Source organism: Melanostigma gelatinosum (assembly GCF_949748355.1).
Source record: "Melanostigma gelatinosum genome assembly, chromosome: 2".
Classification (NCBI taxonomy): Eukaryota; Metazoa; Chordata; class Actinopteri; order Perciformes; family Zoarcidae; genus Melanostigma; species Melanostigma gelatinosum.
In genome coordinates this window covers 1765832-1910010 of record NC_136635.1, presented here as the reverse complement: position 1 = coordinate 1910010, position 144179 = coordinate 1765832, and the positions used below count along the sequence as shown (strand labels likewise).

The 144179-nt window shown below is 42.8% G+C and overlaps 2 protein-coding genes across 5 annotated transcripts in view; both read left to right on the top strand.

Moving 5' to 3' along the window:
- Positions 1-37568: 37568 nt before the first annotated feature.
- Positions 37569-107293, top strand: arnt2 (aryl-hydrocarbon receptor nuclear translocator 2). 4 transcript variants are annotated; one of them, XM_079281659.1, is made up of 20 exons: positions 37569-37824; positions 48487-48598; positions 52687-52734; positions 54231-54296; positions 55260-55461; positions 58364-58577; positions 62964-63066; positions 68476-68541; positions 69939-70024; positions 74306-74382; positions 75093-75227; positions 81198-81272; positions 83068-83219; positions 92006-92081; positions 92420-92543; positions 92686-92788; positions 93078-93216; positions 94697-94847; positions 104553-104698; positions 104790-107293. In XM_079281659.1, exons 1-20 carry the CDS (start codon positions 37794-37796, stop codon positions 104886-104888), a joined length of 2205 nt encoding a protein of 734 aa, XP_079137785.1. In that variant the 5' UTR covers positions 37569-37793; the 3' UTR covers positions 104889-107293. The 4 variants fall into 4 exon arrangements, with proteins under 4 accessions (XP_079137785.1, XP_079137784.1, XP_079137787.1 ...); XM_079281658.1 differs by having other exon boundaries at positions 55248-55461; XM_079281661.1 differs by lacking the exon at positions 54231-54296.
- Positions 107294-136821: 29528 nt separating this feature from the next.
- The window catches only part of abhd17c (abhydrolase domain containing 17C, depalmitoylase), a 28462-nt gene continuing 21104 nt past the window's right edge, over positions 136822-144179 (top strand). Inside the window, exon 1 of the mRNA XM_079289053.1 lies at positions 136822-137612. Coding sequence (XP_079145179.1) covers positions 137128-137612 — 485 coding nt within the window. The 5' untranslated portion in view covers positions 136822-137127. The remainder of the gene's footprint in view (positions 137613-144179) is intronic.

Here is a 144179-nt window from a genome sequence, read left to right as displayed (position 1 = left end):
AGTGCTAGCCACTACACCACCGTGCAGATCTATGATGGTAAAGTTAAAAATCTGAATTTAAAATATGATTCATGTTGTGACGTTTGCATTTGCAGAACTGTTTTACATGTGTTCAAAGTGCTTAGTATTTGTGTGTATACTGGAATGCTTCACATTTGTGCATCGTTTTGGTTTGTAGGTCACATTATTTCTGGTAGATCATGTGATACACATTTGTGACAATTTTGAGAGTAATTTTAATCCAGGTAAGGTAAGCTAGTACGTGGCTGCAAGAGTCTGGTCTTGTTGTAACAACATGCAAGAAAATGTTACAAGTTCCCCTCAGCAGAATCTTTGCAACTTCTATACCTGCCCATCAGGTAACTTCTTCATACCCAGCAAACTGCTGAAGAAGAGTTCCTTGACATTTAAGCCAGTTGATGTTTGACCCTTGCCAAAAGCCAGATCAAGAAAAATCCCTGTAACAAGAAAGAAGATGAAAGAAACAGCAATACTTACTGATACACCTGTCAAGATGGCCCTGAAAGAAGAGCAGAGAAGAAAGTCTTACAAGGTGAAACATGAAAAAAGCTTCCAAAGAAAGGTCTGGATACCAAACAACAAATCAACAAATCAACTCGCACAAACCAACAACTACCTAGTAGGAATATGCAGAGAGTGCAGTATTTGTATCTGTATTTGTTTTAAAGGAACAGTGTGTAACATTTTCGGGGATGAATTGGTAGAATATTCAAAACTATGTTGTCATTAGTGTATAATGACCTGAAACTAAGAATTATTGTGTTTTATTTTGCTTAGAAAAAGCCATTTATATCTTGGTAGGGAGCGGGTCCCCAAGTCATGAGAAAGAACAGAGTATTGATAAGAGTAGCTCCATGTAGTAATACAACCCGAAAGATACCTCTCCCCACCTGCAGGCCTCCGTATCTCCGACACACTTGGAAAGCAGTGGTGTATAAAGTACTCAAAAGCCATACTTGAGTAAAAGTAAAGATACCTTACTGGAAAACTACTCCAGTAAAAGTAAAAGTCACCTATTAGAATACTACTTGAGTAAAAGTCTGAAAGTATCTGATATTTATTGTACTTAAGTATCAAAAGTAATTTTCTGATATTAAATGTACTTAAGTATTGAAAGTAAAAGTACAAGTAAATGCTGTTAATAAAAAAGCAAAGGGTCAGAATTTTGAGAATTATGAAGTTTATTCTTTTAAGTGCTGTGGCACCATGACCAAGGACATGGAGCTGTGTTGAACATAATTGGGTTGGCTGTGATCCATCCAGGAGCAACAATGTTCAACACAATATATTGTACATAAGTATACTTTTGCATCTACTATGAACTTATCATCATAATTCTCCGGAAAGCAATATGACACTATGAAGGAGTTGTAACAGTGCGTTTATAAGTATGCTCGTTCCGACTAGTCCAGTCCCTGCTTGGTGAACGGTGACCCCACACCCCTAACTCCATGCCCCTAACCCCTAACCCCACACCCGGTGAACGGTGAGTCCCTGCTTGGTGCGTGCGGTCAGTCCCTGCTTGGTGAACGGTGACCCCACACCCCTAACTCCACGCCCCTAACCCCTAACCCCCTATTATTATTATATGATATATATATATTAATATACTGAATTGCATGAATAAGATGTCCTTATTATGACAGTGTTGGAATAAATGATAACAATGTAACTGCAAAGTACTAATGCGTTTTTGATACCTTTTTTTGTTTTTGCATTGAATTATACTATTTGCTGAAATTGATTGGATGGCCCTACCCAAAAACAAATCCACCAGCCGCCACTGCTTTGAAGTGATGTTAAGCAAACTGCCGTCCAGTTTGCTAGCATTAGCATTAGCGTAGCAATCTGCTCTGCACAGCTGCATACACAGATCACCCTTTGTTCGTAATGCCGTTGTCTAATGATTGACTGTCCACAAATGTGTTTTTATCTGGTTGCGGTAAATTGTAATAGTTAAAGAGGTTAACTTATTCACTGATGGTATTGTAAATATATATGATAGCATTAACTGTATTTATTAACATCAGGGCATTTTAGATTATAGGTTTTGACACTGGTGCTTTATTGAATCATGAGGCTTTGTCTGTGTAAATTAATTTGTATATTTAATATGGGTTCTGTTTCTTTTCTATTTAAAGGTTTTTTACCTCACTGAAAGAACTGAACAGTGAACAGTGCTAACAGTGCTAAAAGTGCTAAGCTAAAAGGCTAGAAGTGCAAAGCTAACTGAGCTAAGTGGCTAACTGAACTAAGTGGCGAAGTTGAACTAAGTGAGCTGAGTGAGTACCAAAAATAAAAGGAGGAAAAAGGAAAAGTTGTTTGGATTTTGAGTGGAATCCAGTTGGGACCCTTCAGGTAGACTCGATCCCTTTCAAGTGGGGAAAATGCAGACGTTAAGAACTTAACTTAACAGTAAAAAGACGGATAACTTGACAAACACTGTGACAATCAACAATATCGTCTCCATTCACTTAAACTGCACATGGATTCACTTGAGAGTGTGCAGGCCTCGGGCCTCTCTTCTTACCTAGAGACATAGAGGTGAAATCTGATTGGATAAAAGCTCTACTTAAAACAAGCTGCACTGGAAGCAGAGCAACTGAGGAAGACAGTACCTGTGCAATGAATAAATAAGTGTATTTATGAAAAATAATGAAATTATAAAATAGCTATAACTTTGTGATTCTCTTTAGGCCACATATATATCACCACATATATATATATATATATATATATCTTAAATATGAACCTTGAATATCTAACAAGGACAATGATCCCAAACCTAACTTAGTGCCCTTTCACACCTCATTTGTTCTGTCATTTCTGACTTTTTAGTTTGATCTGAATCTAAATTTCAGGGGAATTTTCTTTTCCTGGAAGCCAATTATCCGACTTGGTCATAGTCAGAATCCACTAAAGAGAAGCACCAAAAGTGGGTATTGATTCCAGTGGTGGCCGGTAGCTGCGACTTTGAATGACAGCTATCAGATGAGGCATGTGGAGGCTGTAGAGCGGCAGACCACCCTGCAGGTCCATTATCTGCTCTGACTGCTGGACTGAAGTACTGTAGCCTTTCCACTGAAGCCTCGTTTGTGGGAATCACTGGACCCGCTTTGTCATTCCCGTGCCCTGCTCCCAGTTCAGCCGTGTTCGCCCTGAAGAAGCAAAGAAAGAGGGAGAGTGAAAGGCCGATCCTGACGATCTGGAGTGCAGAGCAAACACAGTGTGGGTAGGAGAGGGGGGAGAAGGGGGAGGGGCTTTCCTCTACTCCCATCTGGCTCTGCTGAACACAATGAAGAGTCAATGAATGTGGCAAAGACGGCAGATGTGGCTCTGTCTGTCAACATACGCCTTCTACTTTCTTATTCACATTCACACTTGTCCAACCGTTCTTGTATTTGTAATTTACACACAGGATTGAAAATGAATTTCTCCCCAATTGTATTACTTTACATTAAGCAAGGATAGGTGTAGAACTAAACTGTGTGTGCACTGTGTGTGTAGGCCACCAGCATCGGTGTGATAGGTTGAGCTGCGTCTTCATTTGTGTAAAATCACAGTAAAGCTCCAATGAACTGATGGAGCAGCTTCTATGTGGATGTGTTCTTTTAAATACATCTTGATATCTTCCAATAGCACCCAATCTGACATCCCCAAACCTCCTTTCAGATCTCTGTTGATCCCACCATGAGTTTCTGAACCGACAGTGAGCTGGTCCAGAATTTCCAATCTGGTCTAGTTGCTCTATAGCAGCGGTATTCAATTCAATTCCCAAAAGGTCCAGATTGAGAAAATGTCCTCGTGCAAAGGTTCGGAACATTAAAATAATATCTAACTTGCGCTATTTAGTGCCATATATATATATATATATGTCATATATATATATATATATATATATATATGTCATATATATATATATATATATATATATATATATATATATATATATATTCAAGAAGCCTAGTTGTAGTAACGTCTCTGTGTCAACAACTGTCAAATCAAATAAAGAAAGTACACATCAATTATATTTTAACAATTATTATTCTCAGTTTTCAAATTTAAGAGGATGGATTACAACTAATTAGTGCTGGGCAACGATTCAAATATTTAATCGCGATTAATCGCATGGATTTTTTGCGATTAATCACCGATAAGAGTGTGTCCATTTTTGGTTAAAGACTCGAGTCTCTCTGAACACGTTTCTCTCTTTGGAGATCGTCATGTGAAATAACTTCTCTGACTCACGTAATAATTGTCCTGCTCCTCGTTCTCTTTCCTCTTCTCCCCCCGTGTGTCACGGTGTGTGTACATCTCATCTCACTCGAATCAGGAAACTTGTCAGAATACCCATATTTAATTGGCTGAGCTGCATCACGTGATGTGATTTACAACGCATTGGTTGGCGTGTTTCCTGCACCGCTGAACAAGTGCCATAAATGCTGGAAAAGCTGCACCGGTTAAAATAGAAGCGCTCCGTCAAAATTGAATAATTCTCAATTATCGGCTTTAGGTCCTGGACCGTGGTCCGCCAATTAGTGACCCCTGCTCTATAGCATCTCAGTGGAACCCCACACCTGCCCACCTCAGGCCACGCCCCCTTCGGCTGTAGTTATCGGGATAGGATTAGCGTGAAGTGGGCGTGGCCTGAGGTGTTACAAATTATAACCAGATACCCCCCCCCCCCGATATTTTACTTTAAATGTCATCAGCCGATTGAATGGGAGTTAGAGTGGTGGTCAACCACATTGTTATGGGTTAGAAGGGGCCTGCTACACTACTAGTGTTAGGTGGGGACTACAGCCGAACGGCAGAACCGCTGACGCGACTCACCTCCTCCAAGGTGTTGTTTTCATGGACCCCAGAGGCCGACAGGGCTTTTTCTGCTCTCAAGGAGCGGTTCGCCTCGGCTCCAATCCTGGTCCACCCAGACGAGACACGGCAGTTTGTCGTCGAGGTGGATGCCTCCGACACCGGAGTCGGAGCCGTACTGTCTCAGCGGTCAGTTTCCGACTCTAAGCTTCATCCTTGTGCTTTCTTCTCTCGTAGACTTTCCCCTGCTGAGAGAAACTATGACGTGGGCAACCGAGAGCTGTTGGCTGTCAAGTTCGCCTTGGAGGAGTGGAGGCACTGGCTGGAGGGATCGGTGGTCCCCTTCATCGTTTGGACCGACCACCGAAATCTGGAGTATATCCACACGGCGAGACGCCTCAATTCTCGCCAGGCCCATTGGGCTTTGTTCTTCGCCCGCTTCAATTTCACCATCACCTATCGGCCAGGTCACAAGAACACCAAGCCGGATGCACTCTCCCGTCAGTTTGCCCCAGAAGAGGGGAACTCTACTCCCGACACCATCCTGCCTGCTGCGTACGTGCTCGGTGCTGTCACCTGGGAGATCGAGAGGGTGGTACGTGAGGCCCAGCAGGCTCAACCTGACCCTGGAGGGGGCCCTCTGAATCGTCTGTTTGTCCCTCCGTCCGTCCGCTCCCAAGTCCTGCGGTGGGCCCACGACTCGCGTCTCTCTGGTCACCCCGGCATCCGGCGGACTATAGACTGGCTCCGCCGCACCTTTTGGTGGCCGTCCCTCGAAGAGCAGACCCGTACGTATGTACGGGCCTGCACTACGTGCGCCCGGAACAAGGCCTCGCACCGACCCCCCATGGGGCTACTACGGCCACTCCCGGTTCCACAACGTCCATGGTCCCACATTGCAGTGGATTTCATAACGGGTCTCTCCCCGTCAAACGGTAACACCGTCATTCTGACTGTGGTGGACCGGTTCTCAAAGGCGGCCCACTTCATTCCCCTGCCCAAGCTTCCATCGGCCCGTGAGACCGCTGACCTACTAGTCCAACACGTCATTAGGCTTCATGGCATTCCTGCGGACATAGTCTCGGACCGTGGCCCGCAGTTCTCATCCCAGTTATGGAAGGCATTCTGTCACACCCTCGGCGCCACGGCCAGTCTCTCCTCGGCATTCCATCCGCAAACTAACGGCCAGACGGAGAGGCTGAACCAGGAGCTCGAGGCCATCCTCAGGTGTGTGACCGCCACTAATCCCTCCTCTTGGAGCCATCACCTCCCGTGGGTTGAGTACGCCCACAATTCCCACATGTCCAGTGCCACCAGACTGTCTCCTTTTGAGGCCTCCTTGGGCTATCAGCCTCCCCTGTTCCCTAGCCAGGAGGTCGAGGTGGCAGTTCCATCAGTCCAACACAATGCCCGGCGTTGTAGACGGGTGTGGAGAGAGGCTCGGGTGGCTCTGCTCCGCACGGCTGAGCAGAATAAGAGAGTGGCGGATCGGCGTCGTGTCCCAGCTCCGGCATACCGTATTGGAGACTTGGTCTGGCTTTCGACCAGGGACATCCCCCTACGCACCAAGTCAAGGAAGCTCTCCCCCAGATACATCGGTCCATTTCCCATCATCTCCATCATCAACCCGGTATCGGTCAAGCTGCAGTTGCCTCGCTCCATGAGGATTCACCCGGTCTTCCATGTCTCCCTCCTCAAGCCTGTTGTCTCCAGTCCCCTAAATCCTCGGCCACCCCCCCCCCCCCCGTCTCATCGAGGGGGGCCCCGTCTACACGGTCAATCGCCTCCTGGATGTCCGCCGTCGAGGTAGGGGGTTTCAGTACCTGGTGGACTGGGAGGGTTATGGACCTGAGGAGCGGTGCTGGGTGCCACGGTCCAGGATCGTTGATCCGGGGCTCATATGCGCCTACCACCGACAGCACCCCGGTAAGCCGGGCGGTTCGCCAAGAGGCTCCCGTTGAGGGGGGGGTACTGTTAGGATCTCGGTCTGACCTAGTGTGTGCTCCTCTGTTTTTCCCCCTGTCAGTGTTGTTGGTTGAAGGCCATGTGCTTATGTTTTGTTTTTGTGTCAGCCTATAGTTTCCACCCCCGAGTTCCATCTCCAACCACGCCCCTCTCCCCAGGCTCAGCTGTGGGGAATTCCGGTGATCAGCGCCGACTGACTTAAATACCCCCAGCTGTCCTCCGGCGCGTTGTCAGTCCGTACGGTTACCAGCCGTGAGTTTGAGCAGTGTTTTCATGACTAGTGATTTCTAACCTTTCTGGCTGTCTGCAGCACTCCTGCCGCGCAGAGTCGATCCCCGGGAATTCACCTGTGCGCAGAGGCCGATCCGAGTAGTACCACGGAGTTCACCGGTCGGCATCCCTTGTTTTCATCCCGGACCGTTTCCAGCCGTGAGTAAGGTTGAGTTTCCCTCCCGACTCCGGAGGCTGCATCATTCTTCCTCGGTTGAGTTTCCCTCCCGACTCAGGGAGAACGGACAGGCTTTGGCCACTGGACACGTGCCGTAGTCTGTTTGGATATTGTTGTCTGTTTAAGTCTGCAGCTATAAATATATATATATATATATATATATATATATATATATATATATACAAAATAAAGATCTTGAAGGATTAATCTGCTGTGTGAGCGTGCGTTTGGGTCCATCTACTACACCACCACATAACAACTAGTAGATTCAGACTTTCAGGACCTTCACCCAGGAGACCACTGTTGGTGTCATCTTGCCTTTCCTTTAGGCGTTTGAGGCAAAGATAGTGAATTATTGTAAAACCAACCTTATTAAAACAACCACATTAGATTGGATGCAAGCTGAAAGAGGAAGGATATGTTAAATGTTTGGCGAACATTGCTGTACTTATACCTAAAAACACTGCACCCGACGGAACATTCAATATGGCTACGTGACGTCTAAACTCAGAGGGCTAAAGCGACAACTGCAAGGATAGCAGTTTACTTGCTGAGATGGTGCTCAATTCACCAGACTTGTTCTCTATTTCTGATTTCATGAAGGACAGATTGTGACTCACCAGAGTCAGGAGAATAGGGTGGATTAGATGCCACCAGGTATCACTTGGTTCTTCACTACCTCACGGGGGTGACCATCTACTGATAGTACTGTTAGTATTTAGTTACTTTAGATTTATGATAGGTTTTTTCCTCTGTTAGTTATTTGTTTACTTTCTTGTTTAGTGTTTTATTTTTTAATTAGTAACACTATGGGCACCTGAGCTAATAACAATAAATGGACTGTTCTAGTCTTCAGATCACTCGAAGCCACTCAACTACATCTCATCATTCACACATTCACACCCATTCAAAGACTGATGGCAGGGGCTACCATGCAAGGAGCAACCTGCCCATATGGGTATGAATGAGTAACCCAATCCTCTTATTAACACCCAAATCATATCTATTTTATTTTTTAGTCTTATCAGTTTTTTTTGGAATTTGTCTGACAACAAATAAAATCCACAGTACTGCAAAACTGTTGAGGATTTAAAAGGGACCTCTTAGAGCATGACAGTTTGTTTTGGGAAATACAAAATGGATATTTACTGATATAAAAACGTAGTTTAAAGTCTGGATCCTATGGGCGCTGCAGTAATCTGCCTGCTCTAGTTCTCTTGTGATCCAAAGAGGTGAACATTTGTGGCCAGAACTCTCATTTATCACAGCCCATCTGCCAGCCTTGGAAGAGGCACAGGACATAAAGTGGGGGTGGAGGGGTTCAAGGAGGTAAAGGAGAGGCACAGGACATAAAGTGGGGGTGGAGGGGTTCAAGGAGGTAAAGGAGAGGCACAGGACATAAAGTGGGGGTGGAGGGGTTCAAGGAGGTAAAGGAGAGGCACAGGACATAAAGTGGGGGTGGAGGGGTTCAAGGAGGTAAAGGAGAGGCACAGGACATAAAGTGGGGGTGGAGGGGTTCAAGGAGGTAAAGGAGAGGCACAGGACATAAAGTGGGGGTGGAGGGGTTCAAGGAGGTAAAGGAGAGGCACAGGACATAAAGTGGGGGTGGAGGGGTTCAAGGAGGTAAAGGAGAGGCACAGGACATAAAGTGGGGGTGGAGGGGTTCAGGGAGGTAAAGGAGAGGCACAGGACATAAAGTGGGGGTGGAGGGGTTCAGGGAGGTAAAGGAGAGGCACAGGACAGACAGGCTTAGGGGGGGAAATATTATAAAAATGAGTGAAAGTGTGAGAAGTTAGAAAATATTATAAGTTGAAGAAAATGATAATTTCATGGTCTGCTGTGTTAAAATCTGTGATGTGGTTGAGAGGATCCTTCATGGATAACGTGACGATTTACTGAAACCACGAGTTTCAGTCAAATTCATCACATGAATGAATTTTTCTTGCATCATTTGCTTTGGTCTGTATTGTGTAGTTTGAGATACGTAGTGTTAAACTCAGTGGCGGGCCGTGCATTTTATACCTAGGCCTTAGATTTTCCTTTCCTGATAAGTCTTTTTAAGTCTTCATAAGTCTTTTTATAGTCTTTTTTCCCTTTAGTAGCCTTTCGGAGCTCCATGGAACAGCCAACTATTGGGTTATTAGACTTAAAATATGCGAACGAGTTGCATTTATGAATGCCTTCAGCTCACTTTGAACATCTTATTTGCAGTCTGGCTTATGCTCTGCCTCAGGCCCCTCAGGCCAACCTCACCTACAAAACACCCTCGGGTCAAGGTAGTTTCATAGTCAGGCAATATGCCTCTACGTTGCACTTAAGTAACAGGCCTAACTCTTGAGTGTCCGATATACAACTGCAAGGCCTCTTGCCTATTACTCTGAGAGTTCACCAGTTGTTAGTATCATGCAATTTACTCAAGTGCCGTCTCTCAATCTGTTTGCAAACAACTTAAAGGTTCTTTGTGGAGAATTCTGGATGTTACTTGCTGCTATTAGATATAAACTGCACAAATATCAAATGAATGAGATAAAGATCTCCTACCGTGTCATTATTGTGTTTCCCAGTCCGAGGGCAGGAAGCAGACGTCTGTCGATCTTGTCCAGCTGTTTCGTGATGCCAATTATGTAGTGGCAGATGTTGATGCAAATTTGAGAGATGACGAGATGAGATCGTGATGAGACTTGTACACTTGAGGAGCTCCAGCTGTGGTGTCCATCGTCCCTTTTATAACCATTTTTTGCGATTGTATGTATGTGCATGTACACAAGCAACTTTTGGTTCAGCTAAATATGACCTAATATGATGCAATATGTGCCTGTTGTGCTGTTCTTTGTTTAGCTAGATGTTATCCAACACGTTGATCATTTCTGGGAAGAGGGCTTGTTGACCTGACCAGGAATGTCGTCATGACGGTGGAGCCTTGAGATCCCAAGAGATGTGTGTTGTTTGTGTGGGTGAGTGTGGGTGTGACATGTGGCTATAACATATAATGATACTAAATGCATTACATATATTGATACTACCATATTACTCTTTAAGAATTAAAGAAAAGAGAAATTTAACTTAACTGACGTCATACAGGCGACAGTTTGGAGTAACATACCTGCAATTATGCTTTTCTGCCATGTTTCTGCTGTAGCTTAGAACAAGGCAGCAACCCCCGGTCCTGTAAAGTGAAGCAGATGCTTCATTTGTTAAAGCTGCATTCTCTGTAGTGTCCACCAGGGGGCGACTCCTCTGGTTGTATAGAAGTCTATGAGAAAATGACTACTTCTCTCTTAATTTATTACCTCAGTAAACATTGTAAACATGAGTTTATGGTCTCAAGCTCTAGTTTCAAGTCTTCTTCAATACAGCATGATGTTCATTTAGTACATTATGGTCCATTTAGAGTCAAACAGACCATAAAGCAGGGCATGCTTTAGGGCGGGGCTACACGGTGATTGACAGGTCTCTACCACGACATTGTCTAGTCTGGAGTGGTCTTGTGTAACATCTTAACCCTTTCACAGTGTGTTTTCACTTCAAGTTATTTGAAACATTTTGGTCACCTCAACATGTCTTCAGCCATTGGGTGATGTAATGGTGACCACATCCACTTCTCATGCACAGTCTATCGCCCAGAAAGGCAAACCAAGCACTGCACTGTTTTCGTATTGGCCACTGTAGTTATTCTACACACTTGACACACAGGAGAAGTTTCAGTTGGTTGCAATCTGCACCTCACTGCTATACCGCCAAATACGAAGCTGCTTCTTCAAGTAATAGATCTGAATTCTCCTTCAACCGTTCCACAGCTGTGCATCCCCAAAGTCAAGCTTCATTTCCAGTTCTGTATCCCTACCTAACTTACACACCCTCCATCTTTCAGTTCCAGAGAAGGGACTTACGTGTTCCTGTGTGTGTGTGTGTGTTTGAGGTAGAGTACTCCCCATTGCAGCTTTTTAGTCACTCCAGTCAATCACCATCTATCACAGTGTAAGTGATAAGAGACAGACATAATTTATCTCAGCTCACTGCACTCAACTTCACCAACTCTCCCTCTCTCTCCTGCTCCTCTAAGCTTTTACCAACTAATTGACTTTCTACTTTACAGTCTCACCTCAGCTCGGATTCATGCATCAGTAAATTCACAAGGCTGACAATCAAACACTCACATTGAATTATATAGAACAGGGATTCCCAAAGTGGGGTGCGCGCACCCCTGAGGGTGCGCGAGCTGCCTCTAGAGGGTGCGCGAGAGGAAAAGTGTAATGGCGGTCTGATGGTGTAATAATATTAAATATTTAAAAAAAAATGTAATTTTAATTTAAAAACTGTCAGGTGGGACATCTGAAGCTATCAGTCGTAAGAGAGGAGAGGGACAGAGAGAGAGGAATCGGAGGCGAGGGGAACGGAGAGGTGCGTTGGGGAGAGACCGGGAGAAGAAATCGAGCCAGAGTCAGAGGAAGATGAGACGGAGGAGACTGAAAAGGAGGAAGGGATAGCACAGACAAATCGGGAGCACATCGGCCCATCGCGGAGTCAAGGTGAAAAAAGAGGAAACGAGGGTGAGCATCAGACTGGGAAAAAAAGAGGAAATATGATGAAAAGTATCTGTGTCTGGGCTTCACTTGGATTGGCAACGCAGATTCCCCAAAGCCACAGTGCGTGGTGTGCAGTGAGGTTCTGGCTAACAGTCTGAAGCTCTTATTTACGTCGCCACCTGAACACCAAGCAGCCAGTGCAAGTCAAAAGCCCCTTACATTGTTTATATCGAAATTGGAGGAGTTACAAAACAGCCAAAAACAACTGGAGTCTCATTCATGTGTTGGGTCTATAAATGACGCACTACGGGCTTCATATCTGGTTACAGAATAGCGAGAAAGGGGCTACCGCACACAATCGCCGAAGACGTGAGCTTGCCAGCTGCCAGAGAGATGGTGGAATGTATGATTGGGGAGAAAGAAGCAAAAAAGTTGGACATGATCCCGGTGTCCAACAACACTGTGTCGCCGCATCGATGCTTTGTCCGAAGACATCCTGGCTACATTAGTCGGTCATTAATTGTAAATTAAATGTGATAATCTGCCTCTGAGCCTGTGCGTGTGCCCTCGCATCCGTATTGCTCTTTAAAAGTGACGCCTTGTGTCACTGAAAGTGATTGAAACTTTGTTGCAGTGTTTCAGGGCGTTTTCACACCTTCAGTTCGTTTGCTTTGTTGCAGTTGCTCCTTTGTTCGGTTTGTGTTCACACTGCAACATTTAACAGCGGACTAAATCTTGTAAACAAATGCCACGCGCGCGCAAACTGTTCTCTCATTGGTCCGATTCTTATGCGGCTATGAAGGCTTAAAAGGCTCTGTTGCTTCTTTTTCTTTTTTATTAAGGGGGGGGGGGGGTGCGCGAACCCGGTCGGGATGTAGAAGGGGGTGCGCGGCCTAAAATGTTTGGGAACCGCTGATATAGAACAATATAGTATAAATGTACTATGCTTGTATTGTAGCCTATGGCAAGGGCAGCTAGCACTTCAAAAATAAAGTTAAGGCAAGTGTAGCCCAGTAAAACTCCTGGTTGAGAAACAAGACACAAGACAAAAAAGTTATTAAAAATATATTTAAAAAAGCATTCTCATAGAATGTAAAGAAGTTACATTTGAATAGAATGTAACTTCTTTACATTCTAATACAATGTAACTTCTTTACATTCCAATACAATGTAACTTATTTACATGCTAATAGAATGTAACTTCTTTACATTCTAATACAATGTAGCTTCTTTACATTCTAATACAATGTAACTTCTTTACATTCTAATACAATGTAACTTCTTTACATTCTAATACAATGTAGCTTCTTTACATTCTAATACAATGTAACTTCTTTACATTCTAATAGAATGTAACTTCTTTACATTCTAATACAATGTAACTTCTTTACATTCTAATACAATGTAACTTCTTTACATTCTAATACAATGTAGCTTCTTTACATTCTAATACAATGTAACTTCTTTACATTCTAATACAATGTAACTTCTTTACATTCTAATAGAATGTAACTTCTTTCCATTCTAAACAATGTAACTTCTTTACATTCTAATACAATGTAACTTCTTTACATTCTAATACAATGTAACTTCTTTACATTCTAATACAATGTAACTTCTTTCCATTCTAATACAATGTAACTTCTTTCCATTCTAATACAATGTAACTTCTTTCCATTCTAATACAATGTAACTTCTTTCCATTCTAATACAATGTAACTTCTTTCCATTCTAATACAATGTAACTTCTTTACATTCTAATACAATGTAACTTCTTTCCATTCTAATAGAATGTAACTTCTTTCCATTCTAAACAATGTAACTTCTTTACATTCTAATACAATGTAACTTCTTTACATTCCAATACAATGTAACTTCTTTACATGCTAATGGAATGTAACTTCTTTACATTCTAATACAATGTAGCTTCTTTACATTCTAATACAATGTAACTTCTTTACATTCTAATACAATGTAGCTTCTTTACATTCTAATACAATGTAGCTTCTTTACATTCTAATACAATGTAACTTCTTTACATTCTAATAGAATGTAACTTCTTTACATTCTAATAGAATGTAACTTCTTTACATTCTAATACAATGTAACTTCTTTACATTCTAATACAATGTAACTTCTTTACATTCTAATACAATGTAATTTCTTTACATTATAATACAACGTAACTTCTTTACATTCTAATACAACGTAGCTTCTTTACATTCTAATACAACGTAGCTTCTTTACATTCTAATGCAACGTAACTTCTTTACATTCTAATACAACGTAGCTTCTTTACATTCTAATACAATGTAGCTTCTTTACATTCTATTAGAATGTAACTTCTTTACATTCTAATACAATGTAACTTCTTTACATTCTAATACAATGTAGCTTCTTTACATTCTAATACAATGTAACTTCTTTACATTCTAATAGAATGTAACTTCTTTACATTCTAATATAATGTAACTTCTTTACATTCTAATAGAATGTAACTTCTTTACATTCTAATAGAATGTAACTTCTTTACATTCTAATAGAATGTAACTTCTTTACATTCTAATACAATGTAGCTTCTTTACATTCTAATAGGATGTAACTTCTTTACATTCTAATACAATGTAGCTTCTTTACATTCTAATAGAATGTACCTTCTTTACATTCTAATACAATGTAGCTTCTTTACATTCCAATACAATGTAACTTATTTACATTCCAATAGAATGTAACTTCTTTACATTCCAATAGAATGTAACTTCTTTACATTCTAATACAATGTAACTTATTTACATTCCAATAGAATGTAACTTCTTTACATTCTAATACAATGTAGCTTCTTTACATTCTAATACAATGTAACTTATTTACATTCTAATAGAATGTAACTTCTTTACATTCTAATAGAATGTAACCTCTTTACATTCTAATACAATGTAACTTCTTTACATTCTAATACAATGTAACTTCTTTATATTCTAATACAATGTAACTTCTTTACATTCTAATACAATGTAGCTTCTTTACATTATCATAGAATGTAACTTCTTTACATTCTAATACAATGTAACTTATTTACATTCTAATACAATGTAGCTTCTTTACATTCTAATACAATGTAACTTATTTATATTCTAATAGAATGTAACTTCTTTACATTCTAATACAATGTAACTTCTTTACATTCTAATACAATGTAACTTCTTTACATTCTAATACAATGTAACTTCTTTACATTCTAATACAATGTAACTTCTTTACATTCTAATACAATGTAACATCTTTACATTCTAATGCAATGTAACTTCCTTACATTCTAATACAATGTAGCTTCTTTACATTCTAATACAATGTAGCTTCTTTACATTCTAATACAATGTAACTTCTTTACATTCTAATACAATGTAACTTCTTTACATTCTAATACAATGTAACTTCTTTACATTCTAATGCAATGTAACTTCCTTACATTCTAATACAATGTAGCTTCTTTACATTCTAATACAATGTAGCTTCTTTACATTCTAATACAATGTAACTTCTTTACATTCTAATACAATGTAATTTCTTTACATTATAATACAACGTAACTTCTTTACATTCTAATACAACGTAGCTTCTTTACATTCTAATACAACGTAGCTTCTTTACATTCTAATGCAACGTAACTTCTTTACATTCTAATACAACGTAGCTTCTTTACATTCTAATACAATGTAGCTTCTTTACATTCTATTAGAATGTAACTTCTTTACATTCTAATACAATGTAACTTCTTTACATTCTAATACAATGTAGCTTCTTTACATTCTAATACAATGTAACTTCTTTACATTCTAATAGAATGTAACTTCTTTACATTCTAATATAATGTAACTTCTTTACATTCTAATAGAATGTAACTTCTTTACATTCTAATAGAATGTAACTTCTTTACATTCTAATAGAATGTAACTTCTTTACATTCTAATACAATGTAGCTTCTTTACATTCTAATAGGATGTAACTTCTTTACATTCTAATACAATGTAGCTTCTTTACATTCTAATAGAATGTACCTTCTTTACATTCTAATACAATGTAGCTTCTTTACATTCCAATACAATGTAACTTATTTACATTCCAATAGAATGTAACTTCTTTACATTCCAATAGAATGTAACTTCTTTACATTCTAATACAATGTAACTTATTTACATTCCAATAGAATGTAACTTCTTTACATTCTAATACAATGTAGCTTCTTTACATTCTAATACAATGTAACTTATTTACATTCTAATAGAATGTAACTTCTTTACATTCTAATAGAATGTAACCTCTTTACATTCTAATACAATGTAACTTCTTTACATTCTAATACAATGTAACTTCTTTATATTCTAATACAATGTAACTTCTTTACATTCTAATACAATGTAGCTTCTTTACATTATCATAGAATGTAACTTCTTTACATTCTAATACAATGTAACTTATTTACATTCTAATACAATGTAGCTTCTTTACATTCTAATACAATGTAACTTATTTATATTCTAATAGAATGTAACTTCTTTACATTCTAATACAATGTAACTTCTTTACATTCTAATACAATGTAACTTCTTTACATTCTAATACAATGTAACTTCTTTACATTCTAATACAATGTAACTTCTTTACATTCTAATACAATGTAACATCTTTACATTCTAATGCAATGTAACTTCCTTACATTCTAATACAATGTAGCTTCTTTACATTCTAATACAATGTAGCTTCTTTACATTCTAATACAATGTAACTTCTTTACATTCTAATACAATGTAACTTCTTTACATTCTAATACAATGTAACTTCTTTACATTCTAATACAATGTAACTTCTTTACATTCTAATACAATGTAACTTCTTTACATTCTAATACAATGTAACTTCTTTACATTCTGATAGAATTGTCTTTTGAAGATGAACAGGACATGTTTCAGTTTCAAGTAATGACTGGGTTGTTACTTTCGGTGCTGCTTTAGTATTGATCATGTTTTGATATTTGAGTCATTTTGTGGATGATCAGATGGAGTTATGATGGTAGCAGTCGCCCAATTGCAGATTCAGCTTGAGCAAAACCTTTGTCTATTGTGTTCAAATCAGGCCCATAGGAGTTTACAAGGCAGGTGTCCTTTCTCTAAACACTGACCTGATGCATCAAGTGGATATGTTTTGCTGAACATAATATCATGCATTTGCCCTCTACATCCTCTATGAGCATACTTATAAACGCACTGTTACAACTCCTTCATAGTGTCATATTGCTTTCCGGAGAATTATGATGATAAGTTCACAGTAGATGCAAAAGTATACTTATGTACAATATGTTATGTTGAACATTGTTGCTCCTGAATGGATCACAGCCATCCCAATTATGTTCAACACAGCTCCATGTCCTTGGTCATGGTGCCACAGCACTTAAAAGAATAAACTTCATAGTTCTCAAAATTCTGACCCTTTGCTTTTTTATTAACAGCATTTACTTGTACTTTTACTTTCAATACTTAAGTACATTTAATATCAGAAAATTACTTTTGATACTTAAGTACAATAAATATCAGATACTTTCACTCAAGTAGTATTCTAATAGGTGACTTTTACTGGAGTAGTTTTCCAGTAAGGTATCTTTACTTTTACTCAAGTATGGCTTTTGAGTACTTTATACACCACTGATGTTAGAGCATCATCTCAGCCGTGCAGAAGCTGAGCGCAACTAATATCACCATCAAAGGGTTTTAATAGTCTTATTTGTGATCAACAATGGACACGAACAAAAATTAAATCTCTTGGGTCACGTCAACATCTACCACACAGTGAACATGCTTCCAAGCATCCTCTACAGCTCACAAGAGCAAACCAGGCCGTGGTTCATTGGGTAGAGAGGGTCGTTCGGCAACCGAAAGGTCGGCGGTTTGATCCTTGGCTGCTATGGGTCCTGTGACGAAGTGGCTCTGAGCAAGACACTACACCCCTAACTGCTCCCCGGGTGCTTCTTAGCAGCACAACTCCCAATAAGCTAAGGCTGGGTTAAATGCAGAAGTTACATTTCATATGTACCAAATGTATATGATGACTATAATTGAATTTCATTCGAAAATACATACTGTGTTGCATGTCTTGTTTGAGGTCAGGATTGACCTTTATTTGGAATATGAAATAAAGCGGTACTGTACTGAGCTGCTAGAATAGTAACAGGAAACTGTCCTGAAATCAGTCCTGAGTCTCTCTCCATTGTTCTAACCCTCCCTGCTGAAGCCAGCAAGTTTCCTTTTAAAAGAGGTTGAAATGAGGCAGATAATGTAGGAGGCAATGTAAAAGGATATTTAATGATGCTGCACAGAGAGGGAAACTAACGTGCAGACACTGCTATAATAAAACGGTTGGATTCAGCCTCTCCCATTCAGCTGTCATTGTTGTATACAGGTGCTGGTCCTCTCCAAGCTGTGAATGTTGCCTTGCCTTGCAGGTGCTGGTCCTCTCCAAGCTGTGAATGTTAGTACCGTTCAGCTCTGTTCTGCTTTGCATCTGAAATCGTTCTGACTCTGGTCAATGTCACCTATTTCTGCAACAATGACAACAGGACATACCGACAGCAAATTCCTACTCGGAGGTCAGATGCTAGCTTCATGAACCAAATGTGAAAAAATGAGCTCCTGGGAAATCATGGTGTAGCTTCAGGCAGCGTTCAGACCAACTTCAGTCCAACATCGAAAAAACACGTTAAAGATAAAACAACAAAACAGGAAAATCCAAATTGTCATACCAGTAATTCCACAATCCACGGCACAAATACCAACCTCAAACACATCTGAACATTACACACACTTGTCAAAGCCTCTTCGATTTCTGCTGGAAACTCCTCAGACAGACACCTCAGAGCATCAGTGACTGTAATCCTCCAGCACAGCCTGGATCACAGCATGCACTAACAAATGAAGAACTGTTGCCAGAGCAGTACAGTGCAGAACAAGGAAGAGAGCCAGCGGAGGAATCTCAGGGCTTCTTACCTGCTTCCCTCACATCCTGCACGGCTGCTGAAGGTTGGATGGCAGTCTGCCGTGAGGAAGCGCTACAAAACAGAGGGAGGAGAGGAAGGTGAGGAGTTGAGGGAGGGTGGCAAGTTAAAGGAAAGCTAAATCCTTTCTCTGCATATGAGCCCTGCAAGCAGAGCAGAGCAGAGAGCAGCACACTTCCCTGCTCCTGCTCCGCTCCCTCTATGTGCAGCTGCTGGTGTGTGTGTGTGTGTGTATGTTTGTGTGTTCACAAGAAAGATGCTCCAAGTGTGTACGGCATCATATCAGCGCAACTGCCAACCGGGGCTGTGAGATCCCTCATTGCAACATGTCTGTGTGGTACTTCTGATTACATTTCAAAAAGAAAACATCTTGATATGATAGAGAGCTCGCTAAATTCTAATTTGTGGTTCTTTACTTCGAAAGAAGTATTTGGAATTATGATTTCAGTTTGGGACTAATATTTGGATTAAGGTTAGGTTTATTGAGGGGAAAGGTATAACCTGCTTGTGATGAAGCCTGTCATTTAATAACCTCTGTTTATGTGTGTCAAACATGATGATTATGTCTCCTCTCCCCCTCCCTCCCCCACCCAGCCCCACCCTTTCAAAATAAAAGCCTCATGGATTAACTGTATTTAAACGTTTCGCTCAAAATTAGGCTTTTTTGTTGAAATAATGAATGCTCTTACAAATACTGCGACAACTACTACTGCTAATATTTCCAGTATTACTACTACTACTGCTGCTACTACTACTTTTGCTGTTGCTACTATTACTACTACTGCTACTGCTATTACTGCTACCATAAATATTATTACTACCACTACTGCTATTACTACCACGACTATTAATAATTATACCACAACTGCTAATACTGCTATTCCTGCTACTACCAGTACTAATACTACTACAGCTATTAGTACGACTGCTACTAGTACTACTGCTACTTCAAAAACTGACTTTACTATTACGACTACTACTTATTCTACTACTACTACTACTACTGTTATATTAGCTTTTTGCAATTTTTTTAAAATTGGATATCTATTTTCAGCAATGTTTTTGAGATTCATTTCAGCTTTCAGCATTCCAACGCATTTTCAGCAGGAAATGCATTTTCTAGTTATGATTTGATACACTCTTGCTGCCATACATACTCACGAGAACACCAAATGTAAATTATTCTGGAGCTGAAAATAGTCCCCAACAAATGCACTCTCTCTTCCTGTTTGTAAAACATTTAAAAAACTGCAGTGGTCAGCTGTTTCAGGGATTATTTATATGCTTTAAAATATGTAAGTATAAATTAGTCCCCCGTGTTTAACTTTTCAGTTGGAATGAATGGACGTTTGGCTGGGGAGGTCGCAAAGTGAGAGACGCACTCACACACTGTTGGTTTAGCTCTTTGAGCATTTAAAAATAGATTATATTTGTCAGCTGCTTATAAAGACCGATGTCTTTATGAAACAAAGGACCTGCAGCTGAGAGCCACAGTGTAGGGAAGGCAGAGTAGACAGTATCAGTTGTGTATCTGCCAGTTTGATGCTTTTTTCTGCCCACTTGTTGAACGATTTGATTCACAGCTCTGAAGGGACATGTTTTTGTCATGCCCTCTTTGACAGGACTAGAACAAACTGGGCAAAGTGGGAAACTGAGCCTGAATCCCAGGGGTCCCAGGAGCCACAGGCTTACTATATGCCAATTGGTTTGTTCTAATTTATTGAAATAGTTTGGGAATATGCAGCACTCAAGTAGAATATCAAGTGCTCTATTATCTGATATTTTGTTGTATTTCTCGTTTGTGCATTAATGTTGCACATTCCTAAATTAATCTCTTTAATCAAATTGAAACACGTCAAACCTGAAAGGTCCAGGGCTTCAGTAAGACCTGCTACAGGGGTCGGATGAAGGGTTCGCTGCTCGAAGAAATCAGGGAGTTTAAAGTTGAAAGACCCTTCAGATCATCTCCAGACAAGACATGTTCAAATAACAAGCAAAGGTAAAGATAAACAAGTGAAAACAACTGAATACAACACCAGCACTAATAAGGTAGACAACTAAAAACAATATCAAAGAAGCACAAATGAAAAGAACAGAATTTAGAAAGTTTAAAAAAAAACTAGACACTGATATGATTCACCAAACACAAATCATGACAAAATGTCAAATCCATTTTTAGTTGCAATAGATGTATGTGCAAATATACAACTAAACAAATACTTTTGTTTACTGTATCATTTTATGGCTTATTATTAAGTGTGAAAGCCACAGGCGTTTATTTTTGGACTACTATGATTTACAACTGCAATATTACCAAATGAAAATGAAAAGCACCAGAGAGGTTTTTCCACAACCTGGCAACCCAAAGGTTGGTCTTATTGATTAAAGCAATAAATATAAATAATGTATCACCAAATAATAGAGCCCAGTGCCGGAGAGCAACAATTCTGCTCCGCTACATTTTTCTGATGGAAATATTGTACTTTTTCTCCCCCACATTTATTTGACAGCTACTGTTCGAGTTAGTTAATATTATGATTTTACATACAAAACATGATCTGTGTATAAAATATGATGCATTGTTATGGATTAAACCACCCAAAAGTGTAGCGCACAGCAGTTAAATAATATAAAGTTCCACCTCAACCTGTTACTGTCACGAGAGTTCACAGGTAGGACCCAAACGCAAGACCACAGGAGACAGAAGTTAATGGAAACAGGTTTTATTTAGCCTGACTAAGACAGGAAGGTGTGGAGCCCGTGGTCAGACACCCGAGTGGCAGATTGACTGTGTGAGGCCCGTGGCTCGATAACAGAGCGTAGGCAGATCGACGGTGTGAGGCCCGTGGCTCGATAACAGAGCGTAGGCAGATCGACGGTGTGAGGCCCGTGGCTCGATAACAGAGGGCTGGTAGATTGACGGCGTGTGTAGTCCGTGTAACACAAGGAGGGCTGGTAGATTGACGGCGTGTGTAGTCCGTGTAACACAAGGAGGGCTGGTAGTAGGGACATCAGATCCAGAGTGGCTCCGTGTAGAATATCAGCGTACACACTATCCTGGCGCGGTAACTCTGCTGCTGTGAATTTATTTTTCGGGCTAGAACAAAACGGTTTGTATCTATGGAAAGGTTATAAAATGTAGATTAATAATATCAAAACATCTGTATTCATTGCTCGCATACATTGTGACGAACTAGCCCGAGAAGGCGAGTAACGGGGGTTCCACCGCCGCCTCGCTGCACGGCACGGAGTTTCCGGCAATGACGCGACTTGAGCGGGTGCACAAAACCATTTACGGTTGTTACCGAACCTTATTTGGAACAGCCGAGTAGTCACGATTGAAGCAGACGATCGCAGCTCCATGCAGGTGGGTCAACGAAATTTCTAAGTACACGAGAAGTTTGTTGACTTTCAGTTTTGAGCTTTCAGTTAGCAAAATCATGAGTCTATCATCACTTTCAGAAAATCGATTTCACTGTATCTTGTAGCAAAAAGTACATAGAATCTGTTGGTAAGTAACAGAAATCCCTATAAATTGATTAATCGGCCATAAATTAATGTTTTTCTGACCCACCCTTCCCGCCGCAAACGCCGGCTGCCTTGGGCGATGCCATTAAAGCCATAACCCCTTTCTGTGACATCACGCGCTCCTCCTTGGACTATGTGGAGGGTGACCTAAAGCTCATCGAGACTGAGCAACTCTTTTCCAATGCTGACCATGTCTCCTGTAGTAACAGAGCAAACACATTCATAAAAATTAAATTTGTCGCTGTCATCTTGAAGATCGGCTTTTGTTTGTGCCAAGATCCAAATTTCATGGCTGCAAGTATAATTTAAAGCAAATGGTTACATTTTGTTTGCCAAATTTGTGATAATCCTCCACATTAGGTTGCCATTGCCTATAATACAGATACATGGAAATCTATTCATTAATCCACACGTTTCTACCATCTTCAAAGTGGAATAACTTTGTAACGCCTTGACCGAATTACATGATCTTTGTATTATTTTATTCAGACAAGGCATAGCTATCTAAATAACAGAACCAAACAACTGAAAGATGGATATAAGATTTTGACCTGATGTAGCTACTGGTAGATTGACGGCGTGTGTAGTCCGTGTAACACAAGGAGGGCAGAGCGGCGGAGTGTAATCCGTAGAACACAAGGAGGGCAGAGCGGCGGAGTGTAATCCGTAGAAAACAAGGCGGGCAGAGGATGCCACGGGGTTGAAGCGAGTGAAAGACGGTACGACCTGACAACCCCAGACTGCAGGACCAGAGCTTATGTAGTGACAGGAGACTCATTAGTGGGCCCTGAGTCTGGTGTGTCAGGCTGCAGGAGGTGATCAGCTGGAGTGTCCTCAGCTGTGCACAATCAAGGGCACGGCCATGGGAGGTGTCTGGAGGCAGAGGATAACACAGAGCACATGGCACACAATAACAAACAGGGGAATGACAGAACACCTGAGGAGAGGAGATCAGGGGAAACACACACCGGGTCAGACAGGGATCCTGGATCCTGACAGTTACAGCACCGCTTACAGAACATAACTTATGTCAATAATAACTCGATTATATTGTAATATTACACTGACAGGGGCCATTCTGCATGATGAGTACTTTTACTTGTGATTATTTAGGTGCATTTTTCTGGTACTACTTCTGTAGTTAATATTAGTTAACTGATATTTTGAATGCAAAACCTTTACTTTACTATTGGAAAACATATTCAAATCTTTTACTGAAAGGTTCAGTAAAGTTTTGCGAACAGATCCCCCTCGACCACACACTGGTCCTCAGTAAACCACCACAGTGCAGAAATACTCTGTTACAAGCTAAAGGCATGCATTCAAATCACACTTCAGTAAAAATGGAAACGCATGGCAGGTTTCAGAATAATGTGAATCATATTATTGTATAATAAGCATTGATGAATGTGTTCATCACTTAAATGTTGCAGCTGGTGAATGTTGAGCTAATTTAAAATACTATATACTGCTGTGTACCTTAACCTGGATAATAATGTAACATAATGTATTTGCTGATGAAATTTTGTCATTAGAATCTCAATCCTTGACTGAATTTATTAAATAAATGCAGTGAAATAAAAAGTAAATATTTCCCTCTGAATTGTAGTGGAGTCAAAGTAAAAAGTGAGGTGAAATGTAGCGGTGTAACGTAGTTCGGACGGCCCAGTGCACGCTACAATGACGGGCACGAAGCCATGCAGCTTTTATGTTGTTGGGAGACATCATTGTTCGCTCGGCATGCAGATGTGCTCAACATGTCAGCCTCGACAGATGTTAAGCCTGAACATGCTACCGTAGAGTATCTTCTCATCACATGATCAACAGAGACTTGCCATTGGACTACCAAACAGACATATTACCCAACAATTATCATTGCATATTTTTACGACAACAATATGTCAGGATCCCGGTCTGACCCACTGTGTGGTTACCTCTGTTTCCCCTCCAATCTCCTCTCCTCATGTGTCTGTCATTCCCCTGTGTGTGTTTTGTTATGCCATGTGCTTGGTGTTTTCTCGGACCTGCCTCCAGACTCCTCCCACTGCTACCGCTCTGATGGATGCCAGCTGCGGACAATCTGGCTCGTTACCCGGCAGCATATAAGCCCTGGGCCTGCAGGCTTGGGGCATCAGTCTGTATTGTCTTCTGCCTCGGTAGCGTCCGCCGTGTCGTGAGTAAACCCCATGGTATCTTCCTGTGCTAACCTCTCTCCTCTCTGCTACGGGTGGAACGTACTGGGCGATCTACGAACTCTCCGGTGTCGAGCCACGGGACATCACACCGTCGATCTGTCAACTCTTCAGTGTCGAGCCACGGGACATCACACCGTCGAGCTACCAGCCCCCGGTGTCGAGCCACGGGACTCACACCAGCCACCCACTTGTCTACCAAATAAACCTGTTTCATTGGACTTTGTCTCCTGTGGTCTGCATTTGGGTCCTACCCGTGAACTCCCGTGACAGAACAGACTGACCATAAAATGGACGCAGCGACCACAGGAGCAGCTACGCTGGCCGGACATAGCACGCAGCTGGAGGCACACCAGCAGATGCTCATGGAGATGCGTCAAGCCCTGCAATCCATGGCAGGTGAGGTCTCTGAGGTTGGCCGCATCTTGCAGGGACTGGTTCGGACAGGCCAGCTTCAGCCGGCTCCAGCCCCGGACCCATCACCTGCACTCCCCTCTCCAGGCCTCGCCCCGCCGGTTCGGGAGTCCCCCGTGCCACCTCCGGAGCCCTATGACGGAACGCTGGGGAGATGCCGGGGCTTCCTGTTTCAATGCAGGCACGTGTTTGACCGACAGCCCCAGATTTTCGCCTCAGACAGGTCCAGGGTTTCTTACGTGGTCGGCTTACTGCGGGGAAGGGCTTTGGACTGGGCCACGAACACACTGAGCATCGACCAGCCTAATCTTGTGGATTATGTCGACTTTGTGGAGGATCTGAGGAGGGTTTTCGACCACCCAGTGGACTCCGAGGATGCAGCTCAACGCCTCCTCCGCTTGCGACAGGGTCAGGCGAGTGTAGCAGAACACGCAGTGGACTTCCGCATTCTCGCCGCCGAGTCCGGGTGGGGAGAGACGGCGCTCAGGGGAGTTTTCCTTCACGGACTATCCGAAGCCATGAAGGATGAACTGGCAACCTGTAATAAGGCCGGTTCGTTGGAGGAGCTGATTAAGCTCTCGATCGGGCTGGATAATCGGATGCGGCAGAGGCGACGTGAGAGGAACTACAGGTCCCTAGGGGCATCACCCGTGACATCGCCCTCTTCCAGCTTCCGCCTGCGTGCTCCGGCGTCAGCCTATCCGGAGGAGCGGAGAGGGCCTCAGGCTTGGGATTCGGTCCCCTTTTCCACGCCGGAGGAGGAGCCTATGCAGCTCGGGCGTGCCCACCTTTCGCCACGGGAGAGAGATAGGCGGATCAGAGCAGGCGAGTGCCTGTACTGTGGCCGCCTGGGACATTCCCTTTCCTCCTGTCCGGTTCGGTCAAACGGGGGCGCTCGCCAGTAAAGGTTGGGATACTGGTGAGCGGACCCGAGCCTTCTCGAGACTCCCTACCAAGACTGTTGTTGCCGGCATCTCTCTCGCTGCACTCTTGCTCTCTCTCTCTCTCGGCTCTGGTGGACTCTGGAGCAGAACAGAATTTCATGGACACGGAGTTTATCGCCAGAGTCCAGATTCCCTTGGAGAGACTAGAGCGTCCGCTAGTGGTCAATGCCCTAGACGGCAGCTTCCTAGCCCGAGTCACTCACCGGACCCAGCCGCTGCAGCTCATCCTGTCCGGTAATCACAGAGAGAGACTTCAGTTTTACGTTTTTCCTTCTCCGCAGAACCCCCTAGTTCTGGGCCACCCTTGGCTCACCACCCATAACCCTCGGATTGACTGGGCGGCAGGGAGGATTGCCGCATGGAGCCCCGACTGTCATGCTAACTGCCTAAGATCGGCGCAACCCCCTGGAGGACCTCCCCAGGACTATCACGAGCCTTTGCCAGATCTCGCCTCCGTGCCCACCGCCTACCATGACATCGGGGAAGTGTTTAGCAAGAGCCGGGCCCTCTCCTTACCACCTCACCGTCCCTACGACTGCGCTATTGACCTCCACCCGGGCGCTCCGCTTCCTTCCAGTCGGTTATATAACCTGTCTAGGCCGGAGAAGGCATCCATGGAGGAATACATCTCACAGTCGTTGAGGGCTGGAATCATCCGCCCGTCCTCATCACCACTCGGAGCTGGATTCTTCTTTGTCTCTAAGAAGGATAAGAGCCTCCGGCCCTGCATCGACTAGCGGGGTCTGAACAGCATCACTACCCGGAACAAGTACCCTCTGCCACTGATTAATTCTGCGTTTGAACCCTTGTCTGGAGCCACAATCTTCACCAAGCTCGACCTTCGCAATGCATACCACCTGGTGCGGATCCGAGCAGGAGATGAGTGGAAGACGGGGTTCAACACCCCCCTCGGTCACTTCGAGTACTTGGTCATGCCGTTTGGACTATCCAATGCCCCAGCAGTTTTCCAGGCGTTGGTAAACGACGTACTCCGGGACTTCCTGAACCGTTTTGTGTTTGTGTACATCGATGATATCCTCATCTACTCTGCGGACCTTCTGGAGCATCAGCGCCACGTTCGGTTGGTCCTCCAGCGCCTACTGGAGAACAAACTGTTTGTGAAGGCGGAGAAATGTGAGTTCCATGTGACCTCAGTTCAGTTCCTGGGATTCATCATTGAGAGGGGTCAAGTAAGAACGGATCCAGAAAAGGTCAAGGCGGTAACTGAGTGGCCGACTCCCTCCTCCCGGAAACAGCTCCAACAGTTTCTGGGGTTTGCCAACTTCTACCGTCGATTCATCAGGAACTACAGTAACCTCGCAGCCCCGCTCACTGGGCTCACCTCTTCCAAGACCATATTTGTATGGACACCGGAGGCCGGTCGGGCATTCAAGCTCCTCAAGGAACGGTTCTCCTCCGCCCCCATCCTGATTCAGCCCGACGACACCCGCCAGTTCGTTGTTGAGGTGGACGCCTCTGACACAGGTGTGGGGGCCATCCTGTCTCAACAGTCGGACTCGGACTCGAAGTTGCGCCCTTGCGCCTACTATTCCCGCCGGTTGAACCCAGCAGAGAGGAACTACGATGTGGGAAACCGGGAACTGCTGGCAATTAAGCTGGCTCTCGAGGAGTGGAGACACTGGCTAGAGGGGGCTGTTCATCCGTTCGTGGTCTGGACAGACCATAGGAACCTCGAGTACATTCGGACGGCCAAGCGGTTAAACTCTCGCCAGGCTCGGTGGTCATTATTCTTCGGACGGTTTGACTTCACCATCTCCTACCGCCCAGGCCACAAGAATACCAAGCCTGATGCTCTCTCTCGCCAGTTCTCTCCCGAGGGTCGCTCCTCCAGTCCTGGGACCATCCTCCCTACAACCTGTGTGGCAGCCGCACTCACCTGGGAGATCGAATCAGTGGTGCAGGACGCTCTCCGAACCCAGCCAGATCCCGGAGGCGGGCCTCCCGGCCGCCTCTTTGTTCCCCTGTCCGCACGCTCCCAAGTGCTCCAGTGGGCGCACACCTCTCGGTTCTCCTGTCACCCTGGCGTCAGACGCACCATTGATCTGCTTCGGAGAACCTTTTGGTGGACATCGCTGGAGGCCGATACTAGAGCCTTTGTCCTCGCCTGCTCAACCTGTGCCCGCAATAAGGCGTCACACCGACCTCCCGCCGGCTTGCTGCAACCCCTCCCGGCGCCTCATCGTCCCTGGTCCCATATCGCCCTGGACTTCGTCACGGGCCTGCCACCCTCTCATGGAAACACGGTCATCGTTACGGTGGTTGACCGCTTCTCCAAGGCGGCTCACTTCCTCGCTCTGCCCAAGCTTCCCTCAGCTCAGGAGGCGGCGGATATCATGGTCAGCCAGGTGTTCCGTCTGCATGGGATCCCGGTGGACATTGTGTCGGACCGAGGCCCGCAGTTCGTATCCCAGGTCTGGAGAGCCTTCGGCCGGGCCCTCGGCGCAACCATCAGTCTGTCCTCGGGGTTCCACCCCCAGTCCAACGGGCAGACGGAGAGGCTTAATCAGGAGCTCGAGGCCTCCCTCCGCTGCGTGGCAGCATCGAATCCCTCCAGCTGGAGTACTCACCTGCCTTGGGTGGAATATGCCCACAACTCCCATACATCATCGGCTACGGGCCACACTCCATTCGAGGCCTCCCTGGGTTACCAGCCACCTCTGTTCACCGCCCAGGAGGTGGAGATAGCTGTTCCCTCAGTGCAGCGCCACCTTCGTCGCTGTAGGAAGGTGTGGAGGGAGACCCGGGCCGCCCTTCTCCGCACGGCGGAACAGAATAAGCGTTTTGCGGATCGCCGCCGCATCCCTGCTCCACATTACCAAGTCGGTCAAATGGTGTGGCTCTCCGCCAGGGACATCCCATTACGGACCGAATCCCGGAAGTTGTCTCCCCGGTTCATCGGTCCGTTTGCGGTCCAGGCAATTATCAACCCGTCCGCAGTTCGTCTGAAGCTTCCCTCATCCATGAGGATCCACCCGACGTTCCACGTGTCGCTGATCAAACCGGTGTCCACCTGTGCCCTGTGCCCTCCGGCCAGACCCCCACCACCCGCCCGACTCATCGACGGAGGTCCAGCGCATACGGTCAACAGACTATTGGATATTCGCCCTCGGGGTCGGGGTTTCCAATACCTCGTGGACTGGGAGGGTTACGGTCCTGAGGAACGCTCATGGGTGCCCCGGTCTAGGATCCTCGACCCCACTCTCGTTCGGGATTTTCATCGACGGCACCCGGACAAGACTGGCAGACCGCCTGGAGGCTCCCGTTGAGGGGGGGGTACTGTCAGGATCCCGGTCTGACCCACTGTGTGGTTACCTCTGTTTCCCCTCCAATCTCCTCTCCTCATGTGTCTGTCATTCCCCTGTGTGTGTTTTGTTATGCCATGTGCTTGGTGTTTTCTCGGACCTGCCTCCAGACTCCTCCCACTGCTACCGCTCTGATGGATGCCAGCTGCGGACAATCTGGCTCGTTACCCGGCAGCATATAAGCCCTGGGCCTGCAGGCTTGGGGCATCAGTCTGTATTGTCTTCTGCCTCGGTAGCGTCCGCCGTGTCGTGAGTAAACCCCATGGTATCTTCCTGTGCTAACCTCTCTCCTCTCTGCTACGGGTGGAAAGTACTGGGCGATCTACGAACTCTCCGGTGTCGAGCCACGGGACATCACACCGTCGATCTGTCAACTCTTCAGTGTCGAGCCACGGGACATCACACCGTCGAGCTACCAGCCCCCGGTGTCGAGCCACGGGACTCACACCAGCCACCCACTTGTCTACCAAATAAACCTGTTTCATTGGACTTTGTCTCCTGTGGTCTGCATTTGGGTCCTACCCGTGAACTCCCGTGACACAATATGAAAGAAAATAAGAAATTATTAATTGAATTGAATTTGTATTGACTATTTATAGTTTATGTAGAATATGCAGCATGTAAGAAATTTGAGCAAAAAACTGTAGTTAGTAGATATAATAAAAGTGTTTAATAATTCATAATTAATAATTCATAATTAGTCATAATCATAAGGGTTTTGGGAATGCATAATTAAGATAAACATAAAGTGATGTAGGAATAGTAGCTAAAAGACATGAAGCTTCTGCCAAGTTGCAGAAGTTTAACTTTCATACTGAAGGATTATTATAGAAGGGGTTAAAACGTAACTGACAGTCATTGAATGTGTTAGTAGACTCAGGGGCAGACAGGCGAATACACTCCTGGAAGTTAGCCAATAGGAATCGAGATAAATGGAAGAGGAGGTGTTTCGAACAGAGGTGGGAGGTTTAATTTCAAGTCTTTTTTCCTCTCTCGTGTCATGGCCCTCGGACGACAGACGTGTTTTTCACCTGAGGAGCTGAGTAGAGGTTTTTGTAAATGGGGTTTTATTGTTTTAATATTTCATAGGAGTATGTACTCCAATGTTTAACTGTAATCGTACTTGCATCAGTGGAATTAAATTCCTTATAATTGTAAACCAGTTTTGGTAGCGTTATTATTGCAGCGTGTGATGATGGCACAAAGCAGCGTACACGTGTGCTCCAGCCTTCTCTCTGTGGGGCTTGAGATTTAGCCTCAACAAATTTGGCAACCACGAAGGGACATTCTTACCGGCCTCGCTGCGTGGGCTGAAGGCGGCGTTGGTCAAGCAGACATCCTGGGCCCATAATATCGGTAGGCAGAGCCGTTTCATGAAATCTGTGAGGTAGCTTTTAGGACATTTAGGGGAATTTCTGCTTGGCTAAGTGTTGCTAACGGCTAGCTCTGCGTTGCCGGTGAGGACGTTCCATGGGGAAGGCCGCGTTCCACTGAGGTAAGTACGATTTACTGTCTGAAGTATGGTGAACTAAGGGACTAGTCCAGGGTATAAGGATCCTAAGAATAAAGCAATTAAAGGCAGACAGCGCTGTAATTAAATCACCACATTGGAATCAAACAGTTATCGACAGGACGAACTGCTTGCTTATGCTGAGAGACCCTTCGGCTCAACATAGGTATTGCTAGGTCTGCAGATAACTAGTTTAAAACAGTTATGTAGCTTGGCGAACTGAAATATCGTGGCTTTCTTGGCTTCGGGGTGCAATCCATTGCGGGTTAGACCACGAGTTTTGGGCCTTGAGCATAAGCTGTTTAGAGAAGCTAGGCTAGCGGGAGTTAGCTTCTGAGGCTGCGGCTCCTGGAAGACACTCTCGCTTGTTTTGGCCGTGCATTAAAAATAGCGATCATGTGGGTGATTCGGAAGAAGTAGAATAGTGGGCTTTTGGGGAAACTAGACTGACTGAGGAGAGTGGTTGTGTCGCTGGAAGTTTATAACTCGTGATCATAACGTAACAATGAACTCAGGTCTGGAGGAGCTAATAGCCTGTTAACCGGAGGATTTGAGGTTTAATAAAACCGGACAATAAGTCCAATAATACGTGTGACCAGTCTGTGTTTTAGCAGCGTGGAAATACGTTTAAAATGATGAATAACATTGCATAATCTGTAGCCGCGCTGTGAGGAGCTAACGCTAGCTACGTGTAGCTCCGGTTTTGCGGTACTCTGTATGTAAAATAAGTGCTTATAAAATAAAATAACCAGTAGAGTGTGAGAGGAGACAGAGGGCGTACCAGTGGAATTAAAGTGTGGGATTTTGGTGAAACTTGTGTGTGCGTATGCTTTATTAGAAGCTCCGTTTTTGTCGTTAGCATAGCGGTTAGCATATCCGTTACCAAAACAGCCAGTTTTAGGATAACTTCCGGTCTGCGAAAAGAGTGTAGAATAAGGATAAAACGCCAGAAAACCAACTAGCGGCCAGGAGGAGTAACTGCTAGGAGGAGTAACTGCTAGATAATCGTAAATAAGTGTTTAGAATCTGTGAATTTTTCAGAGATTCATTGTCTAAGAGCTGTGAGCTTATATCCTGACCTTAGTTTTAATTAAGCATTATAACTTTAGTCGTTGACTTTGGTTTTAATTCAGCATTTTAACAAAGATTAGTGGTTTCAGTTGTGCTTCTTCAATTCTTGAACTTAATTGTGATTCATTATTTTGCAGACCAGAGTGTAAGTGCGGTTCAACAGTTTGACTTGCATTGGTATTTCTGATTGAATATCTTTGAACACAGTTATTGATTTTTTAAAGTTGAATTTAATATTTAATTGATTAATTATTCATTGTTTTTTAATTTCATTTTACTTCCAATTTTAAACCTTTCGAATTCTGATTTGGAACTGGGTTGTGATTTTGATTCTGATTTAGATGTTGAGTTTGATTTCGGAATTCTAACTTCAATTTTGGATTCGAGATTCCTTCACATATCCAGTATTGACTAATTTTGGTACATTTACTATTTTACATCGTTCCTAAGAATCAATTTTGACACGGACGGCGCAAACATATTTGAGAGATCGTTGACCTCTCTTACACTACAGACGTATGCTAACATTTACTGCTGAACTTTCGGCAGTTTTGTGTTTGTTTTAGTCAAGGTGCGTGGTTGATCCAGATCTGGGAAGTGAAGCAGTGGATCCCAGTTTTGGAGTCAACGGCCGCACACCATACAGCACAGAGGGTGAGTTGACTTTGATTCATGTGATGACAAGCGTGCACATTTAATACACACATTTGAATACTCCTAGGCTGCATAATGTTTACATTAAAGAAGCAGAGGAAGGAAGTAGGAGAACTGGTAAGAAGACTAAAATGTGAAGTAAGAGAAGTAGAACGCATCAGAAAAGATTTGCAACAGCAGATAGAGGAAAGACGAGCAGAAAGTAAAGAAGACGAGGACATAAAGAGAATGCAGCGGCGACTGCTGAAACTGCAAGTAGCAGAGGTCGACAGAGAAATCAGTAGAAAACATCTGGCCAAAAAACAGATGGCCGTAGCCAAGGCTCAGGCCTCACAACAGCCCCAATATCCAGCTGCACCCCCGACCTCATACCAACCAAATCCAGCAGAACCGGCCCCCACAGTGGTGTACTACCAACCTCCACCACATTATAGAGGCAGAGGACGTGCACGAGGGAGAGGGAGAGGGAGAGGTAACTACAGAGGGGGGTATGAGAGACCTGTAGGTAGAGGGAAGTGCTACGTATGCGGGAGAGAAGGTCATTGGGTGAGAGATTGCCCACATAAAAGAAGAGGAAGACAGCCCAATGCACCACCACAACATGCTCCGTTCCCACCACAACATCAGCAGTACCTACGACCAGGTCCAGCTGGACCTCCTCCCATGAGACATCAACAGATGCCCATGCTGTCACCAGGACCATGGGGAGGTTCAGTGTATAGCCAAGATACATAGATGGTTGCCATGTGATCCCTTACAGCAGAGATATCGAGGTGAAGGGGGAATATGGTAAGGTGTCAAACATTTATGGTAAGGTGTCAAACATTTTTTGTAAATCCACATTTAGAATAGTTTTCAGTAAAGGTGCTACTCACAATTTTTGAGATTTAATAACGTCATGATAAACCACAACTTTGAATTTAAATACAGCACAATCCAAGTCCTCTAACTCAGTGATAGGTCCTAGCCTAGACTTGCTAACTCTAGAAATTGAGAAATATACGGGAGCTCTAACTAACATGAGCCGAGTTTTGTTTTCTCAGGTGACAAACGCAGAAGCAGCAGCTGACGAAAGGAAGCAGGCTGACGTGTCACCAGGCAGTCTGGTGTGGATAAGAGTCCACAAGCGCAGGTGGAGTGAACCAAGGTGGACAGGTCCATGGGAGGTAGTATTGGCAACCTCACATGCAGAAAAGGTAAAATGGGAGCGACTTGGCACCACCTCACTCACTGTGCAGCAGCGAAGGTAACGAGTGAGACACTCGCAGAGACAGGATTGAACATCAAACAGGAAAATTTGAAGCCAAAGACACCTCAAAAGAGGGTTTAGACAGTACTGAAGATGACGTTTTCCCCACAGTTTAAGCGAGGGCGTCCAGTAGGAGACTCTAGGTCAGTGGGTTATGGAAGTCTGTAATTATTTTCTTCCTGATTTCAGTAGTTTCCCTCTTAGTATGGGGAATTAACCACAGACAGGAACCAGAACACATGCATGACTACATCAAGATTCGACATTTAGCCTCAGTAGCTAATCAAACCGATCGTAGACCACGTAGAGAGGCTTCTCTGAAGACACTCACCTATGAAAATGTAACTCTCACTCTTACGTTCAAAGAAGGTACAACATCAACGGTCCAGTTCGACTTCTGTGAAGTAGTTTCCTGTCCCAAGTATGAACACACCTACGGGTGGATGTCCAAAACCTTGTGCATCATAACTGACGAGTGTGGGCCCGCCACAAATAAGTATGGTAAGCTGTTATCGTATTATAACTGTGATTGTGAAGATTGGGGATGGGCAACGATGAACACAGGTGGCGAGGGTTTAGGAAAAGACCCCAACCCAGGTCTTAAAGACCGACTGAAGATGTTAAATGCCCCAGCTTCTTATCACATGTGTAGAAAGGGGGTGGGTAGATGTAATCCTTTAAGACTTACCTTAACAGACCCAAAATTGACTGACTGAGGACTTTACGTAGTACAGGGAAAGGCAACTACTGATAGTCCTGCCCCACAAGGGTTCATTAGGATTATTGTTAGATCTGTCAAAAAGACCAGGTTCGACATACGACTGACGCAGAGAATGAGGTAAGGGGTGGAAACTGGAATGGCAGATGGGAATTTATGGTGGGTACAATATACGGCTTCAAGTCGGAGAAGTACAGATTGTATTGTGTGTTTAGGATCTAGACCCCTAGCAACACCAGTTCCTTCAAGATTCAGACTCCTAAGTCCTGAATTTAGTTGTATTTTAACTCTGTTTACTGATGACACTTTGCCCCTCCATCACACTTGTCAGGGGCTACACTGGGATTACCCACCTGTAGAATATAATACCCCACCTCTGTTCAAGGTTACAGAGGGTCCATTTGATTGTATAGTCTCAGATACAGCTAAGGGGCCCAATGTAGGTAGTATTATTGCAAATTATTGCAAATTGTAGCAACAGTCACAATGCTAGCGACTATCTATATAACAGTGTGTTAAGACAGACAGCACCTAGAGCTGATTTATGGTGGTGGTGTGGAGGAAGAACCATATATCCAATCCTGCCTAAAGATTGGACAGGTAGATGTGCGTTGGTGCAACTTATATTGTCATTCTATATCTTGCCTGTCACTGATGCAACTTATAGAGAACTCATCTCTCCACGCCCACATGCTAACAGAAGATCCAAAAGAGATGCCGGTGGCCCGAAGGGAGCCTTTGATGACCAAGTGTACATAAGATGTCATAAGAGTGCCAAGGGGGGTGTCTAATGACTTTCAAGCCAGAAATCAAATAGCAGCAGATTTAGAATCTGTTTTCTCTCAGAGGGTGATGATTAATAAAAATGTCGATTGGATCAACTACATTTACTATAACCAACAGCGTTTTGTAACCTTCACCAGGGACGCCATATCAGGACTGCATGCACAGCTGGCGAAGACTAGTTTAATGACCTTGCAGAACAGAATGGCATTAGATATGATTTAGCAGAGAAAGGTGGCGTGTGCCAGATGTTTGGGTCTGCGTGCTGTACTTTCATTCCAAATAACACAGCTCCTGATGGATCGGTGACCAGGGCTCTGGAGGGACTGACAGCACTCAGCCAAGAGCTAGCGGACAACTCTGGTGTCACGAATCCGTTCACCGACTGGTTGGGAAATATGTTTGGCCAGTGGAAACATACATTTTTGTCAATCGTAATTACTCTGTGTGCTGTCGTCGTAGGCCTCCTAGTTGTCTGTGGATGGGGGTTCCCTTGCATCCGTGGACTTCTACAGGGGTTTATTGCTTCACCGATGAGCCAGACACCAGTCCAGGCAACCAGTTATGTGACGAGGATGAGGACGAATTGGAGCTTCTGATGGCCACAGTCTAGATGAGGCCACCAGCGGTGCCATAGCAGAACTTCACAAGCGGTTCCTGACCATCCTCTCGGAGATCCTGAAGGACCTGATAAGGCCCAGATGGACTTCTAAAACATCCGGCTGTATCATGATCCTGCCAGCCCCAAGACATGGAAGGCAGTGATTTTCAACGCACTCGATTTTGAAACGAACTGAACAGGAATACTTGAAATGATATCTGTATGCATGAATTGTTTGCCTCTGTTTAGATAGATAGGGAGCCTCTCCCTGGATTGAGTAGGGGGGAGGTCTCCAGGGACATTTGAATAACTAACTACATTTGAGTAGCTAACTCACAGTGAACTGTGAGTTAGGGGGGAATTGTAAGAAATTTGAGCAAAAAACTGTAGTTAGTAGATATAATAAAAGTGTTTAATAATTCATAATTAATAATTCATAATTAGTCATAATCATAAGGGTTTTGGGAATGCATAATTAAGATAAACATAAAGTGATGTAGGAATAGTAGCTAAAAGACATGAAGCTTCTGCCAAGTTGCAGAAGTTTAACTTTCATACTGAAGGATTATTATAGAAGGGGTTAAAACGTAACTGACAGTCATTGAATGTGTTAGTAGACTCAGGGGCAGACAGGCGAATACACTCCTGGAAGTTAGCCAATAGGAATCGAGATAAATGGAAGAGGAGGTGTTTCGAACAGAGGTGGGAGGTTTAATTTCAAGTCTTTTTTCCTCTCTCGTGTCATGGCCCTCGGACGACAGACGTGTTTTTCACCTGAGGAGCTGAGTAGAGGTTTTTGCAAATGGGGTTTTATTGTTTTAATATTTCATAGGAGTATGTACTCCAATGTTTAACTGTAATCGTACTTGCATCAGTGGAATTAAATTCCTTATAATTGTAAACCAGTTTTGGTAGCGTTATTATTGCAGCGTGTGATGACGGCACAAAGCAGCGGACACGTGTGCTCCAGCCTTCTCTCTGTGGGGCTTGAGATTTAGCCTCAACAAGCATCTACTGTTGCCATAGATTACTATTTTACCGCAACAAATGAGTACCATGATGGAGATGACTTGACTTAATATAATTGATTAAAAACGCAAATATTAACATGATTTTAACTGTGAAAGAGCAACTAACCACTCGTTAATCAAACAACGTGATAGTGCTCATCGGCCTGATACATTGTAACCATTCAAGTCAAATACAAGTGTTTGAAAACTGTACGTACACAGCTTATAGCAGTTTACCTCAGTAACTGTACTAAATACCTTTCCACCACTGCAGTCTATTTTCACAGGTGACATAGTTCTATTTCAGTAGATGATCTGAATACTACACCTGCAATAAGCTAAATTACTTACAACCTTAAAAACTGTGACTTTACATGAAATGTGGCAAAAGGCTGCCATCTTGGGCTGTTTGAACACCGGGTCTTCTGAGATGAGCCCATTCGTGTCCGGTAGAGGGTCGAGCAGCTTCGTCCACCACAGGGCAGCTTTTAACGGCTCGAGGAAGAGTTCCGGGCAGTGGACGACACATAGCATTAAAAAGAGAAAACACAAACAACGGAACAAACGTGTTTCAGATCTAACTTCAAACACTGAGGAGCAATACATTCAAAACAGTCCACGTCTCTGCATTGCATTCATCACTGCACCAGTCACACTGTATAACATTAATTTATTCAAGCGACCCTAAAATCTCGCGGTGCTACCACTCAGACATCTTGCATTTCACTAAATCTGGTCTTGGAGACATTTTCCATCAAACATAGCCTCTCTCCGCCCCACCACCGAACGAGCACAGAAAACGGCTTTCTAGGCGTCTGAACCCAGACTACTTTTCCTCCGCGTCGACGGATGTGAGGCGGTTGGGCCGAGCCTCGCGTGCCAATTCCGCGGAGTTTAGACGCTCTCTCACGGGGACTCTAGCCGTATTGTGCGTCATCTCCATCGCTGCCGTTTTGTTATTTTTCTCCATTGAGGAAACATGGCAACTCCCGCCGCGGTCAACCCGTCCGGTAAGTCGGTACCCGGTGTGTCGGTGTGGACGAAGCGGAATGTTCGCTGCTGCTGTGTAGCATAGAGGTAGAGAGCTGGCTTTTCTTTACACTGTTGCTGAAGAGGGCCGCTGAAGAAGCCTGCTCTCCAGCATCCATCCCCCTTCCCCCACTGAACCGCCGCTTACTACATTGCCACAATTCACGGCTTGGTTACTTTGCATATCGTTGCCCTCCAGCATTGCCCTTCATGTTGTGTGCTACATCGGTGACACGTGTTGTTGTGGAACACCTCACTGTCTCTGTGAGTCTGTTCCTCGCCTGATGGTCCGTTATTGCTCGGAAAGGGTTTCTTCTCCCGCTGTGTAACGTTACCGCTTTCTTAGACAGAGCGAAATGCTAAACCGTAAATTATTTACAAATCTGACAATACAACAACGTTAAATGATATTGACCTGACGGACCTTGTTTCAGTATTTTACGATCTTTTTAAAACACAGTGTGCAGTCCGGTATCGAGCAACCAGGCACCAGGTAACGCGTCAGTGAAAACTGTGTGAACCTCCAGAGCCCGCGTCCTCGTTGATCACTGCGGGAGCCGCTGATAAAAGTTCGGGTTGAGCAGAATTGCGCGGCCCTTGGTTGTTTACACCTTTGCCGATTTACTAGAATTGGATGTTAATATGCAATAGGTCCCGTGTGCAGCTCTGCGCGCGGTGTACGTTTCAGGAGAAACAAAGGAAGTCATTATTGTTAAATGTTTGAATAGAGTCTGGCGTGATGTTCTCCCAGTGCTTGATTTCGCTTCTATGCATTCAGTAGAACAGGTTTGTACAGCGAACAGCAGTGTGTTCACTCTGAGCACATCTTAATGAATGACTCACCCCCAGATTAGACATGCTGAGCAAATATACTGAAACCTTCCAATGAGCCTGATAATGAAACCATATTTACATAATGTAGTTCATCATTTTAATATGTCCTGAGTCAACTGCAATGTCACTGACTTAATACATTACAGTTGAATGAAGTCATTGTACACAATGTGCTGTAGCATGTCACTGTGGTGCCTGAACGCTGTTGTTCAGATTCCACAGCTTCTTCTTCTCTGTCTGTAACAGAAGAGAAAGGAGCTGTCCAGACCAGGACAGAGTGCCACAGTGATTCCTCTGTGAGCCACTGAGACCTCCATATGAAAACATGTCATGCATGCTCTCCCTCACGCTCGCTGCCATCTCATTGGCAATGTAAATGAAAAGGGAATATAAATAAAGAATTGTCTGGTTAATGGCACCGTGGCTGCATACAGAGTGAGGAGATGAGGTGTTGTTGGAATGAACAATATACAGATGAGGAAATAACCCTCTCAGATCAAAGAAGGGCAGAACCCAATGATCCCTCTGTCTCTTGTTAGAAGTGAAGGCGGCGTGTTGGACATTCTAGATGAGAGTACATCACCGTATGGAAGCAGCACGGAAGCCTCCGGGCCAGGGCCAAGCTGCTGCTTTTACTCTTATACTCATGTTGTGTTTGTTGCAATGTAACAATCCGCTCAGATGTTTGAGGGAAGTGTGCAGTGAGAGCTACGTGATGATGAAACCCAGTTAGAATGAAGTCATGCTTAATGCTGGTGCTGCTGTAGAGGAGGACAAAGTTAGCCTGCTGATCTGCGATCAGCCTTACTGCTTACGATAATTGATTAATTACTCAAGTAATTGATCATTCAAAATGCCAAACATTCTCTGATTTATGCTTGTCATTTGTGAGGATTTGCAGCTTTTCTGAATTAGAAAGTCTTGGACTGTTGATTAACTGGAGAAATAATCAGCAGCTCAATCGATATGCTAATTGTGATTTCTCTGGTTTGTGCATTTTAAAACTTTGGCTTATTCATCTAAATCACAAAAAATATTTTGTCTAAAATGTGTGAAAAGTTTTGATTAAGTTCAGAAAGTGTTCTATTGTACTGTAAGTATCAGGTCATTTCTTATTACTTTATCTGCTCATTCTAATACCGAAAAGCCATATCCGTCAAAAATCCGATGATATATCGATATCGTGGTATCTCTAGTAGTAATACCACAAGTTATTAGGGAATGAAGTAGCGGTGTAATGGTGCACAGAACTCACTCAAGTCCTCCAGGCATGTGTTCTAACCCTGTACAGCCTGCGCTCATGCGCAGTGATGCTCTAGCGTTAGTGGCTCGGTCCTGATCTGCAGTGGGAGGCTGCCTCCATCCCCGTCCAGTCCGTTTGGGTTTCCACACATTCTGGTGATGCCGTCGTAAATGAAATGTTTGAAGTGAATCCACAGATGGACCCGACTTCAGTTTAACTGTTGGCATAAAGTTTCACCCAATTCTGGCTTTTTCAACCCAGCTAACAGGCCGAACCAACTAGCATGCCACGACTCAGCAGACGCCCAAACAGTCTGGGTAACACTCGGGTCCAGAACGTGTGTTTGCAGGTATGCGACTAGTAGACCTAAACTGTTTGGGTCTCAGGACGTACCGAGCAGATGTCGCATGTTGAACTGAACGTCCCGCACGCTTCAAGTCAAGTAGTGTTGCACCTCTACAGTTACGCATCACCCACAATGCATTCATATGAATGTCTGTCATCGTATTTAATGATGTCATTTCCCTCAAACTTTTTAAAAAGTTCTCCATTTGAATAAATGGATTGGTGGGATTGTAGTGAATGTAAGGGGTCTGGGCCGGCCCCCTCTGTGTGGAGCAAACCGCAATGAAAACATTTTGTTAGATTAAAAATATGTGAATTTTGGAGATGATTACATTTATTTTGACTCAATACATTTCTACTTTTGGACTTTACAACGCTCTTGAGTTTCTGTAAATTAGAAATCAACCTACAGCGAGCTGACGAGTGGTGTTTATGTCACATCTGACCCGCTTCTAGTTGATTCCTCACAATAACTTTTTTCCACAAAAGTTATCTCCAAATGATATTGCAACGGAATACAGATGTCAATGTTGTGAATGAAGCTTGGAAGCGCTGTGGAGGCTGTTAAAATATTGCCATTTTATCCAAAGTACTTTGTTTATTCAGCTCTTTGTGTGTGTGTGTGTGTGTGTGTGTGTGTGTGTGTGTGTGTGTGTGTGTGTGTGTGTGTGTGTGTGTGTGTTTGTGTGCATTCACATGGTCAGATTAGTGCTGAAATTGTTCTCAACTGATCGATATCAATGCTGTATGATGTTTTGAGCAGGGGTACCTGACGGTCAGCAGCACAACAGAGACAGACGGGTCTAAATACACGTAGTCGTTGTTTAATAGATCAATAATACAGTAGTTACAACCCAACAGTGTTCATTTCAGCAGCTATTTTACATTTAAGCATAAGACAAAAATGCTTCATAGTTTTAGTTTAAGTCCAGTTTAAGTCAATACATTTTAGTCAACTTTGAGGGATTACATTTAGACAAAATGTTTTCTCTCTTAGTTTTGTCAGATTTTATTTATTAAAATGTCCTTTTTTTGTCATCAGAACGTTTTATGTAATTGTTTCTATCCAAAACCAATCTATGTTATTTCACATGTGATTTGTATCTTATTATATGATGAATGATTCAGAATGCAGATACTCTGAGACTCATTGGTGATGCGTGGGGTCAGTGAGTCGCTATGAGAGCCAATCAGCACCGGCCAGCATGCAGAAATATGTGTCATCAACCACTCGGATCAGAGCCGCAAACTTCATGCATCAGAGGAAAACAAGTCAGGAGCTGTGTGTGTGTGTTTGTGTGTGTGTGTGTGTGTGTGTGTGCGTGTGTGTGTGTGTGTGTGAGAGAGAGACAGACAGAGATTGAGACAGGGGAAGAGGAATCGGAAGGTGAAGAAAATAAGTCGAATTTTTAAATACTAAAGAAAGTACTTTGAATATATGTCTGTGTGTTTTTCTGTGTATTCCCTTTGGAATATGAATGTTAAATGTCCGGAGGCGGTTGACAGACTTGGTGGTTTGGGAAAAGACATCTGCAGGGAAGACAGAAAGGATGACAGACAAGAGAGAGGGAATAGAACAACCTTGTCAGAGAGCACTGATTGAAAAGGAGAAAGTTCCTCCACAGGCTCATTAATGCATTTCACCTCAGGGCGTTTCAGCTGTTGGCTGTCTGAAGATGTGCCTGAGTTCAAACCAGGCCTGTGATCCACTGTAGCTGTGTGCCTTTAAGACCCTGCACCAAAGAAGATGCTTCCAACGGGATGCAGAGATGGTCCTCTTACGCTTTAGACAGCTGTGGCTTTAGTGCTTTGTAATGGACACACATAGGTTCCACATGTCTTTGCTGAGTCACATGTCTTGTCTCTTATCGTAGGACATACAGTAAGCCAATATCAATATGGCAGCAATAAGCTAATATGGCAAGGCTGACTAACGAGCACATGTGTCGACAGACGGACAGACACAACCCTGTCTCCGTGGTAGTTCCTGCATGATGACTCACGCGCTGATAACAATACCAGCGCTGCTGTCGAGGCAAAACATTCAGATTCTAGTTTATTTGGACACTCTGGACCCAAAGTTCCTTTTCATTTTGTATAATCACAACACCAGAAGGTCTGCTTCTCTGAACAGAGGCTGCGTTAACTCAATATTCTCATGGACTGAATTCTTTCAACAATGACGGTCATTTTGTCTGAGACCAGGTCTGGTACCAGAGCGGTGCAGCAGCAGCATGGCAGAGCGGCCATGAGAAGCCGTGTGTCCGAGGCAAATCAAAAAGCAACATCTGCTCTGTGTGCGCTGACAGGAAAAGTGAGTCTCTGCTCATCTTTTCTCTCCATGCCTTATAAATGCATAATGTAGACTTGTTCTGTATATTAATTATTAAAAACACACAGACATACAGTGCATGTGTGTGTGCTGCTGTCTCAGTCCAAAACCCCAAATCTATTGAAAGGAGATAGATGTGATCGTGTCATGTTTTTATAAAATATTCTGCCTCAATCCATATTTGTTGGCGCTTAACCTTTCACAAATATATATTGTCACTGCAGTCAGAAGCTGCTCACACACAGAGGACGGCTGGCAGCTGTACTGACACATTGAAAGCTTCATCTGAAGCCTCAATAGGAGCTCTGACTGTAGAACATCCGGTCCATGTGTGTGCCAGAGCCGAGTGTGAACACTGAATGCACAGCGAGCAGGACATTGTGACAACAAGGCTATTGCATTACAATAAACGTCTTATTATCAGTAAAACATGAAAATGAGGGGTTTTATTACATTATTAGTGCTTTTTTACAACCCTGTCTGTGGAGAGAGTCTAATGCAGCCACTGTTCAGAGTACGTTGTGGTGTGAGGTGTGTTGTGAGAGCCACACTGATGATTAGTGAGCAGAGACGCACTCGTAATATTCAGGTCATCACATATGGAGGATTGGGCTTCAATGTTCTCATATTTGAGCAGAAAAGGTGAATAATGGAACTCGCTTTAAAAAGCCAATGTATCTCTTTATGGCACAGGTGTAGCACTGTGAATGGTGAAGTGCACCATGGGTAATAGCCCACATTTGTGTGCTATAGAGTGCCTTCAGACTGGTAGGAGAAAGGCAGCAGTGTTCCTGCCAGGCGGAATGAACACTGATTGTCAGATGAAGAAGCTGTCTCCTCATCACAGGACGCTAGTTTAGAGCCGTGTGTTACTCAAACACTTCATGAATGAATGATGGACGGCTGCTCCTTCACTGCAGTGTGAGTGTGCCTCTCTGGGGAGGAATGCACACCGTATCAAATATTAACTATGTTGCTGGGTGCACTGGGGCACTGGGGTTTGTTTGGCCTGTCCGTTGCATCTGAGTGAGTTGGTGTGCAGAGAACACAGCAAGGCACACAGAGTGGATCGGTGTGAGGAGGACAACAGTGCCTTTGAGAGAGAAGAGAGGAAGATGAACACGGTATAACTCCTCTCAGCCATAACGACACACGCGTGTTTGACCGTCATCACTACTGAACGTGCACGTAGTGCTGCAACATGTGTGTATTTAAACCTCAGCCAGGCTTCACTGTGGGCCACAGGTCTCAGTCCTATGGACACTACGGTCCAGGTTTAAAAGGGATGAGGCTGACACAACAGACATGGATGGCGTTCCACTGTGATGTCATGTTTCATTCACAGCCCCAGATGAGCTGCTTCTGCTCTCACAGGATGGACCCGGCTTGTGCTTTTCAACTGCTCTATTGTTAATTCAAGCCTTTTTGTTTACTGACTGTTTTTGTGGATTGGTCATTTATTCTGTTGAGTCATGCATTTATGTTCTTACACAAATAGGCAGGATATGACTTTACATTTTGTGATACGTGCCAAACAGTAATGATCCTCTTTAATAGCGTTCTGCTTCTGTTCCTTTACTAAATCAATCAAATGACTGAAATGTCATTGCATTAACATTGCAATAATGTAAAGACACAAAGGCAAAATTGTATTTTTGCTGAACTTGCACAATTAAAAAGTATTTCTAAATGCTCAGTGACTTCAAGGACACATTGTACATATGTTAGAGGATTAAAGGGGATACATAAACTACTCTGGAGCAGGATTAATCAGCCGGAGCACACTGAGTACCAGTGCCCCCCCCCCCCCCAAATATTCAATATATAAAACAATGTATAGCAACAAATGAAAGTGAAGTAGATGAGACTAGGTTGCCATAAGCTACTCAGAAGTCCTCAACATATATTCAACTCTCTGGTAAACTATATTCAACACATGTCAGTCAGTAACTGAGGCAGCATGTGCTGGACTCAGCATAGTAATGGTTGAATCTGAACTGTCAGGGGTGAAGGATGGACCCACAGGCAGAGAGGAGGCCGGTAGGTACGATCAAACAAAGAACAGCTTTAACTAGAAAATGCATTTCCTGCTGAAAATGCATTGGAATGCTGAAAGCTGAAATGAATCTCAAAAACGATATCCAATTTTAAAAATATTGCAAAAAGCTTAATAATTCAAAAAGTTGAAAGATTACAAATATGAAGTCATATCACCCCTCTCCTGAAAGAGCTGAACATTTTGATGTTCGAACGGTTTCTGTAGCTTAAAAGAATTCCAGCGGCAGTGATATTTGTTGTAGTAGTAGTAGATGTTGTAGTAGAAGTATTATTAGCAGTATAAGTATTAGTAGCATTTGAATAAGTACTAGTTGTAGCAGTAGTGATATTTGTAGTAGCAGTAGTAGTAGAAGTTGTAGTCGAAGTATTAGTAATTAGAAGAAGTAGTAGAAGTAGTAGTATCAGTAGTCGTAGTAATAGCTGTAGTAGTGGTCGTAGTATTTTATATGACAGTAGTAGTAGTATAATAAGTAGTAGTAGTAGTAATAGTAAAGTCAGTTTTTGAAGTAGCAGTAGTAGTGGTACTAGTAGCAGTCGTACTAATAGCTGTAGTGGTATTAGTACTGGTTATTAGTACTGGTAGTAGCAGGAATAGCAGTATTAGCAGTTGTGGTATAAGTAATAATAGTAGTGGTAGTGGTAGTAATAGCAGTAGTGGTAGTAATAATATTTATGGTAGCAGTAATAGCAGTAGCAGTAGTAGTAATAGTAGTAACAGCAAAAGTTGAAGTAGTAGTAGTAATACTAGAAATATTAGCAGTTGTAGTAGTTGTCGCAGTATTAGTAAGAGCATTCATTATTTCAACAAAAAAGCCATATTTTGAGCTAAACGTTGAAATACAGTCAATCCATGGGGCTTTTATTTTGAAAGGGTGGGACTGGGTGGGGGAGAGAGGGGAGAGGAGACATAATCATAATGTTTGACACACATAAACAGAGGTTATTAAATGACAGGCTTCATCACAAGCAGTTCAGTTAGAATTCACTCTCTGGGGCTTTTATTTTGAAATGGGGTGTGGGGGGTGGGGGAGAAGGGGAGAGGAGACAGAATCATAATGTTAGATAAACACAAACCGGTTATTAAATGACAGGCTCATCACAAGCATTTCAGTTAGGATTCATTCTGTGGGGCTTTTATTTTAAAATGGCGTGTGTGTGTGGGGGGTGGGGGGGTGGAGGAGGGGGGAAAGATATAGAAATGGGGTACCGTGTTCTGTGGAAGATGTTTTTGAAGCAAAATTTAACATTGGTCTCTATGGAGCAGAAAGTTGGTTTTCCTCTCAATTAACGGCTTCTGTGTCAAATGTGGAAATCTGTGGGATTCCACAGTCATTTTTCTACGACAAGGACAATATCAGCTACTTCTACATCCAGAAATTATGCATGAAGAGTGAAGATTGTGGACACAGTGGCAAAACACAAATGTTTTTTTCACAAGAATCTCAAGCTGCTCTTCACTCTAGCGGTGACATCACACACTCGAAGCTGCCCAATACACACCCATTATAAAGTCAGAAAAGGGCTGAAAAATCATAAAAGTTAAATTGCTGCAGTTCAAAAAGTTTAAAAGATATCGGAAAGCTGAATTACGCGGCAACATTTGAAAGTTGAAATGGTGTCTGTAGCTGAAAGTATGAGGAAGTTGAAGGATTTGAAAGTTGAAGAAGTTTAAGAGGATTTGTAAATCTTCTCCATAGAAACCCATTAAAAAAAAAGTTGCAAAAAGCTTAATAATTCAAAAGGTTTAAAGGTTAGAAATAGAAAAAGTCATCGCAGAGATGAGCTGAAGGAGCTGAACATTTTGATAGTTGAACGGTTTCTGTAGCTTAAAAAATGAAGAAGAAGAGTTTCAAAAAAAGGGGGACGGAAGAAATAGTGGAATAAAGAAACAGGAAAACAATAGTTGGAATGCTTAACAGCATTCCAACAATAACAGAAGCTGGAAGCTAAAAAACAACAGCAACCAAATCTGAGGAAGAAGGCAGCGGGAACAAAAAGAACCAAACTGAAGACAAACCAGTACGACACACTGGGAACACGAGGAACAAACGCAGGAACGTCAGAAAACACACTGACTAAACACACCAGAGGGGGGTGCCCCCGGAACCCGGGTCTAAAGGAGGAAAAACCTGGCGCATTGATGCCGTTCTGCTGTCATTACCTTAGAAGTTCTGGAGTGAGATGTCCTCGACTCAAACCTCCTCTCTCTGTGTCTTTGTGCTTTACTCTGACACACACACACACTCCAGCTCAGGACAGCGTGAGACACACATCATGGCAGAGAGAAGAAAAAGATCAAGAAAGACTATTTCTGATAATAAATAATAAAACTATGTTGAATGAATTGTCTTTTTTTCTCACAAAATAATCAAAAGATAAGATTATGGATAAGAGTGCTAGTAACTAGTGGCAACGAAGGGCAGGAAGAGGAGAGGCTTTCACAATAAAGCGGGACACAGACCGTGACATGATTATCTCCTTTTCATAATCATAAGTAACAACTAGAAAATGCATTTCCTGCTGAAAATGCGTTGGAATGCTGAAAGCTGAAATGAATCTCAAAACATTGCTGAAAATTGATATCCAATTTTTAAAAAATTGCAAAAAGCTTAATAATTCAAAAACTTGAAAGATTACAAATATGAAGCTATATCACCCCTCTCTTGAAAGAGCTGAACATTTTGATATTCAAACGGTTTCTGTAGCTTAAAAGAATTCCAGCGGTAGTGACAGCAGTAGTGGTAGTAATAATATTTATGGTAGCAGTAATAGCAGGAGCAGTAGTAGTAATAGTAGCAACAGCAATAGTTGAATTTGTAGCAGTAGTAGTAGTAGTAATACTAGAAATATTAGCAGCAGTAGTAGTTGTCTCAGTATTAGTAAGAGCATTCATTATTTCAACAAAAAAGCCAAATTTTGAGCTAAATGTTTAAATACAGTTAATCCATGAGGCTTTTATTTTGAAAGGGTGGGACTGGGTGGGGAGGGAGGGGGAGAGGAGACATAATCATAATGTTTGACACACATAAACAGAGGTTATTAAATGATAGGCTTCATCACAAGCAGTTCAGTTAGAATTCACTGGGGCTTTTATTTTGAAATGGGGTGTGGGGGAGAAGGGGAGAGGAGACAGAATCATAATGTTAGAGGGGGGGAGGAGGAGGGGGGAGAAAGACCTCTAAAGATCCCTAAGACTAAGATTGTGGACACGGTGGCAAAACACAAATGTTTTTTTCACAAGAATCTCAAGCTGCTCTTCACTCTAGCGGTGACATCACACACTAAGCTGCGCAATACACACCCATTATAACGTCAGAAAAGGGCTGAAAAATCATAAAAGTTAAATTGCTGCAGTTCAAAAAGTTTAAAAGATATCAAAAAGCTGAATCATGTGGCAATAGTTAAGGGTTTTCTCAACATTTGAAAGTTGAAATGGTGTCTGTAGCTGAAAGTATGAGGAAGTTGAAGGATTTGAAAGTTGAAGAAGTTTAAGAGGATTTGAAAATATTCTCCATAGAGATCCCATTCAAAAATAAAGTTGCTAAAAGCTTAATAATTCAAAAGTTTAAAGGTTAGAAATATGAAAAGTCATAGCACCCATCTGGTGAAAGAGCTGAACATTTTAATAGTTGAACGGATTCTGTAGCTTAAAAAATGAAGGAGAAGAAGAGGTGGGACGGAAGAAATAGAAGAAGTTGAATAAAGATTCGAAGAACAATAGTTGACAGCATTCCAACAATAAAGAAACAGGATGACAATAGTTGGAATGCTTAACAGCATTCCAACAATAATATACCTCTGCTAACCCTGATGTTGTGCTCTGTCTTCCAGAGATGGGCAGTGAGTTGCCGGGCACAGTGGCGATGCCGGGGGCCGTGGGAGGCGGTCCGGTGAGGATGGGAGGAGCTGTGCCAGGCCGGGGGGGCAAGAGGAGATCTGGAGGGTGAGTGTCTTCACCGCTGACCTGCTGTGGAAACATGTCTGCTGTATAGCAGCGTCTGAAATAACACATGTATATTACATGCATGTTACCACCAGCACACTGTCATACCGTTTAGTTTATAGCTTAAACAGCACATTGAAGTGTGCAGCCCGGGTCCAGCTGGACATTGTATGCACATGTGGAACCCCTGCTTGTGACTCACACACAATGCCCAGCTGCCACAGCTAACCTGGTGTTTCAAAATACGACTTGTTGCTAATGAGCTTCTAGCAGCTTTGTTATAAAAGGAGCATCCTGCTGCAGGTTATCCATTAGCCAGAGTGCTCTGGTGTTCAGTGAGCACACTGGTTACTGGGGTAACAGTGTTACTGTTTGATTTAGTTTCCCAGGCACCGTACTAGGAGACACAAATAGCACCAAGAAGAAGAGGAAATAGTAAAATTACATTAAATATGAACTAACCCCTTTATAGCTGAATCCCTGTGGATATGGGTGTTTAGGTGCACTGTTGATGTATTCAGGTCCTGGTGCTTAGCGACTGCCCCCTACTGGTAGAAACACGCTATGGCAGGTACATTTTGCCATTGACTGATCTGGAGCCAGGTGACGGAGATGGAGTCAGCTTTCTTCACTAACCACGACAGAGACAGACTGTAGACGACAACCTGCAAATCATTTCAGTGGACCAGAGCAGAAGATCAGCCGAGGCGTTGCCCTCCAGAGCTCAAGTAGTTCAAACGGAACTCACAACATTATGTCACGCAGCTCTTTCACAAGGAAACATGAAGAGGAAGCTGCGTTTCATCGCTGCATGTATCACTAGAATACTATCTCAAAGTATTAGCTACAATCTCTCATGTTGTGCTGCTTTTGCTTTACTGCTCTTTCATGTTATTGCATCAACTATCCAAGACAGGGAATTCTGTCCAAAAGTAACAAATAGTTCAAAAATCAAACATTGTTTTTCTGAGTCATAGCTACATTCTCCGGTGTGTGAGTCATGGTTCAGTTTGTTCTTTTATTGAGAACCTAGCAGTAAAGTCTCCTCTTCATCCACGCACAGCTTTTGGTAAACTCATTTGGTAAATCATGATACAAATTATACAAAGTTTCATTTCAAACACTTGTGCATTACAGGTTGGCACGCTATGAAAAACCAGGAAAAGTTTTGGAAAAATGAATAAATCCAGAACGTTATTATATATTGTCATGGAAATGTGCTTCTCAATTAGGCCGCCGTGTATCTCTGGTTGAGTTAGGATCGACGGAGAAAGATCGATATCGGTAAAATAATACTTGACAGTTGAGGCTGATCAGCTGTTCTCTGCCTCCCCAGCACCGGAGAACCACCTTTACTCTGAACTCTGGGGATTACTGGAGCGTTATACTCTTCATCTTGTCTTGATTTGGTGTTTACTGCGCTCAACTTTCATCATAAAACACAACGTCTCAACAAAAACAACATTTTACAATTTGCCTGCAAATCACACTTTTCTCTAAGTTGCCCTGTAAGAAGTCCTGATGTTCACTAGAACAACAACCTCACATGAACCCTTTGTTCATTTCCACCAACATGCTGGAACACACCTTTACAACACACCTGGTTTCTTTCATGATAATGACCGAACCTGAGCGAACATACATCGGTTGGTCAGGGACAGATGAGCTGCAAAGGTTCCTGCGCTGCATGGAGTCCGTCTGTCCTCCTGCGCTGAGTCAGCTCACATGAGTCAGCTGCCACAGAACACGTGGATCAACAACCTTCTTCAGTTTATCAGAGGACTCGTCAAACAGGTGGACACAAGTAGACATAGACTTGGGTTGCAGCTAACAATTATTTTCAATGTCAATAATTTCCAGATTTTTGATGTATTGATGAATTGTTGGTTCTATTGAACCCAAGGTGACTTCTTCAAATGTCTTGTTTTGTCCGACCAAATGTCCAAAACTCCGACACATAGTTGACATTGTAGATGAAAACTAATATTTGTCTTTGTTTCTGCATGATAACAGACGTAAACAATATGTCACTTATTAAACTAGTTGACAATTAGTTGTCTGATGACTAACAAATCAACTATTTGACTACTTGTTGCATCTCTACTCTCGATGGTTCCTTTCTGCCACCATGGAGCACATCCTCACGCTCTCCAGTGAGATACGTCTGTGGGATGTTAATCTGCTCATCGGCATCACATAATGGATTTAATGCAATGTTTTCCTGTCAACAGGAAAAGAACGGGCAAAGCGCAGCAACCACTTCTTAAAGTGTTTCCCTTTGGACGCAGAGCTTTCAGGAAAACAACCTCAGACTCCATAATGAATGGAACCTCCTTTGACATGTGAATGGCATTTTCTGGTTCTGCATTAGTGTGGAAGAAGCAGCGTACGGGGCCCTGCACATGAGTTCAGTACCTTGTGAATCGAATCCTCAGGGGCCAAAGCAATGCATTTAACCCATGCACAGCCATTAGGCCTACATACACACGAATACATAATACAGGACTGATACAGGCTATATGCCAAATATACATGGCACAGGGAGACAACAGAGACTCCTCTTGTCTCTGTCATTGTTGCTTTATTTATGAAGCTGTGTGTGTGTGTGTGTGTGTGTGTGTGTGGGGATGAGCCAGGTTGTAGTTAAGTAAGAGGATCCCAAGACAACAACAGACAAAGTAATCCTCTCCATTCCCCCTCATAAAGAAACTGCTGCTGACATGGTGCATTAAGCCATCAGGTAGATCATTCATACAAACTGAGCAGACAGGTGTGTGTGTGTGTGCGCGTGCGTGCGTGCGTGAGTGAGTGTGTGTGTAACCACAGGAGTGTACCACAAGCAAGACTCGTGGGTTAGCAGTAACATAAGCCCAAAGTCAGTTGTCAGTGTCTGCTTTAACGTATGCTGCACATCGAACTTGTTCTGGAGCGGTTCATGTCGTCCATACAAAGCGTCTTTCACTGAAGTGCTTTGGAAATAGCATCACCAATCCTGTAGAATCTGAACTGAACGAGCTTCTGTGACTCGAGAGAGTCATGTTAGAGAAGCTGTGTAGTCCGAACATTAATATATCAGCCAACACGTATCATGTAAAGATCGAACGTCAGAGCAGTAATGTCGAGCTGAGCAGAGAATGAAGTCTCTTTCCCTCTGTGCGTTGTTACCAGAGCTTCTCCTGATAGAGCTTTTAGTGCATGTTGGTGCATGTGAGCGTGTCCCACTGGTTGGCTCACTGCCACCGCTCTCCTACAGCATTACAGCGTCCTCGTGGAGGCGTAGAGCCCACCCTCAGGGAAACACCGATAGCTCTGTTTGCACCGTTAGCTATGAGCCGCCGGCTCGGCATCGACACCTTAAGAGCCGTTAAAAGGCAATAGAAACGCCCCCGATCTCGGATCTGGCACCTTTAAAGACGAAGGGAGCCCGGATGCCCCAAACTCAAACTGTGTCGACAACGGCTGAACCTGAATCAGTCTTCCTGCAGCAGAGGATGAAATACTTGTTTCGGTTCAGGAGTAGTTTTACAATTAGCACTTGAGCTGAGAGATGGAAACAGGATGTGGAACCATTTGCATCACCCTGTCTGGTTCCATTACAGGCAGGTGGTGCTGTAGGTTACACTGAGATGCTCTTTGAACAGTGTCAACACATAATAACCTTCTTCACGGCATTTACCTCAAAATACTGCAGAACCAAATGATGCCGCCATTCCTTTCCTATCAGATGTCCGACTTCATTCCAGCTCCTGAGTTGTTTTCTCAGATGCACCGATGTCGGCTTTTTAACCATCATGACGCCTCAGCTAACTCTAGTCACAGATGACTGACTCAAACTGTGTCACAGTGACTAATCACAGTGAAGTGATGGTGTTGAGATGAGAGCGTTGGCTCTGTAATGCTGAGTCATCAACTGTTGGCCTGATACACACATTGTTCTATTGGTTCAATCATCAGCAGACACAACAGAACCGAATGAGGAAGAAGTCGTCTCCAGCTGTTTACAGTTACTGTACTAGAAGGCACAGGGATGCTGTCAGCTGGCAAGTCGAACAGAAGTAGTCACTATGTTTCCTGTGGTTGTTTCCCAGAATGGACTTTGATGACGAAGACGGAGAGGGACCGAGCAAATTTTCAAGGTGAGCACGTAGAAAGCAGGAAGCACCAGCCCTGTTCACAGAGGAACTCACTTCCTGTTTCAGGGTATCTGCAGGTGTGGTCAATTTAAGCTGACATGAGCATATTAAAGTAGCACAGTATGAATGCAAGTCACCAAACGAACGTCAGTCTTCTTTGGTTTTACATTGATCTCAGCATGTCAGGTGGTAGCGATGGAAGAACCCTGCAGACACCCTCTGTTTGTACCACTGACTGCTGCTTTTCACCTTCCATTCAAGATGTTGTGCTCTGTTCTGTCCTTTCTTTAAAGAGGGACTTGAGTGTTTCTCTGTCACTGCATCTCAACCGACCTCACCTTTCATTCATTTTCCTTTTCTCTCTTCTCGTGTTGTGTAGAGTGTAAGTCTGTAGGATGTGCATGACTTAATTTCTGAGCTGACGACACAGCAGTGGGTTTATCTCTGCCGAGTGGTGGCAGTGAGGAGGAGGAGGAGCTGCTCTCTGCTGAACACAGGAGGAACTGCACTCTTGATAATGGGCAGTAGCATTACATGTATGATTTATTGGGCTACAAGAAAGCTCCATATTGTCACTGAAGGGTTTGCCTCTCTACATGCACTTTGCACATATGTTAGAGGAGATGATGAGCTGATTCTCTCAGCCAGGAGCTTCTGTTCACTCTGCTTCTCAGCTGCACAGAGACCAGAAGGTCTTTGGGCTGTTTGGAGACAGCTGAGCCAGGACAGTGTGAAAGCTCCAGGCTGTACATCAACAGTTTCTCTACATTCTAGCTTCGGTTCAGTAGACTTCGTGCGACAACGTCGGGCTATTTACTTTGACATCCTTTTTAAACTCGGGTCCCTGTATGTGAATAGACAGCTGAAAGCAAAATAGAGCTTATTTGCATTCTATAGTAATGCTCACTTTGACTACTGGTGGAACTATCCCATCTCCTGGCCTTCCTCAGCAGAACGTTTTGCTCACATTCAATTCGTCAAATTGAAATCTCCTTCTGATTGAATCCACACAGAAGGATGTTACAGTGAGGCATTCAGCTGCTTCTGAGACTCAAACAGCTGCTGCTATTCTTCTGCTTCTAGTCTTGTAGGACAGCAACTATCAGACATGTTTAACCAGTTCAACTCAGGTGTAACTGGTTAAAGATGTATTTCCCCAAAGGTCCATCACCCTACTGTGATTATAATATGATATATAATCATAATATGTTTGTTCCATGTTGCTGCCTTACCTTTAGATTCAATAATTGGAGTGTGTCTAGGTTTGTAAGTAGGACATTACTTATGCTATGAAGTCCAGTAAGTGTAGTGTAAATGTCCTCACCAGTGACAGCAGGATGTTTGCTTCAGTTCCGCCCATGTTCTTCCCACCGGTCTTTGAACCATCTGCTCTCATGCATTAATATGTGCCAATCATTGCATGTGAGGAATATAGCCAGAGAAGCTGTTTACCTGTGTGTGTACGTTGTGTTACATGCTGTGTCCTCTCTTCTCTGTAGGTATGATGATGATGATGATGAGGATGATGATGAGATTGCTGGTGGGGATAAGGAGAGGTTCGCCAGGTAGGCCTAGCTAGCTGTGGCCACAGAGGATGTTCCCTTGACTCAGAGCTCAACAGCCTGCACAGCCTGCACACTGCACACCTGTTCTGACCGAAGACAGGGAAATACTAACCACTGGTGCCAAAGAATGATATTGGGTCAATATTGGTATATTAGAAACAATTGTATTTGTTAGTATGTTGAATATCACATGTCTGGCTACAGAAAGCGTTCCACTGTGGTGGGCAGTACTCCTCTCAACAGCTGTGCATGTCAGTAGAGCTGGCAGATAGGACAATATAATATATCACAGAGAGGAAGCTCTTTCTCTGTCTTGTGGTAACGGCCCACTTTTCAAACTAGGCACAGCGGAGTTGGTTTGTTTCAGATGTCACATAGACAGGAGAGCTGAGCACGGCCACCCAAAAGAACAGCTGGAAAGAGCTATACGAGGCACATCCCCTGAAAGAAACATCGATGCAGTCAAAGAAAAAGAGCAGAAAACACGAGTGGTGTCAGTGAATCGTGTCAATGGGATATTACTGAGTCTGAAGGGTACTTTGTCTCATTCTGAGATACTTTCATCTCACAAACACAGAGTCCCTCCAGCTGTCTGAAGGATATTCTCCTCAGTCAAAGTCTTGTTCTCATCAAAGACCTTTCTGGCTGACCTGCGTCGATAAGCACTCAAAGCAGATATGCATCTTCAAATGAATAGTCAGCAGTTAGCAAGCTCATCAATCGTTCAACCAAAAGGTTGATCCCAACAATTTATTACAGATTGCAGGCAATATACCATCACTTGGTAAAAGTGTGATTTAGTTGATTTCGTGGTAAAATCCTTCCTCTAGCATTTCAGTTTGTGCTCAAACAGATGGTAGGTTGAGGGACGTTGGTGATGTAGAGCACAGTCAAAGGTCTGGAGGTTACAGTGTACTCTCCAAGTGTCAAACTGCATTTTCTCTGTTTTAGAGAGAACCACAGTGAGATTGAGCGACGCCGACGCAACAAAATGACCCAGTACATCACCGAGCTGTCAGACATGGTCCCTACCTGCAGCGCCCTGGCCCGGAAGCCTGACAAACTGACCATCCTGCGTATGGCCGTCTCCCATATGAAATCCATGAGAGGCACTGGCAACACGTCCACTGATGGGGCCTATAAGCCCTCCTTCCTCACTGAACAGGTACTGTACTGACAGACCCAGGACATATAAAACATGCATCCTTGTTTCTTGTTTTATTTCATTGAATCACAGACGTTGTCAGTACTTCAATGTCAAAGTAAAAACTCATTTCTACAAAGTTATTCATACAAAATAGCTGTGGGAATGCTCAGGGCCATCTGGAGAGGAACTGACCTCAGTCAGTTGTTCAGCTGAAGAGGTTCCCTCTCAGGTAGTGTCGGAGTTCAAACCCGCTCCACGCGGAGCATTCTGGGTACACCAGCTCTCCAACTTTGCTCAAACCTGCCGTACTTCTATTGTTATTTTCTTTGCTGTTATTATCGAATGAGAATTGATGACAAAAATCTAACTTTAAAAATGTTCCCATTAATTGAAATAAATTCAGTGATAAATTACAGCGATAGCCTATAAAAATGATTTGCTCATATGAGGCCTATAAACACATGAATAAAGCCTAAAGCAAGATATAAGATGAAAGACCTGCTGTGTCTCGACTGTATCGATCTCCTCCGCTGGACACACACACACATCGTATACACACAACAGTCATCGCTATCCTTCTGAGAAAAACTCTTAATAATTAATGTTGATGCATAATGGATAATGTGGGATTACATTTCTTTGTTACAAATGCTATTTGGGATTTTTGCATGTATGCATATTTAAAACCTACACAAAAGAAGCTGTGGCATTTGAATACTGATTTGGGTGTCGATTACTATGGCAACGGTCAAATCTTGAAAGCACTGGGGTCAGCATTGAGTCTAAATGTCCAGCGTCACACATGAACTCTAAATAAGGAACTCAAGCTGACACTGATGTAGGCGTCTGGTCACAGACCTGCTCCTGTCTCAGCTGGACCACTTCTTTGGCCTTACTCGACCCCCTTTATCATTTCAGACTCAGGCTGCAGTCATCATTGCGTCGCCTGCATGTGCAGTGACTTATAACCAAGGACACTCTGCTGTGTAGAATGCCATAGGCCTCTTCCTCTTGTTAGTAACTATGTGAACAGGGATCCACTCTGATGTTTGTCTGCAGCATGCTATTCATCAGTGGTGGACAGTAAGAATACAAAAGTATTGACTGAAAAAAAGCGACTTGAGTATAAGTAACGAAATAATGATGAAAAACACTGACACGCTGTTTTATTTGATTGGATCTGACTGAACTTATTCCTTCAGGTAAAGTTAAAGAAGTGAACGTACACCTGCTGTGTTCACCTGCCATATATACAGCAGACAATATTCTCCAGTTTGGAATCACTAAACATGACATTAATATCAGTTTATTAAGTTCACCAATAAGTAAAGATTTACTGTTATTTCATGAGAGGTAAAATTATGTAACTAAAGGACATGTTGCGGTGTCCCTAAACTAAAGGACATGTTACAGTGTCCCTAAACTAAAGGACATGTTACGGTGTCCCTAAACTAAAGGACATGTTACGGTGTCCCTAAACTAAAGGACATGTTACGGTGTCCCTAAACTAAAGGACATGTTACGGTGTCCCTAAACTAAAGGACATGTTGCGGTGTCCCTAAACTAAAGGACATGTTACGGTGTCCCTAAACTAAAGGACACGTTACGGTGTCCCTAAACTAAAGGACACGTTACGGTGTCCCTAAACTAAAGGACACGTTACGGTGTCCCTAAACTAAAGGACATGTTACGGTGTCCCTAAACTAAAGGACATGTTGCGGTGTCCCTAAACTAAAGGACACGTTGCGGTGTCCCTAAACTAAAGGACACGTTACGGTGTCCCTAAACTAAAGGACACGTTACGGTGTCCCTAAACTAAAGGACATGTTACGGTGTCCCTAAACTAAAGGACATGTTGCGGTGTCCCTAAACTAAAGGACATGTTACGGTGTCCCTAAACTAAAGGACATGTTGCAGTGTCCCTAAACTAAAGGACATGTTGCAGTGTCCCTAAACTAAAGGACATGTTACGGTGTCCCTAAACTAACGGACACGTTGCGGTGTCCCTAAACTAAAGGACATGTTACGGTGTCCCTAAACTAAAGGACATGTTATGGTGTCCTTAAACTAAAGGACATCTTGCAGTGTCCCTAAACTAAAGGACATGTTACGGTGTCCCTAAACTAAAGGACATGTTACGGTGTCCCTAAACTAAAGGACATGTGGCGGTGTCCCTAAACTAAAGGACATGTGGCGGTGTCCCTAAACTAAAGGACATGTTGCGGTGTCCCTAAACTAAAGGACATGTTGCGGTGTCCCTAAACTAAAGGACATGTTGCGGTGTCCCTAAACTAAAGGACATGTTGCAGTGTCCCTAAACTAAAGGACATGTTGCGGTGTCCCTAAACTAAAGGACATGTTACGGTGTCCCTAAACTAAAGGACACGTTACAGTGTCCCTAAACTAAAGGACACGTTACAGTGTCCCTAAACTAAAGGACATGTTGCAGTGTCCCTAAACTAAAGGACATGTTACGGTGTCCCTAAACTAAAGGACACATTACAGTGTCCCTAAACTAAAGGACATGTTACAGTGTCCCTAAACTAAAGGACACGTTACAGTGTCCCTCACCGCTCGCTTGGGACTGTGGAGCTGGAGGTGGAATAGACAGCGGCTTGTGTCTCCACTCCATAATGATCATCGGGCACTTGCATGAATATTGCACGAGATATTTAAACTCGCACACTCACAAGAAATGATTCAACATGCAACCGATTGGCTGCATGTAAAGCAGCATACAGCTGGTTATTATTCATTACGTTTGAACTCTTAATGTGAGTTGATGTAAACAGATCTCAGTTCCCTCCTTGTAGAAGAGATCCGTACCACTAGTCCAGTGTTTCAGCCGTGCACATGTCTTTGGACCTATCTGGTAGTGTGTTTACGTCTGTGAGCTCATGTAGCCTTCTGCTCCCTGTAGGAACTGAAGCATCTGATCCTGGAGGCGGCGGACGGCTTCCTGTTTGTGGTTGCTGCGGAGACGGGTCGGGTGATATACGTGTCGGACTCGGTGGCGCCGGTGCTGAACCATCCCCAGGCAGAGTGGTTTGGCAGCACTCTGTATGAACAGGTCCACCCTGACGATGTGGACAAGCTGAGGGAACAGCTCAGCACTTCAGAAAACTCCATGACAGGTAGAGGAAGTACTCTCACTACAAATACAACTGCTGTTGTAACTAGAAAATGCATTTCCTGCTGAAAATGCGTTGGAATGCTGAAAGCTGAAATGAATCTCAAAAACATTGCTGAAAATAGATATCCAATTTTTAAAAAATTGCAAAAAGCTTAATAATTCAAAAAGTTGAAAGATTACAAATATGAAGTTATATCACCCCTCTCCTGAAAGAGCTGAACATTTTGATATTCGAACGGTTTCTGTAGCTTAAAAGAATTCCAGCGGTAGTGATATTTGTTGTAGTAGTAGTAGAAGTTGTAGTTGTAGTAGAAGTATTATTAGCAGTATAAGTATTAGTAGCATTTGAATCAGTACTAGTTGTAGCAGTAGTGATATTTGTAGTAGCAGTAGTAGTAGAAGTTGTAGTATTAGTAATGAGAAGAAGTAGTAGAAGTAGTAGTATCAGTAGTCGTAGTAATAGCTGTAGTAGTGGTCGTAGTATTTTATATGACAGTAGTAGTAGTATAATAAGTAGTAGTAGTAGTAATAGTAAAGTCAGTTTTTGAAGTAGCAGTAGTAGTGGTAGTAATAGTAAAGTCAGTTTTTGAAGTAGCAGTAGTAGCAGTACTAGTAGCAGTCGTACTAATAGCTGTAGTAGTATTAGTACTGGTAGTAGCAGGAATAGCAGTATTAGCAGTTGTGGTATAAGTAATAGTAGCAGTAGTGGTAGTAATAATATTTATGGTAGCAGTAATAGCAGTAGTAGTAATAGTAGCAACAGCAAAAGTTGAAGTAGTAGTAGTAGTAGTAGTAATACTAGAAATATTAGCAGTAGTCGCAGTTGTCGCAGTATTAGTAAGAGCATTCATTATTTCAACAAAAAAGCCTAATTTTGAGCTAAACGTTTAAATACAGTTCATCCATGAGGCTTTTATTTTGAAAGGGTGGGACTGGGTGGGGGAGGGAGGGGAGAGGAGACATAATCATCATGTTTGACACACATAAACAGAGGTTATTAAATGACAGGCTTCATCACAAGCAGTTCAGTTAGAATTCACTCTCTGGGGCTTTTATTTTGAAATGGGGTGTGGGGGAGAAGGGGAGAGGAGACAGACTCATTTTCCATAGAGATCCCATTGAAAATAAAAAGCTTAATAATTCAAAAAGTTTGAAGGTTAGAAATATGAAAAGTCATAGCACCCCTCTGGTGAAAGAGCTGAACATTTTGATAGTTGAATGGTTTCTGTCGCTTAAAAATGAAGGAGAAGAAGAGGTGGGACGGAAGAAATAGAAGAAGTTGAATAAAGATTCGAAGAACTTGTTGGAATGCTTAACAGCATTCCAACAATTATTGGTTTGCAAAGCCCCGCCCCCTGAAACCAGCCTTTTAATGTTGGTAGTTACACCTGGGCTCTTCCTGCAATGACGTACCAACATGTCTGCTGTGAAAGAGCTCCATCACTGTCACAGACGGCAGAGAAGCCGTCTGTCTAACGAGGGTCAGTACTGTGATGCCACTGAAACCCAAACAGGAAAGAGACCGTTCTGGACGTACCTTACAAGCATGCAGCAGGAGCGACTATCTAGTTTTCACCAGCCGTCCTGAACAAACCTCAAAACATCAGAAATGGAATTCATGAGCACACAGCTCAAACTACCTGCACAGACAGTCAACATCTGGCCCATCGTAGCGATATTTGAGCAAAACAAACAAAAGTACCGAGTTCAACGACAAGGAGAAGGCGGAAAGGACCGGGATCAACGATCAGTATCCTAGAACGACACGAACAACTATTACTAATCCAAAAAATAGCTGATGAAGAAAAACGATGCAAAAGTGGGCAGCTTGTACATGGATGGGCAGAGAAACAGGAGCGGCAGTATGAGGAGGAACAATAGCTTCATGCTCTGGTTATAAGAAGAAAGAAGGAAAGGAACACAAACCTCATGTGAATTAAAGATCTGAAGGCCGCAACCCAAGAACCCAACATGGACTCATTTCTCAACAGCAGCTCAGTGCAGTACGAACCATCGTACTGCACTGAGCCGTGTGCCTCACAGCAGTCTGTTCAGTCTGTAGCATCCTAGTTTAGACTTCCTGTCTCATCTCAAGGCATTTCTACCACGGGTAGACGCTCATACAGTAACACATGCTCACTGTTCATGATCTGTCATTTCAACAGGCAGGAAGCATCTTACCCTCAGTCGTTCTCTGACATCCCAGACTACTCTCCGACGTCCCACATGCTCATGGTGCTCACCAGAGGGCAGCATTGTTTGTTGAATGTCCTCTGCAGGCTCCACAGTATCTCAGTGTGTCCGTCAGTCCGTCCACATGACCCCAGAGTAATCCACACAACACACTAATCTCCATGTAGAGCTGTGACACACGAGCATGCGCACACACACAAGCACATAATCAGCCTTTGAAGGAGCATTTCTCCCAGTTCCATTGAGTGGAACTAAAGCAGCATGTCTCCTGCTGCTGCTGCTGCTCACTGGTTCTACTTCGCTGTGAGCCTGTAGCTCACTGATGTGGAGGACTGAACAACTTGAACTACAGACACCAGTTGTTGCTGTCTGTAGTTCTTTGTGGGAATTGTGAAGAGTGTGATCCACTTACTGGGATCACTGACGCAAACATGAGATTCTTAGCAAGCAAGGGAATACGTGTTCTACCCAAACGGCTGAACTGCTGTTGAGAATAATAGCACTTCTCTGGTTGGACCCACTGATAATGAAAGTAAAGAGAGTTTCAGAAGGTGTGCTCAGAGAAGAACCTCCATCCACGTGGGACTGCTTACTGTAGAAGGTCTGTGAGGTGGGATGGAGTGATATTCTGCTTACAGCAGGGAGTTTATTTGAAATTCCAAACGCATAAACAGCTCCAGTCCGGCTGAACATCTGGCACATCAGCTCTCACGTTCTCTGGTCGGAGCTTCAGAGTTGCTGGAATGTGAGTGGAAGGCTTGTTCATCCTTTGGTTAAAAACAACATTGCTGTTAAGTGATGATACTAATAACTTTATTATACAGCAAATGGGGCATCTGTGATTTTCAACTTCTAATGTGACAATCCCTAATGTGGTCAAAGTCAAAGCAGCGGCTGCTCGATGTACCTACATACAACACGACATCCACTCTGAGCTGGACACGAGGACAGTTCTTACTCCCAGCATGCAAAGTCATGCAGGGAGAACCGTCTGAGTGAGAGACTGGCTCATGTGCTTGGGCCAGTTGTTGAAGATGTAATGTGGTCTGTCATGTGTTTACCATGCTCATCAGCCTGCTCGCCTTCATCACCTTCATACATGCAAGATATGAAGAATTCCCTTTCCATCTGGAGCGGATCAGTCCTGTTCTAATGATGATGGAGACGGGTTATAGTCACAAAGCCCGGCTGTGGGGTCTCCCCTTCCTTTTCTCAGCATGCATGTAGGTTCTACTCCACACAAACCACTGTAACCGTGTGATCGAGGATCAAGTCCAAATGAGAAATAGTTTGACTAATTGGATTCACAAGAAGTGCCAGTTATGAAGTGATTTGTCACAGTGCAGGATGGTGTTGTTCAAAGTGTAACACCAAATCCAGGCCTTGAGGGTCAGTGTGACCTGTGTGTTGGAGCAGGTTTCCTCTGGCTGCTCCACTGATCAGCTGTCTCTCTGGGCCTCCACAGGAACGTCTCTATGCCAGCAGATAGGAAACAACTCTCACACAGTTGGATGTTAGTCACAGTCTGATAGATCGGGCCTGTGAGGGACTTTTATTGTAAGTTCATTAAAACACCACTTCTGATATGATGGGTATGATGCAGTGTGATCATATTGTGGACTGACTTTAGTTGTTGAAGGAACACATTCCCCTGAGTCTATTCCGAGTGGACATGTAAATGATTTCTGAACAGGTTTGGCAGGAACTCCAAACTCCACAGCGACCTCTCTACAACTGACATGACCGTGACGCCAGCTATGCACACGATCCCCAGACAATTATCTTTGTTCATTGTTTGCTAAAAGTACAAATATCAGCCAAACAACGGTGCAGCCAGAAGGCGAAGAGATAAAGTATTTGAATGTGACAGACGTTGAATTGTCTTCTTTAGTTGTACTCGTGGTTGATTCTTGTGTGTTACCGAGGTGAACACTGCACAGCCTCAGGTTGGCCTCCTGCTGTGTGATCACATGATCAGTGTGATCACATGTCCACAGGTTAAAGCCACAACCATTGAGCTGTGATCATAGAGTGAAGCGTGGGTCTGTGTGAGTCTCAGCCCAGTAGACACATACAGGTCCTCTGCTCCTGCTTCAGGTTTGCTGATAAGAATACAGTCTGTTTGTTGTAAATGTATTTACTGGTCTACGTGTTCATGGTATTTGAATGTGATCTGCTGTTTGTGTGTCAACAGGGCGGATTCTGGACCTGAAGACAGGAACAGTGAAGAAGGAGGGCCAGCAGTCCTCCATGAGGATGTGCATGGGCTCCCGACGGTCCTTCATCTGCCGCATGAGGTGCGTGTGACTGCGTGTTGTTGTTTGTGTCAGCTGACTTGGTTGTGACTGACTCAGTGAGCAGGCCATCAGAACTAGCTGCCTGTTGTTCAATCTCATACACTTACAAACCTTCAGAACTTCAGTAATGCAACGTTATGAAATGTATCAGTCCAGTCACATCATTGAAGTCCGATAGTATTACACTAGTTTTTATTTCACAAATATTTCATAAGTCTTGTTGGTTTCATTTGGCTTGGTACGTTTTACAATTCCTTAAAACGCATATAATCCTGGTGCTGCATGCAGAACGTGAGTATACTCTTGAGGTGTGTGAGTGTGTGTTTGTGTGTGTGTGTGTGTGAGTGTGTGTTTGTGTGTGTGTGTGTGTGTGTGTGAGTGTGTGTTTGAGTGTGTGTTTGTGTGTGTGTGTGTGTGTTTGTTTGTGTGTGTGTGTGTGAGTGTGTGTTTGTGTGTGTGTGTTTGCGTGTGTGTGTTTGCGTGTGTGTGTGTGTGTTTTTGTGTGTGTGTGTGTGTGTGTGTGTGTTTGTGTTTTTGTGTGTGTTTGTGTGTGTGTGTGTGTGTTTTTGTGTGTGTTTGTGTGTGTGTGTGTGTGTGTGTGTGTTTGTGTGTGTGTGTGTGTGTGTTTTTGTGTGTGTTTGTGTGTGTGTGTGTGTGTGTGTGTGTTGTACCTGGAATGTCGGTGGTAGCATAGCAGTGCAGGTCAGTTGAGGCCCGTCCTGTCTCACTGGGCCGTCCCTCTGTGTCCTCCAGCCTCTGCAGGACGCTTCTTGGCTCAGAGTCTGTGAGACACTCAACTCTTTGACGATTCAAAGAAAGAGTGTGAATACAGCCAATGTAGCTAATGAGAACATGGATAAATGGGCAAATATGAAATATGATTTGCCGATCAGTCAACAATCGGCAAGACTTGACCGATCAGATTTGGCTTTGTGAGTTCCTTGCTGGTTGCCCGTAGAGGTCACTCTTGTTCTCCACTAGATGTAGATAAAGGCTCAGTGAGATGAACGAGGTGTGTCTGAATTGAATCATGTTGAAAACAAATGGAGCCTCTGACATAAGAACACTTCTGCTTTCAAACAGTAGACGTGAGTCAGTCGGCCCACAGACGAGCTGACACAGCAGGAGCTGCTGTAACGTGGCAGAGCTCACAGAGTGACAGCCTTTAAACCTTAACAAAGACATGAGTGGCAGTTTGGTTTCTTTCATTCAGGAGTCCTGCTGAGCTGCTTCCAATTAGCCCCACACACACACACACACACACACACACACACACACACACACACACACACACACACACACACACACACACACAATCTATTTTGATTGATTGTGGTGTTCAGGCTATTATACACACAATTAATCATAATATGAAGGCCTGTTTAGAGCTATCAGAGTGAGTCAGAGACACAGGAGGAAACTAGATGTGAGATACTAACAGAGGTAAAAAGTAGCAATGTACATATGTGTGTTCAGGAGCTACTTGATCCCAGTACTCAGAGTAAACAAAGCACTTTAACCATGATAAAGAAGGAGGAGCGATAACGTCATTTGACCACATCAATATCTGAATCATCCACCGCAGCGTCCAAATAATGTTTGACATTCACAAACTAACATATACATCATTGTTATAATGGAAATATCAATTATAGCTGCTTTAAGGACTTCGACATGTTGGCTTAACATAGAGGAGAAGTCCTTAAAGCGCTCAGGAAGAACAGAACTACTCATGGACCTGGTGGTAAGATTACTGAATAAACTTTCAGTCTTGTACACACACACACATCAACAACAACAACAACAACAACCAATTTCCTAAAATTACAAACTGACATATTTGGTATGTTAGGAGTTTCCAGTGATCCATTCTTACATGGGTTATAAGTGATGGCTGGATGAGGCTCTGCTCTATCAGGAGCCTGTATTGTGTCCATGGCTTGTACTTGAAGTAATAGAGTTCAAATGTGCTTGACAACAAAACTCGTGTTCTGCAACAGCAGCTTTGAGCTGACAGTTGTGACAGTGTGCACACACCAACTCCTTAATGCCAAACAGACTAACGTGTCACTCATTCCTGCATTTCAGAGGAGCAAACACCACATGAACCTCAAGCAACGTGCCGTTCTCTCCTGACTGTCCAGCATAATACTTCTGCTCCCTAGAGGCTGCTGGTAGATGACTGATGTTTCCATGTGTCACACATAGTTGTGCTATCTTTATTCTAACGTCTTTACAAACCCAGTCTCTTGCTAAATGTGTCTTGTTCCGTGTGCTCTATGATGTCAGGGTCTCACAGTTTGGCCCATTACTCATGAAAGCAGCTGTGACTGCCCCGTGGGCTCGTGCGAGCTCATGTTAGTTGAACCAAATAACACGTCTTTCCATTTAGCTGCTGACGTGCTGGCTGTGGCCTTGTTTTGTCTGGATCTATCACAAAGGCCTGCCGGTCGCACGAGAGCCTCAGCGTGGCACGCTGTTAGCAGCTGTTGTTGGATTGGCATGTTCTTCTGTTCTGTTGCTATTCTAGGCTCGACATAATTTAAACAACATGCTGCTGAGACACCGAGAGAAACTGCAAGCAAACAGTGAAACGCAACCACCTCAGTGACACGCACATAAACATGGCTGAGGAACACAGCACATTTCAGGGAAGCCATTATGAGATCCAGGCCGGCTTATATAATGTTCAGCCACGAGAAAAACACGCTCTGACTGTTTACCACGGCCCTGAGAGGAAGTTCAGCTGGAGCAATGGCTGCCTCCACTGTTCAAACTGCTGTTTGACTCCACACTGAGTGGAGATACCATGTCGGACATATACTGCCCTGACCAGACATTGGCAGAGCGCAGTCACAAGGGACGCAATATCGTAAATATGACACATATAATGTATTGAGATGCATCGATCGCGTTGTTGTTGTTTTGTTATAGCAGCTGATTCAATAGGCTCCTGACTATTATTTCTCATCACTGTCCTGAAAATCATTTCAACTGTCAGCGTAAAGCGTCAACAATCTTTTTACTTTGTTAAAGTCATCTATAGTACAGCTCAATTCAAGATATTAAGATATAAAAGATTGTTTTTATTGACTAAAACAAATCTTGTCATTAGTGTTTATGATGTATTCTAAGCTGCTTAGATCTGCTCATAATTCATCTCTAATATATGTTAGATTACTGTGAAACATTGAACACATCATAATAATGTCCGTTACACCACTAGTAGTCTCTAACGCATGCTTCAGGCGACTGCCACCACTACTGTACAGACGTATGTACAATATAAACATGATTACAATTAGGAGCTGGTAATATTATCCATTAAAGCGACGTAGTTGCCGGTTCCAGTCTCAAATCGGAGGATTTGAAAAGTGTCCTTTGTCACATATAGCCAGGGTTCAGCTTTTCTTCTATCTGCCAATGTCTGGTAAACTGCATAAGATTCAGCATCATTAACAGGAACAAGCAGGTCCTATTTGTGGAGCTCATGTGGGCGAGGCTGTCACGAGCCTTGTCTGTAAGCTGTATGTCGACCTCGCTCTTCTCTGTTGCTTGATCCCCTGCAGCACTGTGCTGCCACACACTTGGCGACTCTCTTTGTGGTTAGTGTGAAATTGTCCTCTGTCCAACTGTAGTGGAGTTGGTAGCCAGATAAAGTCAACATACTGCTTACGATAGTAAACTGAATATCTTTGGGATTTGAACTACCGGTAATCTTTTGTTAAAACAAGCAATTTCATTGAGCCACACTGGGTTCTCGAAAATCGTTATGAGCATTCTTGATAATAATGTAGTGACAGGCCTGATGAAGCTCATCTGAGTTCCAGCTGTTGTGGTCAAATTCAGTCCCTGCCATTTAAAGTTGCTGAGTTGAAAATGCACAGCATATCTATTGCCTCCATACTGCTCTCAACATGGCGCCGGCTGAGCTACACGGTACATTCATGTTTTAAATATATAGAACCTTTAAACTTGCTTTAACTTGAATCAGACCATACTGAGTAAGAAAGTCCAGCTGGTGGTGATCAAACTGTTGTGTGGTGACCTTCCCCCTCACATCCCCACCTGACTGACTGAGCTGCTTCCTTCCACTTTACAAACTTGTAAAAGACGGTGCTATATATTTTTGACTTGCCGCCATGCTGCTCGGATTCATTACTGTGGCTGCTGTGTCTTTTGGAAAGGTTTGAAGGAGGACACACTTGATTCAAGTTTATTAGCATGTGTTAGTAGAGTATTGGAATACGGCACATGCATGTCAAATATCTCACCATTATTTTGACAGCACATATATGTTGGATATACCAATGCCGCTATCTAACCTATGCAATAAAAATTGCTCTTTATGTTAAAGTTCAGGATATCACAAGATGTTTCTTTGGAATAGTACTACTACCTTACTCTTTAAAGGGACAGTGCCCAGGATTTAGGGACACCTAGTGGTGAGATTGCAGATTGCAACCAACTCAATCTCCCTCCGCTCACTCTTCCCTTTCGAAGACTGCCGTAACCCTAGCTGCTGAGTGCAGAACCATAGTACCGCCTGCTTTAGGAGCAACGGAGTCAGGCGGTGGCTAGCGGTGCCACAGGCTGGCACTCGGTGACTCACTGGTTTCTCAAGCGTGTTTGAGATCTACGGTGGCCTCCTAATATAACATGAAAGGATCTCTGTAGAACCGGAGTTTGGTTTGTCTGTTCTGGGCTGCTGAATAGACATGGATGACTCCTGGAAGAGGACCCGCTCCCTCTGAAGATATAAAGGGCTCAGTCTAAGTTAACGGAAACACAATGACGTGTAGTTTCAGGTGATTATACACCAATAAAAACACAGTTACGAATACTATATTCTACTCCTGTCAATACAGCCCCCTATATGCTACACACTGGCCCTTTAAGGTGCTCTCAATTTGACTGATTATTTGTATTAGGGTTGGAACATTGAACATTGAATATGGCATTTCACTTCTGTTGAGAGAAAGAAGATAAAAAAATGAATCCTTTCAACAATATAAAGACCTTTTTTTGTTACTTACACCATTCTTATGGTTTTAATGTATGAATGATTTGAATTGGATTACCCTCAGCTATGAAACTAGACCATGAAGTAAGGGACCATTATTCTTTCTCTGTGGTGTTTCAACACGGGCCGATGTCCTCTACACCGCAGTGTGTGCCATGTGATTGAGTGGGAAATGTACTGATTGTATAATAGCACTGGAATAGAGACCAACATCACTCTTTGAAGAACTAACATTCTCTTCACGGAACAGTTTGTGAGAACTGTGGTGAAGTCCCAACATGTTATTTGTCCATAAAGAGGGGACTGTGATTAGCAGCCACTAACTGGCATCATGTACCACTGGAATGTAATCTATGCTTTTGTCTTTATTTCTTACTTGTGTGCAGGTGCGGTACTGCTCCTCTGGATCACATCTCCCTAAACCGCCTGTCTAACATGAGGAAGAGATACAGGTACAGGAAGCTCCTCTCTAATCCTCTGTAATTACTTTCTGCCGGACTCTTCCCTCTCTGGAGGACATGCTCCCGTCAGCTTTCCAAATCCTCTTCCTGTGTGACTGGGAGTTGACAGTCATCAGATGAAATCATATGTGATTGTAAAGATTCAGATAGTCTCCGGGTTTGTCCAACAATTAACTGTCCAGCTGCTAAGATCCAGATGAGCCGAGAGCCGTGGATGAAAAGGTTGACATCATCTGGGTCACCTTCAGTTATTACCCACGCACACAGACAGACTGAATATAAGAAGTGGACAAAGTCACAGTGACCTCACTCATTTGTGGACTGCTGTTTTGAAGGCTCGAGTTTGGCATTTTAGCCGTCGCCATCTTGTCTTTTTGCCACTAGAGGGTGGAGCTAAGTACAACTAAACGCTGAGTAAGATATTCTCAGGACCACAGTGTTACAACTAACTCTCATGAAGTGAAAACACTCTATGAAAGAGTTCAAGTTGAAAAAACGAAAATACAGACATGCCGTGGTAGACCTGTCAATCACCATGTAGCCCCGCCCTAAAGCATACCCTGCTTCATGGTCTGTTTGACTCTAAATGGGACCCCTGATGCCCCCTGATGGCCATTAGAAAGAATGCAGGTTTAAAGCACTTCAGCATTGGCTTCACTTTTCAGAACAGCAGGTTGCTTCCTGGCTCACAGCAATTAAGCTTTACATTCAGCTTTCTAAGAGTCGTGTGCAGCCTGACGGGAAGATCTGCATACAGTGGTCAAGGCTTTGAAAAATAACTCTTCTCTCTACATGTTCTTTGGTAAATAAAATGAATCTGCCTGTTTTCAGGTATGGTTGAAAATGTAATCATAGCATTGTCCTAAGAAGATGCTAGAGTTAAGACTCAATCAATAAGGCACTGCTCTTTGTAGTAAAGATGATCCATATCAATGGAACAAAACCAGGGTTCGTGCACCAATAACGTAGCAGGTCATATGACATCTCTTTTGTGACACTAATATTTGTATTTAATGATAATCAACTCTGTCATAATATCATATTGTATTATTTGTTATTTAGATATAAATGTGTGTCGATGCAGCATTAACTATGTGCGTACATAATATATATATATATATACATGTGTGTGTATATATATATATATATATATACATGTGTGTGTATATATATATATATATATATATATATATATATATATATATATATATATATATATATATACACACACACATGTATATATATATACCTAACATATATACCTAACATGCTGCTGTGTGTGTGTGTGTGTGTGTGTGTGTGTGTGTGTGTGTGTGTGTGTGTGTGTGTGTGTGTGTGTGTGTGTGTGTGTGTGTGTGTGTGTGTGTGTGTGTGTGTGTGATGGACAGGAATGGCCTTGGACCCTCAAAAGAAGGAGAGGCTCAGTACTCTGTGGTGCATTGCACTGGCTACATCAAAGCCTGGCCCCCTGCAGGTAAACAAACACACACACACTCATACACTTCCTGAACTGGATGCTCTGGTCTCTATCCCTGCTTAACCCAAACTTCACCTCACTGCATGAGTCCCTGCTCAGAGTGTAGCCTGGTCTAACCTAAAGCAGCTGTGCACAGCGCTGGTTCAGGACCCGGATTCAACAACACTTCCATAACAGCTTGTGTGGTTCTTGTATGCCGTCCAGTGGAGCCGCAGCATCCAGAGCAGCTTTGTTGAAAGTCTCTTTTGATGTGAGACTCTGCTCCATCCCATGAGCCTGTGCTCACATCATATTGCAAAGCAAACATTTCATATCTTTGTCTCTATTTGACTGCTGGAGTGTTTTTGCATGTTTTGTGGCTGACCAAATCCTCGACTGACAGTACAGGTGTTTGCTGTAACAACAAGCCTACAAGGGGCTTCATGTGAGCCAGGTGTTCCTCTGGCTCTCCTTTCTGCTCCAGTCTCTTTACACTCAGGAAATGGAGTCATATCAGCATATCTGCAGCTTGAGTTTTTTTGCATTTATGCTGCCTCTAAATATCACCTTAGGGCAGCATTCCTCACATTTGTTATGGAGCTAAACAGGAGTGTATTTTTCTGCTCTTCTCAGCTCACATATTGTGGTCCAGTCCACGCCGTGAAGTTAGGTCGTAAGATACCCGGTCAAAGATCTATCTCTGGAGTACCAAACACTCAGCCTGTAGGTTTGAAACGTGGCATAAAGGTTCGCACAGCAGCTGTGGTCGGGCAGAATACACATCTGTTCCAGTACATTCCAACAATAACTGTATTCCGTCCAACCACTGTATTGTATGCTACACACGTAACACCTGCAAACAAAAGTCCATACATGTTGGTGAAGCAGCAGTGAGGGGTTCAATTTTTCCAACTTTGTAGGGGGCGCCATCGAGCCTTTGGGCTGACATCCCCAGTCAGGTGAGGGAGGTCAGAAAATATTAATTTGACAATAAGAAAAAATAGAACGATGCAGAAAAGTGTAGAAATACCTTCTGTACTTGTTCAAAATGTCAACTGAAGCCATCCTGCAGGATTTGTCCCAAATCTGTTCCCAAGGTTTAGAAGACCAGATTTAGAGAATAATTTGAAAGAATCTAATCATGATAAGTATTTTATTCAACTTTGCCTCACAGCGTGTATCAGTATAACTGTAATATCCTGTTTATCTGGTGCACACCAGGCCTCAGATGCCCTCTCTGACTGCACTATGTGGTGTTTACAGAGACAGGGTTTGGAATGCACCCCCTTGGTCTCAAAGCAGGTGTGTAGATGGCTGAAGTGTTAAAGTAGATGATGGAACGGAACAACATCAACACACGACTAAATGGCCTCTTGGGACTTCCAGGTGACACTGGAGTATTTCTCAGGTCTAACACACACCATGTGTGTTTTGAAATCATTAACACATGGTTTATTCCTTGCACTAAAAATACTCCTCGGAATGTTCTGGGCACAATACTTCATGCAAGCAGTCATCAGGCGAGACACGCGCACTCATGAATTGCAGATGGGTAACAGCTAGGGTGCACATTGAGGACCTCAACAGATGCTGCTGCCTGATCTGTTAGAGGAGAGGAATGTAGCCACGAGCGAGGACAGAATCATGGTTCTGTTTTTATGTGTAGAGGAGCTGATGGAGGCTCATCCCTCTCAACTTTATGGTAACGTGTTATTGTTAACTGGAAGGAATTTCTGTCTGCTCTGTGATTACTGCATATTAAACAGCATGCCGGCCGATCTGGATGTGATTACAGACCTTTTATATGTTTTTGTAGACTCTGGCCTTTGGATGGGCTGTGGATGTGGTATATCTGGGTTGATCCAGAAAAGGATTCCATGGAATTTGTCTCCGGTTTCCACTCCGCTCTCAATGTACAAACACTATTTTACAATAAACAAGAAAAAATATATAAAGAATAAAACAGGGCAGCAAAAAAGTAGAACAGATGTAGGTATAAACATTTAACAGCTATATACAATATAAGTATCAATATATATCCAAAATAAAGTGTGTGTGTGTGTGTATATATATATATATATATATATACACACACACACACACACACACACACACACACACACACACACACACGTGAACATGAACCTATAAACAATGGCAATGGAATAGTGCAAACAGAGGTAGTAGTGCAATGTTACTTATTTATTGTTCATGAGAGTGACGGCCAGTGGAAAGAAGCTGTTCCTGTGGGGGAGCGACTCGTCTGGGAACTGGAAGGTCAACGGTTCGATCCCCGACTGGGACGTGTCACATGTCACATGTCGAAGTGTACCTGAGCAATACACTGAACCCCCGGCTCCCCGGGCGCCTGTCATTGGCAGCCCACTGCTCCCTATATACAGGGATGGGTCAAATGCAGAGAAAAATTTCCCCCTTAAAGGGATCAAAATAGTATCTATTCTATTCTGTGTCTGGTGGTTTTGGCGTACAGAGCCCTGTAGCGCCTACCAGAGGGGAGGAGTTGAACAGCTTGTGTCCAGGGTGTGAGGGGTCTGCAGTGATCTTCCAGCCCGTTTCCTGACTCTGGAGGTGAACAAGTCCAGGATGGAGGGCAGGCTGGAACCAATGATCCTCTCGGCAGACCTAACAATCAGTTGCAGTCTGTTTCTGACCTGTTTGGTGGCCGATCCAAACCACACAGTGATGGAGGAGCAGAGAACAGACTGGATGATGGCTGAGTAGAACAGGATCAGCAGCTCCTGAGGCAGGTTGTACTTCCTGAGCTGGAGCAGGAAGTACAACCTCTGCTGGGCCTTTTTCCTGATGGTGTTGTTGGGAGCCCACTTCAGGTCCTGGGAGATTGTGGATCCCAGAAACTTGAAGGTCTCCACAGCAGACACCGTGCTGTTGTGTATGGTGAGGGGGGGCAGTGTTGGGGGGCTCCTCCTGAAGTCCACTCCACAGTCTTGAGCTTGTTCAGCTCCAGGTTGTTCTGACCACACAGAGGACCAGCTGTTCAACCTCCCGTCTGTACGCAGACACATCACCGTCCCTGATGAGGCCGATGACCGTTGTGTCGTCTGTGAACTTCAGGAGTTTAACAGACGGGTCCTCTGAGGTGCAGTCGTTGGTGTAGAGGGAGAAGAGCAGTGGGGAGAGCACACATCCCTGGGGGATGCCAGAGCTGATAGTCCGGGTGCTGGATGTGATTTTTCACAGCCTCACCTGCTGCGTCCTGTCAGTCAGGAAGTTAGTGATCCACTGACAGGTGGAAGCTGCACAGTGAGCTGGAGAGTTTGAGTTGCAGTATCTCTGGGATGATGGTGTTGAACGCTGAGCTGAAGTCCACAAACAGAACCCTTCATATGACCCTGGGGAGTCGAGGTGTTGCAGCATGTAGTGCAGTCCCATGTTGACTGCATCATCCACCGACCTGTTTGCACGGTAGGCAAACTGCAGGGGGTCCAGCAGGGGTCCTGTGATGTTCTTCAGATGGGTCAACACCAGTCTCTCAAAGGAGTTCATGACCACAGATGTCAGGGCGACGGCCTGTAGTCATTTAATCCTGTGATGGAGGACCAGATGACCAGGTTTTGGTGGTCAGAGGTCAAAGGTCACTGTGACCTCACAAAACATGTTTGTGGCCACTACTCAATAATGTATATGCGTTCATGATAATTTCACATTGTCTAATAGGATAAAATGATAAAGTGATGATGTGTTGGACAGACATGGATGTAAACTGTTACTTGAGTGGTTAGTGGAGGCAAACACAAGGCGGTAATTCTAGTTTTTACTGAATAATAGCGATCATATTCCTCACTCACCTTCACGAGTAGAAAATGCAACATGATCGTGATTTTTGATAAGAAAACATGAGCGTTGTCAGTCAGTGGAGTGAAAACGGCTACTGGGACTGAAACTTCTATGACTTTATATTTACTTGAACACAAAACAAACAGTCGAAAAGTTATTATGGTAGATGTGCCATCAAAATGGAATTGATATGTCTGTTTGTGTCTTTGACTGCCTTGCCCTTCTCTTTTACTAAATTATTTGTCGACAGAGTGGAACAAGCTTGAATATTTGTTTTAATGAAATGTGTCAGTGTATTGTGGAAACTATCGTTCAGTTGGGAGGCTTAATGGTAAAAACATGACTTATAAATCATTGTAGCGGAGCAGTGGCTTTGTCAGCCGGCAGATTACCTCTCGCTGCTGCAAAGTTCAAGCAGCAAATGGAAAATGAAGTGCTTCGACTCTTTTGAGAAATGTCTGTTTTGCTTTGTGTTTCCATCAGGTATGACAATACCAGAAGAAGACACAGAGGCTGGTCAGACTGGAAAATACTGCCTAGTGGCCATCGGAAGACTGCAGGTGTGTGTCGTGGCACAGTCAATTGAACCACTTTGAAAAATACTCAGTCAATGTAAACTGTCAACAATTGTTAATGTTATCTTTTTAAATTGTTATTGTCATCGATCGTGGTTCTTTGCATAAAAACACGCAATTCAAATGATTAGGAAATAAAATAAAATAAAATAAAATAAAAAAGCTGCTTAGAGCTGGTGTTACGAAGTTAAACAGGTCATAATTCAAATCTAATATCTATTACCGTATATATTGCTGTGAAAACATCTTCACACAACTGGGTTTATTCAAGTGTCTCACAAAAAACTACATTTTACAAGACATGTGAACACATCATGATAACGTTGTCATTTTATTTAATTTTATTGAGTACAGCTTGAACGCATCATAATTGAAGTCAATGCAACCGCTGTTAACGTTAGCTGTGCTGTCATTGTGAATCCTCTGAGCAGCTTGATGGGAATGAATTACATTATAATAAGTGTCTGATTAAGTTAGTTGTTCCAAATGTTTTTCAGGTTGTTCCTCAATGGCTTATTTTGGACTTGCTGTTGGGACAAATTCTGAGCTGTGTGCAGACGTAACACTATCTTTCGTCAGTGGCACATGACCAGTGTTTCATTTTCGTGCTTTATATTTCAGATTTTTTACCTGCAAATGTGAGCTCAGCTGAAAGCCGTCTGGTTTTGTTTAAATATGTCTGTATCATCCCTCAGGTGACCAGCTCTCCAGTCTCTATGGATATGAACGGCGTGTCGGTGCCCACAGAGTTCCTGTCACGTCACAACTCGGATGGTGTCATCACTTTTGTGGACCCACGCTGCATCAATGTCATTGGTTATCAGCCTCAGGTTAGCGAAGAGGATAAAGGGACTGATAATGTCATGGAAATTCATAATAGAGGCAGGAGTGTTCCAACGGATTCTTATCAACTATAAGTTGCCAAAATTGACCTTTCATAGCATTGAATATGTTTTCCCCTATTAAAGTGGGATATCGTCATTTTGTTTCAACTGCAGAGAGCGCTGAGCCTTTATTTGAAAAAGGCTTTCATAAATATATATTGTAAATTCCTGTTCTTTAAGATTCATTTATAAATCATATTCCAGTAGGAACCCTCCTTTTTCTGATCTGCTCCTGGTATAATTTTCTGTTGACGCAAACCCATTCTCTATGTTTACCTGTTGTCTTGATAAATGTCTTTATAAATTGAGTATACATGCATACAATGTACATTTCAACAGCACTAAATCAGGAACGTTCTACAGCTCCCACTTTCTCTTGTTTAACAGAAATACTGTTTCATTCACTAATTCCACTTGATTCAACTTTGTTGTAATGACCAGTGATACTTAACACCATCGCCACATTAACAGGCTTCCAGCTGCCCAGAGCCATAATCATCCCCCTTCTTGTTAGACACTTAAGGTTCACATTCAATGTGTATTGTTCCATTGGATGAGTATCGTTTTATTCAATGTGTATTGTTCCATTGGATGAGTATCGTTTTATTCAATGTGTATTGTTCCATTGGATGAGTATCGTTTTATTCAATGTGTATTGTTCCATTGGATGAGTATCGTTTTATTCAATGTGTATTGTTCCATTGGATGAGTATCGTTTTATTCAATGTGTATTGTTTCATTGGATGAGTATTGTTTCATTGGATGAGTATTGTTCCATTGGATGAGTATTGTTTCATTGGATGAGTATTGTTTAATTGGATGAGTATTGTTTCATTGGATGAGTATTGTTTAATTAGATGAGTATTGTTTCATGTGATGAGTATTGTTTCATTGGATGAGAGTCATATCATTGGATGAGTATTGTTTCATTAGATGAGTATTGTTTCATTAGATGAGTATGTTGTTTAATTGGATGAGTATTGTTTCATTAGATGAGTATGTTGTTTAATTGGATGAGTATTGTTTCATTAGATGAGTATGTTGTTTAATTGGATGAGTATTGTTTCATTAGATGAGTATGTTGTTTAATTGGATGAGTATTGTTTAATTGGATGAGTATTGTTTCATTAGATGAGTATTGTTTCATTAGATGTATTGTTTCATTAGATGAGTATTGTTTCATTGGATGAGTATTGTTTAATTAGATGAGTATTGTTTAATTGGATGAGTCGTTTCATTGGATGAGTATTGTTTCATTAGATGAGTATTGTTTCATTAGATGAATATTGTTTAATTTGATGAGTCATTTCATTAGATGAGTATTGTTTCATTGAATGAGAGTCGTTTCATGAGATGAGTATTGTTTAATTGGATGAGTATTGTTTCATTGGATGAGTATTGTTTAATTAGATGAGTATTGTTTCATTGGATTAGTATTGTTTAATTGGATGAGTATTGTTTCATTGGATGAGTATTGTTTCATTAGATGAGTATTGTTTCATGTGATGAGTATTGTTTCATTGGATGTGTATTGTTTCATTAGATGAGTATTGTTTAATTAGATGAGTATTGTTTAATCGGATGAGAGTCGTTTCATTGGATGAGTATTGTTTCATTAGATGAGTATTGTTTAATTGGATGAGAGTCGTTTCATTGGATGAGTATTGTTTCATTAGATGAGTATTGTTTCATTAGATGAGTATTGTTTAATTTGATGAGTCGTTTCATTAGATGAGTATTGTTTCATTGAATGAGAGTCATTTCATTGGATGAGTCTTGTTTAATTAGATGAGTATTGTTTCATTATATGAGTATTGTTTCATTGGATGATTAATTGGATGAGTCGTTTCATTGGATGAGTATTGTTTCATTGAATGAGACTTGTTTCATTGGATGAGTATTGCTTAATTGGATGATAATTGTTTAATTGGATGATACTTGTTTTATTGGATGAGAATCGTTTCATTAGATGTGAATCATTTCATTGGATGATAATTATTTCATTGGGTAAGAATCATTTCATGAGATGAGAATCGTTTCATTAGATGAGAATCATTTTATTAGATGTGCATCATTTCATTAGATGAGAATCATTTCATGAGATGAGAATCGTTTCATTCGATGAGAATTGTTTAATTGGATGATAATTGTGTCATTGGATGAGAATCATTTCATTGGATGAGAATCATTTCATGAGATGAGAATTGTTTCATTAGATGTGAATCATTTCATTGGATGAGAATTATTTCATTGGATAATAATTGTTTCATTGGATGAGAATTGTTTCATTGGATAAGAATCGTTTCATTGGATGAGAATTGTTTCATTGGATAAGAATCGTTTCATTGGATGAGAATTGTTTCATTGGATAAGAATCGTTTCATTGGATTAGAATTGTTTAATTGGATGATAATTGTTTAAGTGGATGATAATTGTTAAATTGGATGAGAATCGTTTCATTGGATGAGAATTGTTTAATTGGTTGAGAATTGTTTCATTGGATGAGTATTGTTTCATTAGATGAGTATTGTTTCATTAGATGAGGATTGTTTCATTAGATGAGTATTGTTTAATTGGATGAGAGTTGTTTCATTGGATGAGAATTGTTTAATTGGATGAGAATTGTTTCATTGGATGAGTATTGTTTCATTGGATGAGTATTGTTTCATTAGATGAGTATTGTTTAATTGGATGAGTATTGTTTCATTAGATGAGGATTGTTTCATTAGATGAGTATTGTTTAATTGGATGAGAGTTGTTTCATTGGATGAGTCGTTTCATTGGATGAGAGTCGTTTCATTGGATGAGTATTGTTTAATTGGATGATAATTGTTTAATTGGATGATAATTGTTTCATTGAATGAGAATCGTTTTATTAGATGTGAATCATTTCATTGGAAGAGAATCGTTTCATTAGATGTGAATCATTTCATTGGATGAGAATTATTTCATTGGATAAGAATCGTTTCATTGGATGAGAATTGTTTCATTGGATAATAATCATTTCATTGGATGAGAATTGTTGAATTGGATGATAATTGTTTATGTGGATGAGAATCGTTTTATTAGATGAGAATAATTTCATTGGATGAGAATCATTTCATTGGATGAGAATCATTTCATTGGATAAGAATTGTTTCATTGGATGAGAATTGTTTCATTGGATGAGAATTGTTCAAATGGATGAGAATCGTTTCATTGGATGATAATCGTTTCATTGGATGAGAATCGTTTTATTAGATGATAATTGTTTCATTGGATGAGAATCATTTAATTGGATGAGAATCGTTTCATTAGATAAGAATTGTTTCATTCGATAAGAAACGTTTCATTAGATGTGAATCATTTCATTGGATAAGAATCGTTTCATTGGATGAGAATTGTTTCATTGGATAAGAATCGTTTCATTGGATTAGAATTGTTTAATTGGATGATAATTGTTTAAGTGGATGATAATTGTTAAATTGGATGAGAATCGTTTCATTGGATGAGAATTGTTTAATTGGTTGAGAATTGTTTCATTGGATGAGTATTGTTTCATTAGATGAGTATTGTTTCATTAGATGAGGATTGTTTCATTAGATGAGTATTGTTTAATTGGATGAGAGTTGTTTCATTGGATGAGAATTGTTTAATTGGATGAGAATTGTTTCATTGGATGAGTATTGTTTCATTGGATGAGTATTGTTTCATTAGATGAGTATTGTTTAATTGGATGAGTATTGTTTCATTAGATGAGGATTGTTTCATTAGATGAGTATTGTTTAATTGGATGAGAGTTGTTTCATTGGATGAGTCGTTTCATTGGATGAGAGTCGTTTCATTGGATGAGTATTGTTTAATTGGATGATAATTGTTTAATTGGATGATAATTGTTTCATTGAATGAGAATCGTTTTATTAGATGTGAATCATTTCATTGGAAGAGAATCGTTTCATTAGATGTGAATCATTTCATTGGATGAGAATTATTTCATTGGATAAGAATCGTTTCATTGGATGAGAATTGTTTCATTGGATAATAATCATTTCATTGGATGAGAATTGTTGAATTGGATGATAATTGTTTATGTGGATGAGAATCGTTTTATTAGATGAGAATAATTTCATTGGATGAGAATCATTTCATTGGATGAGAATCATTTCATTGGATAAGAATTGTTTCATTGGATGAGAATTGTTTCATTGGATGAGAATTGTTCAAATGGATGAGAATCGTTTCATTGGATGATAATCGTTTCATTGGATGAGAATCGTTTTATTAGATGATAATTGTTTCATTGGATGAGAATCATTTAATTGGATGAGAATCGTTTCATTAGATAAGAATTGTTTCATTCGATAAGAAACGTTTCATTAGATGTGAATCATTTCATTAGATAAGAATCGTTTCATTAGATAAGAATCGTTTCATTAGATGTGAATCGTTTCATTTGATGCGAATCGTTTCATTAGATGTGAATCGTTTCATTAGATAAGAATCGTTTCATTAGATGCGAATCGTTTCATTAGATGTGAATCATTTCATTGGATGAGAATTGTTTAATTGGATAAGAATCGTTTCGTTGGATGAGAATCGTTTCATTGGATGATAATTGTTTCATTAGCAGTGATTGAATGAACAGTGAAGTAGAATAGTTCGGAATTTATTTGTGAATTCAAATCATATTTTTTTGAGAACAAAAAACTGAAAGCAGCAAAGTGCTGAGTATGACATGACTGTTGCATTGATATAATTATTAATTTACACATTTTCATGATGTTAAATTCATCATGTCAGCTATCAGAGTCATTATCAGTCATTTATTAGCAGCCAACCTTTAGTTGCTCTTGCCAATGTTGTCTGCTATTATTTCTATGCAGGATTCTTTTCAGTTTGTTAATTACAGTAACATGACGATGAAATGTGATCCGACTAGTTTTCATAAAATGCTGCTTAGACCAAAAAGATAAAGAAAATATATAAGAAAAGTGGTTGGCGCTCCGACATGACCACCTGCCAGTTTTTAAAGTCTTCATATCTGAATTACTAACAACCTCTAACTCGCTAAGGCTCTGTTGCATTACCCTCGTCACGATACGGCCTTAGATGTACTTCTCCCGTTCTGCATATGGAACACATTCTATGACTTAGCAGTGCTTTGCATGATCCGTGATGTTACTGTTTGACAGTGGAAATAAGCAGACCAGAATTAGAAACATTTGCTGCCTGCACTGGTTTGTGAGACACATTCCTGTGGCCAGTCTGCCTGTTCCGTTTGTTGCTTCTCTCTCTACTCAACAATCACCGAATCCCGGATGACATTATTTTTCACAACAAATAGATTGTGTTTGGAAAATATACTTCAAATGTACTTGTTATTGTATTCCTGCAGACCCTTTATTGTCTTTTACTGCAACACATTTATTTTACTTTTCAAATGACACATCTGGCATTTAATTAACATCTGCAATTACCTCTCACCTTGGAAAAGGTTTACATTCAGTGTTTGAATCACTTTCTCACCTCATCAAACCTGTGTTTGATAGAATGATGAATGTTTCATTGAGTTTTTAAATCAGAGGAAAATACTGAGTTGGAACTCATATTGTTGTTAATTTAGCTTAAAAACACATTCAGATCAAATGTCTTCAAAATAATGCAGCATCACCTGTTATCGTCACTAATGTGTGGCTGCAGTTGCACTCCTGCCTCAGGAGTTATTTAGCATGTCCTCTAAATGTACCAGCCTTTTCTTTAATGACACTCAACTTTCAGACCTAAGACCTGTTGGTAAATACCAGTGTATTTCATTAAAAATAACTATGTGGATATTGCATTCCTACAATACAGTATTTATTTTCTGTGTATCTATTTGGTTCAACAAATATTGAATGAGGATAAACTCCCGTCAACTGATTTTATCCTGTCTTGTAGGACTTGCTGGGGAAAGATATTCTGGAGTTCTGCCATCCTGAGGACCAGAGTCACTTGAGAGAAAGTTTCCAACAGGTAGGACGGGACTGTAGCTGTTCATTGGACCTAAAGGTTTCTTTTTTCAGTCAGGTGAAAATATCATGGGGAGATCATTGTAAAACCTGAGAAATGGTATGAGAAAAGAAAATAATTACAAAGCCAAAATAAATGTATTGGCTACACACCTACAAAACCTGTAAGTAAGTAATTAAAAGGTATTTTAGAGCACTTTTCAAAAACCAGGGTCGCTAAGTACCTCACAAAAAGACACAGCATTTGAATTCATTTTCAAGTCAGGGGTGCTTCTTATTCCGGGGCCACATGGAGAAGAAAAGTATACAACCCTGGCCCAGTACTGACAGTGGGAGCTGCTGGTGGACTTCAGATGGTATCATCACATTTTATTTCAGTAAATTCTATCTGCTCGTTCTCAAGCACATGAGAAAGGGTTTGAGAAGAGCTTAATATTCTTCTCAATTGCACACAATCTTGAAAGTGCTTCAAATTCTGTGATCAATGATGTGAGAAGTCACATTTGTCCCCATTTTCAGAGAAATGATGGGCGGCCATAGTGATCACTATCACTACTTGTTGGTGTATAGTGTCTGGACATACCTGGACATACAACTTGAAATTGAAAAAATAATCCAAAGGAATTTAAATCATTTTAAAAAAATGCAAACTTCATTGGGCAAATGTATGCATATGATTGGAGTTGAGTATTACCCATAGAATCCAGTAGAGTCCAGTAGAAGGCGGAGCCTGTGTGAGGTAGAACTTACCACCGCATTTTGACTGACGCCACACACTCCTAGCTCGTAATACTTCAAATATATAAATATTACAATACTTTCGTCAGTGGGCCATATAGGCTCAATCACTATTGTGTTACCTCATAGCGACATTTATTGAAATGAGATGCTCTGAGATTGAGAAGGAGCTTGTCTCTTAGCAGACCTGCTAGCATCCATATAGCATTGTTCAGTTTGGTTTGACAGGAGTGCTGGCAGGCTGAATGATTGGGTTCAAGTGATTATTAGTCTTCTCAATCACCGATAGAGTTGATTCTGATCATAAGTGAGTCCCCTGCAACTCTGTTACATGTCACATAACATTGGGTAATACTAACAACTTGTTTAAGTGATTCATTCTATGATTTATCTGGTTTATTCACAGAGACCCCATTCTCCATATTCAGCAGCAAAACAGCATCGTTCTACCTGTACTGTTCATAGCTGATGTTAACCAGAGGAACATTTTCCCTCCTCCTCCTCCTCCCTGTCTATTCTGTGGTCTCTGCCCTCTGTGTGGATTGAAAAGTTCTCCATATCTGTGATCAGCTGCTCTGGCCTGCCTCAGCAGTTGATTTCAAAGTCATTTTTGATCCATGTCACATTGGGAAGAAGTGCAGTTCTTTCATTACTCAGACTGGCAATCAGAGGAGCCACAGAGAGTACATGATACAGCACAAATCACTACTATATAACAACATAACTCAAAACTTAGAAACCAGAGTTATTGCATTCCCACAGATGGAGGTGGTTGTGTTGAAAAAATGAAATGGAATAAATGGGTTCCGCCTCTGTTCTTGTCTCAGGGAATGCTCTGCTAAAGCCGTGTAATGTAGACTTGATCACATCAAAGCTGATTGATGAAACTCTTCACTCTCAGGTGACCACACTGGAAATTGTTTACTTCAAATCTGAAAACAACGAGTATGAAAAATACATAAAGATGTTCATGTTTTATCACAGTATTGCTGCTACTCCAGCTGGATAGTTAACACTTGTTAAAACAGAAGTATGAATCAGTGGTGTTCCTCCCTCTGCAGGTGGTGAAGTTGAAGGGTCAGGTTCTGTCTGTGATGTATCGTTTCCGAATGAAGAACAGAGAGTGGATGCTGATCCGAACCAGCAGCTTCACCTTCCAGAACCCGTACTCTGACGAGATAGAGTACATCATCTGCACCAACACCAACGTCAAGTAGGTTCCTCACACACACACACACACACACACACACCATTTAAATCAGCCTAAATCTGACCAAAATGTCAGATTTAAAAAAAGAAACATTTGATTTATTTTTCTATGTTCAGTTAACATTCTCCTAAAAGGATACGGACAGCAAAGCACAGAGTAGTAAAGACACAAATACAACTCTACCTATCAGGCATTCATAAAGGATTTATTGTTGGAATGCTGTTAAGCATTCCAACTATTGTTCTTCGAATCTTTATTCAACTTCTTCTATTTCTTCCGTCGGACCTCTTCTTCTCCTTCATTTTTTAAGCTACAGAAACTGTTAGGGGGGTCTGGGGCCCACAGGGAGCAGGACTCAAAAGCAGACTCAAGGCGAGGTAGATAGGTTCCACGTACAAGTTCTTTACTTCGATTAGGGTTCGGTACACAGGAGAGGCACACAGGGAAATATCGCGGATACAATCCTCAAACATCTCCGAGACAAACTGGCACAGGACAAGGAGGAAACACAGACTAAATACACAGGGGAACGAGGCCCAGGTGGAAGCAATGAGGGCGGGCTTGTAATCACCCAGGAGGACGGCACACGAGAGAGGGGGGGTGTCTGAAACGAGAGACAAGGTGAGTGACAAACACAACAGGAACAGACTGTGGCAACAAACACTACCCAGAAGGTCTAGGCGTAACAGAAACCATTCAACTATTAAAATGTTCAGCTCTTTCACCAGAGGTCTGCTATAACATTTTATATTTCTAACCTTTAAACGTTTTGAATTATTAAGCTTTTTATTTTCAATGGGATCTCTATGGAAAATGAGTCTGTTTCCTCTCCCCTTCTCCCCCACACCCCATTTCAAAATAAAAGCCCCAGAGAGTGAATTCTAACTGAACTGCTTGTGATGAAGCTCTTTCACCAGAGGTCTGCTATAACTTTTTATATTTCTGACCTTTAAACTTTTTGAATTATTAAGCTTTTTATTTTCAATAGGATCTCTATGGAGAATATTTTTAAATGGCTTCAGGCACACAGGTGTTCGCGATTGAGCCAATTAGTGATGTTGATAAACACACAGACTCAGACACACGCGCACATACACTCCTCTCCCTCTATCTCTCTGTCTCATACAGTCATTTAGGTCTTAGGGATCTTTAGAGGTCTAAAAGTAGTAATACTACTACAGCTATTAGTACGACTGCTACTAGTACTACTACTACTGCTACATCTTCTACTGCCATTACTATTACTATTACTCCTACTACTACTACTACTACTACTAGTGTGATATTAAATACTACGACCAATACTACAGCTTCTACTACTAACACTTCTACTACAACTTATACTGCTACAAATATCACCACTGATGAATTTTTTTAAGCCACAGAAACTGGTCAAATATCAAAATGTTCAGCTCTTTCAGGAGAGGTGTGATATGACTTTTCATATTTGTAATCCTTAAACTTTTTGAATTATTAAGCTTTTTGCAATTTGTTTTTGAATTGGATATCTATTTTCAGCAATGTTTTTGCGATTCATTTCAGTTTTCAGCATTCCAACGCATTTTCAGCAGGAAATGCTTTTTCTAGTTATATTTCATATTTTATTCTACCATTAATATTAAAAGCACAATAACCAAATTGATCCACACACACAGTACACCACACCACAGTGGTGCAGATAAGGTAACATTACAAAGAAGGGACCATCATTTTCGTATTTTGTATAGATAGATAGATAGATCGACTTTATTTCAGACTCGGGGTCCATACAGACAGATACATAAAAAGACAGACACAAACAATAAAAGTACAGAGGCCTAGCAATGCCTTACAAAGAGACAGCTGTACCAATGTCTCCACAGCTGGGACTGGTAGCGTGTGGTGCTAAACCTTATGTTGGTTAAAACAAGTATGATCCCATTTACAGAGTCATTCAGTCTACAGATGAATTTGTACATGAAATTTCTTAAAACTGTTTGGAAAGTGTTGACTCGTGCAGCCACAAACATTTCACTAGCACTACTCCATCTTTGTCTCTTTAAAAGTATTCTCATGGCGTCATTGTACGCTACTTGAAGTCTCTGTAGACTCTTTTTTTGTAGTTTGACCACAAGTGTGCAGTGTAGAGTGGAGTACAATATGCTCTGAACAGAGACATCTTCACTCCATCTGTACACAGACCAAACTTGCGTGAGAGACTGTTTGCTTGTGCAGACATCATACGACATTGCCTGGAAATGTCGTTATCATCAGACATGTGTTCTGTTAAAAAATGACCAAGATATTTTACTTCACTACAGACACCAAGATTATTGTCAGACAATTTGAAGTCAGTGAAGTTTAGACATTTGTCCTCTTTAGTTCTACAGATTAGGCTCGCACTCTTACTGGCGTTGTATCTGATGTCATGTTCCACACCGTACACAGTACACATAGTGAGGAGCTGCTGAAGACCAGCGCTAGAAGGACTAAAGATCACCAGATCATCTGCATACATGATGTGATTAACCAGAGTATTGCCAATCATGCACCAGTATTACAGGCTTTCAGTTGCTTGGAGAGATCATCAATATACAGATTAAACAGAACTTGTCTGACACCATTGCTAACCCTAAATGGGGCTGAGACACTTTTACCCCATTTTACTCTCATACTCTGATGCGCATACCAGTAAGCCAGAATTCTCACTGTGTATGTGGGGACACCTCTTTGGCTCAGTTTAATAAATAATTTCCTATGATTAACACGATCAAAAGCTTTGGAGGCATCAATAAAACACATAAGAAGTGATGAGTTTTGACCTCTGTATTTGTTTACAATTTCCTTTAAGGCATATAAACACAAGTCAGTGCCATGTTTGGCTTTGAAGCCCAACTGGTTATCTGTGGAGGTGATGCAGTCCTGTATTCTGTCCAGCAGAATTCTTTCTAGGACTTTTGACAGGACGCTGGCCAAAGCAATGGGCCTGTAATTCTCTAGGCTACATACTTTACCAGCTTTGTTTTTAATGACTGGCACAAAGAGAACAGACAGCATTGCGTCTGGTAACAAGCCGTGAATCATGAAGCCAGTAAAACAAATAGCGAGGAGAGGAGCTAACCTCGGACTAGCATATTTAAGGTGTTCAGCAGTAATATGATCTAAGCCACTTGCTTTGCCTTCAAACAGTTTGTTGATAGCTAGGTGCACCTCATATGATGTAATTACCATTCACTCATTACTCTCAGAACTGTCCACGCTGTACAAATCACTTTTGATGCAGTTAAATAAGTTGCTATAATGCTGTCGCCATGACTCAGCAATGTTGTCTGTTCCTGAAATTCCATCTATAGTGCATGGTAAAGATGTTTTACAGTTAAGAGCTCTCACTTCTTTCCAAAAATCAACTAGGTTGTTGCTTAGCAGCTTCTTGGCCATGGAGTCAGCCCTCATGGCTTGATCATTCTTGCAAATGAAGCGAATGTCATACTTATATCTTGCATTGGTGAGCTTCTTGTACTCAAGCACTGGCCCTTGTCTGGGTCTACCAGCTAGAGCCCATGATTTGAAGGCTTCACAGGCTTCAGCACGATACTCAGCTACATACTCGTTCCAGCCAGGTTTGATGTTATGGGTCTTATTATGATGCTTGTAGTAGGGCTTACTGTCTTTATACAGAGCACTTACTATATCATTGTACATGAAGCAGAGATCTCTCCTATGCACCACATCCTTACAGTTAACGTCAGTACACACAGCTGCATCTCTAGCTAGATGAATATGACTGAAGGACTGGTCTGTACGAGCAGAATACACTAAGACGTCCTCTTCAGTGAGAGTTAACCAGTCAAGTTTTTCTGTGTTGACACTCTTTCCATTTCTAGATAGCGCTGGTAGATGTTCAACATTTATCGACATAGCAAAAGGTATATGATCAGTTGTTGCTGCTCCATAAAGAATGCCCATACATCCCAATGAAGCATGAGCATCAGCTGTACGAATACAATGGTCCAGCCATGATGTAGTGTGCCAGGCCTCACTAATGTATGTATAGCTATCTGGCAAAAAGCACTTTGCTTGATAATATAAAATAATTGTCTTTACAAAATTGAGCCATGTGCTTGGCAAATACTGAGCTTGTGTCTGAGCTATCTGCATTCATATCCCCAATAACATAAACACTAGAAGAAGTATTATCTTGAATGAAGGAATTGATGAGGTCAAGCCTATTTAGATATTCATCCTCATTGTGATGGCACTCATAGGGTGTATAAACATTTAGGATAGTGAATTCCTTATCATCATGAGTAAACTGTATTGCAACACACCAGTCAACACCAAGCCTGACCACATTTATCAAAGAGTCAAGCTTCTTATTCCAGAGAATAGCCACATCCCCTGGAATCCTTCCTCTGACTATTCCCATGCCAAAGTCAGTTGTAGACTCCCCAGCACCATGAAAGTTATCATTAAAAGAGTTGAGTTTTTCCAAGTCTTGCTTCGGTAAGAATGTCTCTTGTAAACATAGCATGTCACAATTCTCCAAAAGGTTGTCAACAACCATGCGGCGAGCTTTATCCCCAACGCTCTGGCCCACCCGCAGGCCACGACAGTTGTACGACAAAACCCCGATATACATTCAGCAAAGCAAGTGAGTGCCCACAGCACCAGCAGGCAAACTCATTCCCCCCACAGCAAGTGCATGGTTAGAGCCGATAACTCCGCCCTGCGGGGCTCAAAATAGCGCCGGACAAATGCCCCTTCTGGCCAGAGCTCCGGAATGTACATTTCATCAAACTCATTGCATTCAGCAGATACTTTGAATGAGCTGAATCTTCTGTGGACAGTGTCGCTCTTTAGACAGTTGACCTCCCGGCTGAGTTTTTCCTTAAGATACGCAGATAATGTTTCAGCGTCTAGATCTGGTGAGAACCGGGCAGCATTTTGATGCTGCCCACAGCTCCGGTCCCAACAATAGGCTTAACGTTGCCGGGTTTCTTTTTCCGCCCGGGGGCGACAGTACGCGATCCCGACTGAGCAACAGCGCTCCCCGGAACACGCGCCGGCTGTCGGCCTTTTTTCACGACATGACTCCATTTTGGGGAGCGTGACACCAAACAATCGGAACCTCCCGCAGCCATCTCCTCGTCCAGATCGCAGGGTCCCGCATCATCCCGTTCTCCGACGTCAACGTCCGAGTCCTTCGCCAGCGTAGCCCCAAGCCCTGCATCATCAGAGCCAGTGGTCCCAGCCTTCAAGTCAGGTCAAGTCAGGTCAGTGGGACGCTCCAGTGCACACAGTCGGCGATCAATTTCCACAGTGATGGCACGAAAATCCTCGCCTACATCAGCCTGGAGCTGCATCGACTTCTTCAATGAGCAGACCTCAGTGTACAGCTGCTCCATTTTCCCAAGTAGACTCGAGACGTCCAAGTTGGAAAACGTCACCGGAGGCAATTCATCCAGGAAATGAGAGACAAATCTGGGAGTGTTCTCCCCGCACTCATTTAGGGCTGGGCGATAAATCGATTTAATCGATTAATTCGAATGTGTGCTTTAAGGCGATGTGTTTTATTGAAAATCGAGAAAATCGCCCCCACCCCTCCCCCCCGTTGGGTTCCCGTAGTAGAGTGCGCGCGCATTGTTTACAAACGAAAACAATGGCGGCCAGCAGTGAAGCTCTCGTTCTTAAGAGAGGGAAGAATGTGTCTTCGGTGGTCTGGAAATGGTTCGGGTTCGTGTCATCTGACACAGAACAAACAGCACCACGATGTAAGGTCTGTCTAAAAGCTATTGCTACAAAATCAAGCAGCACAACTAATTTAATGCAGCACCTCAAACAGAGGCATGCCGCCGAGTGGGAGAAGCGTTGTTGCCCTGAGGAGGGAGCAGGACCGCGGGAGCACAAGCGACGCCGCCGCCACCTCACAACAACAACCCAGCATTTTGGAGACATTCACCAACTGTACTCCGCATGAGAAGAAGAGTGCCCGGTGGAAAGCCATCACGGATGCAGTCGCGATGTATATCGCAAAAGATATGGTGCCCATATACACCGTGGAAAAGCCGGGGTTTATTCACCTTCTCAAAGCTTTGGACCCCAGATACGTGCTACCAAGCCGTAAACATTTTTCTGACGTTGCCTTGCCTCGGCTGTACAATAGTACACGCCAAAGGATCTCTGCGGAGCTGGAGGGGATGTCATTCTACTCCGCAACAACTGACCTGTGGTCCAGCAGGTTGACCCAGACACCGATCCACTTGACTGGTGGAAGCGTCACCAACTTAACTTTCCAAGGCTAAGTACTTTAGCAAAGAAATACCTCTCTGTGCCAGCTACAAGTGCCCCCTCTGAGAGGCTTTTCAGTGTGTGGGGGGGCATTGTTACATGCCACCGTGCATGCCTGAAGCCAGAGGTAGTAGACAGGCTTGTCTTCCTGGCAAAAAATATTTAGAAAAAACATGCACTACTGTTTAATACTGTTGGTTATGTTGTGAATGCACTTGATTTTGTTTACATGCACTTATTTACTATGCAAAATATGTTATGTTGATGTTAGATCAGATGTTGCACTTTTGAAAATGTGAATGTTAAAGGGTCACATACATTTTATTTCATGCTGTGTTTGTATCAGTGTATTCAGTTAGAAAAGCTTACTGTAAAAAAGTTACATTTGCACAGTTGTTTACAATGGAAGGCTACTATTTAATGCCATTTAATGTTATGTTTAATTTAATTTTATATTTAAATGATTCAGGGAAACAAAAGAGTGACGAAATACTTTTTGTATACTACAGGCACCTTCCTACAATGTTCAGGTTTTGTTTGCACTTTATTTTTATCAACCTACTTGGGAAAATCATCACAAAATAAAATAAAAAATTGTTTTCAACAGCTTCTGTCATCTGCAAAAATTTTTGGGGGAAAAAATCGATTTAAATCGTGAATCGGATTTTTTGTAAAAAAATCGGAGATTTTTTTTTTAGGCCATATCGCCCAGCCCTACACTCATTCAATACTTTAAGGCAACTCTTAATGTTGTTTATGTCTTTCTGTGCCCCTTTATGTGAAACGTACCGCTGTGTAGTTTGGCAGAGTTCAAACAAAACTTTTTTCGAGGACTCTATCCACTCGGAGTCAAACGTGTTCGCAGCCAGCAGGACAATCTCGTCCTGACTTAATGTCTTCATTTTCACGGCGAGAAAGTTAAGCAGCTCATCCTCAACAATAACTTTGCCGTCAACAGTTTTATAAATCTCAGGTTTCATTGGAGACCTTTTAAAAGCAGGAGCGACTGAGCCTCGATGTGCATCGTCCGCCATCTTGGAATTCTTCAGTGTGTGATGTGCTGTGACCAATCGGAATAGACTTCACAATACTTCACTTCACAAGTGTATGTTTCGTATTCTTTGAGAAACGATATTGGGAACTGTACAGTACAATACGTTTGATTGGCAGTGCCTCGTGTTGTCTTTGTTACTGATAAGGTGAACACAGCAAAATGAAACTATATAGAATCAGTCAAGGTCTCCTCTGTTAAAACAGTGAAACAATGTTGAGAAAGGTATTAGACCAGTGTCTTCGTCACTTTAACCATGCCATGTTCATACAGCGCCTTCAGCAGCATCTCAATAGCCACTGATGCAGGAAGTTTGATTACATTGATCTCTGACTCTACTGGAAAAATATCAGAGAGGAGTCCAGCAGAGCCGTACAATGCCACTTTTTCAAATGAATGGACTACAAACTTATGGCATTTAAAACAACCCATAGATGCATTTAAAGTCATATATTCACACACAGAGACACCACTGACATTCAATGTTTTTGAATTTTGTGAACCGTTACACCCTAATATATATACATACATACATACATACATATACACAGAGTATACTTTATATTTACAATATATGTTGGCGTACCTTGCATAACTGCATGAACCCTCATGGCACAATATAATTCTGTACATTTTTGGTCATTACCTTACTCTGATGACTTGCACTGAATGGGATTGGCCAGAGTTGCATAGTCAGGACAGTAGCTGCTGGTATCTGCCTCAAGCAGACTTCATATGCTCATCAGTCATGGTGGAACGGTGTTTGGACTTCATGTTCTTCATGTGGGAAAAGGCTGACTCACATACATGAGTAGAGCTGAATAATGCAGTCTAAGGTATCACATGTCCTCATGTTTGGGGACTTTTCCTCTGTGAGAAACTGTCCATGAGCCCTGGACTTCAGCTGAATGTCAGCTTGTAGTGTCAACATCTCATCCTCCACTCCAGACGAGTTCAGGTGAAACAGCGTTGACATTTGTGATGCGAGTGAATCAACCTCAATATCTTCCCCAAATGTGCAGCACATAAGTGTAGCAACTGGCTCGAGTAAAGCAAAGTCTGGAAAGCGTTTGTCAAACTCTGACAGACACTTGTCAATCTGCTCTGTAGCGCGCACTGTCACGTTACACACACGCCTTCATTGAGTCTCCAGTTCTGACGCCAGGTTTTGGAAGTTTCCCAAATCATGGCGCTACAGCTTTAGCTTCTTTAGTAGAAATAAATTGGAAGGCTAACTAATTAGCTCGGCAGAGTTTTGCAGTAGCTCGCGCGGTTGACTGCGCATACGTGGTGACCCGTGTGTTGGAAAACCAAGTGGCAAATGCCATGAGGACATCTAATAAAAAAAAATAAAAAAAGAGATTTTTTGAATGGCATGCGATCTACCCGCACTACCTCCGCGATCGACCGGTTGATCGTGTTCGACGTATTGGGAAACCCTGGTTTATATGGTGTGTATTGTGTTTTGCAGGCAGCTACAGCAGCAGCAGCAAGCGGAGCTGGAGGTGCACCAAAGAGATGGACTGACTGCCTACGATCTTTCCCAGGTAACCCTGTGCTTTAGAGCCACTTCATTCACACGCTGTAGACGTTAATATTCAGAAGGGCTCATGTTTGCCAGCTCATAATGTTTCCTATGATAGTCAGGAGGTGGCACTATCTGGACCTTCTCACAGTCTACTTGTGAATTTGCTCGTCAATGAACTAAGTTATCATTTACATTTTGTTTCGCTAACGGCCTCCAGACTCTATGTAATCTTAGTTCAAAAACATGAAAGGAAATAGTTAACAATGTACATGGGTTCATTTTTGTGACCTCGGTCTATCATCTCTAACGTCAACCCTTATGCCCGCCTGCCCTTCCCAACATTCACCTCACCCTCAGGTGCCTGTGGCCAGCGTCAGCAGTGGAGTCCATGAGGCAGGGAAGAACATCGACAAGACAGAAGTCCTGTTCTCTCAGGAGAGAGACCCGCGCTTTGCTGAGATGTACACAGGCATCGCTGGCTGTACGACACACACACACACACACACTAACAGCCACCTACTCCTCACACATGTCCTGATAGTTGCTGCTTCGGCTTCTTGCTGTCTCTGCTCTCTGTTATTTCTATAATGCTGACCCTGCTATGTGTGTGTTTGTGTGTGTAGCGGCAGATAAGAAGATGATGGTTCCCTCCTCTACAGCTGCAGGACAGCAGCTCTACTCTCAGAGCTCTCCCTTCCAGCAGGGACACGCTGGCAAAAGCTTCAGGTACACGTCACATCCATCAGTCCCGGGTTATGCAGGGCTCACCACCAACCGGGCATCGGCTTATGAACTGAAAATATGTTTATCCCCTTATATTTTGATATACAACCTAATAACCAATATTAAATATCACTAATGCAACAAATATGTATTTCAGGGTGCATATTTGGTGTTTGAGGTCCCTATATTTTACATGTTACTGTCACTGATGGCAGCCTGAGCCAATTTCTAGAAATACCCTTCCTGTCAAGCCCTGCCCTGATGTGATGGTACGTTGTCTTTGTGCACACAGTTCCTCTGTGATCCATGTCCCCGGTGTGAACGACATCCAGCCGTCAGGCTCCACCAATCAGAACCTAGCTCAGATCTCCAGACAGCTCAATCCAGGCCAGGTGGCATGGTCAGGCAACCGCCCCCCCTTCTCTGGACAGGTAACAAGCACACACAAACCAATACTGAAGTGAAACCAGTCAATAACAGTCTGCAATCTCTATGGTTTACATGATTTTCTGCTCTTCCTCCTGAACCCCAGAATCCCGTCTCTGGTGCCTGTGTGTGTGTGTGTGTGTGTGTGTGTGTGTGTGTGTGTGTGTGTGTGTGTGTGTGTGTGTGTGTGTGTGTGTGTGTGTGTGTGTGTGTGTGTGTGTGTGTGTGTGTGTGTGTGTGTGTGTGTGTGTGTGTGTGTGTGTGTGTGTGTGTGTGTGCGTGCGTGCGTGCGTGCGTGCGTGCTATGGGAATGTGCTGGGCATATGTTTCTTAACACGCCCATATCGTGTCTTCCACACACATTGCTGCACTTGTCAGTTCATTCCATTGGACTAAATTCTTTGTTGGTCAGAAACCACTACATGCATCACAGTAACTAGAGGCAGATGATGCGGAGCTGAATGTTTTCACCACCTCTAAACACAGCAGACATGAAGACATCATGCAGGCTTTCTCTGTGTCCTGGGACACCTAGGTTAAGCTGGCTCAATTCTTCTATGCAGTTGCCCAACAATGGAAAAGCCCATTTGCCTGAACTGTGCCGGCAAAACAATGAGTAGTCTCTGAAGAATGAAGGTCATCAAGTTGTTTCTGACCCACAACAAGGTCCGACATGTATTTTGGTCTGCTGTCCTTTTAACTTTTAACATCTGGCGGTTTGAATGAAAGAAGTAAAGAAACATCAGTCTGTTGGCTGTTAGTTCATCATGAATTAAATAGCACAACCCTGTCTGAATATTAAGTCTTGAAATCCTCATCCTTCTTGATAGTCTTTTGAAGCTGCTATTGCTGTAAAATGTCTTCACACATGGACCTAAACCATATCCCAAACTAAACTTATGCATTGTGTTGACGCACGCACAGATGCATTGGAGTTACATTGTATCTCTGAAGAGTTTCTACAATAAATAGTAATGATAGAGAGGCAAAGTCTTTTTCTCCATTCTGTAATCCCATTTCAGTTTCTTCTTTCGACAGTACCTTCAATGTTACATCGAAACACCGGACTCTCCCAATGTTAATGTAACCATCATGTAGGTTTAAATCACTGAGAAATGATGTTGTATCCGTTGTGTTGCAATGGTGGACAGCTGTAAAGACCACAGTACCCATGAACAACACAGCTCCGTTATTCATATGAAGGGGAGAACTGCGTTGGCTCTTTGGGGGTGTCTCATGTTGTAGTTCGGCCAACTTTTTTCATGTGTATAAAGATGGATATGAACTCATTTAACTTTCTTACAAAGCATGTTCAAACTTGAAAACACAGTTTTTGCACATCCCATACCCGTTAGCATATGTAAGCAATCTGATGTTTTCAGGAAGCTCCATTAAGAATAACGGGAGTGCACTGAGCAGTGACCCCTGTGTCTACCCGTACGGCCCTGATATGCTGTACATCTAACCAGTGTCTGTGCTCTCCAGTCCAGTAAAGCCCAGTCCAGTCCATTTGGTATTGGTTCTGGCCACAGCTACCAGACCGACCCGGCCTCCTACAGTCCCCTGTCGTCCCCGGCCACTTCCTCCCCCAGCGGCAATGCCTACTCCGGACTGACAAACCGCAGCACAGCTTTTGGTGAGCCCTGCTTCTCATTTGCTGAGTGATCTGTAGTAACGTCCCCTGTGTGCTCTGGGCTGTATTTGTTGTGGAAGTCTTTGTGTGTCTTTATTTTCTGTTTGAAAACACAGAAACTGAGGAGCAACATGTAAACCCACTGCACTGCTTCTGTTCTGTTGAAGATCTTATTAGGTAGGGCTTGGTGACTTTGAAGTTAATATACCCGTTCTCACTCCTAATAAAATCCAAATACAACCCTCGCTGTCTGATATCTACACACCGAGGCACGCTATAGAGCAGGGGTCACTAAAGAGTCCGGACCCAGACCCCCTTATATCCGGACCTGGACCTGAAACCGATAGATAGCTGTGAATTATTACATTTTGACTGAGCGCTTCTATTTTAACCGGTGCAGCTCTTCTAGCCTTTACGGTACTTGTTCAGCGGTCCAGGAAACACAGACCAATTACATGTGTTGTAAATCACATGACGTGATGCTGCTCAGCCAATCACGTGGGAGATGGGGCAAAATGCCGAGTAGTCTGAGAATAATATGTGAGTCGAAAGTTATTTCACATGGCGAGCCCACAGTCTTCAACCAAGAATAGACACTTTTATATCTTCATTCATCCCACGGGCAGTTTAAGAGCAGCGTGTCTCATGTTCACAAAGCATGACCATTATTAAAAGCAGCCAGTGAAGCGCCACTAAAGAGACAAATAAACGATCTAAGAGCTCAATATGATCAGCATCCTAACTAGGGGTGTAACAATACGCGTATTCGTATTAAACCGTTCGGTACGAGGCTCACGGTTCGGTACGCATGACGAACCGAATACGTTTGAATAAAAAATTTAAAAAGTGTAACAAGTGGTCAATAACCACAGACAGAGTCCCTGCACACTCATCTCTCTTTGTAGAAGATGAGAAAAATATAATATCGTGGCTTTTTTGAAGACACTATGCAAGCCGTCCCTGACATTAAAGAACTGACCCTAGAGGGGTGGCTCATAGCTTGAAGCTCTGACCAGGCTGCAGTATTTGACCCACTGGGGTGAGAATGTGTTGATAGGTGCCAGTGGGAACACATGGGTCAGCTTTTATAGCCTATACGAGGCCAGGTGAGCTTGATCAGCTGACCAGCCTCCCATGTCAGCCAACTGCTGAGGTTAGCCAGCACACGGGAGTCACACAGCAAAGAAACCAACGGGTAGACAGATACGTTGTTTGAATATTAGATATTGGGTGAATATTGTAGCGTTTGCATGGTGAAAGTACTAAAGGGAGATCTAATATCGAAATTGCAGAGCTTCCTCTCAGCAGAAATATACTCACAATCACAACACAGGCTTTCTCTAAAAGCATCAAGAAAGAAATAACATCAACGTGCCACGTCTGTTTGACCTCCACAGGTCCAGCATGACACACAACCTACCGACTCATGATCCATTATATTTATGTTGTTTTTTAAATTTATTATACTATATTGATCCCGGAAGGGGAAATTATTCTCTGCATCTGACCCATCCCTGTATATAGGGAGCAGTGGGCTGACTATGACAGGCGCCCGGGGAGCTGTTAGGGGTTCAGTGTCTTGCTCAGGGACACTTCGACACATGACACGTCCCAGCCAAGGATTGAACCGTTGACCCTGCGGTTACCAGACAACCCTCTTAACCTAGTGAGCCACGGTCACCTTTTATGTTTTGTAATCAGAATGTGTTGCCATAATATATTTTACACAATGTGTGGGACATGAACTTATTTTTCATGTGGTCACATGATAGCAACAACCTACCAGTGCAACTCTAGATGCTACATCTGTGCTGTGGTTGGATCCTAAAGTGTCACCTCATGTGGAGCTTTTAAGAATCTCAGTGTGTGTCACAAGTTGTGGTCTCTGAGCTCTGCCAATGTTTCCACTTTCTCCTGGTCTTCACTGAGCTGGATATGTACACTGGCAGCGCTGAGGTGGTTTCCTGTCAAATGTGTGTTGGCAGGAACCTTTAATGTCAGAAAGTGTCCGAGACCAAAGGAACATAAGTAATGACATGCCCTGTATCAACAGATCCTTTAACTTTATTTAACATTAGGAAACTTGGTCACATTCTATTCACATTCTGTATTCAGTTCAAATAGGAAGCTTGTTTGTGTCCTGGTACAGATGTAATTACACGGATGGGGAAAAGCTGTCAGAGTCTGACTCACTCATTACCACTTCCATCCACCATAAATATACATGCTTCTGAATGGACTTTAAAACTTATTTCTCACACACACTGTGTTGAAGTGAAGAGGTGAAACTATTGTAACTATAGCACACACTAAACAGATATAGATTCTCTGTGGTGTCTAAAATACATCCACAGCGGTACATTTGTTCCTGAAGTCAGTATGACTCAGGTTAAAATGTTTGGTACACACACACGCAAGTACAATCATGACAGAAGGTATTACACACAGGCTGTGTTACAAACTGAGTCCAACATGGCTCGATCAGAAAGATGCCAGAATGTTTGGCTCATACTGAGGAACAAAAGTCTTTTTTTGTCTTCTGACACTTTGCCTCTGAAGCTTTTGATTTGGACTATTTTGGCCAGAAATTTAAAAATGATGTTCTTAAAATTAAATAATTTGATATTCATAAATATTCTGCAATTTGATATTCATTCAACTAAAATGACTCTGAAAATGTTGTGGGGAATTTGTTACATGAATATAAACCAAACGAGTACACAATGTTCTCACTAAGTCAGTGGTTCTCAAACTTTTTCTGTCGTGCCCCACTTTGGAGGAAGAAAATGTTCACGCCCCACCGCCCCAACAAAATTGAAACAAAATGGTCTTTGTTGAATTTTTATTGAAACAACATTTTGTGACTCCTCCGTCTGTGCTTTTTCAAATAATAGAATAAAGAAAATTGCAATCACTTTTAAGTAAACCAGATTGCTCCATCAGACAAAAACAAATGAAATGTGCAATCACTTTGTTAGAACAATGCAAATAAAGTTCTATCTGTGCAAAAAATAACTACAATTTGGCAAAAAATAGCTTATTGCAATTAGCTGCAATTAACCTGTTTTGCACTAAACATCTTTTCAAGATAACAATAAAGTGCAACCTGTGAAAAACTAAACAAAACAAGTTTCATACTATCCGCAGCTAGAGTTTTCACACATAAAACAGACTGATCTCCTACCGCGTTCACTGTGAAACCCAGAGCAAGAGAGGAGTCATCATATGTTCTTCTTGCTGCTTGCTGTTCGTCTCGGATGCATCGCTTGCGGTTGCTTTTCTGTTCCTGCCAAATGTCTCTTCATTTGGAACACTAAGCCACACATGTGAGTCGCCAAGGATCATGGCCGTCGCGCATGCGCAAGCGTAACCTGTTAACGGCGTAACGTAAACATTTACACGAAAGTACAGGCATTTCGCCATGTATTTATTAATTACTTTAAAAAAAAATATATATATATATATATTTTTTTTTTGAAATACAAAAATTCTGCATTTCCCCCTGCGCCCCACCTGTAATGCCACACTGCAGTGGTTCTCAAACTGTGCGCGCCTCACAGTTTGAGAACCACTGCACTAAGTGTTTGTGTCTCACTACACGTCATACCAGAGTGTCAGAAACTCAAGATGTCTTCTGTCCCCAGAGAAACCGCCTCCTACACTTCATCCCACTCTGCTCATTCACTACTCATTACTCTCACTGATGTCTCACACCAATGAAACGCCTGCTGACTCTCAATCTCAATCATTTTTGGAGGTGAATGTAGACAATTAATAGTGCAGTTTAGATTAGACAAGTCAAACCACTAGATAGACACCACTAGAGTCAGATAGACACCAGGAGAGTCAGATAGACACCACTAGAGTCAGATAGACACCACTAGAGTCAGATAGACACCAGGAGAGTCAGATAGACACCACTAGAGTCAGATAGACACCACTAGAGTCATATAGACACCACTAGAGTCAGATAGAGACCACTAGGGTCAGATAGAGACCACTAGAGTCAGATAGACACCACTAGAGTCATATAGACACCACTAGAGTCATATAGACACCACTAGAGTCAGATAGAGACCACTAGGGTCAGATAGAGACCACTAGAGTCAGATAGACACCACTAGAGTCATATAGACACCACTAGAGTCAGATAGACACCAGGAGAGTCAGATAGAGACCACTAGAGTCAGATAGACACCACTAGAGTCAGATAGACACCAGAAGAGTCAGATAGACACCACGAGAGTCAGATAGACACCACTAGAGTCAGATAGACACCACTAGGGTCAGATAAACACCACTAGGGTCATATAGAGACCACTAGAGTCAGATAGAGACCACTAGAGTCAGATAGAGACCACTAGGGTCAGATAGACACCACTAGAGTCAGATAGACACCACTAGAGTCAGATAGACACCAGGAGAGTCAGATAGACACCACGAGAGTCAGATAGACACCACTAGAGTCAGATAGACACCACTAGGGTCAGATAAACACCACTAGGGTCATATAGAGACCACTAGAGTCAGATAGACACCACTAGAGTCAGATAGACACCAGGAGAGTCAGATAGACACCACTAGAGTCAGATAGACACCACGAGAGTCAGATAGACACCACTAGAGTCAGATAGACACCACTAGGGTCAGATAAACACCACTAGGGTCATATAGAGACCACTAGAGTCAGATAGACACCACTAGAGTCAGATAGACACCAGGAGAGTCAGATAGAGACCACTAGAGTCAGATAGACACCACTAGAGTCAGATAGACACCAGAAGAGTCAGATAGACACCACGAGAGTCAGATAGACACCACTAGAGTCAGATAGACACCACTAGGGTCAGATAAACACCACTAGGGTCATATAGAGACCACTAGAGTCAGATAGAGACCACTAGAGTCAGATAGAGACCACTAGGGTCAGATAGACACCACTAGAGTCAGATAGACACCAGGAGAGTCAGATAGACACCACTAGAGTCAGATAGACACCACTAGAGTCAGATAGACACCACTAGAGGTAGATAGACACCACTAGAGTCAGATAGACACCACTAGAGTCAGATAGACACCACTAGAGTCAGATAGACACCACTAGAGTCAGATAGACACCACTAGAGTCAGATAGACACCAGGAGAGTCAGATAGACACCACTAGAGTCAGATAGACACCACTAGAGGTAGATAGACACCACTAGAGTCAGATAGACACCACTAGAGTCAGATATACACCACTAGAGTCAGATAGACACCACTAGAGTCAGATAGACACCAGGAGAGTCAGATAGACACCAGGAGAGTCAGATAGACACCACTAGAGTCAGATAGACACCACTAGAGTCAGATAGACACCACTAGAGTCATATAGACACCACTAGAGTCAGATAGACACCACTAGAGTCAGATATACACCACTAGAGTCAGATAGACACCACTAGAGTCAGATAGACACCACTAGAGTCAGATATACACCACCAGAGTCAGATAGAGACCACTAGAGTCAGATAGACACCACTAGAGTCAGATAGACACCAGGAGAGTCAGATAGAGACCACTAGAGTCAGATAGACACCACTAGAGTCAGATAGACACCAGGAGAGTCAGATAGATATACACCACTAGAGTCAGATAGACACCACTAGGGTCAGATAGACACCACTAGAGTCAGATAGACACCAGGAGAGTCAGATAGACACCACTAGAGTCAGATAGACACCACTAGAGTCAGATAGAGACCACTAGAGTCAGATAGACACCACGAGAGTCAGATAGACACCACGAGAGTCAGATAGACACCACGAGAGTCAGATAGACACCACTAGAGTCAGATAGACACCACGAGAGTCAGATAGACACCAGGAGCGTCAGATAGACACCACGAGAGTCAGATAGACACCACTAGAGTCAGATAGACACCACGAGAGTCAGATAGACACCAGGAGCGTCAGATAGACACCACGAGAGTCAGATAGACACCACTACGGTCAGATAGACACCACTAGGCTCAGATAGACACCACTAGGGTCATATAGACACCACTAGAGTCAGATAGAGACCACTAGAGTCAGATAGAGACCACTAGGGTCAGATAGACACCACTAGAGTCAGATAGACACCAGGAGAGTCAGATAGACACCAGGAGAGTCAGATAGACACCACTAGAGTCAGATAGAGACCACTAGAGTCAGATAGAGACCACTAGGGTCAGATAGAGACCACTAGAGTCAGATAGACACCAGAAGAGTCAGATAGACACCACGAGAGTCAGATAGACACCAGGAGAGTCAGATAGACACCACTAGAGTCAGATAGACACCACGAGAGTCAGATAGACACCAGGAGAGTCAGATAGACACCACTAGAGTCAGATAGACACCAGGAGAGTCAGATAGACACCAGGAGAGTCAGATAGACACCACTAGAGTCAGATAGACACCACTAGAGTCAGAGAGACACCACGAGAGTCAGATAGACACCACTAGAGTCAGATAGACACCACGAGAGTCAGATAGACACCAGGAGAGTCAGATAGACACCACTAGAGTCAGATAGACACCACTAGAGTCAGATAGACACCACTAGAGTCAGATAGAGACCACTAGAGTCAGATATACACCACTAGAGTCAGATAGACACCACTAGAGTCAGATAGACACCACTAGAGTCAGATATACACCACTAGAGTCAGATAGACACCAGGAGAGTCAGATATACACCACTAGAGTCAGATATACACCAGGAGAGTCAGATATACACCACTAGAGTCAGATAGACACCACTAGAGTCAGATATACACCACTAGAGTCAGATAGACACCAGGAGAGTCAGATATACACCACTAGAGTCAGATAGACACCACTAGAGTCAGATAGACACCACTAGAGTCAGATAGACACCACTAGAGTCAGATAGACACCAGGAGAGTCAGATATACACCACTAGAGTCAGATAGACACCACTAGAGTCAGATAGACACCACTAGAGTAAGATAGACACCACTAGAGTCAGATATACACCACCAGAGTCAGATAGAGACCACTAGAGTCAGATAGACACCACTAGAGTCAGATAGACACCACTAGAGTCAGATAGACACCACTAGAGTCAGATATACACCACCAGAGTCAGATAGATACCACTAGAGTCAGATATACACCACTAGAGTCAGATAGACACCACTAGAGTCAGATATACACCACTAGAGTCAGATAGACACCACTAGAGTCAGATAGACACCACTAGAGTCAGATAGACACCACTAGAGTCAGATAGACACCAGGAGAGTCAGATATACACCACTAGAGTCAGATAGACACCACTAGAGTCAGATAGACACCACTAGAGTCAGATAGACACCACTAGAGTCAGATATACACCACCAGAGTCAGATAGACACCACTAGAGTCAGATAGACACCACTAGAGTCAGATAGACACCAGGAGAGTCAGATATACACCACTAGAGTCAGATAGACACCACTAGAGTCAGATAGACACCACTAGAGTCAGATAGACACCACTAGAGTCAGATATACACCACCAGAGTCAGATAGACACCACTAGAGTCAGATAGACACCAGGAGAGTCAGAGAGACACCACGAGAGTCAGATAGACACCACTAGAGTCAGATAGACACCAGGAGAGTCAGATAGACACCACTAGAGTCAGATAGACACCACTAGAGTCAGATAGAGACCACTAGAGTCAGATAGACACCACTAGAGTCAGATAGACACCACTAGAGTCAGATAGACACCACTAGAGTCAGATAGACACCACTAGAGTCAGATAGAGACCAGGAGAGTCAGATAGACACCACTAGAGTCAGATAGACACCACTAGAGTCAGATAGAGACCACTAGGGTCAGATAGACACCACTAGAGTCAGATAGACACCAGGAGAGTCAGATAGACACCACTAGAGTCAGATAGACACCACTAGAGTCAGATAGAGACCACTAGGGTCAGATAGACACCACTAGAGTCAGATAGACACCACTAGAGTCAGATAGAGACCACTAGGGTCAGATAGACACCACTAGAGTCAGATAGACACCACTAGAGTCAGATAGACACCACTAGAGTCAGATAGAGACCACTAGAGTCAGATAGACACCACTAGAGTCAGATAGACACCACTAGAGTCAGATAGACACCACTAGAGTCAGATAGACACCACTAGAGTCAGATAGACACCACTAGAGTCAGATAGACACCACTAGAGTCAGATAGACACCACGAGAGTGACAACCAGGGCCCTGGGAGCAGCATTTTTCACGGTTGTAGATCAAGAAATAATCAGCCAATTCAACCATAATTAAAATAGATTCGCTCTGAATCACAGGGGTGGACTGACCTCATCTCATCACCTGGGGCCACACTGCTTGCGTGGCTTTAAATGGGATGACAGCAGAAACAGGATGGTGAAGGTTTCCGTGTGTTCAGTGAGTGACGGCTCATCAGCCAGCTGCTCAATCCCACATTGCTGTAGAAGTGAGCATGTCCAGCCTGTAACGGCTCTTTGATAGCCTTTTAATGGACACACACATTAGCCAAATGTATGATCTGTCTTTCTGCCACCTTCTTTATTTATTCTTGATTTCATCAGGATCATTTTCTGACTTGGAGTTTTACTTTCCGTCCATCCGTCGTTCTTTCGCTCTCTCTTTGCGTTCAGCCCATTTGAAGGATGAAGAAGTCAGTAACAGCCAGTGCCATTCATTTGCTCTGTTGTTGCATGTGTTCATTAGTATTCACGAGTGAGAAGCTCTGCTTTTTCCTTGTCTTGTATGCTTTCCACTTCATGTTTACAAGAGCAGCCTCCTCTGTGTTTGGGTAACTACTCTTGCATCTGTATTTTTTACATGTGCTCTCTTCCCTCTCTCCATCAGCGACTCAGCCTCTTGCTCTTATCTGGCCAGAGAAAATATCAGCCTTTAGTTCTTTATTGTGAAACAGTCAGAATGTTCCTCTGCTGGAGGCCGACACCTTATCATTCTGCTTTGCTTTGATGTACTCGGTAAACTCTCAAAACAGCCTCGCCGGGAGCGAGCGTGTGTGTGTGTGTGTGTGTGTGTGTGTGTGTGTGTGTGTGTGTGTGTGTGTGTGTGTGTGTGTGAGTGTGTGTGTGTGTGTGTGTGTGTGTGTGTGTGTGTGTGTGTGTGTGTCTGTACATTCATATCTGTTGGAGTTTTTAGCTGCAGCTCAGAATTGTCAGTCAGGCAATTAATTAGTTTGTTGATGACATTTTCAAATACTAGTAACAGCGCAGAGAAGCAGGCCTTTATGTGACAAAGACTTCTATCAGACCTCCCATTTCTCCAGTGTTCATGAGAACATTGATCCTATTTTAGTAGGGCTGGGTATTGTTTAGAAAGTGACGACATAAGTACCCTTAAAGTGATACTGAAACCAAAAGAGTACATCATTCGATCGATAAGCATTCAGTTGTGTAAAATGACCCCAATGCTGCATTATGCATAGTACAGCAGACTGGAGGCATCTCAATCACTCACATACACCACAGACTGTCTGGGTTGTATGTTCTCCATTCTGTGCTCAGGTAGACATTCCTGCGCTATCTCCTCACATAGTAATATACTCATGGTCTGAACGAACCACAACCTACCGTGGGTTTCACTCTACTTTAAATATGCAATCAGTCAAACTCATGTCTGAGTGACACCCTCTGTGTGTTTCCAGATGTGTCGGGGGAGAGCAGTCAGAGTGGAGCCCAGTTCCAGGGTCGGCCCAGTGAGGTCTGGTCCCAGTGGCAGAACCAGCATCACTCCCAGCAGGCCGGGGAACAGCACACACACCCCAACCCCAGCCAGACAGAAGTCTTCCAGGTAACACACACACACTCTGACACACAGTCCTCCAGCTGCTGGCTGCTGACCATCGTACACAGATATGTGATATGTATCCGTGTCTCTGCAGGACATGTTGCCCATGGCCGGAGATCCCACCCAGGGAACAGCCAACTACAACATAGAGGACTTCGCTGACCTCGGCATGTTCCCTCCCTTCTCTGAGTAATACCCCCCCCCCCCTCCTCCTCTCTCCCTCTCAGAACTGGACTGAAGTTTGTGTTCATCTGTCATGTTGTCTCATTTTTCTATATTGCTGGATCACCAACACGCAGCTGATGTGCAGCACGGTGAATGTCTGCACACACACACACACACACAGGCCTGCAGTATGACCCTGTGAGCATACACATACCTCATCTGTGCAAAGAGGATCCCTGCTGACAGATGGAGGGCACATCAACCGGTCTCAGCTCTCTGTCTCCAGCTCTCAGAACCAACCGTCTGCAGGCAGCATCAGCATGACCAGAGGAGGCCAGTCAGCGTTGTCTGTCACAGACGAGCACTGTGATTAGCACAGATGTTACTCTTCCCGTCTTTCGCATTTGACAAAGTCATTTTTTGTCAGCAGTCCATGCAGATGACCAAAATGTAAGCCTGTGCCAATTACACATCCGCTGCACCCAGTGATGGGCAGAGCTGCCTGATGCCAGCATCCACGTCTGGTTTGGAGTATGTCAGGTCTTTTATCAGGATGGAATTACAACATAAATCATTCTGCTCTCAACACAAAGGGACAAGCTGTTCCATGCTCCTCGTCTGCTGCACAGCATCTACACCGTGAGTCAGTCCATGTCACTAGAAGTAGTCCCTCAACAGGGTCGACACACAGCACCGTCTGAAGGTTCGAGCCAAGATTTGATTCTTTTCAAGTTGCTTTTGATGTGCTCATTGTAGCTCATGTTGTACAACTGTAAATTTGACCAAAATATTACTTTTTTGACTGAACGAGAAAGATTTGATCAGGTAATGTATTAGTGGTGGTGTTGATGTCGAGCTGACACAGAGTTCCACAGTACAGTGTCTTCACATTTCATTACATTTATCATTACTTATCTGTACAACGCCACAACAGTTGCCCAAAGTTTTCAGAGTTCTTGCTCAACTGTGATTGGGACTTTGGAAATGACTGCAAAACATGAACTTACTACGGAAGCCCAGAGAGGCAAGCGAGACATTCTGGTGATCCAAGTCTGATCTAAAGAGTTTATGACTCAAGAACAGTAGAAACAAGCTGTTGGCAGGAGAATGTTCTTTGAGTTGTAATCTGTAACAAGAGAGAAGACTATTCAGATCAGATTTAGAAAATGCATCGCCACAATATCATTTTTCACACTTGCCTCTCAGGGCTTCCATAACGTACTCTGTGCGCATTGAATGATGCATTTTCAAAAGAAGACGTAGAGATGATAGCTCGTGTCCCTCATTCATTGTGCACCATGCCTATAGGGCTGAGAGTGAGCAGCACGTCATCCATCACAGTCTCAACAGTCCCATACAGCAGCACTTCTATTCGAGTGTTCACCGCAGGTTAGTATGCGCTCATATAACTATAACAATAACATGCACTAAGTCCTACATTTGAGAAGCCACATGTATCGTAATGTGACACAGAAGCTGCTGCAGATATTATCAGAGCAAGTCTGCTTTATGTTCAGCCAAAGTACAACACAGTCATGTTGACATCCGTTCATGAATAATTGTATCGGCATGCTTCATGCGTGAGCATATGCACAGAATATCACAATAGGACCAATAGAGCAGCCTCCTCAGGTAACACCTGCAGTGACTGGAGAGCAGCAATCGAGTCAGCATGAGTCCGTATCGATGTTCCCACTCAGTGAGATTCCTGTGAGTGTGTAGATGTCCACCTCCATCTGCCGGGTGCAGCCTCTAGCACAGCATCGCTGCTGTCCTCCCTCCCTCCATCAACCTTACTGTGTGAACTGTATGTAGTGATGTCCACAACCTGATGCGAGTATTGAAGGATTCTATGTATCAATTTAAATTTAAATAAAAACACTCATTGCAGAGAGTTGCTAAGCTAAGGCTTAAAGTGCACTTCATGAAGCTAACTGCTAATCTCACCAGCCTGCTTTAAAGGGAAAAACCGCCATACCGTCCAAGCAAAGCGCAGTATTTAGTGTATTTGGTGTTCTTCAGCTCTGGCTACTTGACTTTATTACTTTATAATCTTTTCAACTGTTAAGAGACTGAATAATACTTTCTAGCGGGGAGCTTTTACATGATAGATTGTATAATGTCTCTGACAGATGGATATGAAACCTCCAACAAACATCAGAGTCCTTTTGCTAAAGATCTCAAATCCACCTTTTTTGTAAATAATGCGATTTTTATGTCGACTCGTGTTACTTTCACACAGTACATGTTTTTTGTGTAGGTTTTAATGATATTGTGTGCAATGTGAGTATATATTTAACTATTGGTATTTAGTTAGTCTGTTCATTGTACATTGAGTTCTAGACCTGTATAAATTGTGTAAATGTGACCCATTATTTTTGTGTAACAAATTGTGCTTGTGTCAATAAATTCTTATTGGTTACGTGGCTTCCATTCAAAGTTTTAGTTTCCATTTTTCAGAAATGCTTCGCCTTCGTTTCTGGGTTTTGAGGGAGAAAATCCTTCATTTTGATCTTTGGGTTAAAACTGTAACTGTACATAAAAACTGTTTTCCGCTATAGCGCATATTTTGATGTGTAGTAAGAATATACTGGTTAAATTATTTGTCAAAAGTGTTTTTAGAATCCTGAAACCTGGATGACCGCCAGAGTTCTTGGTCACTCGGAATCCCGTGAACTTGCGAGAAGATTCCATAGGACTGAGCTCAGGATGACACCGGAACTTATAGACGACGGGGGTCATCCGAGGTCACACGTGACTTTTTTGATATAAATATTCGACCTGCGCATGCGCGAGACGGAAGATATCCAGTGTGAAGCACTGCCTCTGGCGGTCATCCAGGATTCATAGAACCGTAGTTACATTCGTAACTTTCGTTTCAACACATTAACCCAGAGGATAGAACAGAACGGGTTCAACAGAAGTGGGTGTTACGGTGCATCAACAGAGCGGCCTGTCCAACAGTCCAGCAGGCCGCTCCAGACCAAAGGAGCATCACACCCGGCAGAATGAAGCGACTGGATGCGCTTATTACAGTCCAGCAACATACCAGAGTATTTGATTTATGGATTGCTGTCAGGATGTAAAAAGAGTTTCAACAAAAATATTTTTGAAAATGTTTTAAAGATTACCAACCCAAGCTTTAACTGAAAGAGATTCTGAGCTAACGTCTTTAAAGTCTTGGAGACCGTTGTAAGTTGTCGTTAAATAGGCCTGACTTTGGTCATTTAGAGGCAGTTGATCTGAGGACCAGCGCTGGCTCAGTGGTAGAGCAGGGCTGTCATGTCAATGATGACATGTAGTGTTAAAGCGCTTTAAGTGATCGGAATACTAAAGTGTTTACAAGTGCAGTCCATTCACTATTTATCAGCATAGCAGTGAAAAGAGGTGAGATGATTCTTCCCATTGGGAGCATAAAGACAGAAGAGAAGTGGACCCGAAACCAAACTTAGCAGAAGCCCCCACATGAAATATTTCCAGGTGTGGAGGATGAGCTGCCATTGGAAACAATGAAATGTTTGAAATGTAAGATTGGACCCAATCAAGGGCAGCCGCAGAAATTATGCTATATCTGTGTGCTATAGAGTTCCTGAACCCTGACTGGCATTTCTAGAATGTACTGTTTTGTTTCAAAAAGGACCGATTCAAATTAAAAACAACTTTTTTTTCTAAAACCTTAGACAAGAAAGAAGCTTGTAAATTGGCCGGGTCAAGACCAGGCTTTTTGAGGAGTGTCTGAAATCAGGTGTGCTTTAAACAAGACGGGATGGTACATGTGGCTAGAGAACTGTTAAAAGTTGTCAGTAAGCTACGACCAACTGCTTGAAAATGACAGCTAGTGGGCATCAGGCCTGCAATTCTACCCCTAAGTGGGGTAAAGAGACGGCGCAGAAATGATTAAGAGCAGGAGGGTCCAACATAGCCAGTGAGAGATCTTTGATTAAGTGCAAGATGTTCAATCCAATGTTGGGGGTGTTATTTAGAAAGTGACGATGTAGAAAGTGCAGTCTCTGCTTTCCGGCAGTCCCTTCTAATAGAGTGTGTAAACTCATTCAGCCAAAGGTCTGCCTGAGTCTTCCTAGCTCTGATCTTCAGAGGTGTAAAGGAGTCTGGAGAAGACAGTCAGGACTTGTGGAAGAGGTCAATTAAGTTATCAGTGTTTAAGCGAGAGGACAGTGCAATAACAAAGGCTGTGGAATCGGCACAGCCGGCACTAGAGAAGAGGCTGGCTGCAGTAGAGTGGGAGTGGGTATGGACAGGCAATTTTGGTAAAGCTGAGTGTCAAACAGAAAAACATCACGGTCGGACACGCAGATGTCTCATAGAAAAACTCACTACGTGAGAGGCCAAAGGACAGGACAAGGTCCAGAGTCTGACTTTTGATTTTCTTTCTTATGTGTTGGCAGAAGTTGCTGGACAGCAACAACAACAATGAGCTGAAACTCACCATAATGCCCATTTATTTAATTTATTCATTTGTTATTAACATTGATAAGTACAGATCACTTGGCGACTTTTGCTCATGGTTTAACATAAAGTGAAGAATGTAAACAGATTGTTTAAACAGAACCTATGTCCTTCTTTAGGTGTGTGTGTGTGTGTGGGGGGGGGGGGTTAGGTGGATGTGAGGAAGACACTGAGCTGCTGTCAGCCAAAATGGAAGATTGAGCTGTAATTCAAAATGAATGCCAAGACAGCTTGATGACATATTCCTATTTGTTTTGTTTATGAAGTTACCATCAATCACATTCTGTACTGAACTCAGCCTCATTACTGCTGCTTGATAGCAGTCAGAGTCAGAACCTGAACAGCTCTGTCAGCAGGATGCATGTGTCCACTCAGCTGACTTATTACATGTCAGCATATGAACAGAAGCAACACGTTTGGACATGCATGCATGGAGACAGACGCTCTGAAGGGCCATGGTGAATGTGTCTGTGTGATGCACTGGCATCACTGTGGTGCTGCCTCCTACTCAGGGACTCTGTCTAATCAGTACTGAGTCATCACAAGTTGTTGTGATGTCACAGGACTCTGACATGTATTGTTGGACCACAGAGAATGGAGAGAAGATGATGGCTGGCTGAGGCAGAAGGCCGAGGGGCAATGCTGGATGGCAGACTAGGCCGAATGGGAGAAGGATGAGTGGTGAGGGAAGGCTGACATGGCTCAAGGGTTTGCAGGCAGGCATTACACAAGTCAAGTTATGGACCAAGAGAGTCCTGCAAACTCTCTTATTGCTGTTACTTCACTCAAAAGACTTGCCATTTCACTATCAGGTCCCTTGAGCAGGTCTAATGACAAATGTTTGAATACCATGAATGATGTGAGTCACTGAGGCATTGCACCTATTCAAGAACTTGTATTGCTAACTTTACACTGAAGTGTAGTAAGGGGGCATGATATCTTGGTAGCTGTCCTTGGCAGTGGCTGCAGATAGACTCAACGATGGCTGTGTAGAAGTGCACCATCATTGTCTTTGGCAGGTTGAGATCTTCAGCTGTCTCGGGAAGTACATCCTCTGCTGAGCCTTCTTGGTGATGCAGCTGATGTTAGGGTCTTGAGGTCCTGGGTTGTGGTGGAGACCAGGAAGCAGAAGAACTCCACAGCATCGACGGGGGAGTCACACAGAGTTGATAGGGGCAGGCTTTCACTCAGGAGTTCAGTTTTAACTTCTGAAAAGAGTTCAAAGATCAACTCCCTGAAAATAGTTACTTCAACTCTGCCCTAGAGTCCATCTGATGGTTAAGCATAATCAAATTGAGTTGATTTGAACTCACACAGAGTATTCCAAAGGCTAGAAGTTGCTGTGTATGTTGCCTCAGCCCTACGCTCCCTCAACCTCATGTTCCCTCAGCCATATGTTCCCTCAACCCCATGTTCCCTCAACCTTATGTTCCCTTAGCCACATGTTACCTCGGACCTATGTTCCCTTAGCCCTTTGTTCCCTCAGCCCTGTTTCCTCAGCTCCATGTTTCCTCAACACCATGTTCCCTCAACCCCATGTTCCCTCAACCCCATGTTCTCTCAACCTTATGTTCCCTTAGCCATATGTTACCTCAGACCTTTGTTCCCTCAGCCCTATGTTCCCTTAGCCCTTTGTTTCCTCAGCCCTGTTTCCTCAGCCCTTTGTTCCCTCAACCTCATGTTCCCTCAACCTCATGTTCCCTCAACCCCACTACAGAGCTCTGTACGCCAAAACCACCAGACACAGGAACAGCTTCTTTCCACTGGCCGTCACGCTGATGAACAATTCATCAGACATACTGCACTGTTACCTCTGTTTGCACTATTCCCACCACTTGCACTGTCACCTCAATTCCCATTACCATTGTTGTTTATAGGTTTATGTTCATATATATATATATATATATATATATATATATATATATATATATATATATATATATATATATATATATATATATATATATATATATATATATATATATATATATATATACTAGTGCTGGGCAACGATTACAATTTTTAATCGCGATTAATCGCATGATTTTGGCAAAGTTCAATAATGAATTCAAAAGTAGTGTATTGCACACTTTTATTTTAAAGTACTGCTATATGAACAAAAGGTCAATAACATTTGGTGTAAACACTTTAAACACATCAGGTTCTTGTTAGCAGCAGTATTCTCTTTACACAGCAGCAGTTCTATCTCTTCACTATCTGTGATCAGTGTGTGACTGTGTTAAGGCCACAACTTCTGGACACAGGGAGAATCGCCTCCAAAACACAACAGCAGGTTAAAGTAAAAATCAAATGGATTTATTATCCAAGAAGCATAAAAACAGATACAGACAGTTACAAACCGAATCACACCACCAATAACAAAACAAACCTATGTATAAAATTAAATGTGAGATCCAATCCGAGCCACCCAGAAGGCTGGTCTGCCTCCACGGTGGCCAGCAGAAGATATGAAAACCCCCCCAGAGTTTCAAACCCTTTGTCCCCTCAAAGTTGCATTCCTCAGCTCATCGATCAGCTCACTGATTGGCTGAAGTCCAACAAGCCCCACCTGGGCCTATGCCCCATTGTCCTAAACTTCACACCTCAAGCAGCCACTTTCACACCACCCCCACTCCAGCACATTCCTCAGACCCCATCTCACAGACACTTAATGCATGAAATAAAACTTAAAACCCTCACAACTGTATGTGGAACGTTCCACTGCTGTGCAACAGGAATAAAATATTTCAGCACGTTTCAGCAAAATGTCTGTCTTCATGACAGTCAGAGCATGAATGCAGCTCTACTGTGCATCACTATGATGCTGTAACTCCGAGGTGATGATGGTGACCCAGCTGGTGCACGTTGTAACGCCGTCGCTTTAGTCGTCCTCTCCTTCAGTACAACTCGTGTGTTCTTCTTGTGACGGTGCGTCTTGAGGCTCGTCATTCTTTGCGATCCTAAACGCGACGCGAACACACCTTGAGAACGTTCCTCAGACCGACATGTTCCACAACACGAACTGGCAGTTTGTCTCCACTTCTCTGTAGCATCTGTTAGCTTGTGTTGCTTTAGTTGATCTCTACTTCTCCCACACACTGCATCCACGTAGTCTGAAGCCTCCCTCCACCGCTGCCAGTGAGCAACGCACTTTACAAATAACGCGCGATAAAATAATTGTCGACGTTAATTAATTAATGCGTTAACGCGATAATAACGCGTTAACTTGCCCAGCACAAACATATATATACTTTTTGGATATATATTTATACTTATATTGTACATAATTGTTTATACCTACATCTCTTCTACTTTTTTTGTTGTTGCCATTGTTCTATTTTTTTTTAAATATATATATATATATATATTTTGTTTATTGTAAACTTGTGTATGTACATTGAGAGCCAAGTGGAAACCGGAGTCAAATTCCAATAAAGCTGATTCTGATTCTGACCGAAGACCTTTTTGTCCATGGCCATGGATCCAAAGACCCATTGATCCAAAAATAAAACAAACTGAAGCATATGGCTTTTTTTTTTTGCAGAATGATGTCACCTGACCTTCCCGGTTGCAATATTTTGTTCCTAACTGTTGTCGGATATCGTTTTTAACATGCGCCAAGGATGATGCTGAGGGAACACAGTGTCCCATTAGGATAATAAAATCTATAGGTGCTGAGGCAGCATCGGCCTGGCCCCCTCCAGGGAGCCGAACAAAGGAAGGGATTACTCCTTTCAGTAGCTCTTAGTGTACTCACAGAACAAACTGACAGGTCTGTTCAGTCATCTGTCCATTACTGTCTATACTTTGCATGGTTATTGCACAGCACATAACAACTTGCTCTGGAAGACAAGCAGCGCTGACTGGCAACATAACGTTAAGATGACGAACGGGTTCAACTAAAAGGAGCTAATGGATGTTAGTTCTGGTCTTTGGTTTTCCCCTAAACAGCGTCAGTGCTGTTCTAGAAGCAGCTCATATACTTTGAGTGTCCTGTCGCGTTTCATCGGCCCACTCAGCCTACATCCGCCATGAGCCATGAAAACTTTCTGAAGCCTGTCAAGTATGTGTGAAATACCAAAGCTCTGATCTGTTTTCCTCATAAACACAAACTGGCAGCTCTTGGCATCGCTCCTGTTTGGCACTTTCACACCTTTCTTCAGTCTCGGCTCCTGAACAAACTGGTGGGTGATTTGAAAAGAAATAGTTTCCCACATTCCTCCCTGACATGACATGCACTCCACTCAGATTAGCCTCTTAAATTCCCCTCTGACATTCACTGAGCTCTGCAGCATTTGTGATGGACTGGCGGGGAGGGTAGAGAGGAACATTTCATTCCCAGGATGTCTTCATTTATATCATCCACATTCTGCTGTCGTCTGGCTCCACTCCACATCTCCTGCCTGATTGTCATTCGCTGATAACTGCCACAATGGTGTTTATTTGAAAAAGGCCCAACTCGAGTGTTGTAAATAGCATTCAAATGGCATCTGGTCTCTTTACAGCGTAAAACCATCTCCGAGACGCTCTGCTGTGCTCTGTGTGTGTGTGTGTGTGTGTGTGTGTGTGTGTGAGAGAGAGAGCGAGATAGTGTTCGATTTGCATAAGCCACTGAGATGTTATGCAGTGAGTGTATGTGTGTGAGTGCATTGTGGTTGGCAGAGCATAGCTGCGTACTTGTCTGCAGTCAGTGTGTCTCCATGCTGACAGGTCTATCTTAAATCATGCTGCTGTGAAGCTCCTCCAAACAGCATTCAAACGAGAGAGAGAGAGAGAGAGAGAGAGAGAGAGAGAGAGAGAGAGAGAGAGAGAGAGAGAGAGAGAGAGACATGTTCACAGTGTGCATATGGGACTGGATATATAATTAGTCTGAACATGGCCTCTGGACACCAGGTGCTGTGAGGACTATATATATATAGCCTATAGTTATATATATATATATATATATATATATAGCCTATAGTTATATATATATATATATATAGCCTATAGTTATATATATATATATATATAGCCTATAGTTATATATATATATATATATAGCCTATAGTTATATATATATATATATATAGCCTATAGTTATATATATATATATATAGCCTATAGTTATATATTTATATATATAGCCTATAGTTATATATTTATATATACATATATAACCTTTATTATCTTGGAAGTCCTATTGAGATTAAAAATACAATCTGTAGCATTTTGGGGGTCTATTGGCAGAAATGGAATCTAATATCGATCAGCATGTTTTCCTTAAGTGCATCACCAGAGAATAAGAATCATTGTGTTTTTGTCCCCTGAGAATGAGCCGTTTATAGTTACATAAAGAGCAGGTCCTCTCCACGCAGCCGGCCGCCATGTTTGTACAGTAGCCCAGAACGGAAAAACCAAACTCTGGCTCATGAGAGAGCCTTTCACCTTTTCACGTTTCTGAGTCAGCCATAGTTCTCCGACACGTTTGGCACACGTGAGATGTTTCAGTTGGTTACAGTCTGCCAGAAAATCCGAAACACTGCATCTTTAAAACCTCTTTTGTAAGTAAGACTCATTCCCCTTATTCTTTGACCTGAACTAGAGCGTTGCTTTGCCACATTTTCTCCATTCATTTCATTTTAGAAGGAAGTGCGATTACTTTGTTTTGCATCGCCACCGTTATCACCCTTTACTTGCCAAAAAACTGTTTTTAAGCTCTAAAAAAAGCTGTTATTCAATTTTTCATAATTTGTCAGACTAGAAACCATTTAGATTACCAATATGTAATCAGTTTATCCAAATAACTCCTACTTGAAACTTTACGCTGATGTTTTTGGAGCTGTCAGTACCTACACCAGTGGGCAGCATAAAAAGGTCAAACATATACTCACAGCTCCAAAATCTTCTTCAAAAACTTTTGATATATTACAAATACATTCTCATTACATCTTGTCAGCAACCAATAAATCAAATGCTCTGACAAATATAAGAAAACATCTCGGACTGTAATAAGCCCATCCAATCACGGCTGTCGACCTGTCTGTCTGTCTACTGTGACGACCCCTCCCTTCCACTAGGGGTCTGTGCAGTGGCGGGCCGTGCATTTTATACCTGGGCCTTCACTGCTGTCCTGCAGCTGAAACACAGCTACGGTTATTATTTGTTTCGTGTAAAAATGAAGCAAACACCTATCTGCAGAGAATAGGCCGGGAGTGCGTCTCCTCTCTGCTGACTGCAGCTGGGACTGCTGCGTGAGTTACCGCCTGTGAGCTTTGGGGTGGCGGAGGGGCAGCACCCGCTGCTCGTTCACGACAGTACCTGTACGGTCGTCCTTTAACGTCACAAAAGTCTCAAATAACACCAGAACAAGTCGCTAGATTTGTCACTCGTAGCTTTTGACAAAAGGTCGCCATGAGGGTTTAGAAAGTCGCCAGATTTAGCGAGAAAGTTGCCAGGTTGCCAACACCAGCTAAATATGCCCCTAGAGCAGGGGTGGGCAATTATCTTTCCCAAGGGGCCACATGAGAAACAGGGACTGTTGTGGTGGGCCGGACCAACAGACTGAACTCAATCCTGCTCTATATTATTCCACCTCTTTAATAAAAACAGTATGTTGTATGGTTTTTATAAGCTGCGAGTGGTAAGAGTAAATGTTATGATCAGTGGTGGAATGTAACTTAGTATATTTGCTTAAGTACTGTACTTATGTACAAATTCAAGGTACTTTACTTGAGTATTTGTATTTAATTTAACTTTGTACTTCTACTCCACTACATCTCAGAGGGAAATATTGTACTTTTTACTCCACTACATTTGTCTAACAGCTTCAGTTACTTTGCACATTATAATTTTTCAAAACTTTCCTAACTACCCAAACTGAACAACAGAGTATAAAGGAGTTAAAATGAGCTCCACCTAAAACATCTGCAGCAGGAATAATGATCCAAACAAATATACATTTGTAATATTCATATATAATAGTAGAACGCCGGGAACTATGATGCTCCACTATACATTGTGGCCTCAAACAAAAACATTTATCAAAAAACAACTTGATTGGGATGAGGACTTTATGCTACATCACTAGACATCCAGAGCAGTTGCTCTCAGCATCTAATGACATGGATGGGTGTACATTTTAGTTACTTGAAAGTCTGGTGCATCGCATAAAGACACTAGATCAGGGGTTCTTAACCTTTTTGACCTCGGGGCCCAACGTTTCAAGTACAAAGTGTCCCGGGGCCCACTCTGACTATATGCATCAAAAGTGTCAGACAACCTGTAGGTCATACAGAAACAGAGCAGTGGGCCTTTGGAGTCAGTAAAAATTTAAGATTTTTGTCCGCATTAAATAAAAAAGTATCTTTCAGTATAAATAACTGCCGGTGGCTGTATCTGTACAGGTAAAGGACAGTATAGGGCTGTAACTACACTATCAGTGAACAACTGCCTCAAATTTGAAGAAGATTGGACAAAGTATGACCATTCTACAGAGTTTCTTCATGAAGAGATCCAGGCGGAGCTCTAACAGGACATTTGGAGACCCAAATGGACACATGGTAACCACGTGATATTCTGACACACTAAAGGTGTTTCTCCCTTTATATTTTGATATTATATTATTTTCCTTTTATTTTTAGCTTTTGCAAATTGCAAAAACGATGTATATATGGTCGAAGACATGGTGTGTGAGTAGCGGACTTGCTGTGCTTAATGGCTGCGACCGAGCGCACGAACGAGAATGAGAATAGCTCAGTTACGCAAACGTTGGTTGACGGCTTATGGAAGAGGAGCATAAGGTTTGTACTATAAGTACTAGCGTTTTCTGAAGGCAGTAGCTCCATGGTAACATCCGCTAGCACGTTGTCGGGTCTGTAATGTGTCTTTTTCCGTCGAAATGCTGCAAGATACGACTTGCAGCGGTTATGGCGACTTTGGACAGTGTGTGTGTGGGCTCCTTTTGTGGAGAAACCATAAGAAATGAAAGAAAATCGATGATTTCTTTGCAAAGATGAGGATTTTGGGCATGCTGGGATACCAAACACGGACATGTTTTGTGACGTATTTGCGCAAACAAGCCGTAGGAACGGAAGGGGAGGGGATCGAGGATGCCGGTGTTGAACAGGCAAAACCCTTGTTAAATAAATGAGATGATACAATGTGATGATCACAAAGACATTTATGATCATGTGTATGTAAACCTGCATACACAACAAGAAGCCCAACAGACTTTCCCACGAGCGTTGGATGTTTCGTCGCTACGTGTCGCTTTATTTCTGAAGGCTTCAGAGCTTCGTTTGATAGCATTAGCTCACATTCCACACACTGAGCACTCGGCTCTGCCTCGTTGCCTCCGTTCACAAAGCCGTACTTAAGAAAGTCAGGGTTGTACTTGCGCACACATTTAGACTTTTGGGGGGTATGGCACCACTGTCGTCTTCATTTTTTCTTTTTAATAACTTATCCATAACTTTTGCTACAGGCTAGCGGCTAGCTGAGTGTCTTCTTCTGCTTATTGCAGCTTGTTAAACAACTGACTGACGCATTACCGCCACCAGGTGGTGGGAAGCTATATCGTAACTGAGCGTCTCATGGATAACAGTAATATCTCTGGTGTCTTCAATTGATAACCTATGCGGTCCCGCGGCCCTCGCGGCCCACAGGTGCAAAACTGAAAGTTTTTCGCGGCCCTCTAGGTGGCGCTCGCGGCCCAATCATGGGCCGCGCCCTATGGTTAAGAATCACTGCACTAGAGCAGGGATTCACAAAGTGGGGTGCGCGAGCTGCCACTAGGGGGTGCGCGAGAGGAAAAATGTAATGGCGGTGCAGTCCTGTCTCCTAAATATTACGTTCCCCCAAAACTAAAATGCATTCTCAATTACGTTTTACCACGAACGTATTTTCTCCCTGATTACGTTTGTGTTTGAGGTATTACAAATACGCTTCTCATCAGCATATCTTTGCCATACTCTCGTCTTTATTATTTTTCTGTGATCTGCCTCACCTCTACCCCGCCACCCACGAGTTGTTGACCCGCGGCCTGTTCCGAGGGCTGACAGACCTGACGATCGGGTGCCTCACGGCGGGGGCGGCTGGAGACCTCGTGTCCCAGCGCCAACGAGTGAGCGCCCGCCACTCGGAACCATAAAACCAAGTCCCGGATTTCACCCGGGGGACATTCTGGAGGTATTGTGACCGGGTGATGTGCCTCGTTGCTGGGGAGGTATGAACCGAGAGTGGCGGGGTGTTATGGAGGTTTATATTACAACTCTGTGTTGTTCCCGTGCGTGGATGAGCGCATTTCTGCCGGAGACAGGCGGCGTGTTGTGGTAGTATTCTGACCGCGTAATAGGGAGAAGGAGAGGCGGTGGTGGAGAGGGAAAAATGTTAAAGAGATGGTGGAATGTATGATTGGAGAGAGAGAAGCGAAAAAGTTGGACGTGATCCCGGTGTCCAACAACACTGTCGCGCGCATCGATGCTTTGTCCGAAGACATCCTGGCTACATTAGACGTTGCATGAAGAAGAGTGAGTTTTACTCTCTGCAAGTAGACGAGCCTACAGATGTGGCCAATCTGGCCAATCTTCTGGTGTACGTCCGTTACCTTTTCGTATGCACGGTGCAGGAAGAGTTTTTGTGTTCTTTATCTTGTAAACAAACGCCACGCGCGAGCAAACTGTTCTCTCATTAGTCCGATTTTTATGCGGCTCTGTTGCTTTTTTTTTTTAAGGTGTGTGTGTGTGGGGGGGGGGGGGGGGTGCGTGAACCCGGTCGGGATGTAGAAGGGGGTGCGTGGCCTAAAAAGTTTGGGAACCGCTGCACTAGAGGATACCTTGTTTGTCGGTATCAGACGCTGACTGCCGTGATGAAATATTGGTGTTTGGCGCACCGGGACTGAGACCAGGCTTACAGATTGTTCCGAGGACTGTAGTGGAACAGGCTTGTTTTGACAGCCTCTGTACTAATAGAAGGCTTTTCAAACTGAAGATATTTGAGCAACCTAAGATCATGACTGCTTTGCAAAAGTAAAGACTTCTGGCTTAAAGTTACAACAATTGTTGATTTGGTGGTCCCTGAGAACAAAAGTGGGAGTGTTTCGGCGCACCAGAATCGTTTAGAAAACCTCCCATTTTACTGAGTATGGTCTGACAGTCCATCCCACTCAGTCCTGGTTGTGATTCCCCTGTGCATCCCTTCCCTCCAGCAATCCGGCCTCGGGTCTCCAGCAGCGTGGTGTCGGTGTTGGCTCCCAGCGGGGACCGGAGGAGCAGAGATGAGAAGCTCTGCTCCTGGAGGATGAGACGCTGCTGCTGCCGGGAGCTGAGCTCTCCTCCTCCCTCAGGAGCTCTGGCTGCAGTGGATCTGGATCGGGTTCAGAGTGGGCTGGTTGCTGGTGTAGGCCCCACGTTAGTCTGAACTTAAGACGTCGCTGCTAAACCTGCATGATCTTGTCTGGGAATTTATTTCATAGCGAGAAAATGAAGTGATTTTCTAGAAATGAAAGTTCTCAGTTGAAATCTTCTACTTGCTTTGTACAACTGACATAACATACATCTCCATATGATGAGATGTGGTTTGAATTTAAAACTGATGTCTGCCCCTCTTTTATTTGGTAGTTTGTTTCTTCCATTTCAATCAAGTGAGATTTTCTCCCGAGGAGGCTGCAAAACTGTATCTCTGTCTGTCACTGATTGTATCACTGGTTCAGCCTGATGTGAGGCTAATCCTAAAGCCCGACCATACCGGCACCAGGCTGGAAGGATGGTTCCACAGTAACTGAAGTATGCCTGGTTGACAAGTAATCTTGCTTTATGAAACACACACTGCACTGGACTGGACCCCACCTCCATTGAAAGCAAAACCATTGAACTTGTCCCCCCAGCCCACTACAACATGTGGTTTGTAGTGTGAGTTTGGTTCACCTGCCCTGCTGTCAACAGTTCTCTGCATGTTGTTCCTTCAGCAGCAATTAGCCTTCAGTGAAAATTGTGGTAAAATGAAAAGCCTGTGAGCCCTCTATGACTGGCTGTGGAATGCTCTGCCTGCACCTCTACGCTTTGCAGATTCTGTGAACGCATTCAGCAATCAGCTCAAAACGCACCTCTTTAGACTGGTGTTTGGGTAAAACCCATGTCCTAGACCTGCTTTTAGACCATGTTTTAATTTTGTATTTTCTGTGTATGTAAATGATTGGCCCTATGGTCACATTGTGTTTTTTATGTTTGTAATTCTGCCCTGTTAAGCACTTTGTGTCTGTAAAAAGCGCTTCATAAATACATTTGACTTATGACAGAATATGCATGGTTGCACAGGCCTCGATTGACTGATAGCAATTATGCAGCGCTTCTGTCAGATTGATGGGTTCTGGCTCAACATGTCCATGTATTTCTTGGATGCTAACACTTCGGCTTTCTACATGTGGATCCAGTACCAATGTTTATCGTACTTCAGATCACACTGACTGGCACTTAGCAGCTTATTCAGCCCACATATTGTCTTCAACTAATGCTCTCTGTTTGCATTTCCCCTCATCTGGAGGACCGTGAAGCCCTCTCTACCAGCAGCTAATGGTCCCTCTCAGGAGACGAAAAAGCCAATTCATTTAAACTATATATATTCTCACAAAATGTGCTGTGTTTTGGTAACCTTCACCCAGCACTTCAGAGGGTTTTACTATTCTTCTGTTTTACTTTTCGGAATCTTTCATAATAAAATCTGTAAACTCACATGTAATAAATAATAAAGATTATTCATTGTGTGTATGTGCTGGACTGACACATAGTTTTGAAAAGCTACCTACATTGATACTTTAGGATTTAAGCTGATAGCTGATGCGTCACACTGGAACATGATCTTTGTGCGGGCATTTTTCTAAATATATATTGTTTTACTGTCAACAAACTCCATGAAAATAACAATGTCCATCTCTCACTGACTGCGTCAACCAATCATATCCTGTTTGGTTCCATCTCAGAATTCTGTTAGCCAGTTCCCAGTGCTATCAACGACAATATAGCTGGCCGCGCTTGGCTTTTGAGTTGATGGTCTCTTGTCGTGTGAACACAGCATTACTGTTGACGCTGCACCCAATTCGTGTCTCATGCTTCATACCTACATACAACAAAAATGTTTGTTTTCTCCAGCTTGAGAGAATCTCCAAAATAGGATCATTTTGATCAATTTCTGATCTACAAAAAGTTATACAATTATTATTCTTCTTGGCTTGATTATTGCAATGCACTTTACTCGGGCTCCCTCCACCGTCTCCAGTTGGGACGAAGAGGCACGACCCCTGGGCTTGCCCCTCTACACCGGCTCCCTTTAAAGGCCTTAAACTGTCTTGCTCCTTAATACATCTCTGATTTATTGACCTGGTCCTGTCACACAAAGCAGGTTTAGGGAAACCTCTGAGATAGTTAACCCTCAGATGAGGGAAAATCTGGGTTTTCATTTCAGAAAGACTGGTAGCTTTAACTCTGGTTCTGTTACTGTGGTAACTGACTCTGTGAACGTGACTGCTCGCTAGTAGGTTTTCTGAAACAAACCCTGAGTTTCTCTCTGTGTCTTCCCTCTTAAAGCGACAGACACACCGTTTCATTTCCTTATCCATTCAGTCCGTATCAAAGCGTGTCTGGCTGCTCATTAGTGGAGGTTTACTGTCTGTAGAATGTAAATCCTGCTTGTATATTTATTTGTCACTCCGGGAAATAAGAAATAATATGATTCATTGCCCTCACGTTCAAATATTACAGAGTCCAGTCACTCTCAGCTCAAAATAAAACCTTTGCATGTTCTTATTTTTGTAAGTGGGAGTTTTTTAAAATATAAATATAAAACACTGTGACTTTTTGCACAAAGTCCAATAATATTGGAGATTATATGTTAATATTTCTGAGTGGTCAAGGAAGCAGGATAGTGGTACAGCTGAAGAATGTAGTTTGAAAGTGAGTTTTATAGGCTGTGTATAGTCAACGTGTTTTAACAGCATTTCAGTGAAGGTGTTTAACTTTACTATTTGTTGAAGTAGTGTCGGAAATTTAGGTTTAGAAGGGTGCTTTAAGATTCATAATTAGAGGTGTGTTTTAAGATTTATTGTTAGAAGTGTTTCTTAGTAGAATTTGTAGCACCTTAGAGGTGGATAGTGAAATGTTAGCAAGTACTTGGGCTATACCAATTATGCTTGTGAAGTTTTTGCCAAGAGTTGCAAATCCTTATCGAATGTATAGTATGTTTACAGTATGTTTATCATAGAGGTGTTAAGCCATAAAAGACAACCATTGAATGTATTAAACTGTGAAGAATAGCCAAGGGTCAGATAGGGATTTCCAGACAGGCATTTACAGGGACACGCAGATGGAGCTCCACCCCCGCGCCAAGGGGGGTCCTCTGGCTGCTGATGCGAGAAGGAGGAGCCAGCTGGATTTAGCCAATAGAAACTGAGACGGACATAGTGTGACTTTTTCGAACTATGAAAGCAAAGGCAGAGGAAGAATTCGCTCTCTTGGCTCATGTTTCAGCTTGTGGGTTGTTACGCTTTCAGCTTGAGGCGCGGGTGAATGCTTTTCCGCGCGGATCATATTTCTATATATTCTGTAAATAATGTACTTCACTTTGCAATTGTTTTAGCTTGTGTAGTATTAAATACTTTTGATTATAATAGAAACCGGCTGACTCTTTGGTAAGGCTGGATCACATGTGGTCTCCCCCACAGTTGCGAGAGGTTCTTGAACCTAACAGTAGCTGAAATAAAGCCACTGAATGCTGTTTAGTAAAGATCCAAATAGAATGTATAACATTTCAAATCCACAGTATTTTAACCTTTGAATCAATCAAAAATGATTCCTGGGTCAGATTGTGAGTTTACGGTCATGTCTCCTCTATTGAGCTACATATTCTTTTAAATCTTAAAACTATATTTCCCATCTTCAGTTGGCCCCTGTGTTTTTTACCCGTCAGATTGAAGCTAATAATATATTTAAAATGTAGACTAGAGATACACAGTCAGATTCCACCACTTTATCACAGTCTGGTAAATTATGAATGAATTGAAAATACAGAATAAAACTTAATTATGCTCACTAATTGACTCTTTTCCCCTCTCTGACCTCAGCTCTTTTTTTAAAGATAAATGTGCACAGTCCATACATATCTTACATGCATTAATATCTCTACTTCCACTGAATTAAAGTGGAGGCTGCCTGTTGTTTACCTGTTACCATGGTGAATCGTGAAATAGGAGGTCCATTGATGATGGCTTTTTTATTCACCGTGCCAGCCTCACTCAGAGTGCACAAAGAGTTGATCAGTTGTTCTGGAACCTGTTCTTAGTCAACTCAGAGTTTAGGGTCAGGTCCAGAGTTTGTTAAACCTGCTTTCTGAAACAGGGCCCTGGTATCTGCTCTCTTGAGCTTTTAGATCCTCGGATGGAGGCCTGCTGGTTGCTCCTGTTGGTCACAGTTTGTGGTGGTGATTAGGCTTTTTCCAATAGGCCACACTATGGACGTCTTCCTGCTGAACTCAGGCACTGCCTTGTCTGGTTTTATTTTCTTCTGTAAAGCACTTTTTAACATAATTAAGAAAGGTGCCGTACAAATAAAGTTAAATATTATTGTTATTATAACCATCACTCATGAACAGGAGACACCTGACACACTTCACTTCGGGGCAATTCAACATTTTGTAGCAGATTATGACTTCTGACTTGAACTGCATCTACACTATCTAAATTCTTAAAAGTTAGTGTGAGGAACTTTTAACTGCTTATGAACCCGTCTCAGTTCAATACTGATGACTCTATATGACCTACATAAGTAAACAATATCATGTAAAATGCCATGTACGATTCACTAAACATTTTCTCCTTAAATTAACACAAAAAACGAAAGTTCCTTTCACGGTAGTAGCTTTAAAGACAATTTTTGTGTAACAGTTAAATGCTTCCACAATTGCATTTCTAGGTAGTTTGGTAGACCTCTGCTTACAGTGAAACACATGAACAACACAACAACTGCTAAATCTCTTCTGCTCCGTCTCCATAAACAGTTTTAGAATTATGGGTAGAATGTGTTTTGTTGTTGTTATCTCCGCCAACAGAATCCTGCGATCAGTCGAATGCATCCGTGTGGGTGTTGCCTCTGTGAGTAAGTGAGTGAGTGTGCACCTCTGTGTCTGTCCACAGCTAATCTCGTATTCTGCTGCAGCAAACTTCATAATAATTTGGGTCCCCACTTCTGGCTGCATGCTCTCGTGGTTGCAGTGACTCACACTTTTTTGTACCTGTTTCATTCAACCACTGCCTGCTGACTCCTCACTTACCACTCTTACTACAGGCCCCCGGCCTGTAAGAGTCACCAGTGTTAACATAGCTAAGTGTGTCTCCAACCGCCAGCCCATACTCTGAGCCCACAGTGGGGGGAAACAGTTTGCGGTATGTTTGGCTACAGCTAATGGTTTTAATGAAGTGTGTTTTACGAAGCCTTATAGCCCATTGGTGTCTCGACGGGGGGTTAGCCAATTAGGATCATTCAATTACACAATACAGCACTAGTTGTTGCAGACATGCCTGGTGAAGATCTACACCAGGGGTGCCCACACTTTTTCGGCTTGCGAGCTACTTTTAAAATGACCAAGTCAAAATGATGTACCATCTAGGGCTGGGTAACTGCATTGAACAAATCAACAACTGGATGTGCCAGAATTTTCTTCAATTAAACAAAGATAAAACAGAAGTAATTGTTTTTGGTACCAATGACGAACAATTGAAAATCACCGCTCAGCTTCAGTCACTGATGTTAAAACCCACAAACCAAGCCAGAAATCTAGGTGTAGTTATGGATTCAGACCTCAACCTGAACAGCCATATCATACCAATGAACCAATGCACAGAGAAGCTACAAATTGGATTGTTGATGAGAGGCTATAACTTCATCTGGATTTCTGTCACTTTCAAAATTTGTTGTTCAATATTCATTACATTACAGTCATTTAGCAGACGCTTTTATCCAAAGCGACTTCCAATAAGTGTATTCAACATAGGTATTCAAGAGAACTAGTCACCAGAAGTCATAAGTGCATCTCCTTTTTTAAACAAGCATCTAAGAGCATAAACCAGAGCAAAAGTACAGTGCAGAAATAAACTAATACGAATACAATAAGTGCAACAAACTAATATGAATACAATAAGTGTTAAGTGGAAGGCTCAGGGTAGTACTTCTTGAAGAGGTGCGTTTTCAGCCTACGCCGAAAGATGGGCAGCGACACTGCTGTCCTTTGGGTCAGTTGGGAGTTCATTCCACCACTGTGGGGCCAGGACAGAAAAAAGCCGTGACCGGGTCGATCGGCCGCAGGGACCTCTGAACGGCGGGCCAACCAATCCCCCCGAGGCAGCAGAGCAAAGTGGTCGGGCAAGGGTGTAGGGCTTGACCATGGCCTGGAGATAGGAAGGAGCTATTCCTGTTAGGATCTCGGTCTGACCTAGTGTGTGCTCCTCTGTTTTTCCCCCTGTCAGTGTTGTTGGTTGAAGGCCATGTGCTTATGTTTTGTTTTTGTGTCAGCCTATAGTTTCCACCCCCGAGTTCCATCTCCAACCACGCCCCTCTCCCCAGGCTCAGCTGTGGGGAATTCCGATGATCAGCGCCGACTGACTTAAATACCCCCAGCTGTCCTCCGGCGTGTTGTCAGTCCGTACGGTTACCAGTCTGGTTCTAGTCGCCGTGAGTTTGAGCAGTGTTTTCATGGCGAGTGATTTCTAACCTTTCTGGCTGTCTGCAGCACTCCTGCCGAGCAGAGTCGATCCCCGGGAATTCACCTGTGCGCAGAGGCCGATCCGAGTAGTACCACGGAGTTCACCGGTCGGCATCCCTTGTTTTCATCCCGGACCGTTTCCAGCCGTGAGTAGGTTGAGTTTCCCTCCCGACTCCGGAGGCTGCATCATTCTTCCTCGGTTGAGTTTCCCGCCCGACTCAGGGAGAACGGACAGGCTTTGGCCACTGGACACGTGCCGTAGTCTGTTTGGATATTGTTGTCTGTTTAAGTCTGCAGCTATATATATATATATATATATATATATATATATATATATATATATATATATATATATATATATATATATATATATATATATATATATAAATACAAAATAAAGATCTTGAAGGATTAATCTGCTGTGTGAGCGTGCGTTTGGGTCCATCTACTACACCACCGCATAACAATTCCTGCGCCATCTCATCAGTGAGGAAGGGGCAAATCCTCCTGATGTAGTCGAGGAAGAATCTGCAGGAGCATGTAACCGATGCAATGTTTGACAGTTAATCATCCAGGGTCACACCCAGATTCCTCACAGTCCGAATTGGCGTCACCACGGTATCATCAATGGTGATGGACAGGTCTCGGTGCGGGCAACCCTTCCCCGGGAGGAACAGTAGCTCGATTTTGTCCAGGTTGAGCTTCAGGTGGTGTGTCGCCATCCACTTCGAGATGTCAGCCAAGCACGCAGCAATGCGTGCCTCCACTTGAGTGTCACCGAGGGGAAATCACAAGACCAGCTGGGTATCTTCGGCATAACATTGGTAATAGAAGTCATGCGAGCAAATAATAGAACCCAGATATGTTGTGTAGACTAGAGCGAGAAGAGAAGGGGGCCCAGAACTGAACCTTGTGGAACCCCCGTAGTCAGCATGCGTGGTTCCGACACGGCCCCCCTCCATGTCACCTGGTAGGATTGACCTGTCAGGTAGGATGCAAACAGGGAGAGTGCAGAGCCTGAGACGCCCATCCCCTCGAGGTTGGAGAGGAGGATCTGGTGGTTCACCGTGTCAAACGCCGCAGACAGGTCCAGGAGAATCAGGACAGAGGTGAGACAGTTCGCTCTCGCGGCGTGAAGCGACTCTGTCACCGCAAGGAGGGCTGTCTCTGTCAAGTAACCCACCTTGAACCCGGACTGGTGGGGGTCCAAGAGGCTGTTCTGGTGGAGATAGGAAGACAGTTGGTTCAGACAGCACGTTCAAGTGTTTTGGACAGAAAGGGTAGAAGAGAAACTGGTGTGAAGTTCTTGTGTCAAGCTCCTCCAGGAACTCACCAAGGGGGCCTGGTGGGCGATATGCAACAGCAATGGTGAGCTTGACTGAATAAGTGACAGTAACAGCATGAAATTCGAAAGAGGACGGGGAGAACTGTGGAACAGAGACAAGAGAGTATTTCCATTTTGGGGTAATTAGCAGGCCAGTACCACCACCTTGCCTCGCAGCTCTGGGAGTGTGAGAGAAAGAGTACACATCTGACAGAGCTGCAGGTGTGGTAGTGTTTTCTGGTGTGATCCAGGTCTCAGTTAGAGTAAGAAAGTTGAGGGAGCGCAAGGATGCGTAGCCTGAGATGAAGTCAGCTTTCGGCACTGCCGACTGGCAATTCCAAAGCCCCCCTGCCACCACTTGCTCGCCATGAGCTGAGAGAGTAGGATAGATGAGATGAGTGGGGTCACGGCACCTGGGAGTGACCTGATGTCATACAGAAATAGGATGCAAACACATGATCGTCAATATAAACAGATTACTGACCCGCAAGTACACGTTCAAGATGTCTCCTTGACGATATCTGTCTTGAAAAAGTCGTCCTGTTGCCTTCGTTTGCTTGACGATTGGAAGCTGACACTTCCAACCGCCAGCAGTGGTTAAGGACAGCGACCTACTGATTGATCATTGTCTGCCAGGAGTGCAAGCCACTCCTCTGGCACTTAACAGGGCAATTGACCAAGTGAAACTAAATCACACCTACCTTACACAAACAGAAACTGCAAAAGCATTAACACTGAAGCAGCCTAGGTACAGCTAATAGCAACTTGTAAAAGCAAGAACAATATACTTAGTCTATTCTAGTGTGGCGAGAGGGGGACGGGCCGTCACTCAAAGTCACGTGAACAGCCAATAGTTTAGAGAGCACAACAACCCCAGCCCTAGGAGTTGCACCTAAGGATTCACTTTTCCCCACACAGTATCAGGTTTCAAAAGACACTCAGGTTCATTATACAAATGAGCATGAGACGTGGTTCCAATACAAAATCATCTTTATTCCATTAAAAAGTCACCGTACGGTTTATACACAAAATACTAAAAGAGCCGTTGTACATTTAAAAAGAGGAGGACTGCGGCTTATCAGTGGCGAGGTGGACCAGTGCAGGTGAGGATCCCGAAAGAGGAGGCACCCCGATCACCCGTGTACACAACACTCACACACACAACCACACGTGAGGGTCTCAACCCGGGGCACACCAAATGACACAGCACACAAAGGGAGACACCACCACCTGGAAGCACCAACCCCACCACCTTGGCTTAGCAGCTCCTACAGGGACAAAGAACACAATTACAAAAAGGCTCTGGTTCTCAGGAAAGGAAAGGAAACAAAATCAAACAAAATCAAACAAAAGGAAAAAATAAGCAAAAGAGAAAACAACAAAAATTGCTCGGGTTGGCTGATCAACCAGGGGGGGTGATCAGTAACCCAATTTATACAAACTAAATCCCTTGGTCAGAACACACAATATGAATGGCTCAGGCTAAAAAGAGGTGGTTTTCATTAAAACAGGAGCGCAGTGCTGACAATAGCAGCGTCAGACCCTGTAGACGACACAGCGCCTATCAAAGTACACAAACCCCGTCGGCCAAAGCCGTTAGTTGAGCAAGGCTGTAGGCAAAACCCCGGTAAACAAAACAGCAGCGTCCTTAATTTATGCCGAGTTAGCTGTAGCCGCTTTCTGCCGGTGTTCCGCTCAAACCCAACCAAAAGTCCCCTGTAATACGGGATAGCATAGAATTAATAGAAGGATAATTAACACAAAGTATATAAACGAACAGAATAAAATCACCTTACCGATCAGGCAATGTGCATCGGCTCCAGAAGGGGGGAGGAGGGCATGTAGCGTAGCTACCGGCAGCTATACAAGCAAAACGGTCAATACGGTCAATACGGTCACTAACAGAACACCAGAGTATACTTAAATCAGGACCCAATCGAGACTCACCGACAGATCCGCAGGTGAATCACCTGTGCAGGATGAGGGGAGCCCCAGAGATAGTCTAAAAAAGAATGAAAGCCACTATAACGCCAGAACAGTATGACCGGGAGAAACAATGCTGCTGCATTCCTGCATACCTGCACAGCGGCGGATGTCCGGCAAACCGGAAGCAGGACACGCGTTTGACGTCAGGAGGGAGCAAAGGGGATCCCCGGCGCATTTATGCGATGCCCGCCCACCGCGATTGGCCTGGTAATTAAAGGGACACGAGGCCCTGCGAATGGTAACGCTCCCTTCTGCTACACTAGCTGAGTCACGTAGTTCAGTGTCCCTCCAGAAGCCAAATATACTCTGGAATGAAACTTTGACTGGAGTGACTATATATTACCTTGAGATGTGCAAGCCACTCCCCTGGCACTTAACAGGGCAATTGACCAAGTGAAACAAAATCACACCTGGGTTTAGTGACCAAGTTATAAAACTTAATTTCACTAAGACCATGCTAATAACGATAACGGTTTCAAATGGTTTATTGCATGTTGAAGTCAGAGGGATGGACTTCGGGAGCGAAAGGTGGTTGAGGGAGGAAGGGATGAGGGTTGTGGGATGAAGGGATGTAGGGTAAGGGAGGAAGGGATGTAGGTAGGGGATGAAGGGATATAGGGTAAGGGATGAAGGGATGAGGGTCGTGGGATGAAGAGATGTAGCGTAAGGGATGAAGGGATGTAGATGTAGGGTAAGCGATGGAGGGATGTAGGGTAAGGGATGAAGGGGTGAAGGTTGTGGGATGAAGGGATGTAGGGTAAAGGAATGAGGAGGATAAAGAGGGTCATGGAATGATGGATGGAGGAGAGCTGTCCGGTGGCTGGTGGGAACTGGGGTAGTAGAGACTCTTGAGTGGGGGCTGCCTCTTCGGAATCTCTGATGATGCAAGTCCCCAAAATATAGCTTCGCGACGACAGGTGTGAGTGGACGTTTTCTGATATTGTTTGGGTTGGTATGCGGGGGATTACCAGCGGCCGAGATCCTTAATGATATGGTCGGGGATGTGGGAGGCTTGGATGCCGAGCTGGTGCTGAGCCAAAATCAAAGTGAGACTCCGCCTGAACTGGAGTATATCGAAAAGATGAGACTGTCCTTTGTTGAGGATGTCTACGATGGCGCTGTTGTCTGAATAGATTGTGATGGTCTTTGGACCATTCGTGCCCCCAAAGCATGGCTGCTATGACTATGGGATACATTTCTGAGATCGTGGAAGAAGTGGTGGGTGAAGAGAATTCGAGTGGCCTTTCGGCTGAGAACCACTTGCCACCGCAAAACCTGCCAAAGCTGATGGAGGGGACTGCTGTCTGTGAGTAACTAGGTGTCTTCTGGTTTGGTTATATGGTCGTCATAAAAGAAGGAGATGCCATTCCAAGAGGAGAGGAACTGGCGCCATACTTTTAGCTCTGTTTGCATGCCTCATCGAATGTGACGTGGTCATGGATATTTAGAACGGAGGCGGCAACTGAAAGGAGGATCGACCTACCCGGATGATGTGGATGGCGTAGTTTAGGTGGCGTTTTGTGCATTTTAGGGCCAGTAAATTTGAGATGAGTAATTATATCCGATGGATTTTCTCGGTAGGTATGGATGCTTGGAGTGAGACGGAGTCAAGGATGATGCCAAAGATTTCCAAGAACATGCTAGGACCTATATTTTTATTTTTTTATTTAGTTTAATTTTATAAAAAAATGTATGATGAAAGAGGAAAGTCAGAGTGTGTAGACCGTGTGCTGGGGTTGAGGAAGGTAGCATGATGAGAAATGACAGGCACACGGCAGAGTAATATGCACCCTTCCTGAGGACACCGAAAAGGTACCGGTAGTCAGGGTGGGTGGGAAGGACTTTGAAGGCGCTGGTGATGTCTGCCTTAGGTGACTAGTCTCCTTGGCCTCGGAGGCAGATAAGGGATGTAGCATGATTGATTGTACTGCACGGAGTAGTCCGGCCTGGGAATTAGGCTATTGATGCTTGGGATGCTGGAGCCCTGGGGTGATGAGGTCTGTGATGAGTCTCTTTTTCCCTAAATATTTCCTAGCAGGTTACGCCAATTTGACTGATTAAGAATAGGGAAAATGTGGGGTAATGAGTGGACTGATCATGAATGTGTCTTGGACTTCCTGGGCCAGTAGTTTATCGACTGTGTCAGGCTCTGAGATGGCTGATTGCAAATTACACTGACTACAATTACATTTCAATCAGGAGAGACAAGTGAATGAGTGTGTAGGAGGATTCTGACTTAACCTGCAAACCTAGGTGGAAGCCATATGTGAAACCTGTATGAGGAAGCTAATTAAATCAGTATTGAGATAATTGCAGGGGTTGCGCTTGGTTGGATTGTGGGGACAGGTTGGTCTGCCATGGGCCCCTTCGCAGAAGGAGAAGGTATGGAGGAATCGGCAGCTAGAACTGTTGCATTCTAGGTCGTCTGAGTTATTGCAAACCATCCTACCTCCCTGGTAGAGGACCGATCTATCTCTCCCACCTACGCCTTTGGGGAGAGCGCCGAAGGTGGTTGGCTGGGTGGTGGCTGGTTTGGGGGTGATGGATGGTGGTGGGGACGGGGACTAGAAGCAGGTTGCGGTAAACAGTGGGGCTTTGTTTACTAGGAGCTGAGGTAAAAGGCAGGGGGGCTGTGAGGTTGCTTTTGGTGGCCAGATGGGTCTGCTCAAACAGGCAGCAGACAAACTCACTGAAGAAATGGTCCATGTCACTAAGTGGCTGTCAGACTCTTGCTTACATCTCAATGTGAAAAAAACAGTCTGCATGTTTTTCTCAAAGAGGGTGAATAATATTACAACAGAGCATCCTGTGTACATATCTGGTGAACAGCTTCAGGTGGTCCCTAACTACAAATATCTGGGGATCCTTCTTGACTCCACACTCACATACAAAAAACAAGTGAAGCATGTAATGGCAAAGGTCAAGTTTAGTCTACATAATTTCAGATACATACGCAACAACCTCACAACTGAAGCTGCTAAACTGTACTTTCATGCAATGATCCTCCCTCATATCACTTACTGTCTAACCACCTGGTCACACACTCACAACACAACCCTGAAGCCCCTACAGTCCGTCTATAAGCAGGCTATCAAGGTACTTGACATCAAGCCCAGACACTACCACATTTGCAACATCTTGCCCAAATACCATCTTCTGTGTTGGGATAGTCTTGTCAAATTCCATAACAGCTGCTTAACCTTTAAAATTCTGAATGGCCTTGCACCTCCCCCGTTGAGCACTTTCATAACACAAAAGACCAATAGCAGACTAACCAGAGCAACAGCTCTCGGGGACCTAGTGGTCCCAGGCAGGAGAAGCAAGTTTAGCCAGCTATCATACTCTGTCACAGCTTCCGTCACCTGGAACACTCTCCCATCACACATAAGACAGAGCACCACATACAGGTTCTTCACACACAACCTCAAAGCCTGGCTCATTAACAACCAGGTGTGTCAGCACTAACAGTCTCATGCCTGCCATGTCCGTATGTAGCCTGCCTGTCTGCCTGTCTGTCTGTCTGCCTGTCTGCCTGTCTGTCTGTCTGTCTGTCTGTCTGCCTGTCTGCCTGCCTGCCTGCTTGTCTGTCATGTTTGATCCTGTGTCTGCAGGATTGTATTGCACAGCTCTGTTTGCTTGTTTTTGTGTTGTTGTCTTTTTAAACAGTTTTTAAATGTTTAAATGTTTTTAGCGGCTTTTAACACCGTGCCCAGGGACAACGGTTGAAAATTAGCTTTTTTAGCTAACACTGTCACATTTACAGTCATGTTTTTATTAATGTGTGCTGTCGATTAATGTGAACTGTCCCTGTACAAATAAAATCTAAAAATAAATGGGATGGTGGGATGAAAGAGATATACAAGTACAGTCCATTTACCATTCCCTGATACAAGTATTTACCATTCACATCAGTGTTCACGTGTTCTTAGAAATGTCTGTTTATATGATGGAATGTGTGTCTCAGTTTTCAGAGTTTTATATTGCAGGAGTTTGGCCTTTTGTTATGGATTTGTGTACAGAATGAGGAATTATTTCAGAAAATCTGTAAACAATGGAGGAAAAACTGTAAGAGGAAGAGTAGCCATAGTACAGCTACCAGAGCCATACGCTTACAGTAGCACCATAAATACAACCACAACTGCTGCCATAGCCTGAGCACTACTGAAACCACAGCCACAGCTTCAATCATCAGCCAGAGAGCAGCTGCAGCTGAGCTGACAGCCGAGCACAGTGCCAGAGCTCGGCCTTGTGAAAGGAGTACTGAGCAATACCTGCATCATATAAAGTGTCGCATTGTCTCTCTTTTCTGGAGTAACTGCAAAGTGCAGTATAACTGGAAGGGTCCAACACACTAACTGTTCCTGTGGATCAGGGAGATATTAAGTGCTCTGCACTTACCTGCACAAAAACAACAAACGATTGCAATTGACGAATGGCTGCATTTGAGGACAACATGCTCAGGTGTGAAGCGCCTCACACTGTCATCAGAAAAATATATATCTATACTCTAGACAAAATGTAGTCAAGTTCATGAGCTCTCCTTAGATTACCTTTAATAAAAGAAATTGTGAAAAATGAACAGCAGTGTACAGTTTATTTGGTCTTTTTATGAAGGATTCATTCACAAAGATGATGATGGTCCTGCTGTCAAGGTTCCCTCGACTTATGAATGACCTTAATGTAAAGAAGGGCAGCAAGAACGATTTGATATATCTGCTTCTAAATGATTCTTTGAATTATTATTCAGACATTTTGGCTTGTCTTGCTTTTTCGAATTTTCTGTTCTTCATTTATTCATACTTTTTTATTGTGACTGTTCTATTATCTTACATTTTGCAAAGCAATTTATAGCCTTATTTTGAAAAGTTTGACACAGATTGAATCTATTATTATTATTATTAATATTAGTAGTAGTAGTATTTAATATCTGTATTCTTTTTCCCCCTTTGCTCTGTTTTGCAGCATTGCTTGGTTTCACAGTAAAAAGGTAAAGAACTGCTGTCATGATAAACATCATAGATGGAAACCCGTGAAACTGACTAAAGTTACAATGTGCATCTAGTTCACTAAATATTTGAAAGTTTCACTTTAAATACCAGCAGATGTTCTCACCTTGTAACAAAGACGTGGCAGACCAGGCTTGACTTTGGCCCGGTGTTCATGATGACAGGGAAGGACTGAGTCAAGAAAGAGAAAAAACCCAGTTCCGTTCCACATTTAAATGATGCGCCAAGTGAGGAGAAAGGTTGAATTTAATTGGACATGAGATGTTTCATGTTGGCAGATTCATGATCCTGTATGGAGTGGTCTCACTGACGTCACGATCTCCTTAGTTACCAGGTCGGTCGGCCATGTTGGAGTACATACAGATCCTCCATGGCGGCGAGTAAACAAGGAAGTGCGGCGAAAATACCATACTTTGAATCACTGGATAGTGCATCAAAGGTTCGCTACCTTGCCAAATTGAAGGTTATTGGTAACTTGGATCCTTATACGATGAGTGCAGATCGTTTCAGTGCCGATCCTACTTGTCTTCCATCGGTAAACTACGCCAACATCTACGCGTATCTCGTGAACACCCCGAGTCCTTACACGAAAGACGAGCTGGAGTGCTACAAAGGGCTCGACGCTTATAATCAGTTTGTCAGTGGATGGGTCCGAGACGTCAAAGCAACGGTCGTCGAGAATTCTCATCTCGTCATTGGAAGGGTAAATATATACAGATCTGGTCCGATATTTAGCAATATTCAATGTTTACTCAGCGCAAACAGACACGTGTGTTTGTTTACATTGTACGTGCATGTCATTGTGTGCGTGTGTGTAGGAATTCACTTTCAACTAACTCCTAACTTCATCCCCCCCCACACATATATATATATATATACACATATATATATATACATGATACGACGTTAAACTCATATCAAGCAATGCTGAGGCTGCATCTCTGTGTTTCGCCTGTTGTACACGCTCGACACGTCTCTGGCACCGACTGCTGTCACGGGCCGATGAAGCTTCGGTAACCTTCTCATGTCCATGTTTAATTTATATTTCCTTTATTAAATACTGTTCACAAACGAATTTGCAAATAAAATCACTGACCACTTATAAAGTGATCCGCACATACTCGAGTGTACCCCAAATTCGATTCCTTTATATCTCGAGAGATGCGCGACAGCCATTTCTGGCGACGTCGCTTGGATAGCTCCTTCGTGTCATTTCCTTGATGTGTAATGACCGCTGGCAAACCAAAGAATGATTTCTTGTCTCTATCAGCTCTGCTGCCACAACCAAAGACAGCACAAAAGTTCACCATGATCGATAGGTTCTGCGACTCAGCCGTGCATGCCAGTGGCTGTGTGTACTCCAACATGTACTCCAACATGGCCGACAGCTAAACTGTGACGTCACACGAGACCACTCCATTGTCTTGTTTTCTATGTGGATAATTCTGAATTCTAAATCTAGAAACATGTGCAGACTACAGTGTTTGTGTTCCAGACTCTGGTGCAGAATACATTTGCAAGGGTGAGACATCTTAGGTTAGGTGTCAGACTTAGATGTTCTACTTATGCTTGAATAAAAACAGAGCTTTACCCAATCTGTTCCAGATATCAGACATATGGTGTTAAGCGATTGGCACTTTACTCTGCTGTATTCGTATTGCTTGGCACAGATTCCATCTCCGCAGTCTGTTACATTTGAACACATAGTCTATCTAGTGATGGCTTCCCTCCTCCAGGCTTTGACAAATGCAGCAAACTCTGGTTTCCATATGATTAGTGGCAGCGCTGAAATGTATGTGTGGAGCTGATCCTCTTCTTCCTCTCAGGTGGGTTTAAAATGGACACATACTTCTGCTGTCATTGAAATATAGTGATGACATTCGTTGTTCTGTGTTGTGACTGCACTGTCTGCTGTTTGTAGACAAGTGTATGTGTTAATAAGACATTCATACAACGAATTTGTATTTTGTTTGTAAGAAGCACACAGCAGTACATTTTCACTGTCTCAAATCCTGGTGAAATATGGTCTAAATGTGATCGTTTAATCAACGTCTTCAAATAGTCAGTGAAAAAAACTTCACTTTTGAACATCTTTTCACCCGAGACCATAGTCAATAATCGTCTTTTCAATGGAAAAATGCTCACTGAGAATTCTTTACAACTTTTTTTTACATACAGTTGTATAGACAGACACAATCATTTGACAACTCTGCTTAGAATAAGAAATAACAAAATAAGTGCAACACTATAATAAAACTAAAGTCCAAAATACAATCAAGTAATCTGAAATAAAAAAATGACTAAAATAAATTGGCATAAAAAAACCGTAACAACAAAATAAAAGCCAAACAGGATATCCGGTTGAACCGGAAGACCGGCTTGTCTCCATTCTACAGAAATGGCCGTTCTCATTCTTACAATACATTAGCAATAAATCTTGACGTATAGCAAGTAATGTGTTTCGAGGGCGGAATTGTTCTGTCGTGAATCATCGCTGCACTATTTTGTGCTGTAGAATAATATGAATTGGAATGTTGCGTTTTTGTTACTCTCTAATCTTTATGAAGTCTAAGTGTTGTTGTTAGCTAGCTACCTGCCCGCTACTGCGTTAGCTGCCCTGCCAAGAGACCGAGCCATCGGTCATCGAACGTTGTCCGATAAAGTCTGTTAATGTGGAAGAAATAGGTCCTCATACCTGAAGAAAACTGTTCTTTTGATTCAATAAACGGGAATCATTGGGGTAACCCCGCGCCTGTCACATGCCCGAACAAGGCCCCAGGATGAATGGCTTTTCTCTTGGTGAGCTGTGCTGGCTGTTCTGTTGTCCGCCCTGCCCCAGCCGCATCGCGGCCAAGCTAGCTTTCCTACCGCCGGAGCCCACTTACTCGATGCACACCGATGCTAATGGGGTAGCTAGCTTACATTTAACCGAACGGGCAGACTGGCAGTACTCTCAACGAGAGCTCGATGCAGTGGAAGTGTTCAGCACCAGAAGCAGCCGGGGTAACCGGGTCGGGTGTATGTTTGTGCGCTGCGCCCCGAACAGTCGGTACACGCTGCTGTTCTCCCACGGTAACGCTGTAGACCTGGGGCAGATGTGCAGTTTTTACATCGGCCTCGGCTCCAGGATCAACTGCAACGTGTTCTCCTACGATTACTCGGGCTACGGAGTCAGCACTGGCAAGCCTTCTGAGAAGAACCTGTATGCGGACATCGAGGCGGCCTGGCAGGTCCTGAGGAACAAGTGAGTATGAGCCATGATAGTATTTGGGATCAGCACATGTGCTCAATTGTTTGATGTTCATGTAGTTAGCTAGTCCCAATACATGACCCTATTGAGGAAGGTGAAGGCTAAAGGTTTTTCATTCTAACCAATGTGGCAGAGCCTAACAACTCAATGTACAACCACCACAGGGGCGCTGTGCAAGCTGTGACATACGTGAACATGAATGGTAATGTGAAAAAATAGTTTGAAGTCATAAACTATTCAGAATCCATGGAACAAACCTTTCATGTATTCCCGTTGTAGTGCAGTACTGTCAAAACCCTTTTTAGTAACCAAAAAACGGACTGGACCATAACACTAGGAGTAGAACCAACAATTGCTGCATCACAATTTGAGGTCTGCATCTTTTTAAGTCCAACTTTCAAGACAGAAGACATCCTTTTGAGTAAACACTGTCAACCACACATCCACTGAGTTGTCTGGGTGGGAATGTTTTGTTTCATGATTCAATTCACAATCAATACTTGATTCGAAATCTACCTGTGAGTATGCAGCTTTTTACATTTAAAACAGTTGATGTATAGCATGTTAGTCTTGTCTCTGTGTGAGAATATTGAAGTGAAAGTGTAATTTACTGACTAACATCACTTGTTGGTGTGTTCTGGAGAAACAAAAGGTGAAGCTCCTCTGTGCAGCAGAGCAGGCTGTCTGCTGCTGCTACACTAGTACTGACTCTTCATTTATAGTGGAGTCTCCTCTACAGGTGCAGTGTGTTTGACAGCTTTAGGTCAAGTTAACGGCTGCTCCACAAAACAGTAGAAAATGGAGTATTTCTGCTTGTTTCCTAACTCACTTCTGAGGGTTTTATTGTGTTTGTGACAACGAGAGTTCTCAGCATCTACTGGAGTCAACTGTAGCCACACTGGATCTTTTTATTCTCTCTGCCATGATGTGAGCCTCAGGCTGTCCTGAGCCAGAGTCGATGTGTGTGTCAGAGTAAAGCACGACTCCGCTCCTCGTGCAACGATGGGAACAGAGAGAGGTTTGCAACCCCGCTTTTCTCCACAGAGATCTCACTTCATAACTTCTAAAGTACTGATCGCAGCACTGTGAACTCCGGACCTTATCGATACTCCGGGTATTTACTACTGTCTTATCGGTTCTGTTTAGAACCAGGTATTGGGGGGGATCCCTAGTTGCTGTGTGTGTGAGTGCTTTTGTTAGTGCAGGAATTTGTCACGCTGCATCGCTCCCGTTGGTCCTCTGAGGGATGATGTACAAGATACACACAAGTACTTTACCTTTGTCTGCTAAGCTTACTGTTTTTATTAGGTAATTCAATCCAAACGATGCCCAAATGCATGCCTGATTCTGGACATCAATAACAAGTGTACTCTTGTGTGTGTGTGTGTGTGTGTGTGTGTGTGTGTGTGTGTGTGTGTGTGTGTGTGTGTGCGCATGCTCTACTCTGTCCAGGTGCTGCACATGTGCTCTCGCAGTTGAGAATATTTGATAAACTTAAAATTATTTATTTTAAAATTTTCTCTTTTAATCTATACTTATTTCTATCCTTGTGCAGCTGTAACATCTTGGGATCAATAATGACTTATCTTCTCTCTTTTGTTTAGTCAACACAATGTCATAAACAACGTTCAACATGAATATTGACATTTGTGATTCAGTTCAGAATCGGAGGGTCATGTTTTTCCACCACCCACTTTTGGGTGTCTGTTCTGGAGCTTTTGTGGCAGTCACGTGATCTTCCCCATCAGCGGGGCATGTCTAAATGCAAACACCTAATAAACTCTCAGTTGAAATGACTTGCACAGAGTGGTTCCTTAATGCATGAGTCTACTTTACCAGAACACAACTTTCTATCTCATAATTTCGACCATGGGGATACTTTTATTTTCAAGTCGAACTTTTAATTATTTTACATATATTTTTTTGTTTGTTTTTGCTGGCGGATTCGCGGGCCACATAAAATGACGTGGCCTTGAGTTTGACACGTGTGACCTAAAGGAACTCTTTATTTCCTCTTCAGTGAAAGGCTCTTGTTAAAGGACCCGCCGGCTCATTCAAGAGTGTTGTGTGTTTCTGTTTTTGAAACCGGATTGGGTTTGTGAGATTTTAAGCCTGTATGGAGATAGGGCTCAAAGAACGGAAATTATTTTCAGGAGACTGAAAGATTTCAGTTCGTTCTGGCTGAGGGGATTGTGATCAGTTGCCTTGGTCACATGCCACCTCTGTTTGAAAGCACTTCCTGTGCATACACCTACTCATTAACCCTCACGCTGTCTGTAAGCTGCATTGTGAACTTGAGTAAACCTCATGCTACTACTTGGATTTGGAGACTGTTCTTCCTTGGCTTTGACTTAAAGGTTTTAGTGCCAGTCGTAATGTTTCCATGGAATTTCTACAGTGTGTTTGAACAGGCCATTTTAGACTGGCCTGAGTCTGCATATGGAAACATTGCTCTAGCTCTCCCTCCCTCTCCATCTCTTTTTCTTTGGAAGGAGCTTTCCAGTCACTCCAGTATTTGGAGTGTTTTCACGAACCCAGCGGTCTGTTTCCCTTCATTCCAAATGAAGCCACTCCTTCAGCTGGAAGTCTTAAGTTTTACGCATTAATAATCTCAGAGAAAGAAGCCATGATATCTTATTTTCTATTTAACCATTTTACTATTTCAAATGGCACCACGAGGTGCACCTTTATCCTCTGTCCCCATTCCTTTCTTTTACCAACTTGACTTTGTCGTCTCCAGTGGTTATTTCCATCAAAAGACAATTCAAATTATTAGGGAATTTTCTGATTTATTTTTTACAGTAAATACTTGCATTGATTAAAAGTCTTGGCATTAGTTTAAATAATGTATTTTAAGCTGCTTAGAGCTTGTGTTAGGAAGTTAAACGGATCATAATAGTTGGAATGCTGTTAAGTTATCCTGTTTCTTTATTGTTGGAATGCTGTTAAGCATTCCAACAATAAAGAACTATCGTTCTTCGAATCTTTATTCAACTTCTTCTATTTCTTCCGTCGCACTGCTTCTCCTCCCTTTTTTTAAGCTACAGAAACAGTTCAACTATTAAAATGTTCAGCTCTTTCACCAGAGGTCTGCTATGACTTTTTATATTTCTAACCTTTAAACTTTTTGAATTATTAAGCTTTTTATTTTTTCAATAGGATCTCTATGGAGAATATTTTCAAATGGCTTCAGGCACACAGGTGTTCGCGATTGAGCCAATTAGTGATGTTGATAAACACACAGACACACGCGCACATACACTCCTCTCCCTCTCTCACTGTGTCTCTCTCATACAGTCATTCAGGTCTTAGGGATCTTCAGAGGTATTTCCACCCTCCTCCACCCCCCCCCCCACACACACACACACCCACCCCATTTTAAAATAAAAGCCGCACACACATGATTTGTTGCAGCTGTTACGTGTTGCATCTCGGCCAATCAGACATGAGTGTTCTGATAAGTTTCCGGATTCGAGTGACATTTACACACACCGCGACACAAGAGGGAGAGGTGAGGAAAGACATGGCAGAGCAGGACAACAGTCATGTAAGCTGTAAAAGATAAAACATCGGACAATCTCCAAATGAGAAAGTTTGCCAGAGATATCAGAGCCGCTCTCGCTCTCCCTGTCTATGTCTCTCATACAGTCATTCAGGTCTTAGACACTTTTAGAGGACCCCCCCCCCACACACACCCCATTTCAAAATAAAAACCCCAAAGAGTGAATTCTAATTGAAATGCTTGTGATGAAGCCAGGCATTTAATAACCTCTGTTTATGTGTGTCAGACATTATGATTATGTCTCCTCTCCCCCACCCAGCACCACCCTTTCAAAATAAAAGCCCCATGGATTAACTGTATTTAAACAGGCTCAAAATTAGGCTTTTTTGTTAAAAAAATGAATGCTCTTACTAATACTGCGACAACTACTACTGCTGCTGCTAATATAGTATTACTACTTCGACTATAACTTTTGCTGTTGCTACTATTACTGCTACTACTGCTACCATCAATATTATTACTACCACTACTGCTATTACTACCACTATTACTTATACGACAACTGCTACTACTACTGCTGCTATTCATGCGACTAAAAGTAGTAATACTACTACAGCTATTAGTACGACTGCTACTAGTACTACTACTACTACTACTACATCTTCTACTGCCATTACTATTATTACTACTACTACTGTGATGTTAAATACTACGACCAATACTACAGCTGTTACTATGACTACTGATACTACGTCTTCTACTACTTCTTCTAATTACTAATACTTCTACTTCTAATAATACTTCTTCTACTACGACTACAAATATCACTACGACTAGTACTTATTCTAATGCTACTAATACTTCTATGAATAATACTTATACTAAAACTTATACTATTACAAATATCACCACTGATGAATTTTTTTAAGCCACAGAAACTGTTCAAATATCAAAATGTTCAGCTCTTTCAGGAGAGATGTGATATGACTTTTCATATTTGTAATCTTTAAACTGTTTGAATTATTAAGGTTTTTGCAATTTGTTTTTGACTTGGATATCTATTTTCAGCAATGTTTTTGCGATTAATTTCAGTTTTCAGCATTCCAACGCATTTTCAGCAGGAAATGCTTTTTCTAGTTCAAATTCTATTTCTTCCGTCGCACCTCTTCTTCTCCTTCATTTTTTAAGCTACAGAAACCGTTCAACTATTAAAATGTTCAGCTCTTTCACCAGAGGTCTGCTATGACTTTTCATATTTCTAACCTTTAAACTTTTTGAATTATTAAGCTTTTTATTTTCAATGGGATCTCTATGGAGAATATTTTCAAATGGCTTCAGGCACACAGGTGTTCACGATTGAGCCAATTAGTGATGTTGATAAACACACAGACTCACAGACACACGCGCACATACACTCCTGTCCCTCTATCTCTCTGTGTCTCTCTCTCATACAGTCATTCAGGTCTTAGGGATCTTTAGAGGTCTTTCCCCCCCTCCTCCACCCCTCCCCCACACACACACACCCACCCCATTTTAAAATAAAAGCCGCACACACATGATTTGTTGCAGCTGTTACGTGTTGCAGCTCAGCCAATCAGATGTGAGGATTCTGATAAGTTTCCTGATTCGAGTGACATTTACACACACCGCGACACAAGAGGGAGAGACTAGGAAAGACATGGCAGAGCAGGACAACAGTCATGTAAGCTGTAAAAGATAAAACATCGGACATCTCCAAATGAGAAAGTTTGCCAGAGATATCAGAGCCTCTCTCTCACTCACTCACTCACTCACTCACTCACTCACTCACTCACTCACTAATTCTTTCTTCTCTCTCGCTCTCACTCACTAATTCTTTCTTCTCTCTCGCTCTCACTCACTAATTCTTTCTTCTCTCTCGCTCTCACTCACTAATTCTTTCTTCTCTCTCGCTCTCACTCACTAATTCTTTCTTCTCTCTCGCTCTCACACTCACTAATTCTTTCTTCTCTCTCTTTCTCTCTCATACAGTCATTCAGGACTTAGAGACGTTTAGAGGACCCCCCCCCCCCACACACACACACACACCCCATTTCAAAATAAAAGCCCCAAAGAGTGAATTCTAATTGAAATGCTTGTGATGAAGCCAGGCATTTAATAACTTCCTTTTTGTGTGTCAGACATTATGTTTATGTTTCCTCTCCCCCTCTCCCCCCCCCACCCAGCACCACCCTTTCAAAATAAAAGCCCCATGGATTAACTGTATTCAAACAAGCTCAAAATTAGGCTTTTTTGTTAAAAAAATGAATGCTCTTACTAATACTGCGACAACTACTACTGCTGCTGCTAATATAGTATTGCTACTACGACTTCTACTATAACTTTTGCTGTTGCTACTATTACTACCACTGCTACTGCTGCTACATCAATATTATTACTACTACTACTGCTATTCATGCTACTAAAAGTAGTAATACTACTACAGCTATTAGTACGACTGCTACTAGTACTACTACTACTACTGCTACATCTTCTACTGCCATTACTATTACTACTACCACTGTGATATTAAATACTATGACCAATACTACAGCTATTACTATGACTACTGATACTACGTCTTCTACTACTTCTAATTATTCATACTTCCACTACTAATAATACTTCTACTACAACTTCTACTACTACTACAAATATCACTACTACTACTACTAGTACTTATTCTAATGCTACTAATACTTCTACTAATAATACTTCTACTGCAACTTATACTCCTACAAATATCACCACTGATGAATTTTTTTAAGCCACAGAAACTGTTAAAATATCAAAATGTTCAGCTCTTTCAGGAGAGGTGTGATATGACTTTTCATATTTGTAATCTTTAAACTTTTTGAGTTGTTAAGCTTTTTGCAATTTGTTTTTGAATTGGATATCTATTTTCAGCAATGTTTTTGCGATTAATTTCAGTTTTCAGCATTCCAATGCATTTTCAGCAGGAAATGCTTTTTCTAGTTCCACTATTTCTTCCGTTTTATTTCTAACCTTTAAACTTTTTGAATTATTAAGCTTTTAGCAAC

Bases quoted from the DNA above. Each gene is read 5' to 3' on its own strand.
- arnt2 (XM_079281658.1), top strand. From the start codon at position 37,794: ATGGCAACTCCCGCCGCGGTCAACCCGTCCG. The intron at 75,228-81,197 runs GTTAGCGAAGAG...CCTGTCTTGTAG, and splicing joins TCATTGGTTATCAGCCTCAG to GACTTGCTGGGGAAAGATAT. The intron at 92,544-92,685 runs GTACGACACACA...TTGTGTGTGTAG, and splicing joins GTACACAGGCATCGCTGGCT to CGGCAGATAAGAAGATGATG.